At 46.2% G+C, this 144,179-nt stretch overlaps 5 protein-coding genes and 1 pseudogene across 7 annotated transcripts in view; all 6 read right to left on the minus strand.

The window, feature by feature from the left end:
* Nucleotides 1-9,800: 9,800 nt before the first annotated feature.
* On the minus strand, nucleotides 9,801-24,678 carry LOC132772375 (zinc finger protein 135-like). Of its 3 annotated transcripts, none has more exons than XM_060771381.2 (2): nucleotides 24,616-24,678; nucleotides 9,801-17,674 (listed from the first exon to the last, which is right to left on the minus strand). In XM_060771381.2, exon 2 carries the CDS (start codon nucleotides 17,450-17,452, stop codon nucleotides 16,499-16,501), a length of 954 nt encoding a protein of 317 aa, XP_060627364.2. In that variant the 5' UTR covers nucleotides 17,453-17,674; nucleotides 24,616-24,678; the 3' UTR covers nucleotides 9,801-16,498. The 3 variants fall into 3 exon arrangements, with proteins under 3 accessions (XP_060627364.2, XP_060627365.2, XP_060627366.2); XM_060771382.2 differs by having other exon boundaries at nucleotides 24,600-24,653; XM_060771383.2 differs by lacking the exon at nucleotides 24,616-24,678 and adding an exon at nucleotides 24,444-24,514.
* A 13,772-nt stretch (nucleotides 24,679-38,450) lies between these two features.
* Nucleotides 38,451-49,339, minus strand: LOC132772374 (zinc finger protein 420-like). Its single transcript, XM_067466361.1, has 2 exons — nucleotides 49,144-49,339; nucleotides 38,451-41,103 (listed from the first exon to the last, which is right to left on the minus strand). Exon 2 carries the CDS (start codon nucleotides 40,883-40,885, stop codon nucleotides 39,356-39,358), a length of 1,530 nt encoding a protein of 509 aa, XP_067322462.1. The 5' UTR covers nucleotides 40,886-41,103; nucleotides 49,144-49,339; the 3' UTR covers nucleotides 38,451-39,355.
* Nucleotides 49,340-57,589: 8,250 nt separating this feature from the next.
* LOC132772370 (zinc finger protein 420-like) lies at nucleotides 57,590-66,707 on the minus strand. The gene is made up of 2 exons (XM_067466344.1): nucleotides 66,601-66,707; nucleotides 57,590-61,585 (listed from the first exon to the last, which is right to left on the minus strand). The coding sequence occupies exon 2, from the start codon at nucleotides 61,358-61,360 to the stop codon at nucleotides 59,735-59,737; it is 1,626 nt and encodes a 541-aa protein (XP_067322445.1). The 5' UTR covers nucleotides 61,361-61,585; nucleotides 66,601-66,707; the 3' UTR covers nucleotides 57,590-59,734.
* Nucleotides 66,708-70,317: 3,610 nt separating this feature from the next.
* LOC132772373 (zinc finger protein 135-like) lies at nucleotides 70,318-91,341 on the minus strand. Its single transcript, XM_067466345.1, has 2 exons — nucleotides 91,255-91,341; nucleotides 70,318-76,080 (listed from the first exon to the last, which is right to left on the minus strand). The coding sequence occupies exon 2, from the start codon at nucleotides 75,809-75,811 to the stop codon at nucleotides 74,750-74,752; it is 1,062 nt and encodes a 353-aa protein (XP_067322446.1). The 5' UTR covers nucleotides 75,812-76,080; nucleotides 91,255-91,341; the 3' UTR covers nucleotides 70,318-74,749.
* Nucleotides 91,342-101,501: 10,160 nt separating this feature from the next.
* On the minus strand, nucleotides 101,502-104,791 carry LOC132772372 (zinc finger protein 135 pseudogene; annotated as a pseudogene).
* A 29,818-nt stretch (nucleotides 104,792-134,609) lies between these two features.
* LOC132772365 (zinc finger protein 850-like) overlaps nucleotides 134,610-144,179 on the minus strand; it is a 16,682-nt gene continuing 7,112 nt past the window's right edge. The window contains exon 2 of the mRNA XM_067466349.1: nucleotides 134,610-137,359. Coding sequence (XP_067322450.1) covers nucleotides 135,068-137,179 — 2,112 coding nt within the window. The 5' untranslated portion in view covers nucleotides 137,180-137,359 and the 3' untranslated portion in view covers nucleotides 134,610-135,067. The remainder of the gene's footprint in view (nucleotides 137,360-144,179) is intronic.

Genomic DNA, 144,179 nt, shown 5'->3' on the forward strand with positions numbered 1-144,179 from the left:
TCTCCTCCTGACCTTCCGGTGTCGATATTCCTCCCCATTTTCTGCCTCCAGAAACCCACCGAGGAAGGAGGGAGGGAGGCCTTGAAGGGGTCCCAAAGGGGGCTTTTGTGGGGAGAGGTCTCCTCCTGGGGGCGGGGCCAGGGGAAGGAGGGAGGGGCCTGGCTTCCTCAGACCAAGGATGGAGGGAAGGGGGAGAGGAAGCCCACCCAAAGGAAGAAGGGCTGCCAACCTGGTCTTGGCCTTGAAACAAAAGAGAGGCAAAAGAGACCCCCAAGGACTATCCAGTTCACCTCCTGCAAGGCACCATCCAAGCCCTCCCTACCGAGGGCCATTCTGTAGATTTCAGAAGGAAGGAAGGAGATGCCACCAAACTCCCAGGCAGCAGGATGTTGTTCTTCCCCTGGGAAGGAACTCTTCTTCCTTCTGAAATGGCTTCAAACTACAAGAGAGGAGATTCCACCTGAACACGAGGAAGAACTTCCTGACTGTGAGAGCCGTTCAGCAGTGGAACTCTCTGCCCCTTGTGGAGTGTGGTGGAGACTCCTTCTTTGGAAGCTTTGAAACAGAGGCTGGATGGCCATCTGTCAGGGGTGCTTTGAATGCAATATTCCTGCTTCTTGGCAGAATGGGGTTGGACTGGATGATGGCCCAGGAGGTCTCTTCCAACTCTTGGATTCTAGGATTCTATAACTTCCTGACTGTGAGAGCCGTTCAGCAGTGGAACTCTCTGCCCCGGAGTGTGGTGGAGGCTCCTTCTTTGGAAGCTTTGAAACAGAGGCTGGATGGCCATCTGTCAGGGGTGCTTTGAATGCAATATTCCTGCTTCTTGGCAGAATGGGGTTGGACTGGATGATGGCCCAGGAGGTCTCTTCCAACTCTTGGATTCTAGGATTCTATAACTTCCTGTGAAAGCCGTTCAGCAGTGGAGAGATGGGGGGGGGGGGACTTTGAAAGGAAAGGTGCATGTCTCTTTGGAGTCTTAGCCCAGTTAGAAGTCTTTGGACACCCATTCTGGCTTCTTTGCATTTAGTTTATTTTTAAAAATATAATAATAATAATAATAATAATAATAATAATAACAACTTTATTTGTTTTATTTCTTCTCTTTGTTGGCACGGTTTGCAATTGCGCCTTGAGTATTTCACTCTTGAGAAACTCCCATCCATCCGTAGCTCCCTTGTCTTTTGGTATCTGTGTCCACGGAATGCCGCTCAGCGTTTCCTTCATTTTTTGGAAATCAGCTCTCCTAAAGTCCAAAATGCGGGTTTGACTTGTCTTCGTTTCGGCCTTCTTTTGTACCTCAAATTGCAGGAGCACATGGTCACTTGCCCCTAAGGATCCGACCACTTCAACCGCATCGATCAGGTCCTCCGCATTTGTTAGGATGAGATCAAGAGTAGTCAATCCCCTTGTTGCCTCTTCTACCTTCTGGACCATGAAATTGTCTGCAAGGCAAGCGAGGAATTTGTTGGACTTTGTACTCTTGGCCGAGTTTGTTCCCCATATTTACATGACCATTCATGTTGTTGTTGTTCATTCGTTCAGTCGTCTCCGACTCTTCGTGACCTCATGGACCAGCCCATGCCAGAGCTCCCTGTCGGCCGTTACCACCCCCAGCTCCCTCAAGGTCAGTCCAGTCACTTAAAGGATGCCATCCATCCACCTTGTCCTTGGTCGGCCCCTCTTCCTTTTTCCTTCCACTTTCCCCAGCATCATTCCCTTCTCTAGGCTTTGCTGTCTCCTCAGGATGTGGCATTCAAAGGACTTCAGCTTTCCCTCTCGTCTCCTTCCCTCCAGTGAGCTTTAGTCGGGCTTTCTTTCCTGGAGGATGGACTGGTTGGATCTTCTCACGGTCCAAGGCACTCTCAGCACTTTCCTCCAACACCACAGCTCAAAAGCATCTCTCTTCCTTCGCTCAGCCTTCCCGAAGGTCAAGCTTTCACATCCGGAGGTGACTATGGGGGATATACCATGGCTTGGACTAGGCAATGGATCTTTGTTGCCAGTCTGATGTCTCTACTCTTCACTATTTTGTCGAGATTGGACATTGCTCTCCTCCCAAGAAGGAAGCGTCTTCTGATTTCCTGGCCACAGTCTGCATCTGCAGTCATCTTTGCACCTAGAAATACAAAGTCTGTCACGGCCTCCACGGTTTCTCCCTCTATTTTCCAGTTGTCAATCATTCATAACAGTTATGACCATTCATAACAGTAACAAAATGACAGTTATGAGGAGCAACACAGACAAATTTTATGGTTGGGAGTCACCACGACACGAGGAACTGTATCTTTTGTGTACTTGGAAGTGAGGAAACCTGTTGTTTATCCCTAATTCTCCCCTTCCCTTTAGTTTCCACAGCCTTCTCTATTTGCTTCGGTACTCCCCATATGTCAGGATCGTGGAACCAGCCTGAGAAAGGGATGCTCCATCTCCCTACCGTTTAGATGAGGAGATGGACGGGGAATGCGGGGAGAGAAGGCTCTCTGGTATTTTGGAGCATCGAAACTGTAGTAGTGGAACTCTGAGAACAGCATTTGGCCAGGGTGTGTGTGTGTGTGTGTGTGTGTGTCGGTGGGTGGGATTCGTGTCTTGATACATACGGGGCGCGAGAGGAGAAATCTTTAGAACCATCTTTTTAGGATTCTGAGAAAGAAGGAAAGAAAGACTTGTTTCCAATGATTCATTGTTATGAGCTTGTCCCAAGATCTCTCCGGTCTGACCTAGAGGTTCTCCTTTCCGCCTTAAATGCTGGGTTTATCACTGCTTCCAGAAGTCTCGGCCATAGAGGTGTTTTTCTCCAGCCTTGTATCTCTTCCAGATTGCAAGAAGGCTGGCGCTTAGCATGCATCTATTAAAATCTTTACTGATATTTCCTTAAGTTCTATCCTTTTAAGCAAAGTAAAGCACAATGTTCTGTTCTGATCCAGCCAAAGCCCACAGCTTCAGAATAACACCCAAGACCTGAATTATTTTTATTTATTTATTAGCTGCATTTGTTAACCGCCATTCTCAGCCCTAGGGCGACTCATGGCGGTGTACAACACATAAAAAGGCAATTTACAAAAAGGCAATTACAAAACAACATATTAGCAATATAACAATTATAAAGTTACACTAAATAATCCGCTTCGTCTCATAGTAGAATCATAACCAATCTCATATTCCTTGTTCCATTCCAGTCATCTTTACCACATTATTATAGCACTTAATTAAATGCCTTCTCAAATAGCCATGTCTTTAGGCTCTTACGGAAAGACATAAGGGAGGGCGCCTGTCTGATGTCAACCGGGAGGGTGTTCCACAGCCGGGGGGCCACCACCGAGAAGGCCCTCTCTCTCGTCCCCGCCAGCCGTGCCTGTGATGCAGGCGGGATCAAGAGAAGGGCCTCCCCAGACGATCTCAAGGTCCTCGTGGGCTCATAGGCCAAGATGCGGTCCGAAAGGTATTTTGGGCCGGAACCGTTTAGGGCTTTGTAGGCCAAAACCAGCACCTTAAATTGGGCCCGGTAGCAGATCGGCAGCCAGTGGAGCTGGGACAACAAGGGCGTTGTGTGCTCCCTGCATCCCGCTCCAGTTAGTAACATGGCTGCCGGTGGTGGCCCCCCGGCTGAAAGCACGAAGCCCCCTCGGTCTTGACCATCTAGTCAGCTCCTGTTTGAAATGTTGGTTTCCCCCTGTTGTATTTGGATTGGACCACATCCCTCCTCCATTGTTCAGAGACGTTCGCTCCATATATTATTTGCGGGTTTTGAAATTGCTTACTTACTTAGGCGATCTCTCGTTGTCTGAGTAAGATTGTCCTCCAAGTGCAGTGTCCTGGCGGTGGGTCTGTGGAGTCCTGTGGACTTTGGCTGCTGAATCCGTCCACAGAGATGCCCTGGGAAAACTCCCATCTTCTTCAGACCTGTTTCCTCTTTTCTTCACAAGCACTCTGGTTCATCACGCAATCAACCAGAGGGTCGTCATTAACAGCTTCTTGTTCACAGCTCTTTGATGACATGGTCATTCCTAAGGCTTCCATTGACGTTTGAGAGTGACCCATGAGAGCTGGCGCCTTACTGAATGGCAACTCCCGGAAATTCCATAGTATTGAGCTATAGAAGCTCAGGCGGAGTTGGTTTGCATGTGTTCTACGCTGTAGACGTGTCCCAGGTCAGGGAAGCAGGGAACAACCTTTTGGACCTTGTGGAGGCCACTTGGGGGGATCCTCCAAAAATAATCCAGGCAAACTTTTTTTCTCCGTAGCCTCTGTTTTTCTCATGATTTCCTTTTGGTTGGCTAAATATTTTGTGTCTCTTAATATTTTATCATATGTTGGTAATTCATGGAAACCAATAATAATAATAATAACAATAACAATAACGACAACTTTATTTTTATACCCCGCCAACCATCTCCCCTCGGGGACTCGGGGTGGCTCACAAGGGACACACCCAAGATTACAATTAAAACACACATGTAAAATATTTTAACCAATTAAAACATCAGATAAAACAAAATTATTCAGAGGGAATGATGCCACGTCTGTGGTCTTTCTGATGTCTGCCTTATGTTTCTTTCGCCAGTGTTAGGGTCAAGCCAACGAAATCACTGTGGTTCTTTAGTATTGGATGAAGGTCCCTTTTTTCCTTCCATCCATCATTCATTATTTTCATCCCCCCCCCCCCTCACCCCATCTTTTCTTCTTTCCTTCTGAATCCATCCCTTATTGTTTATAAATCTGTCATCCCCTTTGCTTGTTTCTGTGCCTGTCCTTGAGACCCTTCATACCTCCAGTTCTTGGTATTTCCATTTTCAACATGAGCATGAAAGGAAAAGAGGATAATCTTGGAAATAAAGGAGGTTTGCAGCTTGTTTAATTTTCAGTTTCTTTCTTCAACAGGGAAATGAAGACCCCATGAAGTCACCTCCGGCATGATAAGAAAACATCAGCATCTAGTGGATATTTTGGAGTTTGGAAACCAACGTGCAATAACGAAAGAAATCCCATAGGAAAAAGAAACCCTCTCTAGGTGCTGATTTTGTGGAACTCACTTTGGATCAGAAAGAAAAAGGGAAGACTGAAGTGTCCATATTGCAATAAATCGTATACATACCTGTCACCATGGAGAAGAAACCCTATATATGTCTTGAGTGTGGCAAGAGCTTCACTGTGAGTGGAGGTCTACGCAGACATCAGAGGACTCACACTGGGGAGAAACCCTATAAATGCCAGGAATGTGGACAGAGCTTTACTGAGAGTGGAAATCTACGTTCACACCAAAGGACTCACACTGGAGAGAAACCCTACCAATGCCCAGAGTGCGGAATGTGCTTCACTCACAGTTCAAGTCTGCATAACCATCAAAGGATTCACAGTGGGGAGAAACCCTATCAATGCCTGGAGTGTGGAATGAGCTTCACTCAGAAAGGAACTCTACATTCACATCAAAGGACTCACACTGAGGAGAAACCCTATAAATGCCTGGAATGCGGACAGAGCTTCACTCAGAGTAGAGGTCTACTAAGACATCAGAGGACTCACACTGAGGAGCAAAACTACAAATGCCTGGAATGTGGACAGAGCTTCACTGAGAGTGGAACTCTACGTTCACATCAAAGGACTCACACTGGGGAGAAACCCTTCGAATGCCCAGAGTGCGGGATGAGCTTCACTCATTGTTCCAGACTGTATAATCATCAAAGGAGTCACACTGGAGAAAAACCCTTTAAATGTCCAGAGTGCGGGATGAGCTTTGCTCATACTTCAAGTCTGTATAATCATCAAAAGATTCACACTGGAGAGAAGCCCTATACATGCCTGGAGTGTGGACAGAGCTTCGCTAAGAGTTCAAATCTACTTTCGCATCAAAGGACTCACACTGGGGAGAAACCCTTTAAATGCCTAGAATGTGGACAGAGCTTCACTGAAAGTGGAACTCTACGTTCACATGAAAGGACTCACACTGGGGAGAAACCCTATAAATGCCAAGAGTGTGGACAGAGCTTCGCTCAGATTGGAAATCTACATAGACATCAAAGGACTCACACTGGGGAGAAACCCTATAAATGCCTGGAGTGTGGACAGAGCTTTGCTCGGATTGGAAGTCTACGTTCACATCAAAGGACTCACACTGGAGCAAAACCCTATTCATGCCCTTAGTGTGGACAGAGTTCCACTTAGAAACACAATCTGCACACATATCAAAGGTCGCAAACTGGGAGAAATCTTATAAATACCTGGAGTGTAGACAAAGCTTCACTTAAAGTGGAAGTCTATATTCACACCACAGGACTCACACTGGGGGGAAACCCTCTACATGCATGGAAGGAATATGTTTCTTAAAAATTCTGGATGGTAATCTAGAAAGAAAAATTGAAAGATTGCTAAAATACCTGTTTCGACAGGCCTTTGATTTTTGATATTGCTGTTTTTAAATTGTGTTAGATTTTAGCCATTCTTGTAAGCTGCTCCGAGCCCCAGGGGAGTGGCGGCATATAAGTTCGAATAATAAATAAATAAATAAATAAATAAATAGGGTTACGGTTAAATAAAAATAAATAAATATGATAATCTGGCTGCCGAGCATTGGACCAATTGAAGTTTTCGAACTGTCTTCAAGGGAAGCCCCATGTAGAGTGCATTGCAGTAATCTAGTCTAGAGGTAACTAAGGTGTGGACCACCGTGGTCAGGTCAGACTTCACAAGATATGTTCACAGCTGGCACACAAGTTTAAATTGTGCGAAGACCCTCCCAGCCACCGCCAACACCTGTACGTCAAGTGTCAGCGCTGAATCCAGGAGGACCCCCAAGCTGTGGACCTGGGCCTTCAGGAGGAGTGCAACCCCGTCAAGCACAGGTTGCCACCCAATGTGCGACTGACCTGGAGGACCTCTGTCTTGTCAGGATTAATCTTCAGCTTGTTCATCCTCATCCAGATCGTCACAGCAGCCAGGCACTGGTCCAGCATCTGAGGGGCTTCCTTGGATTCTGGTGGAAAAGAGTAGTGGACTTGGGTGTCATCTGCATAGAGATGGCACCATACTCCAGAACTCCAGATGACCTCTCCCAGCGGTTTCATGTAGATCAGTGGTTCTCAACCTGGGGTCCCCAGATGTTTTTGGCCTACAACTCCCAGAAATCCTAGGCAGTTTACCAGATGTTAGGATTTCTGGGAGTTGGAGGCCAAAAACATCTGGGGACTCCGGGTTGAGAACCACTGATGTAGATGTTGAAGAGCAAGGAGGACAAGATAGATCACTTTCAAAAAACATTGGAACTTTAAATAAACTCTTTCCTGACAACATGCATCGTCATGAGGGCGGCACTCATGAGGACTCTGGCCTCATGAGTGGCGCCCTGGCCTTTGGGAGGAAGGAAACTCCACATTCCAGATGGACGAAGGGAGGAAACGGAGATCAGAAGTTCTCTAAAATTGTGGTGTGTGTCCATGCTCAGTGTCCCTGGACTGTGATGCGGCTCATGACATAGAGCCTGGTCAGAACATATCCAGCCAGAAGGAAAGGGAGGGAAGGAAAGGGCAGAGGGAAGGTGGTCTGCTTGGGCAGGAAAACCGGATTCTGGGAGAGTACAAAGACCTCTGGGGAGGGGGAGAGGGAGGTGGGCCTGGTCTCCAGCGAGGTCTCCCAGTTGGACATGAGGTGGAGAAGAGCGGGCCCGGCTGCAGATGTCTGTCAAAGAGGCTTCCATTTTGGGTAAAAAGCCCCAGCAGTTCAGGCTCCAGGAGAGAGGGAGGGGGTCTCCTGGGGTGGGACCCCTCTTCCTCCCTGGGGGTCCTCAATGCCCAAGGAATGGCAGGAATTTGTTGGATCGGTCCATCCCTCAAAGGAGAAAGGGAGGAACCTTGAAAGGAGGGAGGAACCTTGAGAGCCGTTCAGCAGTGGAACTCTCTGCCCCAGGGGGAGTGTGGTGGAGGCTTCTTCTTTGGAAGCTTTTAAGCAGAGGCTGGATGGCCATCTGTCAGGGGTGATTTGAATGCAATATTCCTGCTTCTTGGCAGAATGGGGTTGGACTGGATGATGGCCCAGGAGGTCTCTTCCAACTCTTCTAGGATTCTATGATTCTAGGGGGAAAGGGGGGAGGGTGGGCTGGGTTATTTGGTGGAAGGGAAGAGAACTGGGCTGGGGGGCTTAGAGAGAGGGGGGGGGGCGGGAAACTGGGTCAGGTTTCCACCCAGAAAAAGGGGCAAGAGGCAGGTGTTACAAGGCCTGCAAAGGGCCTCTTCTCCTCTCCCAGCATTCATTGCTCTCCATGTGAGAGGGAGGGAAGGAGAGGGATCAGACAGTGTAAATCTCCAAGGTTGGACAGTGGAGCCAGAAACAACATCTTTAGATAAGTGGTCGAGTGATGAGCTAATTGAAACAGAAAGTTCTCAAGGGAATACACCTGCTTTACAGAGGTTAGCCAAGGCCTTTGTTTACAGTCAGACCTGAGAACCAGCTCCGTATGTCCAAGAGGTTACGTGGGAAAGAGATAGGGAAAATGCGTGGGAAACGGAATGATTTCATGAGTGCTATTTAAAAGCCTGTTGTTTACCTGGCGTTAGCCTATAAAGCCCTAACCGGTACTGGCCCGGCTTACCAGTCCGAACACATCTCCTCCTGTGAACCGACTAGGACACTAAGATCATCTGGGGAGGCCCTGCTCTCTGTCCCGCTTGCATCACAGGCGCGCTTGGCGGGAACGAGAGACAGGGCCTTCTCAGTGGTGGCCCCTCGGCTGAGGAACACCCTTCCTACAGATATCAGATCAGCCCCCTCCCTGCTGGCGTTCCGGAGGAAAATGAAGACCTGGCTGTTCAAACAAGCATTTGATTAAGCAGTGTAATTGAACATAGGAATGCGGACTAATGGAGGATGAGACTGGATTCTGATTTTACTGATGAGGCGCTAATGATTGTTATACAGATGTTTAATGATTTATGTTACAATTGCTTTTAATTGCCCTGTACTTGTCTCATGATGTTTTGTATCGATGCTGTTCACCGCTTTGAGTCGCCTGAGGGCTGAGAAAAGCGGTATAGAAAACAAACAAACAAATAAATAAATAAGGTAAAATACCTTCGAATCAGTTAAGGCGATGTTGGCTTTTGAGGGAGAAGCTAGGCCTGAGATCTTTGGTTCCTGTGTCAAGTCCCGGGTTTGGATTCAATTATCCTGGAGGTTCTATAATTCCTGCTCAAGCTTTCTTAGAACACCTTTTGTGTCTGGATTTATGATGTACTTGTGCTTTTTGGCTATTCATGTACTGTGTTACCTTGGGATTTGCATGAGACATTTAGATTCCCGGGTGGGTGTTTTCTAGTCCTAAGCCTTTTTTGGACCAAACCTCTTGATTCCTGCTTTTTTCATATATATTTTTCTGTATTTTTGCAGTAAACTCTTTGATGACACTCGGGACTCTTGTGTGGTGCTGTGGTCCTCGGTGGCCCCAGGCCTGGGGTGCGACACCTCTGGGTATTTGGCATGACGTTTCCTTCTCAGAGTTTGGCCTGAACATTTTTGGAAGTCATTTGCTCCCCGTCACCCTCCCTCCTCTGGTCCCTGGACTTCCGCCCGGCCCAAACAAGAGAGGCAGGGCTCGGGGTGAGGAAAGAGAGAGATTCAGAGGGGAGATGGAGGGAAGGAGGAGGCTGGAAGAAGGGGGCTTCTTTCCCTTCCTTCCCATCTCCTGGGACTCCACCTCCCAGAATCCCCAGTCCTTGGGCCAAGGCAGCCGAGGCTTCTGGGAGGTGAACAATAAAGGTCATGGCATGGCAGGGAGAAGGTTTGAGGAAAAGAGACAAAGAGAGATCCTGAGGTATGAAAAGCACGGCTTTATTCTCGGTTGGCACCAACCAGATATGGGCCCTCCTGGTAAGCCAGGAAAGAAGGGTACAGAACAAAGAAAAGGCTTGGTATAGATACCCTTTAAAATAATATGCATGCATCATAAAGGCGTCACAATGTGTGTCACAAAATTCTACTTTCACATTGACTTCAATAGCATATTTTCATTTCAACACCTGTCAATCTCCATTTAGCACACCTGTCTGAAGAGTTGCTATTAATGAGGACCATCGCCAGAATGTCTCCTGGACCCTGATAGCAAGAGTCTCCATCCATCCTGAGATAAGGTCTTCCTGAAACCTCTTGATGGCCACCTCATTCGTCTTACGATAAGGTGCCTGGTACCAAAATGGATCCTCTTGAAATATGCCAGCGGCCTCTAGACATTCCTTTCCTAGGTGCTGGCCTCTCTTAATTTTGCAGCTTTTAAGAAGTCACGTGAAGTGAAGGCCATGCATACATACATTTCTCTTATATATTTTCTAACTCCTATTTCTAATATGGTTACATCAAATATATATTTTCCAATATGTGCATTATGTATTTTATTTGTTTATTTATTTCGAGGTTTTATATCCCGACCCTCTCACCTTCAAAGAGGGATTTGGACCGGTTCACAACATGTGTTAACATACAAAAAATATACAATAACAACACAATGCCACTTCATTACACGATTAAAACATCAGCACCATACACATTAAAACCTTATCATCCCAGTTAAAAGAGCCAAATCGTCCAACACCATCACAATCCCATTCATCCTCCTCCTTTCATGTGGGCAAAGAATTAAATCAGTTGTCAAATGCCGCGTTCCACAACCAGGTCTTTGTTAGTTTCCTGAACGTCATGAGGGAGGGGGCAGTTCTGATCTCTAATGGCAGGGAGTTCCAAAGTCGAGGGGCCACCATCGAGAAGGCCCTGTCCCTCGTCCCCACCAGCCGTGCCTGTGAAGGCGGAGGGACCGAGAGCAGGGCCCCTCCAGACGATCTTAGTGGTCTTGATGGTTTGTAGGGGAGAATACGTTCGGAGAGGTAAACAGGGCCGGAGTCGTTTAATCATGCCTTCATCAGTCAGATGGGTCACCCTTTGCCCAAGAATCCAAAATTCTCCAGAATCACTTTGGTGGTTGAGCCTGTTCTCTGCTCTCGGAGGTGGGTTCACTTCATTTACAACACAATGCTGTGTGCGTGTGGCATTTCACCTCCTCAGGATGTGTAGGCAGACATTTCCAGAATTATTATGTAAACATTCCTGAATCCTTCCCATAGAAAGAGTCTCTCAGAAGGAAGACCCAGAATCAACTTTAACTAGAGTTGCCAATTCCTTTTAAAATTATGGCAGCATCACAGAACGTAGAATGGATGAGGTTTGATCACACTTGCAACTACCTTGGCTCAATAATAATAATAATAATAATAATAATAATAATAATAATAGTTGTTGTCGTCGATTTGTGAGTTTGTGATACAAGCATATAGATATCGTTTGCTGTGGCATACTGTACTTTTGTGTCAATAATAATAATAATAACAATAATACCTTATTTATTACCCCACCCCCATCTCCCCAAGGGGACTCGGGGCGGTCTCATGAGGCCAAGCCCAACAACACATCAGTAAAACAACAAAGCAATAAGCAAATACAACAGTACAATTAATATAACTCACATATAGACAATAACACACAAAACTTTAAAAACCTAAGGCATAAAACAATGCTATGTGTTGGGTTGTTGCAGGTTTTTCCAGGCTATATGGCCATGTTCTAGAGGCATTTTCTCCTGACGTTTCGCCTGCATCTATGGTGATCTATCTCCTTTGGGGGAGATCAAGTGGGGTATAAATATAATCTATATATATATAAATGCTCTGTGCGTCATGAGTACCTTAAAAACAAATGAACCAATGAACGAAATCACGTCAAATTTGGCAACAAAACGTCTCACTACACAAGGAGTGACTATCACTCAAAAAATTATGATTTTGTCATTTGGGAGTTGTAGTTGCTGGGATTTATAGTTCACCTATAATCCTAGCGCATTCTGAACTCCACCAATGATGGAATTGAACCAAACTTGGCACACAGGACTCCCATGTCCCAACAGAAAACACTAGCAGCATTTGGTGGGCATTGACCTTGAGTTTTGGAGTTGTAGTTCACCTATATCTAGAGAGCACTGTGGACTCAAACAATGATGGATCTGGACCAAACTTGGCATGAATACTCCATATGCCCAAATATAAACACAGATGGAGTTTGAGGGAAATAGACCTTGACATTTGGGAGTTGTAGTTCATAGAATCATAGAATCCTATAGTTGGAAGAGACCTCCTGGGCTATCATCCAGTCCAACCCCATTCTGCCAAGAAGCAGGAATATTGCATTTAAATCACCCCCGACAGATGGCCATCCAGCCTCTGTTTCAAAGCTTCCAAAGAAGGAGCCTCCCTCCACCACACTCCCTCCGGGGCAGAGAGTTCCACTGCTGAATGGCTCTCACAGTCAGGAAGTTCTTCCTAATGTTCAGGTGGAATCTCCTCTCTTGTAGTTTGAAGCCATTGTTCCCTTGCGTCCTAGTCTCCAGGGAAGCAGAAAGGAAGCTTGCTCCCTCCTCCTCCCTGTGGCTTCCTCTCACATATTCATACATGGCCCTCATCATATCTCCTCTCAGCCTTCTCTTCTTCAGGCTAAACATGCCCAGTTCCCTAAGTCGCTCCTCATAGGGCTTGTTCTCCAGACCCTTGATCATTTGAGTCGCCCTCCTTTGGACACATTCCAGCTTAGAGTCAATACCTCTCTTGAATTGTGGTGCCCAGAATTGGACACAATATTCCAGGTAAAGTGGTCTAATTTATTTATTATTTATTTATTACGGTTGCTTATACCCCGTCCTTCTCACCCCGAGGGGGACTCAGGGCGGCTTACACAACAAGGCACAATTCGATGCCCGCATTACATGACAACAAAAACATAACATCAATAACAATAGCAATTATAGCAATGATAACAATTAACATAAGCAATCATTATTATCGGCAAAACATCCAAAAAATCCATAAAAGCGATTAAAACAATTAAAACAATAAAAGCAATACAAATCTCATTGCTGGTCAGTGTTTAACAGACTCATAGTTTAGGTTCTACTTTCCGCACATTGTCAGTCCTATCCATCTGGATTCTAACCAGTTATTAGGATTTATAGTTCATCTACAATCAAGGAACATTCTGAGCCCCACCAACGACAGAATTGGGGCAAACTTCCCACACAGAACCCTCATGACCAACAGAAAATACTGTTTTTTGGTGGTCTTTGGTGAGCCTTCTGACACCCCCTCGCAACTCCCCCCCCCCCCAGGGGTCCCAAACCCCAGGTTGAGAAATGCTGCCTCAAGGCCATCCAGTCCAACTCCCTTCACCAGGGCAAGAAAACATAAAGCCCTCCTGACAAAGAGCCATCCAGCCATAGATATAGATATATGATTCTTCTCCTTCCACTCATACTATCAGTAGTAACGGTACCAGGAGACTCTACTACTACAATAGATCTGTAATAATAAACTTGGACCTTTCCGGTCAAGCCAACGTAATAGCTAGAGGTTGGTCAACTGATAACACAGAATAAATATTAATTTGTGTGCAAAGTTCCTTTCTCTTTCACATCAGACACTGTGCTGTGTAAGTAAACCTGGTATATGCGCTTGTGTAAATAAAGCCAATCAGCTGCTCTGCCGAGCTGAACTGAGGGGTTGCTACTTGGTTTATTGGGGAAATCATGTGAGAAAGGCAGAGAGGGATTGTGTAGCGCTGACCGGGAGGAAGGAGTTTGGGGGATGTCTCCTTTCTGCATCACTGACAGGATAACTATCAGCTTCAGAGCTATGCGGCCAACATTAAAGACAAAATATATTAGGCAAGAAACCCCAAATCGGTCTAAAATCACGTCTTATCTGCCATTCCAGTCTCAGCATTTTTAACCTTCCTAAATTTGCTACCTTGTTTTGTTTTTTAAAGTTAAAAGCAACAATATTCCAAAAATGCTAAAACTATGCAGCTAACTAGCTACTAGGCTTGGTTGATCCAAAAAAATGGTTCAGAACTCGTTTTGGGTGTAGGTTGGTGGTTTGATTAGGAATTGAATTCCATTTTTTCCCCCCCAAAAATCGGAACTTTACGAAATTTCCAAATCGCTTCATTAATGGCGGATGCGATTGCACAATCCGCAAAAAACAGCACAGGCAGGAAAGTATGGGATTTCTAGTGTCTTCTTCGGCAACTCACAGAAAACAAAGAAAAAACAAACAGCCCTGCCCTTTTCGCCTTGGAAGCTGATTTCACTCCTTTGGGAAGGAGAGTTTGTGTTCAAAGAATTGATGGGAGATCTAGTTCTTTTGAGGCAATGTGCAACACAAACTAAAAAACACGGAGGCCAGAGAGACCAGCTACAATGTTGGCTTTTAAAAATGTCGGGAGTGCTTTGGTTCCTCCGTGTTGCTCCTTCCACCCATGCCACTCACCCACACACTACCCTTGCAGTGCCCACCTGACCCAAACGCCAACAGCAACAACACACCTGCGGCAAGGCAGCCTGCCCACTGCTCAGCCAGCCAGGCACGGCTAGCAACAGCCCTTCTTCCTTTCTGCTTGCTTGCTTGCCCGCTGTGCTCTTCTTCCAGCCTTCCTTCAACACAACTTCCTTTCCCTTAGTCCTTCTCCTTCCCCTTCTCCCTTCCTGGCTCCGAATGAGCCTCTGAGCCATGTGCTTCCCTTTATATAATAGCAATGTCGTCCAGTGCCGAAACCTCTCCCCTCCCCAAAACCTCTTCCCTGATTGGCTGGGAGGGGAAGCAAGGAGCCTCCCAGCAGGTTAGAGGGCTGAAAATACGCGGAATCATTTCCGACTCACTTCCTGAGTCGTAACAAAAATGGCAGAAAAAGCTTCGGAAGGTCAAAGGGACTTCTGGGTTTTTAAAATGCTTCGAAATCGCTTCAGAAAGGTAACTAACTACATTATTATTCTATTCTGCTTTGGTTAGACCACACCTGGAATATTGTGTCCAATTCTGGGCACCACAATTCAAGGGAGATATTGACAAGCTGGAATGTGTCCAGAGGAGGGTGACTCAAATGATCAAGGGTCTGGAGAACAAGCCCTATGAGGAGCGGCTTAAGGAGCTGGGCATGTTTAGCCTGAAGAAGAGAAGGCTGAGAGGAGGCATGATGAGAGCCATGTATAAGTATGTGAGAGGAAGTCACAGGGAGGAGGGAGCAAGCTTGTTTTCTGCTTCCTTGGAGACTAGGACGCAATGAAGCCATGGCTTCAAACTACAAGAGAGGAGATTCCATCTGAACATGAGGAAGAACTTCCTGACTGTGAGAGCCGTTCAGCAGTGGAACTCTCTGCCCCTTGAGGAGTGTGGTGGAGGCTCCTTCTTTGGAAGCTTTGAAACAGAGGCTGGATGGCCATCTGTCAGGGGTGATTTGAATGCAATATTCCTGCTTCTTGGCAGAATGGGGTTGGACTGGATGGCCCAGGAGGTCTCTTCCAACTCTTTGATTCTATGATTCTATTAACAAGTAATCCGACGCGGCTCTATCCATGCCTACTAGCTACTATAACAAAGTGCAAAACTAAATTAGAAACAAACACACCAACAAAACACTCTTACATAGACACAAGCACACACAAACCAACAAACAAAAAACAGACAGACATGGGTCTAATTCTACAAACCTATTTTTCTACATTATTCTACTCTATTTAGACAATCCTATATAATAAGCACACGTCTGCCTTCAGTACCACTCTGCATAATTCATAAATCTTACACTTGACAAACGCCCCGATTGTTGTCATGAAAGAGTGATTTTAAAGTTCCAATGTTTCTTGAAAGAGACCAAATGTTTCTCCTTAATTCAGCAGCATCAGTGTCTTAATATTTGCTACTTTGGAGATCTCCATAAGTCAGTCGAGCCCCCAGTGGCGCAGTGGGTTAAACCCCTGTGCCGGCAGGACTGAAGGTCGCAGGTTCGAATCCGGGGAGAGGCGGATGAGCTCCCTCTATCAGCTCCAGCTCCTCATACAGTAACATGAGAGAAGCCTCCTACAAGGATGATAAAAACATCAAATCATACAGGCGTCCCCTGGGCAACGTCCTTGCAGACGGCCAATTCTATCACACCAGAAGCGACTTGCAGTTTCTCAAGTTGCTCCTGACACGACAAAAAATAAATAAATCAGTCAGTTAACTTAAGTTCAGACAACTTCTTCCTTCCATCTCTGAGGATACAGGATTTTAGCTGCAATTATCATATAGTTTAGCAATCTTTCAAATTTGCTTTCTAGATGACCATCCAGCATTCCTAAGAAAAAAATTCTTTCTATACATTGTATAGGGTTTCTCCCCAATGTGAGTCCTGTGGCGTGAACACAGATTTCCACTCTCAGTTAAGCTCTGTACACACTAGGGTTTTTACTCAGTCCTTTGATGTGAATGTAGATTTCCACTCTGAGTGAAGTTCTGGACACACTCCAGGTATTTACAAGCCTTCTCCCCAGTGTGTGTCCTGTGATGTGAAGATAAATTTGCACTATAACTGAAAGTCTTTCTATATCCCAGGCATGTATCCCAGTTTGTAGATTGGGTTTCTGAGTGAAGCTCTCTCCACACTAAGGGCCCGAATAAGGTTTTGCCTCAGTGTGAGTCCTTTGATGTGAACGCAGATTTCCACTACGAGCAAAGTTTTGTCCACACTCCAGGCATTTATAGGGTTTCTCCCCTGTGTGAATCCTCTGATGTCTGTGTAGAACTCCACTCCCAGTGAAGCTCTGTCCACATTCCAAGCATTTATAGGGTTTCTCCCCAGTGTGAGTTCTATGATGTGAATGTAGAGTTCCAATCCGAGCAAAGCTCTGTCCACACTCCAGGCATTTATAGGGCTTCTCTCCTGTGTGAATCCTTTGATGTGGAAGTAGACTTCCACCGTGAGCGAAGCTCTTTCCACACTCCAGGCATTTATAGGGTTTCTCCCCAGTGTGAGTCCTCTGGTGTCTCTTTAGATCTCCACTCCCAGGGAAGCTCTGTCCACATTCCAAGCATTTATAGGGTTTCTCCCCAGTGTGAGTTCTATGATGTGAACGTAGAGTTCCAATCCGAGCGAAGGTCTGTCCACACTCCAGACATATATAGGGTTTCTCCCCAGTGTGAATCCTTTGATGTGAGTGTAGACCTCCACTCTGAGCAAAACACTCTCCACACTCCAGGCATTCAAAGGGTTTCTCCCCAGTGTGAGTTCTTTGATGTGATTGTAAAGTTCCAATCCGAGTGAAGGTCTGTCCACATTCCAGGCATTTATAGGGTTTCTCCCCAGTATGAATCCTTTGATGTCTTTGTAGTCCTCCACGCTCAATGAAGCTGTGTCCACATTCCAGACATTTATAGGGTTTCTCCCCAGTGTGAATCCTTTGATGTTTACGTAAACTTCCACTCTGAGTGAAGCTCATTCCGCACTCCAGGCATTTATATGGTTTCTCCCCAGTGTGAATCCTTTGATGAGAATGTAGATTTCCACTCTGAGTGAAGCTCTTTCCACAGTCAAGACATCTATGAAGTTTCTTCTCCATGTTGACAGGTATGTATACAATTAATTGCAATATGGGCACTTGAGTCTTCCCATTTTCTTTCTGATAAAAAGTGAGTTCCACAAGATCAGCACCTCGAGAGGGTTTCTTCTTCCTGTAGGATTTCTTTCATTATTGTGTTTTGGTTTCCAAACTCCTAAATATCCACCAGATACTGATATTTCCTTATCATGCCAGAGGTGACTTCACGGGGTCTTCATTTCCCTGGTCAAGAAAGAAACAAAAGAATAAACATGAAGCTGCAAACTTCCTTTATTTCCAAGATTATCCTCTTTTTCCCTTGATGGATTATGTTGAAAACGAAAATACCCAGAACTGGAGGTATGAAGGGTCTCAAGGACAGGCACAGAAACAAGCAAAGGGGATCACAGACTTATAAACAACTAGCTGTGCCCTGCCACGCGTTGCTGTGGCCTATAGTAAAACTTCTCAAAGTTGAGGTAGATATCTGGACTATTATGAAAGAGGGGTCCCTACCTATTCCTTCCCCCTTTTCCTCCCCCTTTCTCTCCTTTCTTCCTTCTCTACCTCTTTCTTTCTTTCCTTCTTTCACTACTTGGTTTCATCCTTCTCTCTTTCCTTCATTCCCTCCCCCTTCCTTCCTTTGCCTTTCTTCCCTCCCTGTTTGCTTCCTTCTTTCTCTTTTTATTTCCTTTTATTTCACCACCATCATAACAATAACAATAATGCAATGCATTGCCTCTGGGACCTGACACCTCTCCCATTCCCCCTAAAAGGGTCTCAGAGGAAGAATAGCATCATCATCATAATAATAGAAATAACAACCTTTACCCGCCACGTGTTGCTGTGGCCAATTTTCCCTCTTTCTCTCCTTCTTTCCCTCCTTCCTTCCCTCCTTCCTTCCTTCCCATCTTTCCTTCTCCTCTTCTTTCTCTATCTCTTTCCTTCCTTCCCCCCTTTTCTTTCTTTTCTGCTGTCTCTCTTTTCTTTCCTTCCATCTTTCCTTTTCTTTCCTTTTCTTCTTCCTCTAACTTTCCTTCCTTCCCCCTTTTTCGTTACCTCCCTTTCTCTTTCTTTCTTCCTTCCTTCCTTCCTTCCTTCCTTCCTTCCTGTCTTTCCTAGATTTTGACAGGGCGGGAAGGGGCGGGGTGGGGTTTGGAGGTGGCGTGAAGTAAAAGGAGGTAAGATTGGGGTGGGGAGTGATGGAGCGTGGGGTTGCATGTGTGTGTGCGGCGGCGGGGGAGTGATGGAGTGTGGGGTTGCGTGTGTGTGTGCGGCAGCGGGGGGAGTGGGGTTGCGTGTGTGTGTGCGGCGGTGGGGGGAGTGATGGAGCGTGGGGTTGCGTGTGTGTGCGCGGCGGCGGGGGGAGTGGGGTTGCGTGTGTGTGTGCGGCGGTGGGGGGAGTTATGGAGCGTGGGGTTGCGTGTGTGTGCGGCAGGGGGTGTGTGTGTGCAGGAAGCGGCGCGGCGGGGCTTGGAGTGGGCATGGTTTCCGCAGAGGGAACGTTGGCCGGAAGGCCATGTGCGCGCGCCAGGGAACTTGCGGCTGGGTGCCAATGCGCATGCTCAGTTGTTTTGCCGTTTTGTGAGTGTGTTGTTGTGTTGTTTTTCATTTTGAGTAGATATGTTTGTACCTTGTGGGTTGTGTTATGGGCATGGGGATTTTGGTTAAGTTTCGTTGGGGGATTTTTGAGTTTTGTTGTTTTGCCGTTTTGTGAGTGTGTTGTTGTGTTGTTTTTCATTTTGAGTAGATATGTTTGTACCTTGTGGGTTGTGTTATGGGCATGGGGATTTTGGTTAAGTTTCGTTGGGGGATTTTTGAGTTTTGTTGTTTTGCCGTTTTGTGAGTGTGTTGTTGTGTTGTTTTTCATTTTGAGTAGATATGTTTGTACCTTGTGGGTTGTGTTATGGGCATGGGAATTTTGGTTAAGTGTCGTTGGGGGGTTTTTGAGTTTAGTTTCTCCGTTTGATGCCCCTAACAAATTTATATATATAGATAAGGGGATGGATTCAGAAGGAAAGAAGAAAAGATGGGGGGGGGGGGGGAGGGGATAAAAGGAATGAAGGATGTATGGAAGGAAAAAGGGACTTTTGTAAAATACTAAAGAGCCACATTTATTTCAGAGAGGCCCCCAGCGAGGGATGTAGGAAGGGGGGTCCTGGGAGAAGAAAAGGGGGGAAAAAGTGTGTGTGCATGTGGGGGGGGGGGGAGCACCAGAGTGAAGAGAGAGGGGGCAGAAGGCAGTTCCATCTTGTCTCCTGTGCTTTACTAATAATGTAATATAATATATTGTATATACATATACCATTTATAGCAGTGGTTCTCAACCTGGGGGTCGGGACCCCTGGAGGGGTCACGAGGGAGTGTCAGAGGGGTCACTAAAGACCATCAGAAAACACAGTATTTTCTGTTAGTCATAGGGTTGTATGTGGGAAGTTTGGCCCAATTTTATCATTGGTGGGGTTCAGAATGATCTTTGATTGCAGGTGAACTATAAATCCCGGCAACTACAACTCCCAAAATATCAAGAACTATTTTCCCCAAACCCCACCAGTGTTCACATTTGGGCATTGAGTATTTGGTCTTGATCCATCATTCTTTGAGTCCACAGTGCTTTCTGTATGTAAGTGAACCACAACTCCCAAACTCAAGGTCAATGCCCACCAAACCCTTCCAGTATTTTCTGTGTGCCAAGTTTGACACAATTTCATCGTTGGTGGAATTCAAAATGCTCTTTGATACCAGGCGAATTATAAATCCCAGCAACTACAACTCCCAAATGATGAAATCACCCTCCCCCCCAACCCCACCAGTATTCAAATTTGGGCATATTGGGTATTTGCGCCAAATTTGGTCCAATGAATGAAAATACATCCTGTATTTCAGATATTTACATTACGATTGATACCAGTAGCAAAATGACAGTTATGAAGTAGCAAGGAAAATAGTTTTATGGTTGGGGGGTCACCACAACATGAGGAACTGTATTAAGGGGTTGCGGCATTAGGAAGGTTGAGAAACACTGATTTATAGTATTACTAGCTGTCCCCTGCCATGCGTTGCTGTGGCCCACATGGGGGTTCTGTGTGGGAGGTTTGGTCCAATTCTATGGTTGGTGGGGTTCTGTGATTGTAGGTGAACTATAAATCCCAGCAACCACAACTGCCAAATGTCAAGGTCTATTTCCCCCAAACTCCACCAGTATTCATATTTGGGCATATTGAATATTCTTGTAGAGTTTGGTCCAGATCCATCATTGCTTGAGTCCACAGTGATCTCTGGATACAGGTGAACTACAATTGTAAAACCAAAGGACACCCTTCCAGTATTTTCTGTTGGTCATGGGAGTCCTGTGTGACACGTTTGGTTCAATTCCATCATTGGTAGGGTTCAGAATGCTCTTTGATTGTAGGTGAACTATAAATCCCAGCAACTACAACTCCCGAATGACAAAATCATTTTTTTTTTAGTGAAGGACATACATTGGCCTGATAGGTGTCTTGTGTCCAAATTTGGTGTCAATTCATCCAGTGGTTTTTGAGTTCTGTTAATCCCACAAACGAACATGACATTTTTATTTATATAGATAATGATAACTAATATTATTATATTATTTTTCTTAGAAGTGGCCGTAGGGGGCAAACCTAGAAAGCTCTCTTAGACTCCGGAGCCATGACAAGTTTACGTAAATGGCCAGGAATGGGAAGACTATGTCCTGTATCATTGGAAGGTGTTGGGGGGACTGGGGGGGGGGACGACGACCAAGGAATGGCCAGAGAGGAGGAGGGGTGGTAAGTCTTGGTCGGGCCATGTGCAAAAGTGAATCTATTCCAGACAAAGAAGCAACTGAAGACACCATTCTTGGAATGGATCTGCTTAAAAAGCATGGATTGTGGTTTGATCCACATCTGCACCAAGTGTGTGAACTTGGGAAACAAAATGGACAAGCTTACCGAATAAAGGTGGAAAGCCAAGAAACTCAAGAAAACAGGGAGTCCCTGAAGAAGGGATGGAATCGAAGGATGATTGCGGGAAAGAGAAAACAGCCCGTGTTGAGGGGAAGGGGAAGCCAGTCCCTCCTCCTCAAGAGCAGGAGCCTCTCAACAAAGAGGAAGGAAGGGAAGGAGGGAAAGGAAGGAGGAAGAAACTATGGGTAGAGAGGAGGAGGAAGGAAAGAAGGGAGGGAAGGAAGGTAAAAGAGAGGGAAAGGAGGGAGAGAGAAGGGAGGAAGGAAGAAGGGAGGGAAATGAGGGAGGAAGAAGGGAAGAGGAAGAAGGGAGGAAATATGGGCAGAGAGGGGTAGGAAGGAAAGGAGGGAGGGAGGGAGGGAGGGAAGGAAAAAGAGAAGAGAGGGCAGGAAGATTGGAATGAGAGGGAAAGGAGAGAGGGAGAAGGGAGGAAAGTAGGAAGAAGGTAGGAAGTATGGGCAGAGAGGAGGAGGAAGGAAAGGAGGGATGGGAGGAAGAAGAGAGGGAAATGAGGGAGGGGGAAGGAAGGAAGGAAGGTAGAAGGGAGGGCAGAAAGAAAGCAAGAGAGTGCAGGATAGGCAGAGGAGGAAGGAAAGAAGGGAGGGAGGAATGAAGGGAGGAAAAAGAGAAGAGAGGGCAGGAAGATTGGAATGAGAGGGAAGGAGGGAGGGAGGCAGGGAGGGAAAGGAAGGAGGAAGAAGGGAGGAACTATGGCAGAGAGGGGGAGGAAGAAAAGAAGGGAGGGAGGAAGGGAAGGAAGGAAGGTAAAAGAGGGAAAGGAGGGAGAGAGAAGGTAGGAAGGAAAGAAGGTAGGAATAAGAGAGGAAGTATGGGTAGATAGGAGGAGGAACGAAAGGAGAGAGGAGGGGAAGGAAGGAAGGGAAATGAAGGAGGGAGGCAGGGAGGGAAAGGAAGGAGGAAGAAGGGAGGAACTATGGGCAGAGAGGAGGAGGAAGGAAAGAAGAGAGGGAGGGAGGAAGGTAAAAGAGAGGGAAAGGAGGGAGAGAGAAGGGAGGAAGAAGAGAGGAAGTATGGGTACAGAGGAGGAGGAAGGAAAGGAGGGAGGAGGGGAAGGAAGGAAGAAGGGAGGGAAATGAGGGAGGGAGAAGGAAGGAAGGTAGAAGGAAGGGAGGGTGGAAAGAAAGCAAGAGAGGGCAGGATAGGAAGAGGAGGAAGTGAGGAAGGGAGGAAAAAGAAAAGAGAGGGCAGGAAGATTGAAATGAGAGGGAAGGAGGGAGGGAGGCAGGGAGGGAAAGGAGGGAGGAAGAAGGAACTATGGGCAGAGAGAAGGGAGGAAGGAAAGATGGGAGGGAGTACGGGCAGAGAGGAGGAGGAAGGGAGGGTGGAAAGAAAGGAAGAGAGGGCAGGATGGGCAGAGGAGGAAGGGAAGGAGGGAGGGAGGGAAGGAAAGTAAAAGAGAGGAAAGGAGGGAGGGAGAAGGAAGGAAGGTTAGAAAGGAGGAGGGAGGAAAGGAGGGAGGAGGGGAAGGATGGAAGATAGAAGGGAAAGGAGGGAGGGAGAAGGGAGGAAAGGTGGGAGGGAGGGAGAAAAGAAAGGAAGGAAGGTAGGAATGAGGGAAGAATGGGCAGAGAGGAGGAAGGGAAGAAGGAGGGAATGGCAAAAGACTGTAAAAACGAGGAGGGGGCTGTTCCGGAGGAGAGGGCGACTGGGCAGATGAGGGTCAGGCCTGGGCCTGGGGGGCCTCCAGAAGAGAGGGGGGGGGGCTTAGGACAGTGTTTCTCAGCCTTCCTTTTGTTGTTGTTGTTGTTAAAACTGTTTATTTTGATTATGGCAGATAACAGAAAAGCCAATCCTGGCAGATATAACCAGGTACCAATATTTCTGACGTGTCCATGCCTATCTACCTTATTCAGTCAATCGGTTAATTTTGTCATTAAGTACAAATTATTATCATTTACATATCTGAATACACATAGACTTGCTATTTCTGCCTGTTTCCCACTGCTTTCTGTCAGAGCTTTGTATTAAATTTTTCCCATAACATTCAGGAAATCATCACATGGCATTTTACACACGTAGCACAGACCTTACACTCATCCCCAAACCCCCATCCTAAACAAAACAAACCCTCATCCCCACGCCCGGTCACCCTTCACCATGTTTCTCAGCCTTCCTAATGCTATGACCCCTTCATACAGTTCCTCGTGTGGTGGTGACCCCCAACCATCACATTATTTTCGTTGCTACTTCATCACTGTCATAGAATCAAAGAGTTGGAAAAGAGACCTCCTGGGCCATCCAGTCCACCCCCATTCTGCCAAGAAGCAGGAATATTGCATTCAAAGCACCCCTGACAGATGGCCATCCAGCCTGTTTCAAAGCCCCCAAAGAAGGAGCCTCCACCACACTCCACAAGGGGCAGAGAGTTCCACTGCTGAACAGCTCTCAGTTAGGAAGATCATAGAATCGAAGAGTGGGAAGAGACCTCCTGGGCCATCATCCAGTCCACCCCCATTCTGCCAAGAAGCAGGAATATTGCATTCAAAGCACCCCTGACAGATGGCCATCCCGCCTCTGCTTCAAAGCTTCCACAGAAGGAGCCTCCACCATACTCCACAAGGGGCAGAGAGTTCCACTGCTGAACAGCTCTCAGTTAGGAAGATCATAGAATCCTAGAGTTGGAAGAGCCCTCCTGGGCCTTCATCCAGTCCACCCCCATTCTGCCAAGAAGCAGGAATATTGCATTCAGATCACCCCTGACAGATGGCCATCCCGCCTCTGTTTCAAAGCCCCCAAAGAAGGGGCCTCCCCCACACAGGAGGCCTGGAGGCAGCCCTAGGCTGAGGGGATGGGGTGGGTGGGGGTCCCCCCTGCGCCCCAGGAAGGGCTCCCTGGCCTGGACCCTCCTCAGCCCCCCGTGGGTGGGGGGCGCCTCTCTCTCCCTCCCTCCCTCTCCCTTCTTTGGGGCCTCCTGCGTGGGCTGCTCCCACGACGCCCCTCCCTCCCGCCAACTCCTCCCTCTCCGTCTCGGGGACCCCATCGTTCACACATTGAACGGGGGGGGGGGCGGGCGAGGGCCGAACCTGTGGCGGGAGGGCGGCGGGGAGAAGAGGCGGGCGAGGCCTACTGGCTTGCCTGAGGAGCCGCCGCCTGGCTGAAGAGGCCTGGCTTCCTCCCGGCCTGAGACCCCCCTCCTCGCCTACACCCCCCTCCCTCCCTCCCTCCCTGTCTGGCCTCACCTCCCGCCTGACTCACCAAGGACAAAATGGCGGCGGGAGCGGCTCGGCTGAGGACCCACCGAGAAGAAGCCCGCCTCCCGCCCATCCGCCCTCCCTCCCATTGGCTGCGCCCGGGAAGCCCCGCCCACCGGAGCCCCCCATTGGCTGCTTGGCGCTCTCCGGCTTTGAGTGACGGGATGCAAGGAGGGGCTGGAAAGAAGGCGGGAAGGAAGGAAGGCGGCCTCTGAGGGAAGAGAGACAGGGACGCGGACGCACACACCCCTCCATTCATTCCACAAACACACACACCCCACACACACACCCTTCACACACACACACACACACCCCATTCATTCCACACACACCCTTTACACACACCATTCATTCCACACACCCCCACACACACCCTTCACACATACACAAACACCACCACCACACACACCCCCCTCCATTCATTCCACAAACACTCCCCCCCACACACACCCCTCCATTCATTCCACAAACACACACCCCACACACACACCCCTTCACACACACACACACACACCCCATTCATTCCACACACACCCTTTACACACACCATTCATTCCACACACCCCCACACACACCCTTCACACATACACAAACACCACCACCACACACACCCCCCTCCATTCATTCCACAAACACTCCCCCCCACACACACCCCTCCATTCATTCCACAAACACACACCCCACACACACACCCTTCACACACACACACACACACCCCATTCATTCCACACACACCCTTTACACACACCATTCATTCCACACACCCCCACACACACCCTTCACACATACACAAACACCACCACCACACACACCCCCCTCCATTCATTCCACAAACACTCCCCCCCCCCACACACACCCCTCCATTAATTCCACACACACACACCCCACACACACACCCTTCACACACACACACAGACACCATTAATTCCACACACACCACCCCCCCACACACACACCCTTCACACACACACCCCATTCATTCCACACACATACACACCCTTCACACACACACACACCCTTCACACACACACACCCCTCCATTCATTCCACACACACACACACCACCACCACCCCCCTTCACACACCCCCCTCCATTCATTCCACCCAATGTTTTCCTTGAGTTGATTACATAGAATTACACAGGTTTCTAAAGTGAATGGCATTGAATGCACGCCATTTTGTTTTTGTTTTTTGTCGTATAAGGAGTGACCTGAGAAACTGCAAGTCACTTCTGGTGTGAGAGAATTGGCCGTCTGCAAGGACGTTGTTCAGGGGACCCCTGGATGATTTTGATGTTTTTATCATCCTTGTGGGAGGCTTCTCTCATGTCCCCTTTGCATGAGGAGCTGGAGTTGATAGAGGGAGCTCATCCGCCTGTCCCCAGATTCGAATCTGTGACCTGTCGGTCGTCAATCCTGCTGGCACAGGGGGGCCCTAACTTCACCCAATAGATGGGGGATGGCAAGCTGTTTCACCTCAGCGGACTGAAAGCCAAAACCAAGATCACAACAACATGTTATAGAACTCCAGTATGCTGATGACAACGTTGTCTGTGCGCATTCAGAAGAAGATCTACAAGCCGCTCTAAACACCTTTAGGGGAAGCATACAAAGAGCTCGGGCTGTTATTGAACATCAAGAAAACCAAAGTGCTCTTCCAGCAGTCACCAGCCAATCCCTCTCCAATGTCAGAAATACAGCTTAATGGGGTAACATTAGAAAATGTGGACCATTTCCGCTCCCTTGGCAGCCACCTCTCCACAAAAGTCAACATCGACACCGAAATACAACACCGCCTGAGCTCTGCAAGCGCAGCATTTTTCCAAATGAAGCAGGGAGTGTTTGAGGACCGGGACATCAGTAGAGTGACCAAGGTGCTTGTTTAGAAAGCTACTGTCCTCCCAACCCTGCTATATGCCTGCGAAACATGGACTGTCTACAGACATCAACATTGAGGCTGAAATACACCACTGCCTGAGCTCTGCGAGTGCAGCATTTTTGAGGACCGGGACATCCGTAGAGTGACCAAGGTGCTTGTTTAGAAAGCTACTGTCCTCCCAACCCTGCTATATGCCTGTGAAACGTGGACTATCTACAGACGTCAACATTGAGGCTGAAATACAACACCGCCTGAGCTCTGTAAGTGCAGCATTTTCCCGAATGAAACAGAGTGTTTTGAGGACCGGGACATCCGTAGGGAGACCAAGGGGCTTGTTTATAAAGCTATTGTCCTCCCAACCCTGCTATACGCCTGCGAAACATGGACTGCCTATAGACGTCACATGCCTGGAACGATTCCATCAGCACTGCCTCTGGAAAATCCTGTAAATCTCTTAGGAAGACAGGTGGGGAAACGTCAGCATGATGGAAGAAGCAAAGACCACCAGCATTGAAGCGATGGTCATCTGCCATCAACTCCGCTGGACCGGCCATGTTGTCCGGATGCCCAACCACCGTCTCCCAAAGCAGTTGCTCTACTCCGAACTCAAGAATGGAAAACGGAATGTTGGTGGACAGGAAAAGAGATTGAAAGATGGGCTCAAAGCCAACCTTCAAAACTCTGGCATAGACACTGAGAACTGGGAAGCCCTGGCCCTTGAGCACTCCAGCTGGAGGTCAGCTGTGACCAACAGTGCTGCAGAATTTGAAGAGGCACGAATGGAGGGCGAAAGAGAGAAACATGCCAAGAGGAAGGCGCGTCAAGCCAACCCTGACCAAGATTACCTTCCACCTGCAAACTGATGCCCTCACTGCGGGAGAAGATGCGGGTCAAGAATAGGGCACCACAGCCACCTACGGACCCACCCCCAGGACACCGAACTTGGAGGACAATCTTACTCAGACTATGAAGGATCACCTAAGTAAGTAAAGTATGACTTCACCCAGGCCACCTTCCTAGTCGACCCCTCAAGAATGTTCCTCATGCAGTTGCTCCTTCACAACTGCTCCTGTTATGAATTGTAATGTAAATATCGGATACGCAGGGTGTATTTTCATTGTTACAAATAGAACATAATTAAAGCCTAGTGATTAATCACAAAAACAATATGTTGGGAGGTGGGGGGAGTATGGGCAACGGATGATGGGATCTGCAGTACCTTCAACCGACGCAGCTCTGGCTTCCACAGACCACGGAGACCCCCACGACCCACAGAAAATACTGGAAGGGGTTGGGGGGAATTGATAGTGAATTATGGGAGAGGTAGTTCACCCAAATACGGAGAGCACCGTGAACCCAAACTTCTCCTCACCCCGAAAGGGGACTCAGGACGGATTACAGTGTACACATATATGACAAACATTCAATGCCAATTTTTGACATACAAACATATACAGACATACACAGAGGCTATTTAACTTTTTCTGGCCGCCAGGGGAGCTGTCACTTTCATCATCCATCTGCGACACTGATGAAGCACTTCCACATTCCCCGCATGCTTCCCCGCTGGAGTCCTTTTTATGGCCTCATAAATCAGTTAATTTAGTCTCCCCACACTTTAAGGTGGTACCTTATTTTCCTACTTGACAGATGCAACTGTCTTTCGGGTTGCAAAGGTCGACAACAGGCTACACAATTGGTTGGAAACCCACTCCAACCCGGGCTGGCTTCGAACTCATGACCTTTTGGTCAGAGTGATCTTAATGCAGTTGACACTCGGCCAGCTGCGCCACAATCCCGGTAGAACAAGACAAAGGAATTATCGGGTTATTGTACAAGGACCTAATCACCTTATCTTACAACACAAAAACAACCCTGATAGAGAATTGGAAACAAGAAAATAATAATAATAATAATAATAATAATAATAATAATAATAAACTAAGTTCTTGTGGGTTTTTTCGGTCTCTATGGCCATGTTCTAGAGGCATTTCTCCTGACGTTTCACCTGCATCTATGGCAAGCATCCTCAGAGGTAGCGAGGTCTGTTGGAACTGGGAAAAAGGGTTTCTATATCTGTGGAATGACCAGGGTGAGACAAAGGACTTTTGTCGGTTGGGCTAGGTGTGAATGTTTCAACTGACCACCTTGATTAGCATACAATGGGCTGACTGTGCCTGGAGCAAGCTCTTCTTGAAAGGTAATTAGATGTCCCTGCCTGTTTCCTCTCTGCTGTTTTTTTGCTGTTGCAATTTTTGAATTTTTTAATACTGGTAGTCAGATCATTTTCATGGTTTCCTCCTTTCTGTTGAAATTGTCCACATGTTTGTGTATTTCAGTGGCTTCTCTGTGTAGTCTGACATGGTGGTTGTTGGTGTGGTCCAGCTCTTCTGTGTTCTCCAATAATCTGCTGTGTCCAGGCTGGTTCATCAGGTGCTCTGCTATGGCTGACTTCTCTGGTTGAAGTAGTCTGCAGTGCCTTTCGTGTTCCTTGATGCGTTTCTGGGCAATGCTGCGTTTGGTGGTCCCTCTGTAGACTTGTCCACAGCTGCATGGGATACAATGGTAGACTCCTGCAGAGGTGAGAGGATCCCTCTTGTCCTTTGCTGAACGTAGCATTGGTTGGATTTTCTTAGTAGGTCTGTAGATTGTTTGTATGTTGTGTTTCCTCCTCAGCTTCCCTATGCGGTCAGTGGTTCCCTTGATGTATGGCAGGAGTCAATTTCAGACGTCGTGGAGACATCATAAATTTCCTGCATGACATCCTGGCTGGATCATCCTGGCTGCCGCAGTTTTCTTTCTCTGACATTTTGACATTGTGAAGCCAGCAGAGGGCGCTGGAGACTTTGTGTTGGAACTTGGGAGAGGGTATAAAAGGAAGTGGTGGTGGGGAAAAGGCAGTAGTGTCTTCCTTTGCTGTGGAGAAACAAGCAAATTATATTCATTTCCATACTGACTTGTGAGTGATTATTTGCTACAAAAACCTACAGTCTTACATTAAGACACTACTCAAGGCTTAGTTCTGCTCCTCCTGTTACAACCAGCAGTGAGAGCAGCAGTATGTTGGAGCAACAGCAGTTCCCAGACAGTGGAGAATTAATTGACTCTCCTCCTCTAGAGGAAGAAGGTGAAGAAGAAAAAGCACCTTACTCTTTTGAAGGTCCAAGTGCAGTAGCAGCTGCAGATTTGGTGTGGGACCCAAGCAAAGCTGAAGAACGGTCTACTGGAGCTGTGAGGAAGAAGGTGAAGTCTCAGGGTTTGGAGCAAGGTGAGGAAACTCCTCAAAGGTGGAGGCTGATGGAAGCAAAATTGACTGCTATGGAGACTATGTTACAACAGCTGTCCTTCCACATTGGAGGAGGGATGGAAGCTGGAACTCCAGTTTCCTCTCAGGGAGCAGCAGGGAGTGGCTTTAGAGGAGTCACCCCAGAAGGGAATCTTGGAGGAGGAGGAGAGCCTCGTGGAAGAGGTCTCCCAGCAAGAGGGATGGAAGCTGGAACTCCAGTTTCCTCTCAGGGAGCAGCAGGGAGTGGCTTTAGAGGAGTCACCCTGGAAGGGTATCTTGGAGGAGGAGGAGAGCCTCGTGGAAGAGGTCTCCCAGCAAGAGGTTTGAGTGTCCTTGAGGCTGTGGGTAACCAGGGCTCTTGGAGAGCAGAGCTGAAGGTCAAATTCAAGGGGGACCCAGAGGAAGTTTCGTATTTCATTACTAATGTGGAGAATTATATGCAGGATTATGGACATTTGTTTCCTTCAGAGGCAGCCCGAGTAAGGATGATTGGGGCTAATCTTAAAGCCAGTGCTGCAGATTGGCTATTGCGATTGCATGCAGCTAGGGCCCCTGAGTTAAATCGGGTGAGAACATTTTTGGAAGCTTTAAGAGCTAGGTTTCAAGATCCATTAGAGGGGCTGAAAGCCAAAGCTGAGCTCAAGCAGTTGAGCCAAGGAATGCGGTCAGTGTCTCAGTATGCACTGGAATTTAGGGCTTTGGCTGAAAAAATTCCAGAGTGGTCAGACGCAACAAAATTGGAGTACTTCAAAGATGGCTTGAGGCCTGAGCTTTTGGATTGGTGCCTGCATAGGGATGATTCGGATAATTTACTAGCATGGACAGTGTTAGCTGGGAAGGTGGAATGTGCTAAGGAGCAGCTGAAGAGAAGGACAAGAGCCTCTGTAGTCAGGAGAGGATTGGGGTCTACTAGAAACATTGCAGTTAAACCAAGTGCCAGTAGCAAAGAAAGGTCTAGTAAGTCCTTCAATTGTTTCAACTGTGGAAAACCGGGACATCGAGCAGCTGATTGCTGGGGCAAGTCAAATGCCAGCTCGTTGGAAAGGGAGAATGGGAAAGGAAGAAGGCTGGCACCTCGGAAACAAGGCAGCACCAAAGCCAACATGGCCCGAGAGAATGTTTGGGGAGATGGAGATCTGGACCCTGAGACGGATGAAGATAACGAAGAGGAGGAACAGGGAAACGGCAGAGATCTTCCGTAAATCACGCTCGGCGGGAGATCCAACCACAACAGGGCGTGAAACCCTTGGTGAGTGCAGACTGTGAGATGATGTTTTTGAAGGTGGAACTGAGTAACAAGAGGAATGGGTGTGTATGGCAGTTACCAGCATTGCTAGATTGTGGGTGTACAAGGTGTCTCATATCGCCCAGGGTGGCTGCGGAGATGGGGTTGCGATTGATTCAGTTAGAAAGACCCATTGCTTTTACTCAACTAGATGGGACTCAAGCAGGAGGAGCCCCTGTGGAGTACAAAACTGAGTTTGTAAACATGAAGTTAGGGTCTCATCAGGAGCTGCTACAATTTGTAGTGACCCCCATCAAATCATGTGAAGTGATTTTGGGTATGGACTGGCTCAGGAGTCGAAACCCTCAGATAGACTGGGTTAGCGGGGTGTTACACTTTAATGGTGGGAGTTGCTCGCCAACCTGTATGATTTCAAGAAAAAAAAAAGGAAAAGTTGTGGGCAAAGTGGGTTTGAGCCTGACAGGCGTGGCAGGGAAAGTAGACCTGTCATTTAGTGGGGTGCCGGATGTTTACCGTGAGTACCTGGATGTTTTTGATGAGAAGGAGTCTGATCAGCTGCCTCCCCATAGAAAAACTGATTGTGCCATAAACATAGACCCTCAAGCTAAATTGCCAAAACCTAAGATGTATGCTATGTCTCCAAGGGAGAAGGATTGTCTGCGTGAGTTCATTGACAAAAATCTAGCAAGAGGGTTCATAGAACCTGCAAATTCCCCATTAGCTGCCCCTGTGCTGTTTAGACCAAAAAAGGATGGCACCTTGAGACTTTGTACCGATTTTAGGGGTCTGAATGCCATATGTATTTCAAACCAATATCCTATGCCTTTAGTGAAAGATATGTTGGGACATTTGTCAAAGGGAAGGATCTTCACAAAGTTGGATTTAAGGGAAGCCTATTTTCGGGTGAGAATAAAAAAGGGGGATGAATGGAAGACGGCATTTAACTGTCCACTAGGGGCATTTCAGTACAAAGTATTACCTTTTGGCTTAACTGGAGCTCCGCGAGTGTTTATGCAGATGATAAACGAGGTCCTACACCCATTGTTGTACAAGGGGGTGTTGGTTTATTTGGATGACATCTTAATCTATTCCCGAACGTTGGAGGAACACATTCCTTTAGTGAAGCAAGTGTTACAAAGCCTAAGACAAGCACAGCTTTATGCAAAGTTATCAAAGTGTGAGTTTCACAAAGACCGGCTGGATTATTTGGGGTATCGTATATCCTGTGACGGGATAGAAATGGACCCCAATAAAGTACAGGATGTATTGGACTGGGAAGCACCCAAAACTAGAAGACAGTTGCAAAGTTTTTTGGGGTTTGCAAATTTCTATAGGCAATTTATTCAAGACTTTGCCAAAATAGCAGCTCCCCTTACTGAATTGTTGAAAACTAAAGGCAGGGGGGAGTCTGTAAAAGTGAAGTCCCCGGGTGCCAAGCTGCAGTGGACTGAGGTGTGTCAACAGGCGTTTGATCAGCTGAAGACCTTATTCACACAGCAACCCATCTTAGCCCATCCTGACCCAGAGCGGCCATTTGTGGTACACTGTGATGCCTCAGATGTGGCTTATGGAGCAGTGCTATTGCAGGTTTCCCCGGAAAAAGGACTAGTGCCATGTGTGTATTTGTCAAAAAAGTTTTCAGAAACTGAGAGAAAATGGCCAGTATGGGAGAAGGAGGCGTTTGCCGTAAAAGGGGCATTGCTTGCCTGGCGACATTTGCTTGAAGGGGCCCAACACCCTTTTGAAGTTTGGACTGATCATAAAAATTTGAAGGCCCTCCAGACTCCTCAAAGGCTGAGTCCAAAACAAGTCAGGTGGGCCGAGTTCTTCAGTAGGTTTAATTTTACCTTAAACCACTTTCCTGGAAAAAGTAACTGCATGGCGGATGCCTTATCAAGATTGCCACAGTATGAGAGCAGAGCTCCTGAGGTGGTTGGAACGGTGTTCACCCCTGAGCAGCTGGGGTTGGTAGTTCAGACGAGATCCCAATCTCAGCGAAAGGTGTCAGATGCTAACCGTGGAAAGTTTTTAGAAGGTGGGTGGTTGAAAGTGTTCCAAGATGGATATAAGGCTGATCTGTGGCTACCGGAGCATCGGGGTGGACTAGAGGAAAAAGATGGACTGTGGTATCACAGAGAAAAGGTGTATGTTCCGGAGTCTGTTCGTGTAAAGGTATTAGAGAGGTCTCATGACCATAAAACAGCTGGGCACTTTGGATTTGTGAAAACTTTACAGCTAGTATCCCGTCAGTTTTGGTGGCCAAAAATCCGGAGAGATGTAAAGAGCTATGTACAAGAATGTGTCACCTGTGCAAGGGGAAAGTCTTTGATTGGAAAACCAAGAGGGTTGTTACAACCCGTGGCCAGTCCTTCTAGACCCTGGAAACAGGTTGCGATGGATTTTATTGTAGATCTACCTGAGAGCAAAGGATGTACAGTTATCTGGACTATTATAGACTTATTCTCTAAACAAGCCCATTTTGTACCGCTAAAGAAGGTTCCAAGCGCACCACAGCTAGCAAAGTTACTGCTACAACATGTATATCGCCTTCATGGGTGTCCTGAAAGAATAATCTCAGACCGGGGATCACAGTTTACAGCTAAGTACTGGAAGGCCTTTCTACGCATGAAGGGAACTGAGCAAGGGTTGAGCTCTGCTTTCCATCCCATGACTGATGGCTGCACAGAACGAGTTCAAAAATCTTTGGAGCAATTCTTAAGGTGCTATGTCAGTTATCAACAGGATGATTGGGAACAGTTGCTTCCTTTTGCTGAAGTGTGTTACAATAACTCATTTCATGCGTCTATAGGTTGTACTCCGTTCAAAGTGGTTTATGGACAGGACTTTGTGCCAATCCCAGAGCTAAAGATGGAACAAGAGGGAGTAGAAACCCCTTCGGAATGGAGCAAAAGGATAGCTGAAAGTTGGCCAGTCATTAAAAGTGCATTGGAAAAGTCCAGGGAGGACTACAAGAAGTTTGCTGATAGGAAAAGGGCTCCACAGTGGGATTTTAACATCGGGGATAAAGTTTATTTGTCAACCAAATTCCTAAAGACAACCCAACCATCAAAGAAGTTGGTGCCAAAATATTTGGGTCCTTTTGAAATAATCAAGAAAATCAACCCTGTCACAGTTAAGTTGTCCTTGCCACATAGTCTAAGGAGGGTACATCCAGTGTTCCACTGCAGTTTATTGAAACCCGTGTGTGGCCATACCAAGTGGCACTTGCCGGGTGAGGTCCCAAATCCTATTCTGGTAGATGGGGAACAACATTTTGAGGTTGCTGATATTTTAGACTCCAGAAGACGTCGTGGGAGTTTGCAGTATTTAGTGAAGTGGCGCCATTTCAATGACTCTGATGGGTGAGGGCAGCGGATATTCGAGCGCCACAGCTAATTAGGCGTTTTCATGTAAATTATCCCATGAAACCTAGTTAAGGTCGATGCTGCCGGTGTTTATGTTTTTCTTTCTAGGGGAGGAATCATGTCAGGAGTCAATTTCAGACGTCGTGGAGACATCATAAATTTCCTGCATGACATCCTGGCTGGATCATCCTGGCTGCCGCAGTTTTCTTTCTCTGACATTTTGACATTGTGAAGCCAGCAGAGGGCGCTGGAGACTTTGTGTTGGAACTTGGGAGAGGGTATAAAAGGAAGTGGTGGTGGGGAAAAGGCAGTAGTGTCTTCCTTTGCTGTGGAGAAACAAGCAAATTATATTCATTTCCATACTGACTTGTGAGTGATTATTTGCTACAAAAACCTACAGTCTTACACAGGAACACTTTTCCTCGGGGCGGATCTTCATCTTTATCCTCTCACCTCTGCAGGAGTCTACCGTATACCATGCAGCTGTGGACAAGTCTACATAGGGACCACCAAACGCAGCATTGCCCAGACACGCATCAAGGAACATGAAATTGCACTGCAGACTACTTCAGCCAGAGAAGTCAGCCATAGCAGAGCACCTGATGAACCAGCCTGGACACAGCAGATTATTATTGGAGAACACAGAAATGCTGGACCACACCAACAACCACCATGTCAGACTACACAGAGAAGCCACTGAAATACACAAACATGTGGACAATTTCAACAGAAAGGAGGAAACCATGAAAATGAACAAGATCTGACTACCAGTATTAAAAAATTCTAAAACTGCAACAGCAAAAACAGCAGAGAGGAAACAGGCAGGGACATCTAATTACCTTTCAAGAAGAGCTTGCTCCAGGCACAGTCAGCCCATTGTATGCTAATCAAGGTGGTCAGTTGAAACATTCACACCTAGCCCAACTGACAAAAGTCCTTTGTCCCACCCTGGTCATTCCACAGATATATAAACCCTTTTCCCAGTTCCAACAGACCTCACTACCTCTGAGGATGCTTGCCACAGATGCAGGCGAAACGTCAGGAGAGAATGCCTCTAGAACATGGCCATATAGCCCGAAAAAACCCACAAGAACTTAGTGATTCCAGCCATGAAAACCTTCGACAATAATAAACCTTTATTTGTATAGCTCTCTATCTCCCCGAGGGGACTCAGGGCGGTTTCCCGCATGGTAAGCATTGCACTTACCGACATAAAAACATACAAAAAACATTATAACCATATAAACATAGTATTAAAGAACAAGCGGAGTGGGCAGATGAAGACAACCTGGCAAAATGGCACGACCTAAAAGAATCCCACACCTTGTGTGACTGTGGAGCAGAACAGACAACTCTGCACCTGCATTCTTGTCCATTGTGCCCTGCCTCATGTACAGAGGAGGAATTTTTGGGGAGGCTACAGACAATGCCGTTGTTGTTACCTGTTTTTGGTCGAAAAACATTTCGCCACCTGCATGCACACCTTCTATTTTTGTCACTTTTATGCTAATTTATGCAATGCTTTTGATATGAAAACAAATAAATAAATAGAACAATAACACCTATTTAAATGAAAGCCAATCTGATACTCATTACATGAGGCAGCTCGGCTTCCAATGGCTAAAATTCCAAAGTGGGCCTCAACAGCTATGAGAGGGCTGGGTTGGCCATGAAAAGAAGAGCGGTCGCAGAAACCCCACGAAACAGAATCGCTTTAGCAAGAAATTAATTGGGTCTTGGGCTGACAACACTCATAAAAGTAAACATATGAGGATTGAAGAAACCCAAAGGAAAATAATTTCTAAATGGTGTAAAGGTAAAGGTAAAGGTAAAGGTTGTCCCTTGACATTAAGTCCAGTCATGTCTGACTCTGGGGTGTGGTGCTCATCTCCATTTCTAAGCCAAAGAGCCAGCGTTGTCCGTAGACACCTCCAAGGTCATGTGGCCGGCATGACCGCATGGAGCGCCGTTATATATTATATTATATTATCTTATAGGTAAAGGTAAAGGTAGTCCCCTGACATTAAGTCCAGTCATGTCTAACTCTGGGACTCTGGTGCTCATCTCCATTTCTAAGCCGAAGAGCCAGCGTTGTCCGTAGACACCTCCAAGGTCATGTGGCCGGCATGACCGCATGGAGCGCCGTTATATATTATATTATCTTATCTTATAGGTAAAGGTAAAGGTAGTCCCCTGACATTAAGTCCAGTCACGTCTGACTCTGGGGTGTGGTGCTCATTTCCATTTCTAAGCCGAAGAGCCAGCGTTGTCCATAGACACCTCCAAGGTCATGTGGCCACTGGCATGACTGCATGGAGCGCCGTAATGGTATCAAACCTCCTTTCAATTAGCACACATAATGGGAAATATTTCAGACAAGTGTTGGCACAACTTGGGGTGGGGGGGTGGGTTTATTCTCCCACATGTGGTGGGATTGTAGAAGAATTCAGACCACAGTCCTTTGAGGTGAACGTAGGCTTCCACTCTGTTCACACTCCAAGTATTTATAAGGCTTCTCCTGTCAAACACAGGATCCTTGAAGTGGTTAGGATGCTTTAAGCATCATTTCCGGCAGGCGCCGTACGCCAAGAACCACTTTTACCAGGGCAAGATTTGAACAAATTGAGTCCACAGAGAGACACGGCAGATTCAATCATATCCCACATGAAGAAAGACGATGTACGAGGGGTATTTTTTAAGTAAGGTCCGTTTTGTTGTAGACACTAGTAGTTTGCGCGCATACCGCAACGAGCGCATGCGTCATGTACCAGGAACAACTGTGCTCAGTTTCCGCTCTGTAGCTCACCTGTACGGTTCTGTTCTGTGCTTTAAGAATATTTAAGACTATCAACGCACCTTCCGCATGTGAGGTTCGTTCAGTGATACGGTTTTTGTCAGCAAGGAACCTGCCTGCTGCAGAAATTCATCGACAGATTTGTGAAGTGTACGGTGATACTGTTATGAGTGAAAGCAAAGTGCGTAAGTGGGTACGACAATCCAAAGATGGCCGTGACAACGTCCATGATGAGGACCGCCCTGGTCGCCCTTCTTTGATTACAGTGAACTCTTGGTTATCGGAGCAGGCGGCAAGTTTTTATGAAGAGGGTATCTTAAAATTGGTTCAGAGGTATGATAAGTGTTTGAACAAACTTGGCAACTATGTCAAAAAATAGAGTGAAGTATGTACTTTGTGAAAATAATTTTTTTGAAATAAACTTTCGTTGTGTACTTATGTTCCAACGGACCTTACTTAAAAAATACCCTTCGTATCTTTGGCGCCCCCAAAGTCGAAAATCTGAACCACACTTTACATCACTGCAATCTATATGAAAAAGGAAACAATACTTATGGCCTTTTATTTGCAATATAGAATCATAGAATCAAAGAGCTGGAAGAGACCTCCTGGGCCATAATCCAGTCCAACCCAATTCTGCCAAGAAGCAGGAATATTGCATTCAAATCACCCCTGACAGATGGCCATCCAGCCTCTGCTTAAAAGCTTCCAAAGAAGGAGCCTCCACCACACTCCCTCCGGGGCAGGGAGTTCCACTGCTGAATGGCTCTCACAGTCAGGAAGTTCTTCCTAATGTTCAGGTGGAATCTCCTCTCTTGTAGTTTGAAGCCATTGTTCCATTGCATCCTAGTCTCCAGGGAAGCAGAAAACAAGCTTGCTCCCTCCTCCTCCTCCCTGTGGCTTCCTCTCACATATTTATACATGGCTATCATATCTCCTCTCAGCCTTCTCTCTTCAGGCTAAACATGCCCAGCTCCTTTAGCCGCTCCTCATAGGGCTTGTTCTCCAGACCCTTGATCATTTTAGTCGCCCTCCTCTGGACACATTCCAGCTTGTCAATATCTCTCTTGAATTGTGGTGCCCAGAATTGGACACAATATTCCAGGTAAAGTGGTCTAACCAAAGCGGAATAGAGCATGGGGAGCATGACTTCCCTAGATCTAGACACTAGGCTCCTCTTGATGCAGGCCAAAATCCCATTGGCTTTTTTTGCCGCCACATCACATTCCTGGCTCATGTTTAACTTGTTGTCCACGAGGACTCCAAGATCTTTTTCACACGTACTGCTCTCAAGCCAGGCATTGTTCCCCATTCTGTATCTTTGCATTTCGTTTTTCCTGCCAAAGTGGAGTATCTTGCATTTGTCCCTGTTGAACTTCATTTTGTTGGTTTTGGCCCATCATCTCTCTAATCTGTCCAGATCGTTTTGAATCCTGCTCCTGTCCTCTGGAGTATTGGCTATCCCTCCCAATTTGGTCCCGTCTGCAAACTTGATGATCCTGCCTTCTAGCCCTTCATCTAAGTTATTAATAAACAGGCTGGGACACAACAGCCAAAACCTCATTTTTGTTGGCTGGTTACAACCCCATTCTGACAACAAAAGTTGTCCGTTAATTGTTTGAAGCTGCTAAAAGGAGATCGGAGTACATAGATCAAATTGGGGTGCAGTGTATGGGAGACGAGGATAGTTGAAAGTGTATGGGAGACTAGGGTTAAGCTACAATGGTTTCAAGCTGACAAGCATCAGTATATTTGTATTTTATTTTAAGAGGACTAGATGTATGGTGTTTGTTGTGTTTGCACTGTCTGTTTTTGATAAGGTCAACTGGCTAATCAATAAAATTGCTCATTCATTTGTATAAGTGTGAGTCCCGCCTGTGATGTGAACATAGATTTGCACTAGAACTGAAAGTCTTTCTACACTCCAGGCGTTTATAAGGTTTCTTTCAATTTGCGTCCTTTGGTGTGTGTATAGATTGGATTTCTGAGTGAAGTTCTGTCCACACTAAGGGCATGAATAGTGTTTCACTCCAGTGTGAGTCCTTTCATGTGAACGTAGACTTCCACTACGAGCAAAGCTCTGTCCACACTCCAGGATTTCTCCCCAGTGTGAGTTCTTTGATGTCTACGCAGAGTTTCAATCAGAGCGAAGGTCTGTCCACACTCCTGGCATTTCTAAGGTTTCTCCCCAGTGTGAGTCCTTTGATGCCTGCGTAGCCCTCCACTCTCAGTGAACCCATGTCCACATTCCAGACATTTATACGGTTTCTCCCCAGCGTGAGTTCTTTGATGTGAACGTAGATTTGAATTCTGACGGAAGTTCTGTCCACACTCCAGGCATTTATAGGGTTTCTCTCCAGTGTGAGTCCTTTGATGCCTGCGTAGCCCTCCACTCTCAGTGAAGCCCTGTCCACACTCCAGGCATTTATACGGTTTCTCCCCAGTGTGAGTCCTTTGATGTGACCGTAGATTTCCAATTTGAGCAAAGGTCTGTCCACACTCCAGGCATTTATAGGGTTTCTCCCCAGTGTGAGTCCTTTGATGCCTGCGTAGCCCTCCACTCTCAGTGAAGCTCTGTCCACATTCTAGGCATTTATACGGTTTCTCCCCAATGTGAGTCCTCTGATGTGAACGTAGATTTCCAATCTGAGCAAAGGTCTGTCCACACTCCAGGCATGTATAGGATTTCTCCCCAGTGTGAGTTCTTTGATGTGAATGTAGAGTTCCAATCCGAGCAAAGGTCTGTCCACACTCCAGACATATATAGGGTTTCTCCCCAGTATGAGTCCTTTGATGTGAACGTAGATTTGAATTCCGACTAAAGCTCTGTCCACATTCCAGGCATTTATAGGGTTTCTCTCCAGTGTGAGTCCTTTGATGTTTGCGTAGTTCTCCACTCCCAGTGAAGCTCTGTCCACATTCCAGGCATTTGTATGGTTTCTCCCCAGTATGAGTTCTTTGATGTGAACGTAGATTTCCCATTTGAGCAAAGGTCTGTCCACATTCCAGGCATTTATAGGACTTCTCCCCAGTGTGAGTCCGTTGATGTCTATATAGATGTGAATTCTGAGTGAAACTCTGTCCACATTCCAGGCATTTACAGGGTTTCTCCCCAGTGTGAGTCCTTTGATGTTTGCGTAGTTCTCCACTCCCAGTGAAGCTCTGTCCACATTCCAGGCATTTGTATGGTTTCTCCCCAGTATGAGTTCTTTGATGTGAATGTAGATTTCCAATCTGAGCAAAGGTCTGTCCACATTCCAGGCATTTATAGGGTTTCTCCCCAGTGTGAGTCCGTTGATGTCTGCGTAGTCCTCCACTCACAGTGAAGCTCTGTCCACACTCCAGGCATGTATAGGGTTTCTCCCCAGAATGAGTTCTTTGATGTGAACGTAGATTTGAACTACGAGTGAAGATCTGTCCACACTCCAGGCATGTATAGGGTTTCTCTCCAGTGTGTGTCCTTTGATGTCTGCGTAGTCCTCCACTCCGAGTGAAACTCTGTCCACACTCCAGGCATGTATAGGGTTTCTCCCCAGTATGAGTTCTTTGATGTGAATGTAGATTTCCAATCTGAGCAAAGGTCTGTCCACATTCCAGGCATGTATAGGGTTTCTCCCCAGTATGAGTTCTTTGATGTGAATGTAGATTTCGACTCTGAGTGAAGCTCTTTCCACACTCATGACATCTATAGAGTTTCTTCTCCATGTTAAGAGTTATATATATAACTCATTGCAATATGGACACTTCCCTTTTTTCTTTCTGATCCAAAGCGAGTTCCACAAGATCAGCACCTAGAGAGGGTTTCTTCTTCCGATGGGATTCCTTTCGTTATTGCTCTTTGGTTTCCAAACTCCTAAATATATCCACTAAATACTGATATTTTCGTATCATCCCAGTGGTGACTTCATAGGGTCTTCATTTCCCTGGTCAAGAAAGAAACAAAAGATTAGGGCTAGGGTTAGATGCCTCCACTGCTGAGCAGCTCTCACAGGTCCACCAGAGAGAGACCTCTTCTCTCTTCGTGGCTCATGTTGAAAACGGAAATGCCAAGAACTGGAGCTATGAAGGGTCTCAAGGACAGGCCCAGAAACAAGCAAAGGGGATCACAGACCTATAGAAAGTAAGGGATGGATTCAGAAGGAAAGAAGGGAGGGAGGATGAAAATAGTGAATGGTGGATGGAAGAAAGAAAAAAGGGGAACTGTGTCAAATACTAAAGAGTCACATGGATTGCCACTAAGGAGGCTGTTCAGGTCATGAACCGGTGCTTGGCCGCTGTCACGGACTGGATGAGGGACAACAGACTGAAACTTAATCCAGACAAGACAGAGGTCCTCCTGGTCAGTCGTAAGACCGAACAGGGTACGGGGTTACAGCCTGTGCTGGACGGGGTCACACTCCCCCTAAAAGCTCAGGTACGCAGTCTGGGAGTTCTCCTGGACTCATCGCTGAGCCTGGAACCCCAGGTCTCAGCGGTGGTCAGGGGAGCATTCGCACAATTAAAACTTGTGCGCCAGCTGCGTCCGTACCTTGGGAAGTCTGACTTGGCCACGGTAGTCCACGCTCTGGTTACATCCCGTTTAGACTACTGCAACGCTCTCTACGTGGGGTTGCCTCTGAAGACTGCCCGGAAGCTCCAACTAGTCCAACGCGCGGCAGCCAGATTACTCACGGGTGCGGGGTACAGGGAGCACACCACTCCGCTGTTACGCCAGCTCCACTGGCTGCCGATTAGCTTCCGAGCACAATTCAAAGTGTTGGTGTTAACCTATAAAGCCCTAAACGACTCCGGCCCTGTTTACCTCTCCGAACGTATTCTCCCCTACGAACCATCAAGATTACTAAGATCATCTGGAGAGGCCCTGCTCTCGGTCCCTCCGCCTGCACAAGCACGGCTGGTGGGGACGAGGGGCAGGGCCTTCTCGGCGGTGGCCCCTCGACTTTGGAACTCCCTGCCATTAGAGATCAGAACTGCCCCCTCCCTCATGACGTTCAGGAAACTAACAAAGACCTGGTTGTGGAACGCGGCATTTGACAACTGATTGAATTCTTTGCCCACATGAAAGGAGGAGGATGAATGGGATTGTGATGGTGTCGGACGATTTGGCTCTTTTAACTGGGATGATAATGTTTTAACTTGTATAGTGCTGATATTTTAATCGTGTTGTGAAGTGGCATTGTGTTCTTATTGTATATTTTTTGTATGTTAACACATGTTGTGAACCGGTCCGAATCCCTCTTTGAAGGTGAGAGGGTCGGTATATAAAACCTCGAAATAAATAAATAAATAAATTCATTGGCTTGACCCTAACATTGGCTAAAGAAACGTAAGGCAGACAGTCAGAAAGACCACAGGCGGGGTGTCATTTACTCCGAATCCCAATCATAGAATCCTAGAGTTGGAAGAGGCCTTGTGGGCCATCCCGTCCAACCCCATTCTGCCAAGAAGTAGGAAAATCGGATTTGAAGCAACCCCGACAGATGGCCATCCAGTCTCTGCTTAAAAACCTCCAAAAAGAGGTGCCTCCTTCACACTCCGGGGCAGAGAGAGAGGGAGAGAGTTCCACTGTTGAACAGCTCTCACAGGTCCACCAGAGAAAGACCCCCAGCGAGGGAGGGAGGTAGGAAGGGGGGTCCCATCCCGGGAGGAAGGCCCCTCTCCTCCCCCCCCCCCCAAGGCAACTCCTGCCTCTCTCTCTGCAGGCCTTCATAGAATCATAGAATCCAAGAGTTGGAAGAGACCTCATGGGCCATCCAGTCCAACCCCATTCTGCCAAGAAGCAGGAATATTGAATTCAAATCACCCCTGACAAATGGCCATCCAGCCTCTGCTTAAAAGCTTCCAAAAACCTTCCTGCCTCCTTCCGTGGGCCTGATCTGCTGGACATTCCCGGCCAAAATGGAAGCCCCTTGGACAGACACCTGCAGCCGGGCCTCCAACCTTGCTGGAAACCAGCCCCCCCCCCCCCCAAAAAGAGGTCTTCTCTGGTCTCGCTGAATCCAGGCTTCCTTCCCAAGGAGGCCTCCCCCTCCCCATCCTTTTCTTCCCTTTTCTTATTTATTATTTATTTATTAACTTTATTTATAGCCCGCTAACATCTCCCGAAGGAGTCGGTGCGGCTTACAAGAGGCCGAGGCCCAACACATCAATAAAACAACAGCATAACAAATACAACAATAAATAAACTCATAAAGCAAAGCAATAAACATTAAAACAACAGCAATAAGCATTCGACAGTAACACCACGACACATTTAAAACTAAGGCCGGGCCAAATGTAATGAATACAATTTTAAAAATGCTGGGCATGACAGGTGAAATGGATAGGTTCTTGGAGATAGGGGCGGTGATAGGATTTAAGATTTAAGGCAATCTTAAATCTCTAGTAAAGTGCATTTGGGACATATTGCTGGAGTTCCCTATTCTGGGAAGGCACACTGGAACAGCCATGTCTTCAAGCTCTTCCTGGAGACTAGGACGCAATGGAACAATGGCTTCAAACGACAAGAGAGGAGATTCCATCTGAACATGAGGAAGAACTTCCTGACTGTGAGAGCCGTTGAGCAGTGGAACTCTCTGCCCCGAAGGGAGTGTGGTGGAGGCTCTTTCCTTGGAAGCTTTTAAGCAGAGGCTGGATGGCCATCTGTCAGGGGTGATTTGAATGCAATATTCCTGCTTCTTGGCAGAATGGGGTTGGACTGGATGATGGCCCATGAGCTCTCTTCCAACTCGTTGATTCTATGATTCTATGATTCTATAAAGACTGCCAATGTTGGGGGCTTGTTTGATGTCCTTGGGGAGAGACTTCCAGAGTCGGGGGCCACCACAGAAAAGGCCCTGTCCCTCATCCCCACCAAACGTGCTTGCGACGCAGGTGGGATCGTGAGCAGGGCCTCTCCAGATGATCGGAGAGATCGTGTGGGTTTGTATACGGAGATGCAGTCACACAGGTAGGTGGGTCCCACACCGTTTAGGGCTTTGTAGGTGAGCACCTACACCTTGAATTGGGACCGGAAAATGAACGGCAGCCAGTGGAGCTCCTTAAACAGGAGGGTTGACCTCTCTCTGTAAGAAGCACCAGTTAACAACCTGGCTGCTGCCCGTTGGACCAGTTAGAATTTCCAGGCCGTTTTCAAGGCCGGCCCCACGTAGAGCGCATTACAGTAGTCCAATCTGGAGGTTACCAAGGCATGGACCACCCTGGTCAGATCCGCCTTCACAAGCTACGGTCGCAGTTGGTGCACGATTCTCAATTGTGCAAAGGCCCTCCTGGACACCACCGACGCCTGAGCTTCAAACGTTCTCAGCCCAAGGGCGACTCACAGCGGTGTACAACATAGGAGCAACAAAATTCAAGACACAGTATAAAAACAATTCACAATCCAGCAATTATACAAAAACATCGTCATTACTATGAAAGCCATTCAGCGTCGTCTCATCGTCCAAACAACAATCCAATATCATTTTCCGTTATTCCATTCCTATAGTCATTACCAATCATTGCACTTCCTGATCGAACGCCTTCTTGACCAACCAAGTCTTTAATTTCCTGCGGAATATCATCAGGGAAGGAGCCAGTCTAATGTCCACGGGAAGGGTGTTCCACAGCTGAGGAGCCACCACCGAGAAGGCCCTATCTCTCGTCCCCGCCAGTCGTGCCTGTGAAGCAGGTGGGATCGAGAGCAGGGCCTCCCCGGAAGATCTCAAAGTCCTGGTGGGCTCGTAGGTTGAGATGCGGTCGGATAGGTATCTTGGGCCAGAACCGTTTAAGGCTTTATAGGCCAACACCAGCACCTTGAATTGAGCCCGGTAGCAGATCGGTAGCCAGTGGAGTTGGCGCAACAGGGGGTTGTATGCTCCCTGCGCTCCGCTCCTGTTAACATCATGGCTGCCGCACGTTGGACCAATTGAAGCTTCCAGGCCGTCTTCAAAGGCAGCCCCACGTAGAGAGCGTTGCAGTAGTCTAGGCGGGATGTGACAAGAGCGTGGACTACCGTGACCAAGTCAGACTTCCCAAGGTACGGGCGCAGCTGGCGCACGAGCCTTAGCTGTGCAAATGCTCCCCTGGTCACCGCTGAAACCTGGGGATCCAGGCTCAGCGATGAATCCAGGATCACACCCAAGCTGCGAACCTGCGCCTTCAAGGGGAGTGCAACCCCATCCAGCACAGGCTGTAACCCTATGCCCTGTTCGGCCTTGCGACTGACCAGGAGTACCTCTGTCTTGTAATACAACATTGAGATATTGACTCTAAGCTGGAATGTGTCCAGAGGAGGGCGACTCAAATGATCAAGGGTCTGGAGAACGTATGAGGAGCGGCTTAAGGAGCTCGGCATGTTTAGCCTGAAGAACAGAAGGCTGAGAGGAGATATGATAGCCATGTATAAATATGTGAGAGGAAGCCACAGGGAGGAGGAGGAGGGAGCAAGCTTGTTTTCTGCTTCCCTGGAGACTAGGACGCAATGGAACAATGGCTTCAAACTACAAGAGAGGAGATTCCATCTGAACATTAGGAAGAACTTCCTGACTGTGAGAGACGTTCAGCAGTGGAACTCTCTGCCCCGGAGGGAGTGTGGTGGAGGCTCCTTCTTTGGAAGCTTTGAAACAGAGGCTGGATGGCCATCTTTGAGGGGTGCTTTGAATGCAATATTCCTGCTTCTTGGCAAGGGGGTTGGACTGGATGATGGCCCAGGAGGTCTCTTCCAACTCTTTGATTCTATATTGTATATACATATAATATTTATAATATTATAATATAATACAATATAATAGTACTATTACTACTACTACTAATAATAATAATAATAATACAATATTATGATTATATATTTTAAATGTAATATTACTAATATTGTATTGTCGAAGGCTTTCATGGCCGGAATCACTGGGTTGTTGTAGGTTTTTTTGGGCTATATGGCCATGTTCTAGAGGCATTCTCTCCTGATGTTTCGCATGTATCTATGGCAAGCATCCTCAGAGGTTTTGAGGTCTGTTGGAACTAGGAAAAAGGGTTTATATATCTGTGGACTACACAGGGAAGCCGCTGAAATCCACAAGCATGTGGACAATGTCAACAGAAAGGAGGAAACCATGAAAATGAACAAAATCTGGCTACCAGTATTAAAAAATTCAAACATCACAACAGCAAAACAACAGAGAGTAAACAAACAAGGACATCTAATCACCTCTCAACAAAAGATTGCCCCAGGCACTGCCAGGCCATCAAATGCTAATCAAGGTGGTCAGTTGAAACATCCCCACCTAGCTCCAACAGACAAGAGTCCTTTGTCCCACCCTGGCCATTCCACAGATATATTAACTAGGCCTGGGCGGTTTCGTTCGTTAATTTTGTAATTCGTTAAATATTCGTTATATTTAACAATTACAAAATGATTTCAAAATATATTTTCAAACCCGGAAGGGTTTTTCAATAACGAAACGGCATCCTCCATCCTTTTTACGAGCTTCCGCCCGTTTCGGAAATGGGATGGAGGATGCTGGGTGCCCTGGGAGCCAATCCGGCGCTCCCAAGCAGTGCACCGTGGCTGATTGTGATTGGCCGGGAAGCCCTTTAAAAGCGGCTCCGCGTGGCCGCATTGCTCATTGTTGCGAAGGCGAGGGAGAAGACGGGAGGTCCAGGAGGGCGGCTTGCATTGGCTTGGCTTGGTTGGCTAAGCTTGGATTCATTCCTTGCATTGATTCATTTGCTTTCATTTTTGCATTCCTTAATTCTGTTGTTGGGAGAGCGAGGGCGGTTTTTGTTAATTTGTTAATTTTCCATTTTAAATATTTTTGAAAAATACCTTTCTTTTATTCTTAAAAAAAATCAAAAAATATTCTAAAAAAAGTAAAGAAACTTGTGTGCGTTTGTCCCTGTCCTGCGGCTGTGTTCGCTCCACAACAGGGCAAGCGTTTTGTTAATTTTCCATTTTTAAATATTTCTAAAAAATATATTTCTTTTATTCTTCAAGAAATTCAAAAAATATTCTAAAAAAAGAAAAGAAACTTGTGTGCCTGTGTGTGCGTTTGTCCCTGTCCTGTGGCTGTGTTCGCTCCACAACAGGGCAAGCATTTCATTTGTGTAGTTCCAACCAGTGCGGTCCTTTTGCCAACAGAAAGTGTTATAATACAGTGCTCGCTCATTATTTGTGTAGTTCCAGTGCGCTCCTTTGGCCAACACAAAGTGCGGTCCTTTTGCCAACACAAAGTGCTATAATACAGTGCTCGCTCATTATTTGTGTAGTTTTTATAATAACATTATTTTTATATATTAATAATTTATAATTTAATTTTATATATTATTTTATTATTATTTATAATTATATTTTATAAATATTTTGTAAATTTAATTATATTTTATTTAAATATTTATTTAGTTCCAGTGCGCTCCTTTGGCCAACACAAAGTGCGGTCCTTTTGCCAACACAAAGTGCTATAATACAGTGCTCGCTCATTATTTGTGTAGTTTTTATAATATTATTTTATATATATTAATAATTAATAATTTAATTTTATATATTATTTTTATTATTATTTATAATTATATTTTATAAATATTTTGTAAATTTAATTATATTTTATTTAAATATTTATATTATTATTTATTTCATTTATATAATATATATATAATAATATATTATTATATTATATAATTTTATTTTATATTGTATATATTATATAATTTTATATTATTTATTATATTTATTATTATTATTTATAAATTATTATTATTTATTTATTATTTATATTTTATTTATTTAAATTTTATTATTATATTATTGTTTTTTTCATTATTGACTCAGTTTTGGCTACTTTATCTTATTATTTTTTATTTAATATCTTTATCTTAATATCTTGTTTTATTTGATTATTTTTTTGATTTATTTTATGAAATGATTTTGTTTATAGAGCATTTAGCATTGCGCAATCGCGTCCGCCATTTTAACGAATCGATTCGTATTTAATAACGAAGTTCGGAAGTCGTTTTTGCGCATGCGCAAATCGCATCCGCCATTTTAACGAATCGATTCGTTATTACCTTAACGAATCGACCCCGCATCAATAACGAAGGTTTGGAAGTGATTTGCGCATGTGCAGGGGGGTCCGTCATCTTAACGAATCGATTCGTTAATAATAACGAAATTTTGTAAATACCGAACTTTTTAAAGGAAAATTTTGTAATTATTTTAAATAACGAAACGCAAAAAACCCCCCAAAACGAATCGATTTTAGAAACAAATTTTTGCGTTGTTACCCAGGCCTAATATTAACCCATTGTCCTAATTCCAACAGACTGCACTCCCTCTGAGGATGCTTGCCATAGATGCAGCAGGCGAAACGTCAGGAGAGAATGCCTCCAGAACATGGCCATATAGCCCGAAAAAACTCACAAGAACGTAAAGTTTAATAATAATAATAATGCGGGACCACTCTCACAACCACCATGTCAGGCGACACAGAGAAGCCACTGAAATCCACAAGAAGCATGTGGACAACTTCAACAGAAAGGTGGAAACCATGAAAATCAACGCAATCTGGCTACCAGTATTAAAAAGAGTCTAAAATTGCAACAGCAAAACAGCAGAGAGGAAACAAAGAAGGACACCTCTTAACAAAAGATTCCCCCAGGCACTGCCAGGCCATCCAATGCTAATGAAGGTGCCTGTGAGGCGCCTTCTTTGGGAGGTTGAGAAAGACCCTGGCAGGAAGGAAGAGCTGGGCTGGCGACCCCCTCCCCCTCCCGGGACACCCCATAACCCACACTTTGAGGGGGGGGAGGGGCACCTCCCCGAAGGAGCCCCGCAGGCCAGAGTGCGGGAGGGCCGGGACTGAGGCGGGATGGCGGCCTGGCAGAAGGAAGGAGCTGGACTAGATGACCTTTGGGGGGGGGAAGAGGCCTGGCTCCCTCCTCCCTCAAGGCAGAGATCCTCCTCCTCCTCCTCCTTGTGCTCCTCCTAGACCCACCTCTCTCTCTCTCTCTCTCTGTCTCTGCCTCTGCTTCACGAAGGACACAATGGCGGCGGCCTTGGGAGAAGGGACCCCCCTCCTGCGGAATAGGCAGGCCTCTCCCTCCCTCTCTCTCTGTCTCTCCGCTTCCCTTCGCCTCACTCAGCCAGGACAAAATGGCGGCGGGAAAGACTGCGCTGAGGCCCTTCCGAGAAGAAACCCGCCTCCTCCTCAGAGCCGGCCCTCTCATTGGCCGCGCCCGGGAAGCCCCGCCCACCGGAGACCCCCCCCCCCCCCCATTGGCTGCTTGCCGCTCTCCGGCTTTGATTGACGGGATGCAAGGAAGGGAAGGAAGGAGGGAAAGAAGGAAAAGAAGGAAAGGAAGGAAGGAAAGAAGGGCTGGACTAGATGACCTTTGGGGGTCCCTTCCAATTGTATGACTTATAATAATAATAATAATAATAATAATAATAATAATAATGCCATCTTCCTGCCTGGCAGAAGGAAGGGGCTGGACTAGATGACCTTTGAGGGTCCCTTCCAATTGTATGACTCTAATAATAATAATAATAATAATAATAATAATAATAATAATAACAATATACTAATGCTATCTTCTTGTCTGGCAGAAGGAAGGGGCTGGACTAGATGGCCTTTCGGGATCCCTTCCAATTGTATGACTTTAATAATAATAATAATAATAATAATAATAATAACAATATACTAATGCTATCTTCTTGTCTGGCAGAAGGAAGGGGCTGGACTAGATGGCCTTTCGGGATCCCTTCCAATTGTATGACTTTAATAATAATAATAATAATAATAATAACAATATACTAATGCTATCTTCTTGTCTGGCAGAAGGAAGGGGCTGGACTAGATGACCTTTCGGGATCCCTTCCAATTGTATGACTTTAATAATAATAATAATAATAATAATAACAACAATATACTAATGCTATCTTTTTGTCTGGCAGAAGGAAGGGGCTGGACTAGATGACCTTTGGGGAACTATAAATCCTCAGAACTGCAATTCCCAAATGTCAGGGTCTGTTGGTCACTGTATTAGAAAGGTTGAGAACCACTGATTTATACCCCGCTTCTCTCCCTAAGGGGCCCACAGCAGCTCACCATACAACACAACTCAAAGCACATTTAACTTAAAATACAAAACAAAAATCACACAAAACATAACAACATCCAGAAGGAGGATATAAAGAAATGTAAAAAAATTAAAAACATGTAAAGGGAAGGAAGCGAGGGGCTGCTGGGCCATTCAGCTTTGAATGTGTTTGGCTAGCTTTCCCTTGAATGTTTGAAGCAGGCATTGGCCAGCTTGGGCCCTCCTTGTGTTTTGGACTTCAACTCCCACTACTGGCTGCTAGGAATTGTGGGAGTTGAAGTCCAAAACACAAGGAGGGCCCAAGCTGGTCCATGCCTGTTTTAAAGAATAGCAGTGATGTTTAATCCTATCGTAATGTTTCATATATTTGTAGAAGTACAATATTTGTATTGTTTTAACCTTCGGAAGAAGGTTAAAACCTGGCTCTTTGAGCAAGCGTTTGGCTAATCAGCGCAATTGAACATAGGACGACGGTAAATCGAACATAGGAATGGCACAAGGATTATGAGAATGGATTTTGCTTTGTGATCGAGGCATCATGAATTGATAATAATTGTGTATTTTGTTATTGTGTATGATGTGTTTTAACTGTTATTGTTGTGTTAATTTACATTGTGTAAACCGCATTGAGTCGCCTAATTAGGCTGAGAAACGCGGTATAGAAATAAAGCAAATAAATAAAATAGATTTAAAATTGTATTGAAATGTAAGCTGTTTTGGCCGCTTCCACACAGCTGTATGAAATCCACACTGAACTGATATCGTGGATTATCTGCCTTGATATTCTGGGTTATATGGCTGTTTGGAAGGGCCCTTTCAGACAGGCCCTATATCCCAGGATCTGATCCTAGGGTTTCTGTTTATCCCAGATTATCTGGCAGTGCAGACTCCAGTCCGGCTTCCGTGCGGGGCACGGGACAGAGACTGTGCTGGTCTCCATCACGGATCACCTTCGATGCCAGCTGGACTTGTGTTATTGGATCTCACAGCAGCATTGGACACAGTCGACCACAATCTCTTGACCCACCGCCTTGCTGTTGCTGGAATCAGGGGGAGAGCTTTAAACGGGCTCCCCTCCTTTCTTCACAACCGTGGACAGCGAGTGGAGAGGGGAGGCCTGGTCTCTGAGAGGTCCCCCCCCCCCCCGCTCTCTCTCTCTCTTGTGGGGTTCCTCCTCAGGGGGCCATTTTCTCCCCTCTCTTGTTTAACATCTCTATGCGACCACTTGCTCAGCTGGTTCAAGATTTTGGCCTTGAGTGTGACCAGTATGCCGATGACGCTCAGCTGGTGCTGAAGATGGAAGGCCGACCGGACTCTGTCCCCGATTGTTTCCATCAGTGCCTCATTGAGGCCGTTACTGGATGGCTGCGTGTCAGCAGGTTGAGGGTGAATCCAGCAAAGATGGAGATCCTATGGCTGGGTCAACTGGGCAGTGGGGACATCCAGCTGCCTACCCTGGATGGCGAGGCGTTGCGCCTGTCATCGTTGGTCAAGAGCCTGAGAGTCCTTTTGGACCCTCTGCTGATGATGGAGGCCCAGGTCTCCGCTGTGAGCAGAACCGCCTTCTTCCACCTGCGGCAGGCTAGATGGCTGACCCCCTCCCTGTCCAGGGACAACCTAGCTATGGTGATCCAGGCCACGGCCATCTCAAGACTGGACTACTGTAACGCCCTCTGCATTGGCCTTCCTCGGTCGGTGATCCGGAAGCTCAAGTTGGTGCAAAATGCAGCTGCTCGGCTTCTTGCGGGAATTCCGATGAGATGCCACATAACACCAATCTTACTACAGCTGCATTCGTTACCAATTGAGCACCGGATCACTTTAAAAGGGATGGTACTCCCCTTGAAGGCCTTGCATGGTCTGGGGCCGATGTACCTGAGGGATCGTCTCACCCCCTCCCAACCCCAGAGATCCCTCCATTCTGAGGACCAAGATCTCTTGGAAATTCCCAGTGCCAAGACCTTGCGTCTAACAGCAACCAGGCGCAGAGCCTTCACAGCAGTGGCACCTTCACTCTGGAATACTCCACCACCTGAAGTCCGGGCCTTGCGGGACTTATCAGCTTTCCGCAGGGCATGGAAGACATATCTATTTCAATGGGCCCTTGATCTCTGATTGTTTTTAAATTATTTTAAATTGTTTTAAAATTGTGTTAAATTTTAGCCATTTTTGTAAGCTGCTCCGAGCCCCAGGGGAGTGACCGCATATACGTTTGAATAATAAATAAATAAATAAAATCCAGTTTAAAGCAGAAAACCTGGGATCAGATCCTGGGATATAGGGTGTCTGGAAGCGGCCACAGTCTCCTTGTGGAGACAAAAAGTGGTGTATAAATAAACATAATAATAAAATTGTAGAACAGAAGTCTGTTCCTGGTTTGAAAGTGTTATTTTTTGTTTAATGTGTGGCCCTTACTTTGAAAGTAGTAGTTCTCCTCCAGAAACTTTGTGTGGCTGCCACAAACTATGATGACAAGAGGTCATGGGAGTTTGGCCGATGGGCTGACCAGTAAACATATTCATGGGTTCCCGCTGTTATAGTGAACCTGTTACCCATGCCACGACATGCTTGAAGCCAAAATTTCATTTATTTGTAATTAGAAATCAATGTTTCACAATATACAAAACAAATGTTTCACAATATTCCCGTGTAAACTATAGTCCGGCCCTCCAACAGTCTGAGGGACAGTGAACTGGCCCCTGTTCTAGAGGCATTCTCTCCTGACGTTTCGCCTGCATCTATGGCAAGCATCCTCAGAGGTAGTTCCAACAGACCTACTACCTCTGAGGATGCCTGCCATAGATGCAGGCGAAACGTCAGGAGAGAATGCTTCTAGAACATGGCCACATAGCCCGGAAAAACCTACAACAACCCAGTGATTCCGGCCATGAAAGCTTTCCTTTTGCTGCTTCATTGCCCTGTCCTGAAAGCTTGGTCTCACAGCCAAGTTTTGACCATCCTTCTGAAGGACAGGAGGGAGGAGGCCCATCTGATCTCACCAGGAAGAGAGTTTCATAGCCGGGGGGCATCACCGAGAAGGCCCTGTCTCTCATCTCCGCCAAACACGCCTGTGACAATGGCGGGATGGAAAGCAGGGATTCCCTGGAGGATCTTAATCTCCGCGATGGGACATAGGGAGAGATGCGTTCGGACAGGTAAACTGGGCCGGGGCCGTTTAGGGCTTTATAGGTCAAAGCCAGCACTTTGAACTGTGCCCGGTAGCAAGCTGGCAGCCAGTGGAGCTGGCGTAACATGGGAGTGGTGTGCTCCCTGTATCTCATCCCAGTTATTAACCTGGCTGCCTCTTGGTGGACTATTTGAAGCTTCTGAGCAGTCTTCAAATGCAACCCTTCTCACCTGTCACCAAGGAGGCTGTCCAGACCTTGAACCGGTGCTTGGCGGCTGAGTCGGACTGGATGAGAGCTAACACATTGAAACTGAATCCAGACAAGACAGAGGTCCTCCTGGTCAGTCGTAAGGCCGAACAGGGCATAGGGTTACAGCCTGTGCTGGACGGGGTCCCACTCCCCCTGAAGGCGCAGGTTTGCAGCTTGGGAGAGATCCTGGACTCATCGCTGAGCTTGGAACCCGAGGTCTCGGCGGTGGCCGGGAGAGCTTTTGCACAATTAAAACTTGTGCGCCAGCTGCACCCATACCTTGGGAAGCCGGATCTGGCCACAGTGGTCCACGCTCTTGTTATATCCCGAATAGATTACTGCAAGGCTCTCTACGTGGGGTTGCCTTTGAAGACTGTTGGGAAACTTCAATTAGTCCAACGGGCAACGGCTAGATTACTCACCGGAGCATCATACAGGGAGCATACCACCCCTCTGTTATGTCAACTCCACTGGCTGCCGATCCAGTTCTGAGCACAATTCAAAGTGCTGGTCTTGACCTACAAAACCCTATATGGTTCCGGCCCAGCGTATCTGTCCAAACGGATCTCCCTCTACGTCCCACCTCGGAGCCTAAGATCATCTGGGGAGGCCCTGCTCTCGACCCCGCCTCTATCACAAGTGAGATTGGCGGGGACGAGGAGCAGGGCCTTCTCAGTGGTGGCCCCTCACCTATGGAACTCACTCCCCGGGGAAATTAGATCAGTGACATCTCTCCTTTCCTTTAGAAGGAAATTAAAAACATGGATGTGGGACAAGGCGTTTGGGCAATCTGGCAGATAAATAAAGGACTGCGACGACGGATAGGAATAGACAATGTGGAACGAAGAACGCTACCCCTCTATTCTGCTTTGGTTAGACCACATCTGGAATATTGTGTCCAATTCTGGGCACCACAATTCAAGAGAGATATTGACAAGCTGGAATGTGTCCAGAGGAGGGCGACTAAAATGATCAAGGGTCTGGAGAACAAGCCCTATGAGGAGCGGCTTAGGGAACTGGGCATGTTTAGCCTGAAGAAGAGAAGGCGGAGAGGGGATATGATGAGAGCCATGTATAAATATGTGAGAGGAAGCCACAGGGAGGAGGAGGAGGGAGCAAGCTTCCTTTCTGCTTCCTTGGAGACTAGGATGCAATGGAGCCATGGCTTCAAACTACAAGAGAGGAGATTCCAGCTGAACATTAGAAAGAACTTCCTGACTGTGAGAGCCGTTCAGCAGTGGAACTCTCTGCCCCGGAGGGAGTGTGGTGGAGGCTCTTTCTTTGGAAGCTTTTAAGCAGAGGCTGGGTGGCCATCTGTCAGGGGTGATTTGAATGCAACATTCCTGCTTCTTGGCAGAATGGGGTTGGACTGGATGATGGCCCATGAGGTCTCTTCCAACTCTTTGATTCTATGATTCTATGAATGGAATCCGAGTTGGCGAACGCTGTGCATGAGATTGGCTTATTGACTGTGTTATATATTGTTGTTTTAATTGTTATAACTGTTTAACTGCTGTTTTTATACGTTTATTGTATTATTGTGTAGGCATCGAATTGTGCCTTTTTGTAAGCTGCCCTGAGTCCCCCCTCGAGGGTTGAGAAGGGCGGGGTAGTATATGAAATAATTAAATAAACCCCATCTAGAGTGTGTTGCAGTCGTCTATCTTAGATGTAACGAGAGCGTGGACCACCGTGGCCAAGTCTGGCTTCCCAAGATACGTCACCACGAGGCCAGCACCACCCTGGATGGCCGGGAGGAGAAGCTGTCTGCTCTGACAACAAAATACAGAAAGACCTCACGGTACGGAGGGGAGAGGGGAGGACGCAAGGGAACGTGTGGGCTGGCCCCATTGGGAAGCCTCAGGCAGGAATGAGAGGGCAAAGCTGCTTGACCACTGCCCTCCCAAACCACAGAATCATCTAGCTGGTAAAGACCCCTTGGGGCCATTGTCTGACTGCCTTTGGCCAGGCAGGAATATTTATGTATTTATTTATATATTTAAAATATTGATATTCCGCCCTTCTTCTCACCCCGACTCAGGGGACTCAGGGCAGAGCACAGCATATACATGGCAGTCAATGCCGGGACAAGAATTCATATACGCATACCTAAACATTAAAAACATCGATCAAAATATGACAATACACCATTTAGAACCATCCTAGTCATCCATGTCAAATCTAATCAGCCTGGTCATCTTTCCTTTTGCTGCTTTATTGCACTGTCCTGGGAACTTGGCCCCACAGCCAAGTTTTGACCATCCTTCTGAAGGACAGGAGGGAGGAGGCTGAGCTGATCTCACCAGGAAGAGAGTTTCATAGCCGGGGGGCCATCCCCGAGAAGGCCCTGTCTCTCGTCCCCACCAATCGTGCCTGTGACAATAGCGAGACAGAAAGCAGGGTCTCCCTGGAGAATCTTCAATGCTCAAAAACACCATAAAACAGTTAAAAACAATTAAAACAGTATCATAATAAAGAGTCAATATAAATCAATAAAACATCTCATAGTTAAAAATCAAGATCCAGTCTCATCACTCTGTTCATTACCCTGCCTATTCAAATGCCTGCTCGAACAACCAGGTCTTCACTTGTCAACAGGGAGGGGGCCAATCTAATATCTGTAGGAAGGGCATTCCACAGCTGAGGGGCCACCACTGAGAAGGCCCTGTCTCTCATCCCCACCAAACATACTTGTGACACAGGTGGGACCAAGAGCAGGGCCTCCCAAGACGATCTTAACACCCTAGCTGGTTCATAGGGGGAGATGCGTTCGGACAGGTAAGTTGGGCCAAAATCGTTGAGGGCTTTATAGGTTAAAGCCAGCTCTTGGAATTGTGCCCGGTAGCAAACCAGCAGCCAGTGGAGCTGGCACAACAGAGGAAGTCCCCCAACACAATGAGCTGGTGGGATTCCAATGCCAGGATTGAGACTACCCCTGCTAATTCAGGTAAGGAAACTGTTGTGCAGCGGGGTGGTTGGTACACTAACAGAATCCCTAATCTGCCCCGGTCTCCTAAACTCAGGTGGACACATTCAAATAAGGTTGACTGCGGAATGGGGCACCTGATCAGGGAAATGGTCTCTTTATAGTCTACTGCAACTCCGCCTCCCCACCCCCCAGATTTACTTATTTATTTACTTTACTTGTATACCGCAGTTTCTCAGCCCAACAGGCGACTCAACAAGGATAAGAATCAATCAACGATATACAATTTAAAACCATAAAAGCATAATATACAATATTGACACAACAATAGACAACACAATGCATCTCATCACTAGAGTCGTGATCCAATCTGTCGTCCAAATTTCCATTCCTGTAATCATCACCTTCATTGCACTGTTTAACCGAATGCCCGTTCAAACATCCAAATTTTTAATCTTCTTCGGAACACCATTAGCGAGGGGGCTGATCTTACCTCCATAGGAAGGGTGTTCCACAGCCGGGGGGCCACCACAGAAAAGGCCCTGTCTCTCGTCCCCGCCAGCCGCACCTGTGAAGCAGGCGGGATAGAGAGCAGGGCCTCCCCAGAAGATCTTAGGGTCCTGGCGGGCTGATAGGCAGAGATACGTTCAGATAGGTAGGTTGGGCCAGAACCGTTTAGGGCTTTAAAGGCCAACGCCAGCACTTTGAATTGAGCCCGGTAGCAAATCAGCAGCCAGTGGAGCTGGTGCAGCAGAGGAGTGGTATGCTCCCTGCGCTCCGCTCCTGTTAGTATCATGGCTCCCAGGCGTTGGACTAGCTCGAGCTTCCGAGCCGTCTTCAAAGGCAACCCCACGTAGAGAGCGTTGCAGTAGTCTAGACGGGATGTAACCAGAGTGTGGACTACCGTGGCCAAGTCAGACTTCCCATGGTACGGGCGCAGTTGGCGCACAAGTTTTAGCTGTGCAAATGCTCCCCTGGTCACCGCCAAAACCTGAGGTTCCAGGCTCAGCGATGAGTCCAGGATCACACCCAAGCTGTGAACCTGTCTCTTCAGGGGGAGTGTGACCCCATCCAACACAGGTGTAACCCTATACCCTGTTCGGCCTTACGACTAACCAGGAGGACCTCTGTCTTGTCTGGATTCAATTTCAATTTGTTCGCCCTCATCCAGACCGTCACTTGACTGATGCTGCACGGAGTAGCCTGGAGGACAGCTGGGTGAGATTAACCCCTCCTGCTTCATCCAACCAGGTCTCCGTTATCCACGCCAGGTCTGCCTTTTCATCCAGGATTAAATCCTGGATGGTTGTTGTCTTTCAATTGACAGACCTGGCGTTCAGCAGCACCACCCTTAATCTAGAGGGACTGCCATCCTGAGTACTCAGATTTACCATGTCAGGAGAATGTTTTGGAATTTTTAAAGTTCTCTCACGTATTAGCCTAATTGGTTGATTAAATCTCCCTTTCCCATATCTCCCCCTTCCCATCATTACATCAATGGGGACCTCTTGACCAATAGAACTCCCCCCCACCCGAACAAGTTGAGGGGCCGCCACTGAGAAGGCCCTGCCTCTCGTCCCTGCCAATTGCACCTGCGAAGGAGGCGGGACCAAGAGCAGGGCCTCCCCAGATGATCTTAAACTCCAAGATGGTTCATAGAAGGCAGGCTCCTCCCTCCCTCCCCTGTCCCCGCCCCCAGGAGGAGACCTCTCCCAACAAAAGCCTCCTTTGGGGCCCTTCCCTCTCTCCTCCCAAAGGCCCCCTTCAAAGCCTCCCTCCTTCCTCAGTGGGTTTCTAGATGCAGGAAATGGAGAGGAATGGACACAGCTGCATCACAGTCCAAGGACATTGAGCATGGAAACACACCACAATTTTAGAGAACAACTGATCTCCGTTTCCTCCCTTTGTCTATCTGGAATGCGGAGTTTCCTTCCTCCCAAAGGCCAGGGCGCCACTCATGAGGCCAGAGTCCCCCCTCGGCCCCTCCGAAGAGAAGGGAGGCCTCATGTGGTCAGGAAAGAGTGAAATTAAAATCCCAATGTTTCTTGACAATGACCAATTTTTTCTCCTAAATCAACAGCATGAGTTCCTTGGTATCTGTCACTTTGCACATCTTCATCAGTCAGTTCACTTGACTTGGGACAACTTCTTCCTTCCATCTCTGAGGATATAGCATTCGTGCTGCAAGTATCACATATTTTAGCAGTCTTTCACATTTTCTTTCTAGAAACCATCCAGAATTCTTAAGAAACATATTCCTTCCATGAATGTAGATGATTTTTCCCCAGAGTGAGTCCTGTGGTGTGAACGTAGACTTTCAGTGAAGCTTTGTCATCACTCCAGGCATTTCCACACTCCAGACATTTGTAGGGTTTTTCCTCAGCGTGAGTCCTTTGATGTGAATGTAGATTTCCCCTCTGAGTGAAACTCTGTCCACACTCCAGGTATTTATAAGCCTTTTCCCCAGTGTGAGTCCTGTGATGTGAACATGGATTTGCAATAGAACTGAAAGTCTTTCTACACTGTAGGCATTTATAAGTTATTTCCCAGTTTGCTTCCTTTGATGTATTTTACTACCAGTATGTAGATTGGGTTTCTGAGTGAAGCTTTGTCCACAGTAAGGGCATGAATAGGGTTCTGCTCCAATGTGAGTTCTTTCATGTGAACATAGACTTTCACTATGAGCAAAGCTCTGTCCACACTCCTGGCATTTATAGGGTTTATTCCCCAGTGAGTCTTCTGATGTCTCTTTAGATCCCCACTTCTAGTGAAAGTCTCCCCACACTCCTGGCATTTATAGGGTTTCTCCGCAGTGTGAGTCCTCTGATGTGAATGTAGATTTGCACTAGAACTGTAGTCTTTCTACACTGCAGTCATTTATAAGGTTTCTTCCAGTTTGCATCCTTTGATGTATATGTAGCTTGGGATTCTGAGTGAAGCTCTGTCCACACTAAGGGCATGAATAGGGTTTTGCTCCAGTGTGAGTCCTTTCTTGTTTGCATAGGTGTCTACTCTGAGTGAAGGTCTGTCCACACTCCAGGTATTTATAAAACTTCTCCCCAGTGTGAGTCCTATGATGTGAACATAGATTTGCACTAGAACTGAAAGTCTTTCTACACTCCGGGCCTTTATAAGGTTTCTCCCAGTAGGTAGATTGGGTTTCCGAATGAAGCTCTGCCCACACTACGGGCATGAATAGGGTTTCCCCCCAGTGTGAATCCTTTGATGTTTATGCAGACTTGAACTATGACTGAAGAACTTTCCACATTCTGGGCATTTATAGGGTTTCTCCCCAGTGTGAGTTCTTTGATGTCTACGTAGATTTCCAGTCCGAGCGAAGGTCTGTCCACACTCTTGGCATTTATAGGGTTTTACCCCAGTGTGAGTCCTTTCATGTGAACGCAGAGCTCCACTCTCAGTGAATCTCTGTCCACATTCTAGGCATTTAAAGGGTTTCTCCCCAGTGTGAGTCCTTTGATGCGAAAGTAGACTTGAACTCTTAGTGAAGCTCTGACCACACTCCAGGCATGTATAGGGTTTCTCCCCAGTGTGAATCTTTTGATGATTATACAGACTTGAACTATGAGTGAAGCTCTTTTTGCACTCTGGGCATTTAAAGGGTTTCTCCTCAATGTGAGTCCTTTGATGTGAACATAGAGTTGCATTTTCAATGAAGCTCTGTCCACATTCCAGGCATTTATCATGTTTCTCCCCAGCGTGAGTCCGCTGATGTCTTAGTAGATCTCCACTCTCAGTGAAGTTCTCTCCGCATTCCATGCATTTATAGGGTTTCTCCCCAGTGTGAGTCCTTTCATGTGAATGCAGAGTTGAAATCTGAGTGAAGTTTTGTCCACACTCCAGGCATTTATAGGGTTTCTCCCCACTGTCAATTCTTTGATGTTTATGCACACTTGAACTATGAGGGAAGCTCTTTTCGCTCTCTGGGCATTTAAAGGGTTTCTCCTCAATGTGTGTCTTTTGATGTGAACATAGAGTTCCACTTTCGGTGAAGCTCTCTCCGCATTCCAGGCATTGATAGGGTTTCTCCCCAGTGTGAGTCCTTTGATGTGAATGTAGAGCTCCTTTCTGAATGAAGCTCTGTCCACACTCCAGGCATTTATAGGGTTTCTCCCCAGTGTGAGTCCTTTCATGTGAATGTAGAGTTGAAGTCTGAGCGAAGCTTTGTCCACACTCCAGGCATGTATAGGGTTTCTCCCCACTGTGAATCCTTTGATGTTTATGCAGACTTGAACTATGATTGAAGCACTTTCCACATTCTGGGCATGTATAGGGTTTCTCTCCAGTGTGAGTCCTTTGATGTGAACGTAGATTTCCACTCCTAGTAAAGCACTGACCACATTCTAGGCATTTAAAGGGTTTGTCCCCAGTGTGAGTCATTTGATGCGAAAGTAGACTTGTACTCTTAGCGAAACTGTGTCCACACTCCAAGCATGTATAGGGTTTCTCTCCAGTGTGAATCCTTTGATGATTATACAAACCTGAACTATGAGTGAAGCTCTTTCCACACTCTGGGCATTTAAAGGGTTTCTCTCCAGTGTGAATCCTTTTATGATTCTTCAGAATTGAACTATGACTGAAGCACATTCCGCACTCTGGGCATTTATAGGGTTTCTCTCCAGTGTGAATCCTTTGATGTTTACGTAAGTGTCCACTCTCAGTAAAGCTCTGTCCACATTCCTGGCATTTATAGGGTTTCTCCCCACTGTGAATCCTTTGATGTGAGCGCAGACTTCCACCCTGAGTGAAGCTCTTTCCACACTCAAGACATGTATGGGGTTTCTTCTCCATGATGACAGTTATGTATACAATTAATTGCAATATGGACACTTGAGTCTTCCCTTTTTCTTTCTGATCGAAAGTGAGTTTCACAAAATCAGCACCTCGAGAGGGTTTCTTCGTCTTCCGATGGGATTTCTTTCATTATTGCACTTTGGTTTCCAAACTCCGAAATATCCACTAGATGCTGATGTTTTCTCATCATGCCGGAGGTGACTTCATGGGGTCTTCATTTCCCTGTTCGAGAAAGAAGCAGAAAATTAAACAAGAAGCTGCAAACCTCCTTTATTTCCAATACTATCCTCTTTTCCCTTCATGGCTCATGTTGAAAACGGAAATACCAAGAACTGGAGGCATGAAGGGTCTCGCGTTCAGACACAGAAACGAGCAAAGGCTAACCTCGAGTTATAAACAATAAGGGATGGATTCAGAAGGAAAGAAGAAAAGATGGGAGGAGGGGATGAAAATAATGAATGATGGATGGAAGAAAAAAGGGACCTTCGTCCAATACTAAAGAGCCACAGTGATTTCATTGGCTTGACCCTAAACATGACCCTAAAGAAACATAAGGCAGAGAGTCAGAACGACCATAGACGGGGTGTCATTCACTCTGATTAATGGGTTCCCATGAATTACCAGCTTATGTCAATATTAAGAGACACAATGATTCCTTTATTGATTAGTTCATGAATTTCTGGGTCCCCTTTCAGGCAACAAGGGATCTCAGGACCATTTCCTGTGCATCCAATTTTAGACTCATGTCCAACGTCCAACTCTTCATGACCTCATGGACCAGCTCACACCAGAGCTCCCTGTCCGCCGTCACCACCCCCAGCTCCTTCAGAGTCAAGTCAGTCCCTTCAAGGATACTTAACTTAAGGAACTATAACTTAAGGAAACGTCAATAGACATTTTGAAAAGAGCGTGGACCACCGTGGCCAAGTCAGATTTCCCAAGATACTGGCGCAAATGGCGCACAAGTTTTAATTGTGCGAAAGCTCCCCTGGCCACCGCCGAGACCCAGGGTTCCAAGCTGAGCGATGAGTCCATGTCGGAACCCAGACGTCTTAAAGAGCCAGACTCAGGAGTATGTCCAAAAGAATAGTTTATTAATACAAAGCAAAAGAGACTCAGAGACACTTGCTTCAGTGTCTCTGGCCAAAACTCAAAAGTAGCAGCAATTTTCAGCTCAAAAAGCAAACTAAAGCAATAATCCGGATTATCTGGGAAAAATCCGGATTAAACTGAAGTACTTCCAAAATCCCGCAAAAACACACAGCAAATGAAGGACGATCAAACAAAGAGCCGGAGTCCAAGAAAGCCAAGTCCAAAGTTGCGAGGTTCCAAAGTCCACAAGGCAGCATCGTCATCAAAAGCAGTCGTCAAAAGTAAAAGTCAAGGAAGGGGAAATCCGCACTCACGAGAATCCAAGCCGAGTTGTAACACGAAGATAAACAGCAACCTGCAGATCCAGGACCCAAGCCCAACACAAAAGCGGCAGCGACAAGACCCAAGGCACGAAACCAACACTTTGCCTACTGCAAAGTTCTTCCATTTCAGTGCCTACTTTTATCTTACAACTCATCATCCAATGATGAGCTGCCCTTCACCGCATCATCATTACTTACAGCTGGTTTAGCTTCCACACCTGAATGCCGACGCCCATCCCTCCAACTCTTCCACCTCTTGTCAAGACTTAGCTCTCCCCACGATTCCACAGTATCTCCCGATTGCCAATCCCCACCACCAGAAAACTCCGCAAATGTGTCACTGGACGTTGGTTGAGTACACACATCCCGAAGCTCTTGTACCTTGGTCCAATCCAGTGATTCATCCTCATCCCCATCACTCCCAAACCCATCACTCCCAGAGAAACCCATTAAATCCTCCTCTTCTGTGGGAGCAGTAAGTATATCCTGAATCTTCTTCCTCTGTCGCTCCTCATCCGATCCCTGCTCCCGAGTAACCCTCATAGCTCCCCTATTCACATCCACTGTATCTCCTTCCTCCTCCTCACTCATTTCACTCTGAGAAAACCCTTTGAAGGAATCTTCATCCGTGGGTGACATAAGTATCTCCCGGATCCTCTTCCTCTGTTATTCCTCATCTAACTCTTGAGCATTCCTTTTCCCTCTTCTGACAGCCTTACTACCAGTTGCAGTGTTGCCAACAGACTCTACTACAACAGTCCACGAGGACTCTCAAGCTGCGAACCTGCGCCTTCAAGGGGAGTGTGACCCCATCCAGCACAGGCTGTAACCCTATGCCCTGTTCAGCCTTGTGATTGACCAGGAGGACCTCTGTCTTGTCTGGGTTCAATTTCAATTTGTTCACTCTCATCCAGTCTGTTACAGCGGCCAGGCACCGGTTCAGAACCTGAAGCTTCTTTAGAAGGTGGGAAGGAGTGATACAGTTGAACATCATCTGTGTACATGATATGACCCAGACCTTTCGTTTGTGAGCGACAGCATTGTACAGCAATGCACTAAATCAGTGGGACCACCAATCCCAAACACACAGCACCGACTTATAGTATGCCAACTGTTCCCAACAATAAAGCCTCAGGAAGCTCGATTTAAACAAAGATTCAACTTCAGAAGGGCAGATTGTACTAAATTCTCAGACATGTTAGATGACATGATCACATTGGCTGCGCCAATCCCTGAGGAATATGAGCACTTCATCGAAATAGTGAAAACCTGCTCACGGTCCTCGATACCAAGAGGCTGCAGAACCCACTACCTCCAGGGCATTACTCCTGAAACAGCTGCCTTGTTGGAAAACTATTACAGGCTCCACAACGAAGACCCATTTAGTGAGCAAACCCTTCTTCAGGCAGCGCAGAGCATTGTGTCCTCCATCTCTGAAGCCAAGAAAGAACAGTGGATCAAGCTGATCACAGAGGTCGACATGGGCAGGAGCAGCCAGAAGGCATGGAGGTTGCTAAGACGGTTGAGCAATGACCCCTCACAAACTAATACCCATGCCAACATAAAGGCAGACCAGATAGCACACCCACTCTTGAAGAACGGGAAACCCAACTTTGCCACCAAAGTAGGAAAGAAACCAATAGCCAGACAACCAGAGATTGAGAACAACAACTTCCATGAACCTTTTACATCTACTGAATTGGACATGGCTCTCAACAAATGTAAGAATGGCAAAGCAGCTGGCCTGGATGATCTACGGATGGAACAAATCAAGAACTTTGGTCCCAAAGCAAGGCGCTGGCTGCTGGAGCTGATGGACAACTGCACTGCATCCTGTCAGATCCCCAAAATGTGGAGGAAAGCAAGAGTCATTGCCATCTTGAAGCCAGGCAAAGACCGTAATGACCCAAAAAGCTACAGACCAATCTCCCTGATGTGCCACCTCTACAAAGTTCTAGAGAGACTTATTTTGCATAGAATTATGGAAAAACTAGACCCATGTCTGATCCCACAGCAAGCTGGCTTCAGGAAAGGCAAAAGCTGCACATCGCAAGTGCTGAACCTGACTCAGCACATAGAAGGTGGCTTTGAAAGGCAGCAAGCAGATCACAGGAGCTGTTTTCAGCTGTTTGTATTGGTTTTATTGATTTTATTGATATAATGCATGAATTAGTGTGAATTGTGAAGTGATGTAATTTTGTGTCTTGATTGTTCTGTGCTGCAGGCATCGAATTGTGCCTTTGCTTCTGTAAGCTGCCCTGAGTCCCCTTCGGGGTGAGAAGGGCGGGGTAAAAGAACCCCAAATAAATAAATAAATAAACAAACAAACAACAACTTTATTTATCCTCCGCTCTCTCTCTCCCCAAAGGGACTCCAGACATAAAACGGATTCCAGACATAAAAGGCAAACCTTCAATGCAACAATAAATCATCCATATTAACAAAAGTAATACACCCCGAGAGAGATGGAGGGCTCCCCCCAGTTCCTGCCATTCCTTGGGCCTGGGGTTCTCCACCTGTGGGTCCCTCCCCTGGAGTTTTGGACTCCAACTCCCTGAAGTATTTATTTATTTATTTATTTATGCGCTTGTATACCGCTAATATCTCAGCCTAAGTCGGTGACTCATTGCGGTTTACAACAACTAAAAAGTTAAAAACAATTAAAAACAGTATTCAATTTAAAACATGAAACACATATACAATACAAATTATTGGGCCACCAATAATAATCCCATGCATCTCGTAACTAAAATCACAATCCAAAATTCGTCGTCCATGATTACCAGCCTTTAGTCATCAAAATTCGTTGCAACGGATTAACCGAATGCTTGTTTAAACATCCATGTCTTCAGTCTCTTCCGAAACACCATCAGCGAGGAGGCTGATCGTACCTCTATAGGGAGGGTGTTCCAAAGCCGAGGGGCCACCACAGAGAAGGCCCTGTCTCTCGTTCCCGTGGGAGCTGGACTTACAGAGACCCCCAGGGAGGGAAGGGGGAAGAGGCCCCTCCCCGGCCCGCAAGGCAGCTCCTGCCTCTCCCTCCCGAGGCCTGAGCTGCTTGCTGCTTTTCGTCCACCATGGACGCCTCTTCGGCCGGGTCCACTCTCCTCCGCCTGGCGTCTCACTTGGGGGGGGGGGGACTTGGCTGGAGCCCAGGCCCCTCCCCCTCCCTCCTTCCCTCCCTCCGAAGAAGAAGCCGCCTTCTCTGGCCTCCTGAACGAGGAGGCCTCTCCTTCCCTCCCCGAAGAAGAAGAGGAAAGGGAAGCGCCTCGGCCCCAGAAAGAGGGAGGCCGCCCCCCAAAGAAAGGGGAATGCGGTGGGGAGGGAGGGGGAGATCCGGGGGGGGGAGCCGGGCCCCAACACTCTGTCCCCGCCCGCGCCCTAACTCTTACCCTTACTAGGGAGGTTCTTGTGGGTTTTTTCGGGCTATTGGGCCATGTTCTAGAGGCATTTAAAAAACTCTAGAATCACAACAGCAAAACAGCAGAGAGGAAACAACCAGGCACATCTTAACACCTCTCAACAAAAGATTCCCCCAGGCTCAGGCAGGCCTTCAAATGCTAATGAAGGTGATCAGCTGAAACATTCCCACCTAGCTCCAGCAGAGAAGAGCTCTTTGCCCCACCCCGGCCATTCCACAGATATATAAACCCAATTTTCCTATTTCCAACAGACCTCACAACCTCTGAGGATGCTTGCCATAGATGCAGGCGAAACGTCAGGAGAGAATGCCTCTAGAACATGGCCCTATAGGCCGAAAAAACCCACAAGAGCCTACTGATTCCAGCCATGAAAGCCTTCGACAAGACATCTTACGCTTACTCTTTCCTTCTCCTCTCAGCCCTCTCTTCCCCGCCGCCATGAAGGCATTGTTTTGGCCCGCCGCCTCCTCCGGAAGTGAGCTCAGAGGGAAGCGCCTCACACGAGCCTTTCCCCGCCTCTCTAGGACGCAGCAGAGGCCCTCTCGCTGGACTTCCGCCCGGCCCAAACATGGCGGATGCGGGCAGGCGGCCTCAAGAGAGGCGGCGGCGGGGCTTCGCGTGAGGGGGAGAGAGGGGGGAGAGAGGGGGCGGGAGGGCCCTCCCTCCCTCCCTCGCCCCCCTGAGACTGCACCCCCCTCAGGACCGCCCCCCACCCCATGGGCCCAGGCAGCCGAAGTTTCTGGGGGTGGAAGGCCCAAAGGCCCAGCCCAGCCCCATTCTGCCAAGAAGCAGGGATATTGCACTCAAATCACCCCCGACAGATGGCCATCCAGCCTCTGCTTCAAAGCTTCCAAAGAAAGAGCCTCCACCACATTCCCTCCGGGGAAGGCAGAGAGTTCCACTGCTGAACGGCTCTCACCGTCAGGAAGTTCTTCCTCATGTTCAGATGGAATCTCCTCTCTTGTAGTTTGAAGCCATTCCTCCATTGCGTCCTAGTCTCTCTCCAGGGAAGCCGAAAGGAAGCTTGCTCCCTCCTCCTACTCCCTGTGGCTTCCTCTCACATATTTATACATGGCTATCATGTCTCCTCTCAGCCTTCTCTTCTCCAGGCTAAACATGCCCAGTTCCCTAAGCCGCTCCTCATAGGGCTTGTTCTCCAGACCCTGGATCTGCTCCCTCCTCCCTGTGGCTTCCTCTCACATATTCATACATGGCTCTCATCATATCTCCTCTCAGCCTTCTCTTCTTCAGGCTAAACACGCCCAGCTCCTTAAGCCGCTCCTCATAGGGATTGTTCTCCAGGCCCTTGATCTGCTCCCTCCTCCCTGTGACTTCCTCTCACCTATTTATCCATGGCTATCATCATATCTCCTCCCAGCCTTCTCTTCTTCAGGCTAAACATGCCCAGCTCCTTAAACCGCTCCTCATAGGGCTTGTTCTCCAGGCCCTTGATCTGCTCCCTCCTCCCTGTGGCTTCCTCTCACATATTGATACATGGCTATCATCATGTCTCCTCTCAGCCTTCTCCTCTTCAGGCTAAACATGCCTAGCTCTTTAAGCCGCTCCTCATAGGGCTTGTTCTCCAGACCCTTGATCATTTTAGCCGCCCTCCTCTGGACACATTCCAGCTTAGAGTCAATCTCTCTCTTGAATTGTGGTGCCCAGAATTGGACACAATGTGATTCCAGGTAAAGTGGTCTAACCAAAGCGGAATAGAGCATGGGGAGCATGACTTCCTTCGATCTAGACACTATCCTCCTTCTTGGCTCCTCCTTTACAAATGCACTTTTTCTATTCCTATCTCATCCAGGGTTTTATCATTTTATCTTGTGCATTCTTATGTTCGACTTTCATAGAATCCTAGAATCCAAGAGTTGGAAGAGACCTCCTGGGCCATCCTCCAGTCCAACCCCATTCTGCCAAGAAGCAGGAACATTGCATTCAAAGCACCCCTGACAGATGGCCATCTAGCCTCTGTTTAAATGCCTCCAAAGCAGGAGCCTTCACCACACTCCCTCTCCAGGGCAGAGAGTTCCACTGCTGAACGGCTCTCACAGTCAGCAAGTTCATCCTAGAGTTGGAAGAGACCTCCTGGGCCATCATCCAGTCCAACCCCATTCTGCCAAGAAGCAGGAATATTGCATTCAAATCACCCCTGACAGATGGCCATCCAGCCTCTGCTTAAAAGCTTCCAAAGAAGGAGCCTCCACCACTCTCCCTCCGGGGAAGGCAGAGAGTTCCACTGCTGAACGGCTCTCACAGTCAGCAAGTTCATCCTAGAGTTGGAAGAGACCTCCTGGGCCATCATCCAGTCCAACCCCATTCTGCCAAGAAGCAGGAACATTGCATTCAAATCACCCCTGACAGATGGCCATCCAGCCTCTGTTTCAAAGCTTCCAAAGAAGGAGCCTCCACCACACTCCCTCCGGGGAAGGCAGAGAGTTCCACTGCTGAACGGCTCTCACAGTCAGGAAGTCCTTCCTCATGTTCAGGTGGAATCTCCTCTCTTGTAGTTTGAAGCCAAATCCCAGCAACTACAACTCCCAAATAACAAATTCAATTCCCCCCCACAACCCCCCAGTGTTCAAATTTGGGCATTATCGAGTACTTGTGCCAAATTTGATCCAGTGAATTAAAATGGTGCCACCCTCTCTCCATCGACCACTGTGAAGAGCTTAGGTGTCGTCCTGGATTCGTAGCTGACGATGGAAGCTCAGGTGGCTGCTGCCAGCAAACAGGCCTTTTTCCATCTACAACAAGCGAGGCAATTGGCACCCTCCCTATCTGACGAGGCTCTGGCAACGGTCATCCATGCCACGGTCACGTCTAGGCTGGACTACTGCAACGCGCTGTATGTGGGCCTTCCGATGTCTACGACCCCAAAGCTCCATATTGTTCAGAATGCGGCAGCCAGGCTACTCACAAGAACGCCCATGAAATGCCATAGAACACCCATGTTGCGGCATTTGCATTGGCTTCCGACTGAGTACCGTGGTCTATATAAGATGTTAGTTCTGACCTTTAAAATTCTTTACAGCCAGGGTCCATCGTATCTTAGGGACCGCCTCTCCTTCTCCCATCATCGCAGGTCGCAACGACCATCCCAACGCGACTTACTTTATATACCGGATCCTAGAGAAGTGCCCTTGGAAAGGACCAGGCGCAGGTGGGTGGGCTTTCTCTCTTTCTGCCCCTCCTGCCTTGTGGGATTATTCCTTGCCGCCCTACATGAGAGCCACGCGTGACTGAGGGCCTTTTACTCTAACACTTAAGACATCTGGCTTTTTACTATTTATTATTTATTTATTTCACGCATTTCTACCCCACCCTTCTCAACCCCCGAGGGGGGACTCAGGGCGGCTTACAAAAGGCACAATTCGATGCCTACACAATAATACAAATAGACATATAAAAACAGCAATTAAAAGTTATAACAGCTAAAACAATCAATTGTATATCACAATCAATAAAACCAATTTCATACTCAACGTTCGCCAACTCAGAGTCCATAAATCCATTCCACATTGTCCATTCCTATCAGTCGTCGTTGTCCTTTATTTATCTGCCGGATTGCCCAGACGCCTGATCCCAAATCCATGTTTTTAATTTCCTTCTAAAGGAAAGGAGGGGTGTCGGTGATATGATTTCCCCGGGAAAGTGAATTCCACAGGTGAGGGGCCACCACCGAGAAGTCCCTGCTCCTCGTCCCTGCCAATCTCACTCAGCAGGGCCTCCCCAGAAGATCTTAAACTCCGAGGTGGGATGTAGAGGGAGATGCGTTCGGATAGATACGCTGGCCCGGAGCCATGTAGGGTTTTGTAGGTCAAAACCAGCACTTTGAATTGTGCTCGGAACTGGATCGGCAGCCAGTGGAGCTGACATAACAGAGCTTTTGATCTATGTTAATTTTTAAATTCTGTATGTATTTTATCTTTTACAATTTAGCTGTAAATCACCTAGAGCATTCTCAGATGGAGGGCGGTTAATAAGTAATTAAATATGATGATGATGATGAATCACATTGGCATTTATACCTGCGACATCACACTGGCTTTTTTTGGTGAAAAATAATGTCTATTCAAAGACAAAAAGAAAAACAAAAGCATGTGGACACAAATTACAATTTTGGTATTTATTTCACAAAGGAATACTTCATAAAAATAAAAGGAACAAGGACACACGCCTACACAGTAAGAATGAAATGAACAGGCAGAAGAACAAATCTACAAAACTCTCCCTGCATAGGGATTTTGATCTCTATTTACTCATTTTAAGCCCTGGTCTATATTTACTAGGTTTGGTTGATCCAAAAAAAAAAAAAAAAAAAAAGGAAGTAGGGGGTGCTGATAGTTAATTCTAAAGTCACTTTCGAATGTTTTCACCCCAAAACTCAAAACTTTCCAAAATTTCCGAATTGATTCGTTAATGGGGATGTACATGCACACTAAGGAAAAACAGCACTGGCGAAACTTCAGAGGATTCCCCCTCGTTCATTTTTAGACCAATCCTGATGAAACTTCCTACGGTGATAGAACACATGGACCACTGTTAGCTCACCAAATTTCATAACCTTTGACTTATCCGTGGATGTTTGATAAATTTTCAAAGTTTTATAAAAAACCTTTTTTTTTTAAATAATAATAAAGAAAATCTGTTTCTGGTTTGAAAGTGTTATCTCCTGTTTCATTGGGCGGTCTGTAGTTTGAAAGTAGCTTTTCTACTCCAGAAACTCTGTCTGTGTGGCATAAAATGTGTTAAATTGGTGGAGAACAGAAATCCTAGTACAGACCCCATCAAGGGACATCTAGACTGACCCCCTTCTTCTGGGCAGGAAGGCACCATCCAAACTGTTCTGACATCCATTTGCTTCCTCTACTGAGTTGGAGGGGACCCTCAAGACACATCCATCCATTTTTTCCTCTTTGCAGATGCAATCAATCATTTTGTATTATCATTATTTACTGACATAAAGGGCTGGCTACCCCAGGGCCTTGGTCATGGCAGTCAGGCCAAAGTGAAAGGATTGTTTTTTAAAGCAGCTGATGTTCTCTTGGCTTTGCAAAAGTTATTTATTGCTTGCTTTCTTTAGACTCCTATGTAGATTCAATCAATTTATTATTTTATATTTAGAGGAAGACTGCTACAGACAGCTATTTTGGGTCCTTCAGCCATCATCTGGCTACTGAGCAGGTGTGCATTGTGGGAAATGTAGTTCAACAGCAGGGCCTTTTGCAGTCTCTATCATTGGGGGCTTGGCCTTCACAAACTACAGTTTAAGATGGCTGTGATTAGCCACGTCCACTGCTTCCCTTCTGGCAGCGCTGGCCAAAAGAATGAGATTTTTAAAGTTCCCTTGCTTATTTTATGCTTTTTTTTTTTTTGGCTTTACCATTTCCTATGAGTGACATAGGAAATGGAATGACTAGACGATGGAATTGGACAATGTTTTAACAAGGAGGCGCTAACGATGTTGGTTTTTATTGTTTCTGTTGTGGCTTTATATTGTAATGTAATGTTTTTATTTGCATTTTGAGATTATGTGTATTGACTTGCTGCCTGTAAACCACCTTGAGACACCAAAAGGGTGAGAAAGGCAGTATACAAATACAGCTAATAAATAAATAAATAAATAAATTACAATGGTTGTGAAAAATAAAATAACCTTGGGAGACACCTGAAAATTACAGAATAACTCCCAAAAAAATGGATAAGTGCAGTGGTTCAAGTTTGGAAACCCCCTCCCCCGTCACAAGAAATTCAATGTGCAGATTTGACAAATATGAATTTAATATGATGTGTAGGAATGAATGGAAGTTGTATGGATGGAGTTAATAATTTTGGAAAACATCAGTATAATATTAAGGCCTGCAATGACTAACTACCTTGCTAATGAGAAGCTGTGATAAGAACTGGGACAGTGATAACAGAAATATTTGCAACCTTCCTTATGTTAAGAAGGAAGTCAACACAAGCCTTGTGTTTGTCAACACCAATCAAGAAGAATATCTGGCTAGGAAACTGAGATGGATTCAAGATGGAAGACGTCTATCATTAATTTACAACTTTGGGACAACATCAGCAGAATGTTCCTATAAAAGACTCGGTCTAATAATGCTGAAAGTGTGGCAGACCTGAGGAGTCTGGCTCACCCACTATGCTCTGCTCCATGGGAAGGAGAGAGATGGTGTACATATGGAGAGTGGCAGATCTGCACGGGAGCCGCCTGGTCACTTTGGGGCTTCTTTCTCAAGGGAAGAGGAAGGAGGAGGGCGCTTTTGGAGTCTTGGATTTTGTGCCATGAGTCAGGTTCTGCTGTATGGAAAACAGAGATCTGGTCCTTGGCACTGTTCTTAGGGAAAGAAGTTTTGGCATTTCGGCGTTTTGAAGTTATGGCGTTATGGAAGTATGCGTTGGCAGGCTGCAGGGAAGCAGGACCTGGCCTAACAGGTGCTTCTCCAAGGAGGGAGGAAATGATATGGTAATATTTGGATGCATGTGGATGAATGTGTGTGAACGTTTGTGAACGTTGAGTGAAAATGTAATTCCCCTTTGTTTGTTTGTTTACCAATGTAACTGTGAATCCAATGTAGTCGCATACAATCTGCATGTCTCTGTGTCTAAAGTCATTCTTTGTCTAAATGTTTTTCTGTAATCCGATCTACCCTCTCACACTGGAAATTGCAATAAAAAGAACCTATGCTTCAAAGTCATTCATGACACCTCCACTTTCCTGCATGGTTCAAAACCCGCTTTGGATGTCCAAAATTGTATGTTTATTCCCAATTTCAATCATTTCTGAGTGTGTGCCTCTCCAACGCTTTTACCCTTCCATGGTCACACAACACCTCAGTAAAATTTTGGACAAGAAAGCCTATGACAATATTAACCTAATTCCTAAAACCACAATATACAAATGTCCTAGTACTAGTAAATTAGTATGTCCTAATCTTGCTTGTAGTGAGACAAATATTTCCCTTCGTCAGCTTAGTTAATTTGTCCATCACAACTGATTAATGAATCTTCATCCGTCATTGTCCTCATTCTTTGCCTTCCATTCTCTGCGGTTGGAGGGAGAGGCTGTGTATCCGAATGGACCCTTTCCCAATGGCAGTCATATTAAAGTATTAAAGTGACCACAGGGGGTTCACTCTAAGCACGGATAAATATACACAAAGTCCGAGGCAAGCCGAGTACTATAAAGCCAGGTCGGGAGCAAGAAGAAGCAATGGCCGAGGTTACAGTCCAATAGTCAGGTGATAAATAACATAAAATAACCACCAAGAATCCAAGATTACAGATTGAAATCAGAGTTCCAAAGTAAAGTCAGATAGTGAGGAATGCAAACTAAAGTCCAAGTCCATCAATCAAGCCAGCTGGTCAGTCCAGGATTTAGACTCAAATACTCAGGACACAACATAGTCCAGAACAGGGTGACAGGAACAAGACCAGAGTCCAGATTTGTAACCGAGGGGCAGCAGAGCCAAGATCTAGGACAACAGTATGAAGGCATGTAAGAGGGGGGAGGTGGGCAGGAAAGATGTATAAAAGGAAGTGGTGGTGGGGAAAAGTCAATAGTGTCTTTCTTTGCTGCAGAGATACAAGCAATATATCCATTTCAAAGCAAAACCAGCTTGTGAGTGATCATTTAATATTGCTATATAAAACCTACAGTCTTACAGCGTGACAGTATTGGCTACCGGAGCCATTCTTTTCCGGAACTTTAGATGTGGTTTTCCTGCTTCTTGGCAGGTGGTTGTGGGGCAACAAACAGCAGCCTATCTGTTGGGACGCAAATGGGGTGGAAGAATGACACCAGGCTCCAGCAATGTTCTAAGTTCAGATTTACTATTCCAAGTTCAGATGGACTATTCCAATGGCACCGGGATTGTGGCGCAGCTGGCTGGGAGTCAGCTGCATTAAGATCACTTCTGACCGAAAGGTCATGAATTCGAAGCCAGCCCAGGTTGGAGTGAGCTTCTGACCAATTGTGTAGCTTGTCATCGGCCTTTGCAACCCAAAAGACAGTTGCATCCCGCCTACCTTTTTTTTGTTATGAGTTTTATTTTATTGTTTTGTATTATTTGTTGTCATTGCTTTATTATTGATGTATTGTGGGCTCAGCCTCATGTAAGCCACACCGAGTCCCTTGAGAGATGGTAGCAGGGTATAAATAAAGTATTATTATTATTATTAATATTACCTTTGTGACTGTATCTCCTGCCATGAACCATCTCGGCCCCACCGATCTTCCGGGGAGGCCCTTCTCTCACCCCTGCCAGTCTCTCAAGCTCACCTACTGAGTACAAGGGAGAGAGCATTTTCTGCTCTGAGTCCCTGTTGGGGGAGATGGTGGCGGGGTATACATAAAGATTATTATTATTATTATTATTACTATTATTATTATTATTATTATTATTATATGCATTTGAATCCCTGGGGGGACTCAAAGCAGTTTACAACATAATAAATGCCAAATTCAATGCCTCACATATACACAAAAATATCACACTTTGTCACTCTGACTGAAGCCTTTCCCTCATTCCATGCATTCATATGGCTTCTCCCGTGTGCGTCCTTTGATGGGAATTCAAATCTTCACTGTGACTGAAGATCTTTCCACATTCCATGCACTGATACGGCTTCTCCCCTGTGTGGGTCTTGTGATGAGTATACAGTTTGTCGCTCCGGCTGAAGCTCTTTCCGCATTCCATGCACTGAAAGGGCTTCTCCCCTGTGTGGGTCTTTTGGTGCAAACGCAGACTTCCACTCCGACTGAAGCTCTTTCCACATTCCTTGCACGTATGTGGCTTCTCTCCTGTGTGGGTCCTTTGATGGGAACGCAGATCGCCACTCCGACAGAACCTCTTTCCACATTCCATGCATTCGTGTGGCTTCTCCCCTGTGTGGGTCCTTTGATGGGAACGCAGATCTCCACTCTGACTGAAGCCCTTTCCACATTCCTTGCACTGAAATGGCTTCTCCCCTGTGTGGGTCCTCTGATGGATATACAGTTTGCCACTCTCGCTGAAGCTCTTTCCACATTCCAAGCACTGATAGGGCTTCTCCCCTGTGTGGGTCTTTAGGTGTGAGTGCAGGTTTCCATTCAGACTGAAACTCTTTCCACATTCCACGCATTGATACGGCTTCTCTCCTGTGTGGGTCCTCTGATGAGAATGCAGAGCTCCACTTTCAGTGAAACTCTTTCCACACTCCATGCATTGATATGGCTTCTCCCCCGTGTGGATCCTTTGATGGGAAAGCAGCTTTCCACTGTGATTGAAGCTCTTTCCACATTCCGTGCATTGATACGGCTTCTCCCCCGTGTGGGTCTTCAGGTGGGAATGCAGAGCTCCACTGTGGCTGAAGCTCTTTCCGCATCTCATGCACGTATAGGGCTTCTCCCCTGTGTGGAGCCTTTGATGGCGATGCAGACTTGCACTCAGACTGAAGCTCTTCCCACACTCCATGCACGTATAGGGCTTCTCTCCTGTGTGAGTTCGTTGGTGTTTCGTAAGAGAACTTCTCCCCGTGAAACATTTCCCACACTCCACACACTTATGCAGCTTCTCCCCTGCGTGTGATGTGGAACAGGGATGAGGAAGGTTTTCCATTCTTTTACATTTATGATTCAAATATTACGGCTGGAGTTCACAGATATGAGAAGATGTCCTCTTCTCAGTCTTTTGTTGCTGTTGTCTTCTGGTCTGTTTCCCAAGCCCCTCTTTTCCTTCTTGAATTCCCAGGTGTGTCGCTCGAAAGATGTCTTTCTCCTGCTTATTTCTGGTTCGTGTCAGCGCTGTGTGCCTCCATTTCGGGCCTAAGGCATCCCGAGGGCAAAGGTCTCAGAAGGGGTTCTTCACAAGGTTTGCTCAGAGATTATCTGCCAGACAAATGAGAAGAAGATCCCATCAGAAGCAGAGCAAGGAAAATTCTCATTCGCATGAAGAACAATAGCCTAGCGCTGTAGCAAATGCAAGAGAAGCGAGGAGAAGGACCGGCCCAACCGAGAACACCCTGATGCCCAGTGAGAAGGACGTCAACACCTGCCCAATGAAGATCAAACCCTGGTCAGATACAAAGAGGACGGTCGCCCAAGATTCTGTGCATGGCATTTCTTCAACTGCAATGTGTTCAGAGTTTAATCCAACCTTCGTAAAGGAAGAACTCTTACAACAGGGTCAGCACAGAATGGGACAAAGGTAGCAAAAGCATTTCCTGCCTAGATATAACAACAACAACAACAACACACTGGGATTGTGGTGCAGCTGGCTGAGTGTCAGCTGCATTAAGATCACTCTGACCAAAAGGTCATGAGTTCAAAGCCAGCCCGGGTTGGAGTGGGTTTCCAACCAATTGTGTGTAGCCTGTTGTCGACCTTTGCAACCCGAAAGACAGTTGCATCTGTCAGGAAAATAAGGTACCACCTTAAAGTGTGGGGAGGCTAAATTAACTGATTTATGAGGCCATAAAGAAGACTCCAGCAAAGCATTCCAGCGGGGAAGCATGCGGGGAATGCGGAAGTGCTTCATCAGCGTCGCAGATGGACGAGGAAAGCGACAGAAAAAGTTAAATAGCCTCTGTGTATGTCTGTATATGTTTGTATGTCAAAAATTGGCATGGAATGTTTGCCATATATGTGTACACTGTAATCCGCCCTGAGTCCCCTGCGGGGTGTGGAGAAGGGCGGAATAGAAAAGCTGCAAACAAACAAACAAACAAACAAACAACTTCATTTATACTCTGCCACCATCTCCCCAAGGGGACACAGGGTGGCTTACATGAGGCCAAGCCCAGCAATACAACAATGCAAATATACAACATGAAAATCTATATAAATAAAAATGTAATGTTGCTTTGTGGGATTAACATAACTCAAAAACCACTGGATGAATTGCCGCCAAATTTGGACACAAGACACCTACTAACCCAACGAATGACCATTACTAAAAAAAAAAAAAGGAGGAAAGGAGGAAACCATGAAGATGAACAAAATCTGACCACCAGTATTAAAAAACTCTAAAATTAAAACAGCAAAACAGCAGAGGGAAAACAATCAGGGACATCTAAGCACCTCTCAACAAAAGATTGCTCCAGGCACTGCCAGGCTATCATTTATTTACTTTTATTTATTTACTTTATTTGTATACTGCAGTTTCTCAGCCCATAGGCGACTCAACGCGGTTAACAAGAGCTAATCATATGCTAATCAAGGTGGTCAGTTGAAACATTCACACCTTGCTCCAGCAGACAAGAGTTCTTTGTCCCACCCTGGTCTTTCCACAGATATATAAACCCTTTTGCCTAGTTCCAACAGACCTCACTACCTCTGAGGATGCTTGCCATAGATGTAGGCGAAACATCAGGAGAAAATACCTCTAGAACATGGCCATATAGCCCAAAAAAATGATGGAATTGAACCGAACGTGGCACACAGGGCTCCCATGAACAACAAAAAACACTAGAAGGGGTTGGTGGGCATTGACCTTGAGTTTGGAAGTTGTAGTTCACCGACATCCAGAGAGCACTGTGGACTCAAACAAAGATGGATCTGGACTAAACTTGGCACGAATATTCCACATGCCCAAATATGAACACAGATGGGAGTTTGGGGGAAATAGGCCTTGACAATTGGGAGTTGTACTTACTAGGATTTATAGTTCACCTACAATCAAAGAGCATTCTGAACCCCACAAACAATAGAATTGGGCCAAATTTCCCACACAGAACCCATATGACCAATAGAAAATACTTAAGACCATCCAGTCCAACTCCCTTCACCAGGGCAAGAAAATGTAATCAAATGCTGTTTACCCACAAGCAGAAAGAGATTACATATATTAGAATCCAACACTTTCTCATTACTTAATTTTCCAGATCACCAGACTGGGCCACAGCAACGCCTGGCAGGGGACGCCTAGTACAACAATAAAATATAAGAAAATAAGATAAAATACAAGGAACAGTATGAATAAACAAATCAGAACAATATAAATATATCCTGCTTCCAAAACCGAATCACAGATGTTCCCAGATGGTGGGGGGGGGGGGGGGGGAGGGAGAGGAAGCAGATGGGAAAAAAGGGAAAAGTTATAAGTGAGGAACTGAGATGGAATTAGAAAGGAGCAGAAACTGAGATATATCAGAAAAGTATGTCATCTCCCTTGCATGGATATATTGATTTAGTTTCTTTAATACTACTGTAATAAAATGGAGACAGTTATACTCTACTTATACAACCCAATTTTCTTTTTAAAAAGAAATAGATCTACATAAAAACTCCAACCGTCACCCAGGTCAAAAAAGAAGCCCCATTCAAGCCTTGGCAGACCGTGCAAAAAGAATCTGCGAAGCCCACCTTCTCCTCCAAGATGAACTGAACCACCTCAACTGGGCTCTCCAGGCCAAGGGAGACTCCACCGCAGACATCAGAAGAGCTGCAAGACCACCGAGAAGAAGCCACGAGAGTCAAGACCAAGATCCACCCAGAGGGAAAGGGTTCCTGCCAGGTGCAAAGATACAGAATGGGGGCAATGCCTGGCTCGAGAGCAGTACGTGTGAAAAAGATCTTGGAGTCCTCGTGGGGAGGAAGGGGAACATGAGCCAGGAATGGGATGTGGCGGCAGAAAAAGCCAATGGGATTTTGGCCTCAGGCATCAATAGGAGCCTAGTGTCTAGATCTAAGGAAGTAATGCTCCCCATGCTCTATTCTGCTTTGGTTAGACCACATCTGGAATATTGTGTCCTATTCTGGGCACCACAATTCAAGAGAGATATTGACTCTAAGCTGGAATGTGTCCAGAGGAGGGCGACTAAAATGATCAAGGGTCTGGAGAACAAGCCCTATGAGGAGCGGCTTAGGGAACTGGGCATGTTTAGCCTGAAGAAGAGAAGGCTGAGAGGAGATATGAGAGCCATGTATAGATATGTGAGAGGAAGCCACAGGGAGGAGGAGGGAGCAAGCTTGTTTTCTGCTTCCCGGGAGACTAGGACGCAATGGAAGAATGGCTTCAAACTACAAGAGAGGAGATTCCACCTGAACATTAGGAAGAACTTCCTGACTGTGAGAGCCGTTCAGCAGTGGAACTCTCTGCCCCGGAGGGAGTGTGGTGGAGGCTCCTTCTTTGGAAGCTTTTAAGCAGAGGCTGGATGGCCATCTGTCAGGGGTGATTTGAATGCAATATTCCTGCTTCTTGGCAGAATGGGGTTGGACTGGATGATGGCCCATGAGGTCTCTTCCAACTCTAGGATTCTAGGATTCTATGACATCAAGGGAACCACTGACCGCAGAGGGAAGCTGATGAGGAAACACAACATACAAACCACCTACAGACCCACCAAGAAAATCCAACCAATGCTCCGTTCAGCAAAGGACAAGAGGGATCCTCTCACCTCTGCAGGAGTCTACCATTGTATCCCATGCAGCTGTGGACAAGAAGTCTACAGAGGGACCACCAAACGCAGAAATGCCCAGGCACGCATCAAGGAGCATGAAAGGCACTGCAGACTCCTTCAACCAGAGAAATCAGCCATAGCAGAGCACCTGAGGAACCAGCCTGGACACAGCATATTATTGGAGAACACAGAAATGCTGGACCACTCCAACAACCACCATGTCAGGCTACACAGAGAAGCCACTGAAATCCACAAGAAGCAGGTGGACAACGTCAACAGAAAGGAAGAAACCATGAAAATGAACAAAATCTGGCTACCAGTATTAAAAAAAAACCTCTAAAATCACAACAGCACAACAAGAGAGGAAACAAACAAGGACATCTAATCACCTCTCAACAAAAGTTTGCTCAAGGCACTGCCAGGCCATCAAATGCTAATCAAGGTGGTCAGTGGAAACATTCCCACCTAGCTCCAGCAGACAAGAGTTCTTTGTCCCACTCTGGTCATTCCACAGATATATAAACCCATTGTCCTAGTTCCAACAGACCTCTCTACCTCTGAGGATGCTTGCCATAGATGCAGGCGGAACGTCAGGAGAAAAATTGCCTCCAGAACATGGCCATATAGCCCGAAAAACCCACAAGAACCTAGTGATTCCAGCCATGAAAGCCTTCGACAAGACATTAAATACATCCCCAGCTTGCAAACATTTCAGCTCAGACCTTGAGTGGCCACCTCCACAGACAGACCATCCCAAGTGATCTGTCTTGAGAGGAAAATCCTTGCTTGCTTTGTGTGGATCTCTCCCAACTCCGCTTCATCCCTGCAGCGTGACCCCCAGGACACCTGGGGACTGAGAGCACGGTAGGCCGCAAAGTTGACTTGACAGATTGCATTCTTACAAAACCTACACCACAAAGGGATGGAAGCAGAGGGAGAAGGAATGCAAAGAGACAAATAAAGGCAAATGCAACATTCACTTGGGTCACCAAAACAGAGGCAGGTATACAGAAGCCCTGGATGGAGGGCACTTGGCCGAGCACCCGTACAGGAGAGAAGGGCAATAGAGGAGAGGGGTGGGTGGACGGACCCCCGGGGCCCCCTCCTCCAGATGTTTCTGCACTTGAACTTTAACAATATAACACTACAACTCATAATATGATATTATAATTCTATATTTTATATTGCATGCCATATTACTAATAATATTACAATACTAGCCATCTCCTGCCACGCATTGCTGTGGCCCTGTTGAGACTCAGCGTTTGTCTCATGCACCTACTACTAGTAGTAGAAGGAAACGTGGTTTAGAGAATGATGAAGCTCAGCGGCAGCTGAAAAGGATTAGAGACTTGTTCCTAGAGACTACAGATGAGGAGGATTTTGAAGGTTTTACTCGCGAGGAAATGGAGCTGGAAGATTACAGAGGTGTAAAAAGAGTAGCCAGCAGCTCAAATAGCGATGTGGGATCTGTTGCTAAACGCCTGAGAGATGTAGCAGATTGTGGGGAGTTCGACAGCGAAGAGGAAGATCTGGACTGGACTAAAGTTCAGGAAGTCATGGATGTGCTTAATGCCCCCACCTCTAGCGATGAATTCCAGGGTTTTCATGATGATTGGGTTGTAGATAATTCTTTGCAGGATGGAGCACGAAATGCTGACTGGCAACAATGGCGCAGCCTGGATTCACCTGAGGAATTGGACCCAGCTGACAGTAACTCCAGCGATTCGGATGAGATTTAAGCAGCAGCTTGGGGACAGACTAATCGCAGAGTTCAAAGTGTCGCATGCCGTGTGCCTTGTGTTAACTCCTGCCCTGAGTTCTTGTTGCAGCTTCGTGTTACCTGATCCTGTGAACAACCCTGCTGGTTCCTGACTCGTGAGTCTTCTGTGCTTTGACCCTCGGACTGCCTGACAACGCCCCTGCTTTATCCTGGAAACTTCGTTGGACCGCTCCTCATGCGGATTGCTGTTTGCTGTTTTGTTGGCCTTTGAAACGGACTATGTTTTCCTTGCTGAGTCCAAGCTGTTTGCTTTAGTTTAAAGACTGACTTTCCTTTCGTCAGCTAAGGCTGACTGAGACCGGTTTGTTTACATTTCTGCTGACTGCAAGCCTCCTTTGTTTACATCTCTGAAGTGAAGAGACTCCTTTTGTTTTGCTAATAGACATTAAACACCTTCTTTTAACTCTTACGGTGCCGTTTGTTTTGCTGCCTGGCCTGGGTCTTGACAGGCCCAGTCTGTGTATCTGTGTTTTGTGTGTGTTTGTATATATGTGTATATGTGTTTGCATATTTATTTATTTATTTATTTATTTTACTTATATACCGCCGTTCTCAGCCCGGGGGCGACTCACAGCGGTGTACAACAACAAGAACAGCAAGATTCAAAACTACAGAATAAAAACAATTCACAATCTAACACTATACACAATTAACACCATTACTACAATAACCATTCAGCGTCGTCTCATCATCCAAAACATAATCCAAATTCGTCTTCCGTTGTTCCATTCCTATATTCAATTACCAATCACTGCACTAATTATTCGAACGCCTGCTCAAACAGCCAGGTCTTCACCTTTTTGCGGAATACCATTAGAGATGGTGCTAGTCTAATGTCCGTAGGAAGGGCGTTCCACAGCCGAGGAGCCACCACCGAGAAGGCCCTATCTCTCGTCCCCACCAGCCGTGCTTGTGAAGCAGGCGGGATCGAGAGCAGGGCCTCCCCGGAAGATCTCAGAGTCCTGGTGGGTTCATAGGCAGAGAGGCAGTCGGATAGGTATCTTGGGCCGGAACCGTTTAAGGCTTTAAAGGCCAACGCCAGCACCTTGAATTGAGCCCGGTAGCAAATCGGCAGCCAGTGAAGCTGGCGCAACAGTGGGGTTGTATGCTCCCTGCGCTCCGCTCCTGTTAGTATCATGGCTGTCGCACGTTGGACTAATTGAAGCTTCTGGGCCGTCTTCAAAGGCAACCCCACGTAGAGAGCGTTGCAGTAGTCTAGACGGGATGTAACCAGAGCGTGGACTACCACCTTCTCGGTGGTGGTCCCTCGGCTGTGGAACACCCTTCCCACGGACATTAGACTAGCACCATCTCTAATAATGTGTGTAAACACACACACACACACACACACACACCGCATATACTCGAGTATAAGCCGACCCGAATATAAGCCAAGGCACCTAATTTTATCACAAAAAACTGGGAAAACGTATTGACTTGAGTATAAGCTGAGGGTGGGAAATGCAGCCAATACAGCTAAATTTCAAAATAAAAATAGATGCCAATAAAATTATATTGATGCATCAGTGGATTAAATATTTACATAAAACTGTAATTTAAGATAGGGTTGCCCAACTCTGATTAAACCATTATTCTAACCTTCTTCAATGTAAATATGCTTACGTGTCCTTCCAATAATAATAGAGTAAAATAATGGAAATGTAATAATGCCAGTAATAATATCGTAAAATATTAAATGTAATAGCAATAATAGAGTAAAACAATAAATGTGATAATAATAGAATAAAATTATAAACGTACTAAAAATATAACAGAGGAAAATAACAAATAACCTTGACTTGAGTATAAGCCGAGGGGGACTTTTTCAGCCTAAAACGAGGGCTGAAAAACTAGGATTATACTCGTGTATAGACATTATGTGGTTTTGTGCATGTGTTGTAATGTTGGGGTTTTTTTTTAAATGTCTTTTTTAAGTCCTTCCTGCTGTGTTTTTCAGTCTTTTTATGAGCAATGGTGAGCAGAGGGTGATTCTCCCCAAGGCTTCCTCCTCTTCCTCCTGGAAAGAAGTGATGAGCGGAGGGCCATCCGCAGGGTTCCCTCCTGGGCCCGGTCCTGATCAGGATCTTCATTCATGACTCAGATGGAGGGAGAGCCAAGACTCCAGAGGACAGGAGCAGGATTCAAAGGGATCTTGACAGATGAGAGAGATGATGGGCCAAAACTAACAGAATGAAGTTCAACAGGGACAAATGCAAGATACTCCACTTTGGCAGGAAAAACGAAATGCAAAGACACAGAATGGGGGACAATGCCTGGTTCGAGAGCAGGACGTGTGAAAAAGATCTTGGAGTCCTCGTGGACAACAAGTTAAACATGAGCCAACAATGTGATGTGGCGGCAAAAAAAGCCAATGGGATTTTGGCCTGCATGAATAGAAGCATAGTGTCTAGATCTAAGGAAGTAATGCTCCCCATGCTCTATTCTGCTTTGGTTAGACCACTTGACCTGGAATATTGTGTCCAATTCTGGGCACCACAATTCAAGAGAGAGATTGACTCTAAGCTGGAATGTGTCCAGAGGAGGGTGACTAAAATGATCAAGGGTCTGGAGAACAAGCCCTATGAGGAGCGGCTTGAGGAGCTGGGCATGTTTAGCCTGAAGAAGAGAAGGCTGAGAGGAGATATGATGAGGGCCATGTATAAATATGTGAGAGGAAGCCACAGGGAGGAGGAGGAGGGAGCAAGCTTCCTTTCTGCTTCCCTGGAGACTAGGACGCAAGGGAACAATGGCTTCAAACTACAAGAGAGGAGATTCCATCTGAACATGAGGAAGAATGTGAGAGCTGTTCAGCAGTGGAACTCTCTGCCCTGGGGTGTGGTGGAGGCTCCTTCTTTGGAAGCTTTTAAACAGAGGCTGGGTGGCCATCTGTCAGGGGTGATTTGAATGCAACATTCCTGCTTCTTAGCAGGGGGTTGAACTGGATGGCCCAGGAGGTCTCTTCCCACTCTTTGATTCTATGATTCTATGGTTGTAAGCCGCCCTGAGTCCCCACTCGGAGGTTGAGAAGGGTGGGGTAGAAGTGCCCAAAATAAATAAATTAATAATAAAATCAGGACAGCAAACAATCAGGGCCAGCTAACATCTCCCAACCAAGGATTCCCCCAGACAGGAAGCAGCCAGGCTTTGAAGCTGCAAGGCCATTTAATGATAATCAAAGTAGGTCATGGCAACATTCACACCTGCCTCCAACAGACAACAGTTCTTTCACCCACCCTGGACATTTTCCCACAGGTATATCCATCCATATAAATAAATATGTCATGTTCGTTTGTGGGATTAACATAACTCACAAACCACTGGACGAATTGACGCCAAATTTGGGCACCACACCCCTAACAGACCAATGAGTGACCATCACTCATGAACCCCCCCCCCCCAAAAAAAACAGTGGAAAGGACTTAACAAGTTAAATGATGATGCAGAAAAAAAGGAAGGAAGAGGGAAGGAAGGAAGAGGGAAGGAAGGAAGGGGAGAAAGAAAGAAGGAAAGTAAGCAAGAAAGATGGAAGCAAAAAGCAAAGAAAGGAAGGAAAGAGGTAGAGAAGGAAGGAAGGAAGGGAGCAGCGAGGGAAGGAGGGAAAGAAAGGAGAGAAAGAGGGAAGGAAAGGCAGAAGGAAGGATGGAAGCAAAAAGTGAAGGAAGGAAGGGAAGAGGTAGAGAAGGAACGAGAAAGAGGAAAAGAAAAAGGGGGAAGGAAAGAAACAGGTAGAGAAGGAAGAAAAGGGAAGGAAGTAAAGAGGGAGTGAAGTAAGGGGAAAGGAGATAAATAATAATAATAATAATAACAATAATAATAATAATACTTTATATATGTACCCCGCTACCATCTCCCCAAGGGACTCCGTGCAGCTTACATGAGGCCGAGCCCACAATACATTAATAAACAAAAGCAATAACAATAATCAATATAAAACAGTTTAAATAACTCAAAAACAGAAAAATACACAATAAGCAATAGACAATAACAAAATCAAACATACAGCATTTAAAAACCTAGAAAGAGGGAGGGAGGGAGGGTTGTCCACAGCAACGCGTGGCGAGTACAGCTAGTCTATATAAATAAAAATGTAATGTTCATTTGTGGGATTAACAGAACTGAAAAACCACTGGACGGATTGACACTAAATTTAAACAAAAAGTACCCATCAGGCCAATGAGTGACCACCACTCCTAAAACACATACATAAAGCCCAGCAAAACGGACTTAAAACCCCCCAAAATAAACTATATATACATATACAAATACACTCATATACATATACACATGCACACATACATACACAAACATATATATACACAAGCACACACAAATATACACATACATATACATATGCACACATCTACATATTTATTTATTTATTTATTGTATTGTCGAAGGCTTTCATGGCTGGAATCACTAGGTTCTTGTGGGTTTTTTCGGGCTATATGGCCATGTTCTAGAGGCATTTCTCCTGACGTTTCGCCTGCATCTATGGCAAGCATCCTCAGAGGTTGTGAGGTCTGTTGGAAGTAGGAAAAATGGGTTTATATATCTGTGGAATGGCTGGGACGGGGCAAGGAGCTCTTCCCTGCTGCAGTTAGGTGTGAATGTTTAGCTGATCACCTTCATTAGCATTTGAAGGCCTGCCTGAGCCTGGGAAAAATCTGTTGCTGGGAGGTGTTAATCTGTGCCTGGTTTTTTCCTCTCTGTTGTTGTGCTGTTGTAATTTTTGAGTTTTTTAATACTGGTAGCCAGATTTTGTTCATTTTCATGGTTTCCTCCTTTCTGTTGAAATTGTCCACATGCTTCTTGTGGATTTCAATGGCTTCTCTGTGTAGTCTGACATGGTGGTTGTGAGAGTGGTCCAGCATTTCTGTGTTCTCAAATACTATGCTGTGTCCAGGCTGGTTCATCAGGTGCTCTGCTCTGGCTGACTTCTCTGGTTGAAGGAGTCTGCAGTGCCTTTCATGTTCCTTGATGCGTGTTTGGGAAATGCTGCTGCGTTTGGTGGTAACCTCTGGAGACTTCTTGTCCACAGCTGCATGGAATACAATGGTAGACTCCTGCAGAGGTGAGAGGATCCCTCTTGTCCTTTGCTGAACGGAGCATTGGTTGGATTTTCTTGAAAATCTTGAAAATCCAACAAATGCTACGTTCAGCAAAGGCACAGATTAACACCTCCCAGCAACAGATTTTTCCCAGGCTCAGGCAACCTCTGAGGATGCTTGCCATAGATGCAGGCGAAACGTCAGGAGAAATGCCTCTAGAACATGGCTCTATAGCCCGAAAAAACCCACAAGAACCTATTTATTTATTATTTGGGGTTCTTCTACCCCGCCTTTCTTCTCACCCCGAAGGGGACTCAGGTCGGCTTACAAGGCAAAGGCACCATTCAATGCCTGCATCATAAAGACAAACATACACAAAATTACATCAATTCACAGTTAACAACCAATATACATTATAACCATAAAATCAATAAAATCAATAAAAACCAATACCAACCCAATTTCTCCTCTTACATGGTCAGCATTCGCTAACTCATAGATCTAGTTTTATAGATCTAGTTTTCATAGATCTGCTACCGGGCTCAATTCAAGGTGCTGGCACTGGCCTATAAAGCCCTAAACGGTTCCGGCCCAAGATACCTAACTGACCGCCTCTCGGCCTATGAACCCACCAGGACTTTGAGATCTTCCGGGGAGGCCCTGCTCTCAATCCCGCCTGCGTCTCAGGCACGGCTGGCGGGGACGAGAGATAGGGCCTTCTCGGTGGTGGCTCCTCGGCTGTGGGACGCCCTTCCCGTGGACATCAGGTTAGCCCCCTCCCTGTTGATCTTACGCAGGAAGCTGAAGACCTGGTTGTTTAAGAAGGCTTTTGCATAGAAGTGTAATGACTGGTGATTTGACCATAGGAATGGAACAACGGAAATGGTATCGGATTGTGAATTCGACGATGAGACGACTCGGAATGATCTTGTAGTAATTTGATGTTTTGATGATGTGATAACTATGTACTGTGGATGATTTTATATTATGTTGTATTCTGCACCTGTTTTTCTATGTTGTACACCGCAATGAGTCGCCAGTAGGCTGAGAATTGCGGTATATAAGAGTAGTAAATAAATAATAAATAATAATAGTTTTACGTTCCACTTCATCAATCCTGTTGGACATACTTGCCTGATTGTCTGATTTAATTGCCAGAGTGCCCAAAGGCCTGGTCCCATAATCACGTCTTCACCCTCCTCGTGAAGGCGAGGAGGGATGGTGATGCCCTGATTTCCCCCGGGAGTGAGTTCCACAGGTGAGGGGCCACCACTGAGAAAGCCCTGCGAAATATAGACATACACACACACATATACACAATATACATCTACACATATAAACATAGATATGCACACACATATACACCTATCTATCTATCTATATTTTATCTATATATACAAACACACATATATACACATATAGAATCAAGGAGAGTTGATTCTAGGATTCTCCACCACACTCCCTCCGGGGAAGGCAGAGAGTTCCACTGCTGAACGGCTCTCACAGTCAGGAAGTTCTTCCTCATGTTCAGATGGAATCTCCTCTCTTGTAGTTTGAAGCCATTGTTCCCTTGCGTCCTAGTCTCCAGGGAAGCAGAAAGGAAGCTCCCTCCCTCCTCCTCCTCCCTGTGGCTTCCTCTCACATATTTATACATGGCTATTATATCTCCTCTCAGCCTTCTCTTCTTCAGGCTAAACATGCCCAGCTCCTTAAGCCGCTCCTCATAGGGCTTGTTCTCCAGACCCTTGATCTGCTCCCTCCTCCCTGTGGCTTACTCTCACATATTTATACATAGCCCTCATCATATCCCCTCTCAGCCTTCTCTTCTTCAGGCTAAACATGCCCAGTTCCCTAAGCCGCTCCTCATAGGGATTGTTCTCCAGACCCTTGATCTGCTCCCTCCTCCCTGTGGCTTCCTCTCACATATTTATCCATGGCTATCATGTCTCCTCTCAGCCTTCTCTTCTTCAGGCTCAACATGCCCAGCTCCTTAAGCCGCTCCTCATAGGGCTTGTTCTCCAGACCCTTGATCTGCTCCCTCCTCCCTGTGGCTTCCTCTCACATATTTATACATGGCCCTCATCATATCTCCTCTCAGCCTTCTCTTCTTCAGGATAAACATGCCCAAATATACAAATATATATACACACATAAACACATATGCACACACACACAAAACATCTACACAGACTGGGCCACAGCAATGCATGGCAGGGGACGGCTAGTGTATATATAAACCCCATTTTTCTAGTTTCCAACAGACCTCTCAACCTCTGAGGATGCCTGCCATAAATGCAGGCGAAAGGTCAGGAGAGAATGCTGCTGGGACATAGCCAGGCAGCCCGGAATCCTAGAATCATAGAATCAAAGAGTTGGAAGAGACCTCCTGGGTCATCATCCAGTCCAACCCCCTTCTGCCAAGAAGCAAGAATATTGCATTCAAAGCACCCCTGACAGATGGCCATCCAGCCTCTGTTTAAAACCGCTGGCCAGGATGTTAACTGGTGCTCCTTCCAGAGAGAGGTCAACCCTCCTGTTTAAGGAGCTCCATTGGCTGCCATTCATTTTCCGAGCCCAATTCAAGGTGCAGGTGCTCACCTACAAAGCCCTGAACGGTTTGGGACCCGCCTACCTGCGTGACCGCATCTCTGTTTACGAACCCACACGCTCCCTTTGCTCATCCGGAGAGGCCATGCTCGCGATCCTAACTGCATCACAGGCTTGTTTAGTGGGGACGAGGGATAGGACCTTCTCTGTGGTTGCCCCCTGACTTTGGAACACCCTCCCCAAAGACATTAGACTAGCACCCACGTTGGCAGTCTTTAGGAAGAACTTGAAGACCTGGCTATTCCGATGTGCCTTTCCGGAATAGGATAACCCCCAGCACTATGACCCAGAAGCACTTGATTAGAGTTTAAGACTCTCTGCACTCTGCACTTGCCCGGAAATCCAACATACCACCTCTTACACCCAGCACTTTTAACCTGTACCCTTCATTGGCCCGGCCCTGGTTTTATTGCGTAATAGTGTAATGTTTTGTTATTGCTTATGTTTTTAATTTGCTTTGCATTGTAATGTTATTGTCTATTGTTGTTGTGTTGAGGCCTTGGCCTTTGTAAGCCGCATCAAGTCCTGCGGGAGATGCTAGCGGGGGACAAATAAAGGTTAATAATAATAATAATAATAATAAATGCTTCCAAAGAAGGAGCCTCCACCACACTCCCTCTGGGGAAAGGCAGAGAGTTCCACTGCTGAACAGCTCTCTCAGTCAGGAAGTTCTTCCTCATGTATTGTCGAAGGCTTTCATGGCTGGAATCACTAGGTTCTTGTGGGGTTTTTCGGGCTATATGGCCATGTTCTAGAGGCATTCTCTCCTGACGTTTCGCCTGCATCTATGGCAAGCATCCTCAGAGGTGTGAGGTCTGTTGGAATTAGGACAGTGGGTTTATATATCTGTGGGATGGCTGGGGTGGGGCAAGGAGCTCTTCTCTGCTGGAGCTAGGTGTGAATGTTTAGCTGATCACCTTCATTAGCATTTGAAGGCCTGCCTGAGCCTGGGAAAATCTCTTGCTGGGAGGTGTTAATCTGTGCCTGGTTTTTTCCTCTCTGTTGTTTAGCTGTTATAATTTTAGAGTTTTTTAATACTGGGAGCCAGATTTTGTTCATTTTCATGGCCTCTTCCTTTCTGAAAGGCACTGAAAGGCACATGAAAGGCACTGCAGACTCCTTCAACCAGAGAAGTCAGCCATAGCAGAGCACCTGAGGAACCAACCTGGACACAGCATTTTATTTGAGAACACAGAAATGCTGGACCACACCAACAACCACCATGTCAGGCTACACAGAGAAGCCACTGAAATACACAAGAAGCATGTGGACAATTTCAACAGAAAGGGGTTTATATATCTGTGGAATGGCTAGGGTGGGGCAAAGATCTCTTCTCTGTCTCTGCTGGAGCTAGGTGTGAATGTTTCAACTGACCACCTTCATTAGCATTTGAAGGCCTGGCTGAGCCTGGGGGAATCTTTTGTTGAGAGGTGTTAAGCTGTGCTTGGTTGTTTCCTCTCTGCTGTTTTGCTGTTGTCATTTTAGAATTTTTTAATACTGGTAGCCAGATTTTGTTCATTTTCATAGTTTCCTCCTTTTCTGTTGAAATTGTCCACATGCTTCTTGTGGATTTCAGTGGCTTCTCTGTGTAGCCTGACATGGTGGTTGTTGGTGTGGTCCAGCATTTCTATGTTCTCAAATAATAACATGCTGTGTCCAGGCTGGTTCCTCAGGTGCTCTGCTATGGCTGACTTCTCTGGCTGAAGTAGTCTGCCGTGCCTTCCATGTTCCTTGATTCTTGTTTGGGCATTTCTGCGTTTGGGGGTCCCTCTGGAGACTTCTTGTCCACAGCTGCATGGGACACGGGAGACTCCTGCGGAAATGATAGAATCCCTCTTGTCCTTTGCTGAATGGAGCATTGGTTGGATTTCCTTGGTGGGTCTGTAGGTGGTTTTTATGTTGTGTTTCGTCCTCAGCTTCCCTCATCAGCGGTCAGTGGTTCCCTTGATGTCTGGCAGGAACACTTTCCCTCTGGGTGGATCTTGGTCTTGACTCTCGTGGCTTGTTCTTGGTCTTGCAGCTCTTCTGATGTCTGAGGTGGAATCTCCATTCCTCATGTTCAGGCCTTGGAAGGCTCACCGCAACTCTGTGGCCTGCCTTTCTTCCCTTCGTCCCCTCGGCCCGGAAGGAAGGAAGGAAGGAAGGAAGGAAGGAAGGAAGGAAGGAAGGAGAGAGGCCGCACACACACACACCCCAAACCAGGCCCCAACACTCCCCCGCTTACCTTCTTCCTCCTCTCTCTCTCTCTCTCTCTCTCTCTCTCTCTCTCACGCTGCCGCCATTGAGGAACTCCCTCGTCCTGCTCCGCCTCCGGAAGTGAGCTCAGAAGGAAGCGCCTCGCCCCAACCTTTCCCCGCCTCTCTAGGAAGCGGGGGGCGCCGCCTCTCTCTAGACTTCCGCCCGGCCCAAAGATGGCGTCCGCGGGCTGGAGTCCCAAAGAGAGGCGGGGCTTCGTGTGAGGAAGAGGGAAGCGGAGCGCCAGAAAGAGAGAGAGAGAGAGAGGCGGAGAGAGGAATGATGGGTCTGGCGCGTGGGCCCTTCCCCGCCTTCATCCCGCCTCCCTGCCTCCTCTCCTTCCTTCCTTCCTTCCTTCCTTCCTTCCTTCCTTCCTTCCTTCCTTCCTTCCTCCCTTCCATCTCCTGGGACTCCAACTCCCAGAATCCCCTGTCCTTAGGACAAAACAGCTGAGGCTTCTGGGAGGCGGAGGCCCCAAGGAAGGAGGGAAGGAAGCAGAGAGAGAGAGAGAGAGAGAGGGATTGGGAGCCCTTTAAGCAGGCCTGCCGCCATGGCTAATGATCTCAGTCCCCCTCATGGGACAGGTTTCCCACCAGTATCCTAATTATGCCTATCATCCGGGTCCTGCTTCTTGGCAGAATGGGGTTGGACTGGATGAGGGCCCAGGAGGTCTCTTCCCACTCTTGGATTCTAGGATTCTACGGGAGTGCCATATTTCTTAAATCAAGAAATAGTTTTCTTACATCTACAGAGACACTCCCTGGAACTCCTCAGCAAGCGAGAGTCCAAAAGCAGCAGGCTCAAACCCAGCACCTCAACCAATGGCTGATACCCAATGAGAGACTCCCCCCTGGGCACACAGAAGAAGATGGGGCGACTTGGAAGGTGCTGAACAGACTGCGCTCTGGCACCACGAGATGCAGAGCCAACCTCCAGAAATGGGGCCACAAAGTGGAGTCCACGACATGCGAGTGGGGAGAAGAGCCAACCACTGACCCCCTGCTGCAATGCACCCTGAGCCCTTCTTCCACATGATGCACCAGGGAGGACCTTCTTGCGGCAACACCGGAGGCTCTCCAAGGGGCCAGAGACTGCTCAAAGGACATTTAATCAGCTACCAAGTTTGCAAAATTTGTGGGGGGTTTTTTATCTGTTTGTTTTGTTCTGTTAGAAATGTAATACAATGTTCTGGTTGCGGATGACATGATAAATATAAACAGGAGTGCCTCCCTTCTCTAATGTTGTGCCTGTTGTATCATGTGTGTGTTCATTTCCTGAAGTGTCTGCCTTCTTTGATTTGCAGCCTCCTTACCTCTACATACTTGAAGCAGTGGGAGGGGCTGCTGGTCATGGGACTGTTCTGAAAGGATGGCCATTGAGGAATGGCAGTTGAGAAGAAGCCCTATGAGGAGCGGCTGAAGGAGCTGGGCATGTTTAGCCTGAAGAAGAGAAGGCTGAGAGGAGACATGATGAGGGCCATGTTTAAATATGTGAGAGGAAGCCACAGGGAGGAGGAGGAGGGAGCAAGCTTCCTTTCTGCTTCCCTGGAGACTAGGACGCAATGGAACAATGGCTTCAAACTACAAGAGAGGAGATTCCATCTGAACATGAGGAAGAACTTCCTGACTGTGAGAGCGGTTCAGCAGTGGAACTCTCTGCCTTCCCCGGAGGGAGTGTGGTGGAGGCTCCTTCTTTGGAAGCTTTTAAGCAGAGGCTGGATGGCCATCTGTCAGGGGTGATTTGAATGCAATATTCCTGCTTCTTGGGACAATGGAGTTGGACTGGATGATGGCCCAGGAGGTCTCTTCCAACTCTAGGATTCTAGGACTCTAAGGAAGCAGAGAGAGAGATTGAGAGAGAGAGAGAGAGGAGGGAAGGAATTGGGAGCCATTTAAGCAGGCCTGTCGCCGTGGCTAATGATCACAGTCCCCCCTAATTGGATAGGTTTCCCACAACTATCATAATTATGCCTATAATCCGGGTCCTCTAAGGACGGGAGTGCCTCCCCTCTCTAATGTTGTGGCTGTTGTATCATGTGTGGGTTCATTTCCTGAAGTGTATTTGCAGTCTCCTTACCTCTTTATACTTGAAGCAGTGGTGAAATGGCAGGGAATAGGTTTTGAGGAAAGGAGAGATAATACCAAGAGACATCCTTTCTGGAGATAAGAAAAGTACGGCTTTATTTCCAGCTGGGGCCTGGTGAGGAGTTCTCTCCTAAAAGCACCAGAGCAGCCAATCAAGGGGCTGACTGCCTTTTATCGTCTCCAGTCAGAGTTAAACAAAGAAACATGCTAGTACATACAATTAAGTCATTCCTACGTCTTCTTAGCATCATAAGATTATCAAGTTCTAACTTCCAACATGCAAAAAGGCACGTCTGTGTCTTGCTGAAGAGCAAGCCTGGCTTATACTCATCAATCAAGGGGCCCTCTCTGACCTGTCAAGAGGTGCTCCTTACTTAGAAGGAAGACACTGGGCCTTTCGTACAAGCCTCTGTGGCTTCTTATCTCTCTCTTGGAATGTTCCCCCTCCCTCTTGCTATGCACTTTGGCTTGTCCTGTTAGCTTGGGTTTCTTTCTATACACAGAGAACTAGATTTTTCTATATTTCAGTGCTTATAAAGTACTTACAATTTAAACATAAATCAATAAATATCTATTTTTCCAGTATCTCCTCATCAGTGGGAGGGGCTGCTGGCCATGGGACTGTTTTGAAAGGATGGCAATTGAGGAATGGCAGTTAAGAACAAGCCCTATGAGGAGCAGCTTAAGGAGCTGGGCATGTTTAGCCTGAAGAAGAGAGGGCTAAGAGGAGATATGATGAGAGCCATGTATAAATATGTGAGGGGAAGCCACAGGGAGGAGGAGGGAGCAAGCTTCCTTTCTGCTTCCCTGGAGACTAGGACGCAAGGGAGCAATGGCTTAAAACTACAAGAGAGGAGATTCCATCTGAACCTGAGGAAGAACTTCCTGACTGTGAGAGCCGTTCAGCAGTGGAACTCTCTGCCCCTGGTGTGAGTGTGGTGGAGGCTCCTTCTTTGGAGGCTTTTAAGCAGAGGCTGGACGGCCATCTGTCAGGGGTGATTTGAATGCAATATTCCTGCTTCTTGGCAGAATGGGGTTGGACTGGATGATGGCCCAGGAGGTCTCTTCCCACTCTAGGATTCTAGGATTCTATGGTAAGGGAGATGCTGACTCTAAGCTGGAAGGTATCCAGAGGAAGAGGGCACCTCAAAGGATCCAGGGTCTGGAGAACAAGCCCTACGAGGACAGAGCGGCTGAAAGAGCTGCTGGGCATGTTGAGCCTGCAGAAGAGAAAGCCATGAGGAGACAGGATGAGGGCCAGGGATCAAGAGGGGAGGGGAATGTGTCATAGGGAGGAGGAGGAGGAGGAGGAGGAGGAGGAAGAGGAGGAGAAGAAGAGAGCAGGGCTTCCTTTCTCTGCCCTGGAGACTAGGACGCAATGGAACTGTAATTGGAGGTGACCTCCCCCCCCCCCCCCCTCTGTAAAAGATAGTCCAGAATCAGGGAATTCATACTTTTGCCAAAGACACCAGGCTGGAATGATCCCATAATCCGCTACAACTTTTATGAACTCCCATTAGCTTTATAGGAACTTTTATGGACTTTTTGCAAACTTTATGAACTTTGATGGATTTTGAGGTGCTGGCATGATTCCCCTTCAACCCTGCATGATCCCCCCTTTCCCCATAAACTCTGTGTCAGGATTAATTTAGTTATATGTGTGTTTTAAATGTGCTTCTTTGTATTTCCAAGATGGATTCTACTGTGTGTTAGAAATGCTGAGCAGAATGTTTAATCCATGAGGCTGTGATTATGTAACCTTGAGAGAAGTGAGATAGTGTTTGCTCTTGCTGGGAACAGAAGGGAGTAGTCAGTCTCAGCAAGAAGAGAGATAAGCAGATGTGCAGAGACTTTCGTTTTGACTAGTTCCTGATTGTAGCTCGCTGTAGAATCATAGAATCATAGAATGCTAGAGTGGGAAGAGACCTCCTGGGCCATCATCCAGTCCAACCCCATTCTGCCAAGAAGCAGGAAGATTGCATTCAAATCACCCCTGACAGATGGCCATCCAGCCTCTGCTTAAAAGCTTCCAAGGAAGGAGCCTCCACCACACTCCCTCCGGGGCAGAGAGTTCCACTGCTGAACGGCTCTCACAGTCAGGAAGTTCTTCCTCGTGTTCAGATGGAATCTCCTCTCTTGTAGTTTGAAGCCATTGTTCCCTTGCAGCCTAGTCTCCAAGGAAGCAGAAAGGAAGCATGCTCCCTCCTCCTCCCTGTGGCTTCCTCTCACATATTTATTCATGGCTATCATATCTCCTCTCAGCCTTCTCTTCTTCAGGCTAAACATGCCCAGTTCCCTAAGCCGCTCCTCATAGGGCTTGTTCTCCAGACCCTTGATCATTTTAGTCACCTTCCTCTGGACACATTCCAGCTTGTCAATATCTGTCTTGAATTGTGATGCCCAGAATTGGACACAATATTCCAGGTAAAGTGGTCTAACCAAAGCGGAATAGAGCATGGGGAGCATGACTTCCCTGGATCCAGACACTAGGCTCCTCTTGATGCAGGCCAAAATCCCATTGGCTTTTTTTGCCGCCACATCACATTGTTGGCTCATGTTTAACTTGTTGTCCACGAGGACTCCAAGATCTTTTTCACACGTCCTGCTCTCAAGCCAGGCCTCATCATTCCCATTCTGTATCTTTGCATTTCATTTTTTCTGCCAAAGTGGAGTATCTTGCATTTGTCACTGTTGAACTTCATTTTGTTAGTTTTGGCCCTTCATCTCTCTCATCTGCCAAGATCGTTTTGAATCCTGCTCCTGTCCTCTGGACTATTGGCTATCCCTCCCAATTTGGTGTCGTCTGCAAACTTGATGATCCTGCCTTCTAGCCCTTCATCTAAGTCGTTAATAAAGATGTTGAACAGGACCGGGCCCAGGACGGAACCCTGCTGATGGCACTCCACTTGTCACTTCTTTCCAGGATGAAGAGGAAGCATTAGTGAGCACTCTCTGTGTTCGTCCACTTAACCAATTACAGATCCACCTCACCGTAGTTTTGCCTCGCCCACATTGGACTAGGCCAGTGTTTCTCAACCTGGGGGTCGGGACCCCTGAGGGGGTCGCGAGGGGGGTGTCAGAGGGGTCTCCAAAGACCATCAGAAAACAGCATTTTCTGTTGGTCATGAGGGTTCTGTGTGGGAAGCTTGGTTCAATTATATCATTGGTGGAGTTCAGAATGCTCTTAGATTGTAGGTGAACTATAAATCCCAGCAACTAAAACTCCCAAATGATAAAATCAACCCCCCTCCCAACCCCACCAGTATTTAAATTTAGGTGTATTGGTTATTTTTGCCAAATTTGATCCAGTGAATGAAAATACATCTTGCATATCAGATATTTACATGATGAATTCATACCAGTAGCAAAATTATAGTTATGAAGTAGCAACGAAATAATGTTATGGTTGGGGGTCACCACAACATGAGGAACAGTATCAAGGGGTCGGGGCATTAGGAAGGTTGAGAACCACTGGACTAGGCAATGTCTGAATGTGCTTAGTAAAACTTAGGTTTCTTTTGTAACTCAAAGCTTGCAGAGTCCTTATTTTACAACACAGTGCCTGCTGATCTAACAATCCTTCTGCTGCGCACCCACAAACTCTGACACTCTGTATATGCCCCATTCTTTATATGTATGCATGTCTATATGAGAAAATGTGAAACAAAGTGACCTTTTCATGAACCAGCAACTCATGGCTCTAGGGATTTCCAAACTTCCTGCGCCAATAATCCCCAAAGAAAGGACTTGACCAAAAAACCTTTTGCATGGACAATAAGTAAATGGCTCCTTTTTTTTTCTGGACCTCGGAGGGCCCAATGGCCAGGTCATCCAGGACAATGGAGTCTATGGACATATTGATTCACCCAACACAATGGACATCTCCCCATTTGCGAGGAACCAGGGATTGTCGCCGCCTCCCCTGCTGTGTCATATCCCAATCTCCGAAACCAATCTCAGCTTCATTAAAGGAAATCAATATTATTATTATTATTATTATTATTAAACGTTATTTGTCCCCCGCTAGCATCTCCCGAAGGACTCGATGCGGCTTACACAGGCCAAGGCCTCAACAACAATACAGCAATACAGTCTAAGCAAATCAAACTATTAAAAACAAAATAAACCAAAAGAACAACAGGCAATAAACAATACACTAAAGCAGAATACAACTGGGCCAGGCCAGAGTAATGGGTACAAGGTTAAAAGTGCTGATGTGACAGGTGGGATATACGAAGCTCTAGCAATCATTGGTTCTACTAAAGTGCTTCTGGGACTTGGAAATGGGGATTTCCTAATCTGGGAAGGCACATCGGAACAGCCAGGTCTTCAAGTTCTTTCTGAAGACAGCCAATGTAGGGGCCTGTCTAAGATTTTTGGGGAGGGTGTTCCAGAGTTGGGGAGCCACCACGGAAAAGGCACTGTCCCACGTCCCCACGTCCCACCAAGCGCGCTTGCAACACAGGCCGGATCACGAGCAGGGCCTCTCCAGATGAACGAAGTGAACGTGTGGGTTCGTAGATGGAAATGCGGTCATGCAGGTAGACTGGTCCCAAACCGTTCAGGGCTTTGTAGGTAAGCACCTGCACCTTAAATTCGGCTCGGAATATAAACGGCAGACAGTAAAATTGCAGGACAGTAAAACTAAGGACCTGGCCTTTCAGGGCTAGACAAAGGTGTTAATTCAAAGATCAGGACAATAACCCTGACTAGGCTTGAGAGTCTAAAGCTATTGATTGGTTCCTTGGCAAACACCAGTCATTTGTAATCCAGTCACTTAGACATTTCTTCATTGTTTCCCTGTTGCCTGCCTCCATTTCTTTTCATTGGCTGAGCGGCCAAAGCAGGGCCAGGGCCCTCATTGGATCTCCTCCTGGCTTGCTAACATCACAGCACGAATCCGGCTCAGGGGGTGGGCGTGGGGAAAATGGAATGGAAAACTATATATTCTGTATTTACCTGCCTAGTAAACATGTCGGCTTGTTTGGCAGAGAACTGTGGTCATCATCCATTCCAGCTGGAATTAAGTAAAACCTCAGTGGCTTTCCTTCAACTTGGAGAGACTTTATTTTGGGAAATTTAGGGAAAAATCTTTCTTGGTGCTTGCTGACTCGCAGGTGATCCAGATCCTCCTTTTGGGTCTGGCCAGTCTCTGCTTAAGCAGGACCTCCCAAATTCATGTTCAACACCATTTTGGCGACTTTCACGAAGGGACTCAGGCTTGGGGTCCCACTAAATTTTAGCACAAAAAGCAAGCCGCTACCTGGATCTGGGGCTCAGGGACAGACCTCTTTGAGGGATCGCTGGGAGAGGCGCCTCTAAATTTCTCACGGGAACACTGGTTGTAGACCCAGGCACATCCCTCGTAGTTGGACTGACTTAGGATCCCGGCACAAAGGAGCAAGGAAGCACCTTGACTTTTGAGAAGAAAAGCCACCAACGTGAAGAGAAAAATCCTAGGCAAGTTTGTTATCTTTGAGTTCTATAAGTACACCTGATGTTGTTTATTTTATTGTTTATGATTTGATTTGTTTGTTATGTTACGCCGGCATTAAATGTTTGCCAATTTTCTGTTGTAAACTGCCCTGAGTCCCCTCGGGGAGATAGGGCGATATAGAAATAAAGTTTATTATTATTATTTTTAAGGGAAAAACAAAAAAGCAGCCAACGGCGCCGGAAAAATTCCTAAATGGGAGGGGTTTTGGGAAAAGTGTTCTTCATTGTCCAGTAACAAATTCCTATGTGGGTGCGAAAATCTTGCGTCTGTAGGGAGGTAGAGTAGTCTAGCCTTGCCAGATTTTAAGGTTTTTGGGACTGCTGGGCTGCGGGTCTCTTTTACCTCCACCCCACAGGAATGCCATAAATGGCTAGCTACCCAGTCCTGCATACTGAACTGTTGGGGGACATTCGTATTGTCGGTTGGCAGACCCTCCCCCATTAACTATAGGTGAGCAGGGGCTATGTTGAAAAGAAATGGGTGTATGCTCTTCTTGCCAAGGACGTCCTGTCCCACCAGAAACACCATTGAGTAAAGTATTGGCTGATTGGGGCGGGTTGGCAGGTTCTTCCCTGCATCCAGCCAAAAATGTTCAGGCTTCACGTGCAAATATGGCCTCTCCGATAGCCAGCTGACCAGTGAAAAACAACAAATGGTGATCAAAGCAGTGAAGACATGCTTTATTATTTTATTTATCATGTCAGAAGCAAATTGAGGCTACAGTTATAATGTACAAAACCCCCCACAAAGTTAAAAACTTGGCATTATGCTAAATTTCTTTGGATCAGAAGTTGGCCCTTGGAGTGCCTCTGGTGTTGCTGTGAGAAGGTCCTCCACTGCGCATGTGGCAGGGCTCAGACTGCATTGTAGTCAGTGGGCTGTGGTTTGCTCTTCTCCACAGTTTCATGTGGTGGGCTCCACTTTGTGGCCCCATTTCTTAAGGTTGGCTCTGCATCTTGTGGTGCCAAAGAGCAGCCTATTCAGAGCCTTCCAGGTCACCCAGTCTTCTGTGTGCCCAGGAGGGAGTCTCTCATCTGGTCCAAGCCATAGCCTGAGGTTCCAGGTTTTAGCCTGCCACTTTTGGACTCTCGCTGGCTGAGATGTTCCTGCAAGTGTCTCTGTAGATCTTAGGAAGCTATTTCTTGATTTAAGACATTGGCATGCTGGCTGATATCTGAACAGGGGACTGGCCAGATATGTCAATGCCTTGGTTCTTTCATTATTGGATGCTGCTTCCCGGCGGATGTCAGGTGGTGCAATACTAACTAAACAGTGTAATTTCTTCAGCGGTGTTGGGCATAGGCATCCTATGATAATGCGACATGTCTCATTAAGAACCACATCCACTGTTTTAGCGTGGTGAGATGTGTTCCACACTGGGCATGCGTACTCAGCAGCAGAGTAGCACAGTGCAAGGGCAGATGTCTTCACTGTGTCTGGTTGTGATCCCCAGGTTGTGCCAGTCAGCTTCCGTACAATATTATTTCTAGCACCCATTTTTTGCTTGACATTCAGGCAGTGCTTCTTGTAGGTCAGAGCACAGCCAAGGGTAACTCCCAGAGATTTGAGTGTGCTGCAATGCTCCAGTGGGATTCGTTCTGAGGCCATCCTCAGAGCTTGAGGTGCTTGCCTGTTTTTAAGATGGAAAGCACACGTCTGTGTTTTAGATGGATTAGGGATCAGCTGGTTTCCCCCGTAATAGGCAGTAAGGGCACCTAAAGCTCCGGAGAGCTTCTGTTCAACAATTTCAAAGTTCCCTGCTTGGGCGGTGATGGCACGATCATCAGCATAGATGACGCTCTCTGTCCCTTCTGGCGAATATTTGGGTGTGCTGCAATGCTCCAGTGGGGTTCCTTCCCAGGTAATCCTCAGAGCTCCTGATGCTTGTCTGTTCTTAAGGTGAAAAGCACACTGGATACATGTGCTGTACAAAACAGAATAGGAGTAATAATGTCTGAAGGAAGACAACTGAATCCAAACCCATGCCACCAACACAGAGGCAGGAAGTGATATTCAAAGGCAATCTAGATTAGGCACTAAACCTCAGGTTGGGCAAAAACAGGTCTATCTGCCCCTCCAGTTTCAGCAGTTTTGACCTTTATAAATACCTCCCTTTTTTACAATATATATATATATATGTATATGTATATATAGAAAAGAGAGAGAAGAGATGAAAAGCAACAATGCAAAAAAGCAGAAATTGTATATTATGCTTGAATGACACAGCAAACTAATACACAGAATACAAAACTAAATCGGAAACAAACACGCGAATGAAACAGATACCGACACAAACACACAAAGTGGACTAACAAATGAGCAAACAGACATGAACACTGGGTTGTTGTAGGTTTTTCCGGGCTATATGGCCATGTTCTAGAGGCATTTTCTCCTGACGTTTCGCCTGCATCTATGGCAAGCATCCTCAGAGGTAGTGAGGTCTGTTGGAACTGGGAAAAAGGGTTTATATATCTACGGAATGACCAGGGTGGGACAAAGGATTCTTGTCAGAAGAGCTGCAAGACCACCGAGAAGAAGCCACGAGAATCAAGATCAAGATCCACCCCGAGGAAAAGTGTTCCTGCCATACATCAAGGGAACCACTGACCGCAGAGGGAAACTGATGAGGAAACACAACATACAAACTATCTACAGACCCACCAAGGAAATCCAACAAATGCTACGTTCAGCAAAGGACAAGAGGGATCCTCTCACCTCTGCAGGAGTCTACCATTGTATACCATGCAGCTGTGGACAAGAAGTCTACATAGGGACCCCCAAACGCAGCAGCATTGCCCAGGCACCAATCAAGGAACAGGAAAGGCACCGCAGACTACGTCAACCAGAGAAGTCAGCCAGAGCAGAGCACCTGAGGAACCAACCTGGACACAGCAGATTATTTGAAAACACAGAAATGCTGGAGCACTCTGACCACCACTATGTCAGACTTCACAGAGAAGCCATTGAAATCCACAAGAAGCACATGGACACTTTCAACAGAAAGGAGGAAACCATGAAAATGAACAAAATCTGGCTAGCAGTATTAAAACACTCTAAAATTAGAACAGCACAACAACAGAGAGGAAACAATCTGGGACATCTAATCCCCTCTCAACAAAAGTTTGCTCCAGGCACTGTCAGGCCATCAAATGCTAATCAAGGTAGGCAGTTGAAACATTCACACCTAGCTCCAGCAGGCAAGAGTCCTTTGCACCATCCTGGTCATTCCACAGATATATAAACCCATTTTCCTAGTTCCAACAGAGCTCCCAACCTCTGAGGATGCTTGCCAGAGATGCAGGCGAAACGTCAGGAGAGAATGCCTCTAGAACATGGCCATATAGCCCGAAAAAACCTACAACAATCCAGTGATTCCAGCCATGAAAGCCTTCGACAATTCATAAGACATTATTTGTCCATTGGAATAAAGTATTCCTTTAATCTCTGTGTGACTACAAGTCTTACTGTACCTTTTCCCAGAAAATAAGGCATCCCCTGAAAATAAGACCTAGTAGAGGTTTCTCTGAATTCCTAAATATAAGGCCTCCCCTGAAAGTTAGACCTAGCTCCCCCTGGTGGCTGGAAGCTGCAATACCGTCCCTGCTATACAAGTTCAGGAACTGCTGTGGGAAATCGTTACAGTCTCCAGACAGTGTGTTGTACATGGAACAGGGGCCGCTCAACCATTACGCAAAGTAAGCCTTTGCAGTAGAGTTGATGTTGCCCAGGGGCGCTCTTGAGGTGCTCTTGGGGGAAAACAGACCTTGACATATGTGAGTTGTAGTTACTGGGATGTATAGTTCAGCTACAATCAAAGAGCATTCTGAACTCCACCAATGATGGAATTGAACCAAATATGGCACACAGAACTCCCACGACGAACAGAAAATATGTATCAGTGATTGGTTGGGGGGGGGGGGGCACCGAAATACTGTTTGCTTACTATTGAAAATTGCCTAGGGCCGCCTCTGACATGGAAATAATGGGAGTAACAAGAAATTCTTGATAGGATTCACTGTCTGTCTGCTTATACTGGTTTGTGATGACAACTACTGTACCATATATAATAAATGTTTTGTTCAACAGTAAATGCGAATTCTTCTTCATGAAGAAATAAGACATCCCCTGAAAATAAGGCCTAGCGCATCTTTGGGAGCAAAAATTAATATAAGACACTGTCTTATTTTCGGGGAAACGGGGTAGTATATCATAGTAACTATCTACGTTTTCTGTCTACTTGATTGTCCAACATTCTCAACAAATGAAACTTTGCTTTCATTTAACCTTAATTCCTTACAGGGTGGAATGCATTTTAGTCCCATGTTTCTACAATACACCACGTATGATAAAATATCCCAACTTTGTGCCTGCATTTCTAACATTTACAAGAGTTGCTTTTCTACATGTTTGAAAGAGTCTCTTGTGTCAATTTTCCCCATTCTCTCCAGTGTGAATTCTATGATGTCTACGTAAATTTTGACTACAAGCGAAGCTCTGTCCGCACTCCAGGCATTTGTAGGGTTTCTCCCCAGTGTGAGTCCTTTGATGGGAACGTAGGCCTGAACTATCAGTGAAGCTCTGTCCGCACTCCAGGCATGTATAGGGTTTCTCCCCAGTGTGAGTCCGTTCATGTGAATGTAGACCTGAACTACTACTGAAGCTCATTCCACACTCCAGACAATTATAGGGTTTCTCCCCAGTGTGAGTCCTTTGATGTTTATGTAGACTTCCACTCTCAGGGAAACTCATTCCACACTCCATGCATTTAAAGGGTTTCTCCCCAGTGTGAGTCCTCTGATGGGAACGTAGACCTGAAATATGAGTGAAGCTCTGTCCACACTCCAGGCATGTATAGGGTTTCTCCCCAGTGTGAGTCCTTTGATGTGAGTGTAGATGTCCCATTTGGGTAAAGCTCATTCCGCACTCCGGGCATGTATAGGGTTTCTCCCCAGTGTGGGTTCTTTGATGTGAACGGAGACTTGAACTACAAATGAAGCTCTTTCCACACTCCAAACATGTGTAGGGTTTCTCCCCAGTGTGAGTCCTTTGGTGTCTGTTTAAACTTCCATTCTGAGTGAAGCTCTGTCCACACACCAAGCATGTATAGGGTTTCTCCCCAGTGTGAGTCCTTTGATGCGAACATAGGCCTGAAATATGAGTGAAGCTCTGTCCACACTCCAGGCATATATATGGTTTCTCCTCAGTGTGAGTCCTTTGATGTGAATGTAGATTTTCATTCAGACTGAAGCCCATTCCACATTCCAGGCATGTATAGGGTTTCTCTCCAGTGTGAGTCCTTTGATGCGAACGTAGATGTGCTTTCTGAGTAAAGCTCATTCCGCACTCCAGGCATGTGTATGGTTTCTCCCCAGTATGAGTCGTTTGATGTGAAAGCAGATTTTCATTCAGACTGAAGCTCATTCCACACTCCAGGCATTTATAGGGTTTCTCCCCAGTGTGAGTCCTTTGATGAGAACGTAGGCCTGAACTATGAGTGAAGCCTTGTCCACACTCCAGGCATTTATAGGGTTTCTCCCCCGTGTGAGTCCTTTGATGTGAAAGTAGATTTCCATTCCGAATGAAGCTCATTCCGCACTCCAGGCATTCATAGGGTTTCTCCCCAGTGTGAGCGCCATGATGTCTTTTCAGGTTTCCATGCTGAACAAAGCTCTTTCCACATTCAAGATGTTTATATCCTTTCTCCTCCATGTTGACAGCATTATGTATATATAATTGCAGTATGGACACTTGACTCTTGTTTTTCCTTTTCTGATCTAAAGTGAGTTGAAGAATTCAGCAAAATCAAAATATTTAGATAATTTATTTTTTTCCTATGGGACTGGTTTTCTTCCTGCACTTCTGAATTCCTCAATATCCACTAGAAGCTGGTTGGTTTCTCATGACACCAGGAGTGGCTCCATAGAACTGTCATGTCCCTGGTCAAGAAAGAAGAAACCAAAGGTTAAACATGAAGCCCCAAACCTCCTTTATCTCCAACATTATTATCTTTTCCCTTCACAGATCACGTTGAAAATGGAAATACCAAAAACCAGAGGAATGAAATGTATCAAGGACGTACGCAGAACCAGCAAGAGCAATCACAGATTAATAAACAAGAAATAGATTCAGATGCTTTGAGTGAACATAAAAGAGACAAAAGTTGGTCTTGGTTTAAATGTTGGGAATCAGCCTGTGTTTGTGTTTCAGGATCCTGATGTGGGAAATGATGAGGGAAATGATGGTGCCGAGGCTGAGGTGCAAGATGGAGATGGTTTGGTCAATGATTTTCAGGCAGACAATGACAGAAAGGCCCCAGTGCAAAGGGCAGTTTCTCATGAGAATATTCCTGCTGGGCCTAGCAATGATAGTTTGCTCCCTCCCTCTGTGAGCTCTCAAGATTTGGGTTTGGAAAAAATCTAACACCTGGGAATTTTAATGAGCAGCCAGAGCCAGATAGGGAGCTGAAGAATAGGTGGTTGGAGATTAGCCAGGATCGACAGCAAACTCAGTGTTTAAGTCGCTCCATTTAACCAATTACAGATCCACCTCACCGTAGTTTTGCCTAGCCCACATTGGACTAGTTTCCTTGCCAGAAGGTCATGGGGGACCTTGTCAAAGAAGGCCTTCCTGAAATCCAGACACGCCACACCCAAGGCATCATTCCCCGCATCTACCCAGCTTGTAGCTCTATCAAAAAAAGAGATCAGATTAGTCTGGCATGACTTATTTTTGATAAATCCACGTTGATTATTAGCAATGACCACATTTGTTTCTAAGTGTTTGCAGACCACTTCCTTAACAATCTTTTCCAGAATCTTGCCCGGTATCGACGTGAGGCTGACCGGACGGTAGTTGTTTGGGTCATCCTTTTTTCCCTTCTTGAAGATTGGGACCACATTGGCCCTCCTCCAATCTGCTGGAACTTCCCCCTTTCTCCAAGAACTCTCTTGGTTCCGAAATGACTTCCGCTAGTTCCTTCAATACTCTTGGGTGTAGTTGATCTGGCCCTGAAAGGGGACTTGAACTCATTGAGAGCGGCCAGGTATTCCTGTACGACTTGTTTCCCAATTTGGGGTTGGATGTCCTCCAATCCCTCATCCACTCCATCTTGCTGAGGTTGAAGATGACTTTCTTTTTGTGAGAAGACCGAGGCAAAGAAGGCATTAAGTAGTTCTGCCTTTTCCCTATCCCCTGTCAGCATTGCCCCATCTTCTCTTCGAAGAGGCCCTATCGCCTCCTTGTGCTTCCTTTTTCTACTGACATAAGAAAAGAAGCCCTTTTATTGTTTTTAATGTCCCTGGCAAGCCTGAGCTCATTTTGTGCTTGAGCTTTGCGAACCTTTTCCCTACAGGAGTTGGCTATTTGCTTGAATTCTTCTTTAGTGATTTCTCCCTTTTTCCACTTCTTGTGCATGTCTCTTTTGTGTCTTAGCACAGTTAGAAGTTCTTTGGACATCCATTCTGGCTTCTTTGCACTTGTCCTATTTTTTTCTCTTTGTTGGCACAGTTTGCAATTGCGCCTTGAGTATTTCACTCTTGAAAAACTCCCATCCATCCGTAACTCCCTTGTCTTTTAGTATCTATGTCCATGGAATGCTGTTCAGTGTTTCCTTCATTTTTCGGAAGTCAGCTCTCTTAGAGCTGTAGCAAACTACTGGAAGCGAGAGCGAGCTTGTGCTCGAGCTCGCTCCAAAGCCCCGCCTTTTTCCCCCCGAGGCTGCTCTCTCTCTTGCTAGTGTGCCTGTTTTCCCTTGCTAGGGAAGCGATGCGAGTGTACTCTCGCAGTTGGCAGAATTCAACTGTGAGCGTACGCTCGCATCCCTGCCCTCTGCAATGGAAAACAGGCACGCTAGCAAGAGAGAGAGCAGCCTCGGGGGGGGGGGGGAAGGCGGGGCTTCGGAGCAAGCCCGAGTGCAAGCTTCCTGTAGTTTGCTGCGGCACGAGTGTATGCTCGCAACGCTGCCCTAGCAAAGGGAAATAGGCGGAGAAAGGGGTGGAGCATCGCTTGTGCTGGCTTAGTTTGCTCTCGCAAAATCCTAGTTTGCTACGGCTCTTAAAGTCCAAAATGCGGTTTGACTTGTCTTAGTTTCAGCCTTCAACAAAAGCTTTATCCCAGTTTTTTTTAATCTTTTCACATACCCACCATGAATATATATATATATATACACACACACACACTGCATATACTCGAGTGCAAGCCGACCCGAATATAAGCCGAGGCACCTAATTTTGCCACAAAAGACCGTGAAACCGTATTGACTCGAGCATAAGCCGAGGGTGGGAAATGCAGCAGGTATTGGTACATTTCCAATTAAAAATAGATACCAATAAAATTATATTAATTGAGGCATCAGGAGGTTAAAGGTTTTTACATATTTCCATAAAACTGTAATTTAAGATAAGACTGTCCAACTCTGATTAAATCATTATTCTCACCTCTTCAATGTAAATGTGCTTATGATCCTTCCAATACAAATAAAGAGTAATATAATAAATGTAATACAATAATACCAATAACAGAGTAAAATAATAAATAACCTTGACTTAAATATAAGCCACAGAGAGCTTTTTCAGCCTAAAAGAGGGGGCTGAAAAACTAGTCTTGTATTCGATTATATACAGCAAGTCCCAATTTCCTTATTATACCTCCCAACGATTTTGTTGATTGTTTCTTGTAAAGAACCTCCACCACTGGTAATGAAGCTGCCACCAAATTGTAGAGAGACGCTACCAACTCGTGAGGAAGCGCCTAGGTTTAGGAGAGAGGAGCCACTGATTTGTAAAAGGCTCTGGTATTAAGGCTCTGTTTGTGTTGTGAGGTAATTTTGGTAGAGTGGGTGCACCGAACGTAGAATTAATGGAGATGAGGCAGTTTTAAAAACCAAAGAGAACAAGTTTATTTTTAAACAAAGCGTATGGTTGCAGTATGAAGATGTTAAGCTTGGCAAATACTTGATGGTTACATATAACTTGGTTGCGATACAATTCAGACTTTCGAAGTTACAACTTATGAACTCTTGCTGTGGTGAAGCGCTTTATTAACCAGTGTTCCCTGCAATGAATAGTCTTTCTGTTTGATCTATACTTGATCAAATCACAGATCTCCAGTCTTCCTCCGACTAGCGATCCTAGCAAGCCTCTGTTAGTTCTTTCTAACTAAAGCAACTAACAAGGTTTCCCCTTCAGCTACCTAGCTGAAGAAATCTCTACTATTCACGAACACCAAAACTGACTCTCCACTTCTTCACTCCTCAGAGTCTAAAAACTGACTCTGCTGCTCTCTCAGAGTCTTTTCCCTGACTCTGCTGCTCTCTCAGAGTCTCCTCCTCTGACTGACTCTAACTGTCACTTTTTTAAACCTTCACTCTCTAAGCTCCTCCCACCTCCTCTTCTGCCTCGTTTCCATGGTAACACATTTCTCACAGCTAGGCCGCTCCAGCCTTAGGGCAACCAATTCAAACATAAATACAGTTATAAGCATATTATTATAAACACTTCTGTACATTTCTATTGTAGGAACTTAACATTATTGGAGTCATATACCATCTCCATATTGTTTTGTAGGACTGTGTTTGCAGAAACCAAAGCAATAAATTCTGAATGTCTTGTCGAAGGCTTTCATGGCTGGAATCACTAGGTTCTTGTAGGTTTTTTCGGGCTATAGAGCCATGTTCTAGAGGCATTTCTCCTGACGTTTCGCCTGCATCTATGGCAAGCATCCTCAGAGGTAGTGAGGTCTGTTGGAAATAGGACAATGGGTTTATATATCTGTGGAATGGCTGGGGTGGGGCACCATGTCAACCACCATGTCAGACTACACAGAAGCCATTGAAATCCACAAGAAGCATGTGGACAATTTCAACAGAAAGGAAGAGACCATGAAAATGAACAAAATCTGGCTACCAGTATTAAAAAACTCTAAAATTACAACAGCAAAAACAGCAGAGAGGAAACAACCAGGCACAGATTAACACCTCTCAACAGGAGATCTCCCAGGCTCAGGCAGTCCTTCAAATGCTAATGAAGCAGAGAGGAAACAACCAGGCACAGCTTAACACCTCTCAGCAGGAGATCTCCCAGGCTCAGGCAGTCCTTCAAATGCTAATGAAGCAGAGAGGAAATAACCAGGCACAGCTTGACACCTCTCAGCAGGAGATCTCCCAGGCTCAGGCAGTCCTTCAAATGCTAATGAAGCAGAGAGGAAACAACCAGGCACAGCTTAACACCTCTCAGCAGGAGATCTCCCAGGCTCAGGCAGTCCTTCAAATGCTAATGAAGCAGAGAGGAAACAACCAGACACAGCTTAACACCTCTCAACAGGAGATCTCCCAGGCTCAGGCAGTCCTTCAAATGCTAATGAAGGTTGAAACATTCACACCTAGCTCTAGCAAGGAAGAGCTCTTTGCCCTACCCCAGCCATTCCACAGATATATAAACCCATTGTCCTATTTCCAAGAGACCTCACTACCTCTGAGGATGCTTGCCATAGATGCAGGCGAAACGTCAGGAGAGAATGCCTCTAGAACATGGCCATATAGCCAGAATAAACCCACAAGAACCTAATAAATTCTGACCTGGGAAAAACAGACATCTATTCTACGCAAACTTCCTACAGAAGCCACCACACAAATGCCTTATGGAGCACAGGTGAAAAAGGAAAGTGGAGAGGAGATAAACTGACTTTCATCCCGTAAAATGTGATCCTTTGATTCTGTAAGGCTCTTCCAATTTGGAAAAGCAAAAATATTTTGAACATGCAAATAAACCAGGGAAACGGCTGGTAAATAAATTATGAAAAGAGATGCAAAAGAGAAATATTAATATGTTAAAATGAATGAACAAGAAATAAAGGGAGAATAAAAGATAAAACAGACATTCCAAAAATACATTCAACTTTCATCAACTTTACAAGAGAGAGAATCATAGAATCATAGAATCCTAGAGTGGGAAGAGACCTCCTGGGCCACCATCCAGTCCACCCCCATTCTGCCAAGAAGCAGGAATGTTGCATTCAAAGCACCCCTGACAGATGGCCATCCAGCCCCTGTTTCAAAGCTTCCAAAGAAGGGGCCTCCACCACACTCTCTCCGGGGCAGAGAGTTCCACTGCTGAACGGCTCTCACAGTCAGGAAGTTCTTCCTCATGTTCAGACGGAATCTCCTTTCTTGGAATCATAGAATCCTAGAATCAAAGAGTTGGAAGAGACGTCATGGGCCATCATCCAGTCCACCCCCATTCTGCCAAGAAGCAGGAATATTGCATTCAAATCACCCCTGGCAGATGGCCATCCAGCCTCTGTTTCATAGCTTCCAAAGAAGGAGCCTCCACCACACTCCTCAAGGGGCAGAGAGTTCCACTGCTGAACGGCTCTCACAGTCAGGAAGTTCTTCCTCGTGTTCAGGTGGAATCTCCTCTCTTGTAGTTGGAAATATTACAAGAACAAATACAAGAATATCTCCAAAAGCAAAACCTCCCAACTATCTCTGAGGAAGAACAAAAACAATGCATGAAGTGACAATGGCGAGCAAGCGTTTGAAATTAGACGAGGCATCAGGACCAGATGGCTTCATTGCAATCTATTACAAAGCACTAGCAGCTGAAATTGTACGTCTCCTCCACAAAGTTTTGAATGAGACACAACTGTGGAACGACCTGCCGGTTTGTTGGAATTTAAGATACAAGGGAAGACCTTCCTCTTCCGGCAGGCCTACCCAGATAGTTTTAATGATGAATTTTAAACTTCCACTATATCCCTAATTTTTGTTTTGTGTATTTTAATAAGTATTTTATGGAAATATGTTTGAATATATGTATTTTACGGAGTGTTTTAAAACGATTATGTGTTTGTTTATGTTTTAGTAATGTTGTAACCCGCCTCGAGCCGTGAGGAAAGGTGGGCAAGAAATAAAACTATTATTGTTATGTATTGTCGAAGACTTTCATGGCGGGAATCACTGGGTTGTTGTAGGTTTTTTTCTGTGCTATATGGCCATGTTCTAGAGGCATTCTCTCCTGACGTTTCGCCTGCATCTATGGCAAGCATCCTCAGAGGTAGTGAGGTCTGTTGGAACTAGGAAAAAAGGGTTTATATATCTGTGGAATGACCAGGGTGGGACAAAGGACTCTTGTCTGCTGGAGTGGTGTGAATGTTTCAACTGACCACCTTGATTAGCATATAATGGCCTGGCAGTGCCTGGGGGAATCTTTTGTTGAGAGGTGATTAGATGTCCTTGTTTGTTTCCTCTCTGTTGTTGTGCTGTTCTAATTTTAGAGTTTTTTAAATACTGGGAGCCAGATTTTGTTCATTTTCATGGTTTCCTCCTTTCTGTTGAAATTGTCCACATGCCTCTTGTGGATTTCAATGCCTTCTCTTATTGTTATTGTTATTAAAAGGCAGATACCAGAGATGTGGCAAGAAGCAAACATTTCAGCGACCCCAAAACAAGATCAGGATCCCCTACAAGTCCAGTATGACAGATCTATTGCATTGCTATACACCAATTAAATTATTTGCCACAATACTGACAAACACAGGAAACAATTTACTAACTGGATGGATACATAAAGATCAACCGGGATTGTGGCGCAGCAGGCTGAGTGTCAGCTGCATTAAGATCACTCTGACCAAAAGGTCCTGAGTTCGAAGCCAGCTTGGGTTGGAGTGGGTTTCCAACCAATTGTGTGTAGCCTGTTGTCGACCTTTGCAACCCGAAAGACAGTTGCATCTGTCAAGTAGGAAAACAAGGTACCACCTTAAAGTGTGGGGAGGCTAAATTAACTAATTTATGAGGCCATAAAGCAGAGTTTCTCAACCTTCCTAATGCCGTGACCCCTTAATACAGTCCCTCATGTTGTGGTGACCCCCAACCATCACATTATTTTCGTTGCTACGTCACAACTGTAATTTTGCTCCTGTTATGAATCATAATGTAAATATCTGATATGCAGAATGAATTTTCATTCAATGGACCAAATTTGGCACAAATACCTAATATGCCCAAATTTGAATACTGGTAGGGTTGGGGGGGGGGGGTTGATTTTGTCATTTGGGAGTTGTAGTTGCTGGGATTTATAGTTCACCTACAATCAAAGAGCATTCTGAACTCCACCAATGAGGGAATTGAGTCAAACTTGGCATACAGAACTCCCATGTTCAACAGAAAATATTGGAAGCGTTTGGTGGGCAGTGACCTTGAGTTTTGGAGTTGTAGTTCACCTACATCCAAAGAGCACCGTGAACTCAAACAATGATGGCTCTGGACCAAACGTGCCACAAATACTCAATATGCCCAAATGTGAACACTGGTGGAGTTTGAGGGAAACAAACTCTGACATTTGGGAGTTGTAGTTGCTGGGGTTTACAGTTCACCTACAAACAAAGAGCATTCTGGACCCCACCAACAATAGAATTGGGGCAAACTTCCCACAAAGAATCCCTATGACCAACAGAAAATACTATGTTTTCTGATGAGCTTTGGTGACCCCTCTGACACCCGCTTGCGACCCCTCCAGGGGTCCCGACCCCCAGGTTGAGAAACGCTGACATAAAGACTTCAGCAAAAGCATGCGGGGAATGCGGAAGTAATTCATCAGTGTCGCAGATGGACGCTGAAAGCGACAGCTCCCCAGGCGGCCAGGAAAAGTTAAATAGCCTCTGTGTATGTCTGTATATGTTGTATGTCAAAACTGGCATTGAATATTTGCCATATATGTGTACACTGTAATCCGCCCTGAGTCCCCTGCTGCGGGGTGAGGAGAAGGGCGGAATATAAATTCTGCAAATAAATAAATAAATAAATAAACCAGGTTTCTTACCTGAAAGGCAAACTGGAGAAATGTGAGAGGGAAAGTGTTCTTGCCAGACATCAAGGGAACCACTGACCGCAGAGGGAAGCTGATGAAGAAACACAGCCTACAAACTATCTACAGACCCACTCAGGAAATCCAACAAATGCTACGTTGGACAAGAGGGATCTTCTCACCTCTGCAGGAGTCTACCATTGTGTACCATGCAGCTGTGGACAAGTCTACAGAGGGACCACCAAACGCAGCATTGCCCAGACACGCATCAAGGAACATGAAAGGCACTGCAGACTCCTTCAACCAGAGAAGTCAGCCAGAGCAGAGCACCTGAGGAACCAGCCTGGACACAGCAGATTATTATTGGAGAACACAGAAATGCTGGACCACACCAACAACCACCATGTCAGACTACACAGAGAAGCCATTGAAATCCACAAGCATGTGGACAATTTCAACAGAAAGGAAGAAACCATGAAAATGAACAAAATCTGGCTAACAGTATTAAAAAACTCTAAAATTACAACAGCAAAACAGCAGAGAGGAAACAACTAGGCACATCTTAACACCTCTCAACAAAAGATTCCCCCAGGCTCAGCCAGGCCTTCAAATGCTAATGAAGGTGGTGAGCTGAAACATTGACACCTAGCTCCAGCAGAGAAGAGCTCCTTGTCCCACTCTGGTCAGCATTCCACAGATATATATAAACCCTTTTTCCTAGTTGCAACAGACCTCACTACCTCTGAGGATGCTTGCCATAGATGTAGGCGAAACGTCAGGAGAGAATGCCTCTAGACCATGGCTGTATAGCCCGGAAAAACCTACAACAACCCACTAATTAAGGTGGTCAGTTGAAACATTCACACTTAGCTCCAGCAGACAAGTGTCCTTTGTCCCACTCTGGTCATTCCACAGATATGTAAACCATTTTTCCTAATCCCAACAGACCTCACAACCTCTGAGGAAGCTTGCCATAGATGCAGGCGAAACGTCAGGAGAGAATGCCTCTAGACCATAGCCGTATAGCCCAGAAAAAACCTACAACAACCCAGTGATTCCGGCCATGAAAGCCTTCGACAATACATTGTTGTTGTTGTTGTTGTTGTTGTTATTATTATGTCTCCTTCTTTGGAGGCTTTGAAGCAGAGGCTGGCTGGCGGGCCATCTGTCAGGAGGGGTTGATGGTGCTTCTCTTCCCACTCTGGGGTTCTTTCAGGAGAAGCTCCACAACGTGGGGGGGGGGGGGGCTGGTGCCAGCCACCCCCTGGGTCTCCTCAGCTCTGGTTTTGGCCCTGAAGAGGCAGGGGTGGGCCCGAAGCCGTTCTTTCCCCGGAGGCTTTGAGGCAGCGGCGGGATGGCCATCTGCCGGGGCTGATTAGAATCCGAGAGGGGCTGGGAGAGACCCGGTGGGCCTTCCTCGCCCACCCAAGAAGCAGGGACAGAGACAGGCAGATCAATGGAAAGACAGACAGATGGATAGTGATACCTCTCTCTCCCTCTCTGTGTCTCCTTCGCTTCCATCCGCGACTGAGGGAGAGACCCCTCCTTGGACTTCCGCCTCCAAACAGGCCCTCGCCTTCCGATTGGCCGAGTCCCCGGAGCCCCGCCCACCCGGGAGGCCCTATTGGCTTTGATTGGCCCTTCAGCTTTGATTGATGGGTATTGCCCGGAGGGAGGCGGGGCCAGGAAGTGGAGGGAGGAGAGCTCGGAGGACGGCTCCTGGCCCCGCCCCCAGGGAGGGAGGGAGTGACGTCACCCAAGAGGCCCCGCCCCCGGCTGAGTAGGCGGAAGAACTAGTCAGAGAAGGAAGGCAGGGGAACATCCTGGAATCATAGAGTCATGGAATGGAAAGAGGCCTCCTGGGCCATCATAGAATCCTAGAATCCTAGAGTGGGAGGAGACCTCCTGGGCCATCATCATCCAGTCCAACCCCATTCTGCCAAGAAGCAGGAATATTGCATTCAAATCACCCCTGACAGATGGCCATCCAGCCTCTGCTTAAAAACCTCCAAAGAAGGAGCCTCCACCACACTCCAGGGCAGGGAGTTCCACTGCTGAACGGCTCTCACAGTCATAGAATCCTAGAATCCTAGAGTGGGAAGAGACCTCCTGGGCCATCATCATCCAGTCCAACCCCCTTCTGCCAAGAAGCAGGAATATTGCATTCAAATCACCCTTGACAGATGGCCATCCAGCCTCTGCTTAAAAGCCTCCAAAGAAGGAGCCTCCACCACACTCCCTCCGGGGCAGGCAGAGAGTTCCACTGCTGAACGGCTCTCACAGTCAGGAAGTTCTTCCTCATGTTCAGATGGAATCTCCTCTCTTGTAGTTTGAAGCCATTGTCCCATTGCGTCCTAGTCCAGCGTATCTGTCCGAACGGATCTCCCTCTACGTCCCACCCCGGAGCCTAAGATCCTCTGGGGAGGTCCTGCTCTCGACCCCGCCTTTATCACAGGTGAGATTGGCGGGGACGGGGAGCAGGGCCTTCTCGGTGGTGGCCCCCCCATGAAAATGAACAAAATCTGGCTACCAGTATTAAAGAACTCTAAAATTATAACAGCTAAACAACAGAGAGGAAGAAACCAGGCACAGATTAACACCTCCCAGCAACAGATTTTCCCAGGTTCAGGCAGGCCTTCAAATGCTAATGAAGGTGATTAGCTAAACTTCACACCTAGCTCCAGCAGAGAAGAGCTCCTTGCCCCACCCCAGCCATTCCACAGATATATAAACCCATTGTCCTAATTCCAACAGACCTCTACCTCTGAGGATGCCTGCCATAGATGCAGGCGAAACGTCAGGAGAAATGCCTCTAGAACATGGCCCTATAGCACGAAAAAACCCACAAGAACTGAGAAATAAATAAATAGTCTCCAAGGAAGCAGAAAGGAAGCTTGCTCCCTCCTCCTCCCTGTGGCTTCCTCTCACATCTTGATCCATGGCTCTCATCATGTCTCCTCTCAGCCTTCTCTTCTTCAGGCTAAACATGCCCAGTTCCCCAAGCCACTCCTCGTAGGGCTTGTTCTCCAGACCCTGGATCATTTTAGTCGCCCTCCTCTGGACACATTCCAGCTTAGAGTCAACATCTCTCTTGAATTGTGGTGCCCAGAATTGGACACAATATTCCAGGTGTGGTCTAACCAAAGCAGAATAGAGCATGGGGAGCATTACTTCTTTAGATCTAGACACTAGGCTCCTCTTGATGCCTGAGGCCAAAATCCCATTGGATTTTTTTGCCGCCGCATCCCATTCCTGGCTCATGTTCACCTTCTTCCTCCCCACGAGGACTCCAAGATCTTTTTCACACGTCCTGCTCTCGAGCCAGGCCTCATCGTCCCCCATTCTGTCTCTTTGCATTTCGTTTTTCCTGCCAAAGTGGAGTATCTTGCATTTGTCACTGTTGAACTTCATTTTGTTAGTTTTGGCCCCTCCTCTCTCTAATCTGTCAAGTTCCCTTTGAGTCCTGCTCCTGTCCTCTGGAGTATTGGCTCTCCCTCCCAATTTGGTCCCGTCTGCAAACTTGATCATCCAGTCCAACCCCATTCCGCCGGGAAGCAGTAAAATTGCATTCCAAGCCCCCCTGCCCCCCGACAGATGGCCACCCAGCCTCTGCTTCAAAGCCTCAAAAGAAGGAGCCTCCACCACACTCCACAAGGGGCAGAGAGTTCCACTGTTGAACAGCTCTCACAGGAAGTTCTGCCTTGGAGGAAGAGGGCCTTCAGGGGAAGGAGGAAGGCAGGCCCTTGCATCTCTCTGTCTGTGGCCTGCCTTGAGACCACTACTTCAGCCCCCCCCCCTCCCTCCAGGGACTTTGGACTTCAACTCCCACAACTCCTAACAGCCTACCAAAGCCCCTGGAGGGAAGGAGGGAGGGCTGGAATGGGCCCAAGCCTGGTCTAAAGGCAGGCCACAGACAGAGAGATGCAGAGGCCTCCCTCCATCCATTTTTCCCTCGAAAGCCCTCCTCCTCCAAGACAGAACTTCCTGACTGTGAGAGCTGTTCAACAGTGGAACTCTCTGCCCTGGAGTGTGGTGGATGCATTTCTCCCTGCTGGTGCTGCTGCTGCTGCTGTTGTTATCACCCTTATGTTTGTTGACACCCTGCTTTATGTCTCCCGAAGGAGACTCATTAAAACTATGGCCACACAATTTTAAAAATCTCAATAATATAATAATATTAAAAAACTCTAAAATTACAACAGCAAAACAACAGAGAGGAAACAACCAGGCACAGATTAACACCTCCCAGCAAGAGATTTTCCCAGGCAGGCCTTCAAATGCTAATGAAGGTGATCAGTTGAAACATTCACACCTAGCTCCAGCAGGCAAGAGTCCTTTGTCCCACCCTGGTCATTCCACAGATATATAAACCCATTTTCCTACTTCCAACAGACCTCACTACCTCTGAGGATGCTTGCCAGAGATGCAGGCGAAACGTCAGGAGAAATGCCTCTAGAACATGGCCCTATAGCCCAAAAAAACCCACAAGAACTGAGTGATTCCAGCCATGAAAAGCCTTCGACAATACAATATAATAATAATTGAGTATAGAACTTTCTAAATTCCTCTATTATTTCTTTGTTGTTGTTGTTCATTTGTTCAGTTGCCTCCGACTCTTCGTGACCTCATGGACCAGCCCACGCCAGAGCTCCCTGTTGGCCGTTACCACCCCCAGCTCTCTCAAGGTCAGTGCAGTCGCTTCAAGGATGCCATCCCTCCACCTTGCCCTTGGTCGGCCCCTCTTCCTTTTGCCTTCCACTTTCCTCAGCATCATTCCCTTCTCCAGGCTTTGCTGTCTCCTCATGATGTGGCATTCAAAGGACTTCCACTTTGTCTCTAGCATTATTTCTTTCTCCGTCCTTAATTCTTTGTCCCTGGTAGTTCTTTTTGTGATGTGGTTTATGTGTCTCTTTTTCCTTGCTTGATTTGATAACCATTTCCCTGGTTTATTAGCATTTTCAAAGGTCTGTTGTTTCAAAAATTTTAGTTGTCTTGCTTGAAATTCAAGTTCCAGTCGAGCCTTCTCTTGTTTTGGCATCGTTAATTCTCTTTCCAATTTCTTATTTTCAGGTCCCTTTTTTAATTCCAATTCTTTGGATGATATTTTAACCATTATATCTTTAATTTTCCTTTCTCTTCTAACGGACAGTGGTCAGAGAGATCTCTCGGTAAGATATTAATTTCGGTCACTTTAGCCACGAGCTTCTTCGTTATCCCCGCCATGTCTCTCCTGGACCAGGACGGATGTCTATAGGAGAAAAAGGTGGAGTCTTTTTTTATGCACATTTCTATTTCTCCAGGCATCTTCTAAACCAAATTCTTTTTGGAACTCTATACGTTTTTGTGGCAATGTACTTTCCTTTGACAACTGGAAAATAGAGGGAGAAAATGTGGAGGCCGTGACAGACTTTGTATTTCTAGGCGCAAAGATTACTGCAGATGCAGACTGTGGCCAGGACATCAGGAGACGCTTCCTTCTTGGGAGGAGAGCAATGTCCAGTCTCGATAAAAGAGTCAAGAGTAGAGACATCAGACTGGCAACCAAGATCCATTGCCTAGTCCAAGCCATGGTCTTCCCTGTAGTCACCTACGGATGTGAGAGCTGGACCTTCGGGAAGGCTGAGCCAAGGAAGAGAGATGCTTTTGAGCTGTGGTGTTGGAGGAAAGTGCTGAGAGTGCCTTGGACTGCCAGAAGATCCAACCAGTCCATCCTCCAGGAAATAAAGCCCGGCTGCTCACTGGAGGGAAAGATACTAGAGACAAAGTGGAAGTCCTTTGAATGCCACATCATGAGGAGACAGCAAAGCCTGGAGAAGACAATTATGCTGGGAAAAGTGGAAGGCAAAAGGAAGAGGGGCCGACCAAGGGCAAGATGGATGGATGGCATCCTTGAAGTGACTGGACTGACCTTGAGGGAGCTGGGGGTGGTGACGGCCGACAGGGAGCTCTGGCGTGGGCTGGTCCACGAGGTCACGAAGAGTCGGAGACGACTGAACGAATGAACAACAACAACTTTCCTTTGTTTTCCTTTTTTAAAATATACTTTTATCCATCTAAGTATCAATTACCCCGTTGAATTCTCCTACCAAAATCAATTCGTCAAATTCAGTTTCTTTCAATTTAGAGTGCAAGAATTCTATAAATTTTGTCTTAGGGCCGTTCGGTGTCCCCTAGCATTAAGTCCAGTCATGTCCGACTCTGAGGTGGAATGTGTCCAGAGGAGGGCGACGCAAATGATCCAGGGTCTGGAGAACAAGCCCTATGAGGAGCGGCTTAGGGAACTGGGCATGTTTAGCCTGAAGAAGAGAAGGATGAGAGGAGACATGATGAGGGCCATGGATAAATATAGGAGAGGAAGCCACAGGGAGGAGGAGGAAGCAAGCTTGTTTTCTGCTTCCTTGGGGACTAGGGTCTGGAGAACAAGCCCTATGAGGAGCGGCTTAGGGAACTGGGCATGTTTAGCCTGAAGAAGAGAAGGATGAGAGGAGACATGATGAGGGCCATGGATAAATATGTGAGAGGAAGCCACAGGGAGGAGGAGGAAGCAAGCTTGTTTTCTGCTTCCTTGGGGACTAGGGTCTGGAGAACAAGCCCTATGAGGAGCGGCTTAGGGAACTGGGCATGTTTAGCCTGAAGAAGAGAAGGATGAGAGGAGACATGATGAGGGCCATGGATAAATATGTGAGAGGAAGCCACAGGGAGGAGGAGGAAGCAAGCTTGTTTTCTGCTTCCTTGGGGACTAGGGTCTGGAGAACAAGCCCTATGAGGAGCGGCTTAGGGAACTGGGCATGTTTAGCCTGAAGAAGAGAAGGATGAGAGGAGACATGATGAGGGCCATGGATAAATATGTGAGAGGAAGCCACAGGGAGGAGGAGGAGGAAGCAAGCTTGTTTTCTGCTTCCTTGGGGACTAGGGTCTGGAGAACAAGCCCTATGAGGAGCGGCTTAGGGAACTGGGCATGTTTAGCCTGAAGAAGAGAAGGATGAGAGGAGACATGATGAGGGCCATGGATAAATATGTGAGAGGAAGCCACAGGGAGGAGGAGGAGGAAGCAAGCTTGTTTTCTGCTTCCTTGGGGACTAGGGTCTGGAGAACAAGCCCTATGAGGAGCGGCTTAGGGAACTGGGCATGTTTAGCCTGAAGAAGAGAAGGATGAGAGGAGACATGATGAGGGCCATGGATAAATATGTGAGAGGAAGCCACAGGGAGGAGGAGGAGGAAGCAAGCTTGTTTTCTGCTTCCCTGGAGATTAGGACGCAATGGAGCCATGGCTTCCAACTCCAAGAGAGGAGATTCCACCTGAACATGAGGAAGAACTTCCTGACTGTGAGAGCCGTTCAGCAGTGGAACTCTCTGCCCCGGAGGGAGTGTGGTGGAGGCTCCTTCTTTGGAAGCTTTGAAACAGAGGCTGGGTGGCCATCTGTCAGGGGTGATTTGAATGCAATATTCCTGCTTCTTGGCAGAATGGGGTTGGACTGGATGGCCCAGGAGGTCTCTTCCCACTCTTGGATTCTAGGATTCTAAGTGGGCAAACCAGACACTCTGCACATCAACACTGACGAAGAAACAACAAGAAATACTGTTTACTCACAAGCAGAAAGACATTACTTATATTAGAAACCAACACTTTCTCATTTTTTTCCAGATCAACAGTCTGGGCCACAGCAACGCCTGGCAGGGGACAGCTAGTATATTATGAATCAAAATCTTTGAGTCTCCAATTACTATTTTAACTGCTGTACATCTACCCTCCAAATCTTTAAAACTATGGCCACACAATTTTAAAAATCTAAATAATATAATAATAACAACAACAATAATAACTGATTAATTGAGACTCATGTAACGACAGGACGATGTGATGGAAAATGATTTTCATGATGAGACGCCGAGAACTGTATTTTATGATTTTAATTTATTGTCGAAAGCTTTCATGGCTGGAATCACTAGTTTCTTGTGGATTTTTTCGGGCTATATGGCCATGTTCTAGAGGCATTTCTCCTGACGTTTCGCCTGCATCTATGGCAAGCATCCTCAGACCTCACTACCTCTGAGGATGCTTGCCATAGATGCAGGTGAAACGTCAGGAGAAAATGCCTCTAAAACATGGCCATATAGCCCGAAAAAATCCACAAGAACCTAATGATTTTAATTGTTTATTGTTTTTATATGGTTTATACTATATGTAATTATTTTTTTTACTGCATTTTATCTTGTGGGGCATTGATGGCCAAATGTAAACCGTCTCAAGTCGCCTCCGGGGTGAGAAGGTCTGTATACAAGCATAGTAAATAAATGACATAAATAAATAATAAAAATACAAGTGTGGATTGTCGATGTCGCAATCCCAGGCGACAGCAGAATTAAAGAGAAACAACAGGAAAAGCTGACACGATATGAAGATTAAAAGATCGAACTGCAAGGAGTCTGGCACAAGCCAATCAAGGGGGTCCCAGTGGTGGATGGCACACTGGGTGCAGAGCCTCAAGTCCTTGGCCTGCACTTAAACACAATCGGCACTGACAAGATTACCATCTGCCAGCTAATAATAATAATAATAAAGCATTTGACTCACTGCCACATGTTGAATTATCACATGTCTTGATGTCATTAGGTTTTGTGAAAATATTAGAACAAGCCAGTCAAGGGGGTCCCAGTGCTGATCGGCACACTGGGTGCAGTGCCTCAAGACCTTGGCCTGCACTTAAACACAATCGGCGCTGACAAGATTACCATCTGCCAGCTAATAAGAATAATAAAGCATTTGACTCACTGCCACATGTTGAATTATCACATGTCTAGATGCCATTGGGTTTTGTGAAAATATTAGAACAAGCCAGTCAAAGGGGTCCCAGTGCTGATCGGCACACTGGGTGCAATGCCTCAAGACCTTGGCCTGCACTTAAACACAATCGGCGCTGACAAAATCACCATCTGCCAGCTGCAAAAGGCCACCTTACTGGGATCTGGATGCATTATTCACTGATACATCACACAGTCCCAGGCACTTGGGAAGTGTCCAATGTGTGATCCAATACAACACCCAGCAGAGTGCCTGCTGTGGATTCATCTTGTGTTGTTTCTAATAATAATAATAATAATAATAATAATAATAATATAACAACAACAACAATTTGGACAGAAAAACAATAAATTAATTTATTATTATTGTTCCGTCTCCCAGGAGACTGGGTTTTGCATTACCTTTAAGTTGCTGGAAACAGCCTCTCCTTGTGTTTCTCCCAGGCTGCCTAAAAAGTTAGCAGCCAGAGGCAGGAAAGCCAGTTTGCAGGCCCTCTGCAAAGATTGGCCAAAGGGGAGCTCTTTGGGCCCGCCCCTGCTTCCAGGGTAGAAGCAGCCATTTTGGAGGTCTCCCTGCCCCTTCAGTCTTAGGAAGAATCCATGATGTGCTGTTGGCAGACAGGTACCTCCACAGATACCATTGTAAAAACAATTTAGTATAATAGATTAATTGAGTTTAATTGAGAAATTGGGTTTAATTTAGTTTAATTGAGACAGACAGACAGACAGACAGACAGACAGACAGATAGATAGATAGATAGATAGATAGATAGATTCATTGAGTTATTGAGCTATAGGGAATAATTGAATACAGATAGAGTTTATTATGCTATAGAGAAATTATAGATAGATCAATAGAAGAGCTATTGAGTATTTAGAATCATAGAATCATAGAATCAAAGAGCTGGAAGAGACCTCCTGGGCCATCCTCCAGTCCAACCCCATTCTGCCAAGAAGCAGGAATATTGCATTCAAATCACCCCTGACAGATGGCCATCCAGCCCCTGCTTCAAAGCCCCCAAAGAAGGAGCCTCCACCACACTCCCTCTGGGGCAGAGAGTTCCACTGCTGAACGGCTCTCACAGTCAGGAAGTTCTTCCTCATGTTCAGGTGGAATCTCCTCTCTTGTAGTTTGAAGCCATTGTTCCATTGCGTCCTAGTCTCCAAGGAAGCAGAAAACAATCTTGCTCCCTCCTCTTCCCTGTGGCTTCTTCTCACATATTTATACATGGCTATCATATCTCCTCTCAGCCTTCTCTTCTTCAGGCTAAACATGCCCAGTTCCCTAAGCCGCTCCTCATAGGGCTTGTTCTCCAGACCCTTGATCATTTTAGTCGCCCTCCTCTGGACACATTCCAGCTTGTCAATCTCTCTCTTGAATTGTGGTGCCCAGAATTGGACACAATATTCCAGGTAAAGTGGTCTAACCAAAGCAGAATAGAGCATGGGGAGCATGACTTCCCTAGATCTAGACACTCTGCTCCTCTTGATGCGGGCCAAAATCCCATTGGCTTTTTTTGCCGCCACATCACATTCCTGGCTCATGTTCCCCTTCCTCCCCACGAGGACTCCAAGATCTTTTCCACACGTACTGCTCTCGAGCCAGGCATTGTCCCCCATTCTGTATCTTTGCATTTCATTTTTTCTGCCAAAGTGGAGTATTTTGCATTTGTCACTGTTGAACTTCATTTTGTTAGTTTTGGCCATTCATCTCTCTTATCTGTCAAGATCGTTTTGAATTCTGCTCCTGTCCTCCTACCCATTTAGATAGATAGTATTGGGCATTTGCCTCCAAAGCTGATTTTGAGTTATAGATAGGAGAAAAACCTGCTTTTTCTTACCATAGAGGCTCAAGATTAGGGTAGAAGAATTCCACAATGCATTATACCTTTTGGAGGAAAGGTGCCTCAATACCTGTATATAAGAAAACTTGTCTCTATACTTTACTCATTGATTGTTGGTAACATTAATAAGCTGAGCCAAGTCTACAAGGACTTTGTTAACAAATACCCTGTTTAATGTTTAAAATTGAAGTGGACTCAGTTATTCAAGAAAGCTCAATCTGCCTAAAGAAAGACCCCAGCAGTTTCGCCCAGACATAGATAGCAGCACGTCAAAGTTTTATTTTAAAGCGTCTGGGCGTAACGGCACAATTATTATTATTATTCAGTTCTTGTGGGTTTTTTCGGGCTATATGGCCATGTTCTAGAGGCATTTCTCCTGACGTTTCGCCTGCATCTATGGCAGGCTTCCTCAGAGGTCTGCTGGAGCTGGGAAAAAAGGGGTTTATATATCTGTGGACTGACCAGGGTGAGACAAAAGGCTTTTGTAAGTTGGGCTAGGTGTGAATCTTTTCAACTGACCACCTTGATTAGCATACAATGGGCTGACTGTGCCTGGAGCAAACTCTTAATGAAAGGTGCTTAGAAGTCCCTCAACAGGTTCCTGGAACATCTGAACAGCATCCACCCTAACATCCAGTTCACTATGGAAAAAGAAAAGGAAGGAAGATTGCCTTTTCTAGATGTCCTAGTCATCCGTAAACCAGATCAACAATTGGGTCACACCGTTTACAGAAATCCCGCACACACAGATAGATATCTACATAAAAACTCCAACCATCACCCAAGTCAAAAAAGAAGCCCCATTAAAGCCTTGGCAGACGGTGCAAAAAGTATCTGCGAAGCCCACCTCCTCCAAGATGAACTGAACCACCTCAACTGGGCTCTCCAGGCCAAGGGAGACTCCACCTCAGGCATCAGGAGAGCTGCAAGACCAAGAACAAGCCACAAGAGTCAAGATGAAGATCCACGCAGAGGAAAAGTGTTCCTGCCAGACATCAAGGGAACCCCTGACCGCAGAGGGAAGCTGAGGAGGAAACACAACCTACAAACTATCTCCAGACCCACCAAGAAAATCCAACAAATGCTACGTTCAGCAAAGGACAAGAGGGATCTTCTCACCTCTGCAGGAGTCTCCCGTGTACCATGCAGCTGTGGACAAGTCTACATAGGGACCACCAAACGCAGCAGCATTGCCCAGACACGAATCAAGGAACATGAAAGGCACTGCAGACTCCTTCAACCAGAGAAATCAGCCATAGCAGAGCACCTTGTTATCGAGCTCTTTTAGGGGGGCTCCCCCAGGAAGGAGAGCCCAAGGACCGCACCAAAAAGGGTCCCTGGAAACCTTGGTGAGATTTTTCCGGAAGCCAATCCAAGAGCGCAGAAGTTATCTAAAAGCAATCAGCTCACCAGAGGCGAAAGGAGACCAGGATCGAGGCGTTTATTTGCGATTCAGCTGAATGGATGATTTACAGGAATCGTTCCACTGCAAAGCATACTGATACAAGAATTTCAGACGTATTTATACAGTACAGGACAAAAGAAAGCAGTTTGAAACTCCCGCCGCCCCTTGCCGGCCGGCTTGATGCTGATTGGCTGAGGCTGGAACAGCTGGGAGGAGGCTTGGCGGCCCGCCCCGGCTCCCAGCCAATCAGAACGTTCCTGTGCCTCAAGAGGGCCAATGGGCGCCCTCCGCTCGCCTCTGAGTTTGGGCCAATCAGGAGCGAGGAGGGCGGGACGGCCGCAGACAAAGGGGGAAGATGATGGGATTTGGGCTTTCCTGCCCGCTGGAAGGCGGGCTATTGTCCAAGGCGGGAAGAGGGTGATGTTGGGCAAACAAAGGCTTTCCTGTCCTTGATGAGTCTGGCAGGGAATTTGAATAACTAGATCGATGCCAGACCGCCCGAGGGATCAACAGCATCTGGTTGAATTAATCAGCTCTTCTTTCCGGGGCTCTGTTGACTCTTCCTCCATCGTTGGCCTTGCTCCGATGACGAAATGGGGGGGAGGTCAGCAGCTTTGTCCATGCAAAATGAGTTAATCAATGGGTGATTTGGGGGAAAGAGGCTTGGGCTCTTTCCCCAGGCAGTTCCTTGTCTTGCTGGTTTCTTTTTGGGTGAAGGGTCAAGAGGGGGGGGGGTACAGGGGAGTCCATAAGGGTTACATATTTCATTTTCATAGGCCACAGGCATCACCAATATACAGGCATTTCATATATCACAACCCACCACCCATCCCAACCCCAATTCACAGTAATAAGAAAATATTTTATTTATTTCATAAAAAAGATGAAAGAACTAGAAGTCCCAAAGTCTGGACGGAAGGGTTTTGGGGGCAGGGGCCAGCCCATGCATCAGGCTAGCCAGAGAAAGACCAATCCATTTCCTAAAACAGGAGCGGGGGTGAAGGGGAGCCAGGTTCCATCGTCCTGTCCTTGGTGGAACTAGTGCTCCCAACCGGGGGTCGGGCCTCCCTGCCCGATCCCCACTTTCAAGGCTTCTCCTTGGCAATCGGCGGCGGTTTCCAAGCGGCTGAAGCTGGGCTGAAGCGAGCGGCAGCAAGCGGGATGGAGCAGGCGGCAGAAGCCGGCAAAACTTTGACAGTCAGCTGGAGACTCGGCCGAATTTAATAATTAAACAAAAACAACTATTTCATGAGTGCAGGAGTCCAAAATGAGGAAACCAAGACAACAGTTAGCCTTAGAAGTTAATGTAGAAGATTATAAAATTTGAACGGGCCCGATCCGCCATGTTGTTGTTTTGGCGGATAAGGGGGGCCAATAGGAAAACCTCTGTATCCGCGATTTGAACTAATGCAATTCCAGAGGCCTGGGGAGGCCAGGGAGGCGTCCCCAGTGAGCTCGCGGTTCCCCGGAGCCCAGGGGAAGGCTTATTGTAGGTTAGAAAAGTTGCAGTCAGTAAAAGGACACAAAGTATCGAGCGAAAAGGATCTAAAGTTTCAAAAGTTAAGTGTTTTATTTGGGGATTTGTTACAAAGAGAGGGAGAGGGGAAAGTGGAAGAAAGATTTCATGCAGTCCCTTGCTTTGAGCTGCTGGCTGAGGCACATTCCATCAGTTGGACCTGACTTCGTTCCACGGAACTGCGGAACTCCCTGCTGCGTTTCAAACCAACTTGAAGGCGGGAGATTCCGCGACCTGGGGGGCCATCAACCTGATGAACCAACCTGGACACAGCATTTTATTTGAGAACACAAAAATGCTGGACCACTCTCACAACCACCATGTCAGGCTACACAGAGAAGCCATTGAAATCCACAAACATGTGGACAATTTCAACAGAAAGGAAGAAACCATGAAAATGAACAAAATCTGTCTACCAGTATTAAAAAACTCTAAAATTAAAACAGCAGAGAGAAAAACAGGCAGGGACTTCTAAGCACCTTTCATTAAGAGTTTGCTCCAGGCACAGTCAGCCCATTGTATGCTAATCAAGGTGGTCAGTTGAAAGATTCACACCTAGCCCAACTTACAAAAGCCTTTTGTCTCACCCTGGTCATTCCACAGATATATAAACCCCTTTTTTCCCAGCTCCAGCAGACCTCACCTCTGAGGAAGCCTGCCATAGATGCAGGCGAAACGTCAGGAGAAATGCCTCTAGAACATGGCCACATAGCCCGAAAAAACCCACAAGAACTGAGTGATTCCGGCCATGAAAGCCTTCGACAATACATTATTATTATTATTATTATTATTATTATTTGAAACACAACAAGATTAATACACAACTAACAAGGTCACTCTGCCTGGCTGTTATATTGGATCACACGTCGGATACATTTCATTACAATGTGTCCGACGTGTGATCCAATAAAACATCCAGGCAGAGTAATCTCGTTAGTTGTGTATTAATCTTGTTGCGTTTCAAATAATAATAATAATAATTAATTATTTATAAACATACCCAGACACACCGCATGGGCCCTGGTCTCCAGACCTTTGGTCATTTTAGTCGCCCTCCTCTGGACACCTTCCAGCTTCTCAATCTCTCTTTTGAACGGCGATGCCCAGAACTGGACACGGCGGAAGACAAAGGCACCATGACTTCCCTTGACCTAGACCAGGCATAGGCAAGATTTTTTTTGTCCTGGGGCCGCATTATGGGCCCTGCCAGGAGGGAGGGCGTGGTGGGCCCAGGAGGAGGTGTGGCTGGGGGCGGCTCTGGAGACATTTCCTCCACCTGTCTCCTCCCCCATGTCCCAATGCAGGGCTTCTCCTGGCATTGGGACAGGGCCACTCGCCCTGCCCTTGTTGCACTCCAGGTCAGGAAGAAGCCCTCGGACTTTAAAACACTCCACACGAAGAGTAAAGACACAAATCTTCTTTTATTGAAGCTTAGTAAATAGCCAGAAGAAATAAATGCTTGCAAGAAAATAAGAAGGTTCCAAAAAAGTAATAAGTCAATAAAAGGCAGTAACACCAAGCAATGTCCACACAAGATATAAAAGCAACCCAAGACAGTGTTTATCCAGACAGGAATCAAACAGGATGCAAAGACAATCCAAAAGGCTAAAGAACTCCACAGGAAGAAGAGACCCCTTGAACAGGATTTCCATGGCACATGAACTTGATTTCCAAACGATGCCTGATCTAACAGGTTTCCCCTTGAAGCAAACCTTATACCCCAAAACTCAGAAATTGGTTTCGCTTCCCCTCACATTTACCCCTTATCAGACAAAGCCTTTCAGAGCGACGTAAACCCTGAGTTTGCTGTCGATCCTGGCTAATCTCACTGTTCTACAAATTTTCAGTTTTTCTCAGTTACGGAAACGAAATGTGACGTTTCTTAACAAATTTAACATGCTGAATTCAAATATAATAATTAAATGTGTTAATTGGCTCTGGTTTTTATGCAACGGCTATTTCAATTTTCTCCACAATAGATAATTCGTTAATATTACGATAATGCGCCTAACCTTACTGCATGTATATAAACCGTGAATGTTTACTAAATTTTAGTCAAATTATATTGCCAATAGTTTATACATGAGAAATATTTATTGAATTAGTCTATTGTTTATGTTTGTGCAGCAAGAAACTCTATTAATAGGCCTAATGCAGTTGAAAAGTCTGAAAGTTTAAATGTGGCTTGAATCGTGACTTTAGTTTCTATCCTGTTTGCTTCTCTTGACTTTTCTTTTGTCTTCAAGGAAAGGATTCCCTCTTACAATGAATGCTCCAGCAGGAGTCTGACAGCATGGACGGAGTCCATTGGCTTTGATATCTTTTTTCCATCGTGCTTTATTGACACACGTGCGAGGAGGCAGAACTAAAGTCAAAAGAACAATGTCAAACGATGTTGAACGATACTGCCTCCGTCTTCAACTGACTGACCCTCACCATTCAAAAGTCTGGCCTTATAGAGGGCTTTCTGGCTTTTGCACACGGCACTAATTCTGCATCATCAAACTTTCTAGAGTATTCTAGAATCTTCCATAGTGTAAGCTGCAACATGCATTTTTTCAACCATACGTGATCACATGATTGCTTATATCATAAAAACTAGAGCCAATATACATTTTTAAATGTCATTTTCATTTTCAGCACCCCAAAATCATAAAAGAACAACTATTTTCAGGCCCGAAACTTTTTCTCCGTCGAACAGTGTCTCCAGCCGCCTATTCTTCAGCTCCCTATCTGGCTGCTCATTAAAATTCCCAGTTCACTGTCATTGTCTGTATGAAAATCGTTGACCCAAACCATCTCCATCTTGTACCTCAGCCTCAGCACCATCATTTCTCTCATTTCCCACATCAGGATCCTGAGACACAAACACAGGCTGATTCCCAACAGTCCTTATGCTGGGAGCAGAGCCCGAGGATGGCACACAGAAGCTGAGAACACTCTCAAGGGCTCCCAACCTTCCTCCACAAGCCTTCATCCCTTATTTTTTCAGCATAAGGACGTGATGGGCAGCCACATCCTTATCCCCAAAGGATGGGGGAAATTGTAAGGACTAGACGTAAGGGCTCAGAGAGTATGCCCAGCCCATGGACGTTCGCTTGTCCATGCCTGATTAGATGCTGTACTCCTTTTGATGCAGCCCAAAATCCCATTGGCCTTTTTTTATTATTATTATTTTATTTATCAAAAGATTTTACATTGCAGGTAAAAACAAAGACAAATTGTAAACTTTACAAAAGGTCAGGAACCAAAGTTAAAGTCACTAGAAGAAATTAAAAAAATAAATGAGAACATTACCTGGCTCCAATATTTCCAAATAAAACAAAGTTTCAAAGAAGATGAGAAAATTGGCTTTAGTCAAGGAAAAGGAACATGGGATTTAATATTAGAAAAGGAGAAAAAATTAATAAAAATACTCTACCAACAACTGTTAAAATGGTCAACGGAGGATGAACAGGTGAAAAACTGCCAAATTCAATGGGCAAAGGATTTAGGCCATAGCATATCAATAAACCAATGGGAGAATATTTGGAATAATAAGATAAAGTACCTAGTAGCAAGTGATATAAAGGAAAACTGGTATAAGATGTACTATAGATGGTACTTTACGCCAGAGAAATTAGCAAAATTTAATAAAGGAATTTCAAATACCTGTTGGAAATGTGGTAAGGAAAAAGGAACCTTCTTCCTCGTATGGTGGGAATGCAAAAAGGTTAGAAATTATTGGAAAGAGATCCACAACATCACAAAAAAAATACTAAAGAAAAAATTTACTAGATCCCCGGATGTCTATTTATTAGGGCTAATAAACTCAGACTTTAATAAAAACCAAGAGAGAGTTCTATTTTTACTAAGTACAGCTGCAAGAATGGTACTAGCAAAAGAATGGAAATCAGAAGTAATCCCCAACACAGAGGCATGGATGACGAAAGTGTTAGAGATAGTCAAAATGGACTCTCTATCACAGAAATTAGAAAACACAAAAAAGAAGACGAACTGGTCAGGACTTCTGGACTACTGCAAAGGAGAAAAGATACCACTGATGATAGACCTGTCCAACGTTTAAACACTGATCATCTAAGAAGAGACCTTAGAGAAACAGAAGATACCGAAGAAGGGGAAAACTCAAAGATCAGAGGAAATTTGGGAAGTCAACGTTTTTAGAAACCCCACCCCATCCCTACTTCCCCTACTCAACCCTAACCCAACCCCTTACAACATTTCCAACACTACCCACCCCCCCCCTCTCCCTCCACGATATTTCCCGACCCCTACCCTCAACCCTTCTCTTTGTTTGGCCTTTTAAGCTGCTGCATCACACCCTTGGCTCATGTTGAACTTGTTGCCCACAAGGACTCCAAGATATTTCTCACATGGACTGCTGTTGAGCCAGGTGTCACCCATCCTGTATCTTTGTATTTCATTTTTTCTGCTTAAGTGTTGTTAGGTGAGTGGGCTTACAAACAAATGACCCTCCCCGTGAAAGAATTGAAGTATAGTCTGTTACAGTAAGTTGTAGCAGGACCGTGTGTGTTGAAAAACCTTATGATGGTAATTATTCTGCGCAGGTAATTATTCTGCTGGTAATGTAGGTCAACCAGCAATCTTGGACCACACCCAATAGGGCAGTGGTTCTCAACCTGGGTGTCCCCAGATGTTTTTGGCCTACAACTCCCAGAAATCCCAGCCAGTTTACCAGCTGTTAGGATTTCTGGGAGTTGAAGGCTAAAAATATCTGGGGAACCCAGGTTGAGAACCACTGCGATGGGGTATAACTGTATGGATTTTAGAATACAGTTCTGGAGAGCTTTTTCTCTGAGGAGATCTGTGCTCAAAGGCTCTGCTCTAAGGAGCAGGTTGGAGAGAAGCCATTCTGCTGCTCTAAAGAAGGATATGGTGGAATCGCTTTTTGCTCAAGGTTTATGTTTTGCTTTCTCATTTGACTTCAGATGAAGATGCCTTATTTTCTGTTATTTACAAAGACTATGTAAGTTTCTTGCACTGTTTGTTTTTTGAATTGAACATTGCATGTTTGTGTTTCATCTCTGCTATTAAGAGTAAAGATTTTTCTGTTCCTTTCTATTCTTGTCTGTGTGTCTTGTGCATGGGACGGGGCTAAGATCCGCTTGCTGTGCAACATACTCTACTCGCAGCAGCACAGAATCCTAGAATCCTAGAGTGGGAAGAGACCTCCTGGGCTATCATCCAGTCCAACCCCATTATGCCAAGAAGCAGGAATATTGCATTCAAATCACCCCTGACAGATGGCCACCCAGCCCCTGTTTCAAAGCTTCCAAAGAAGGAGCCTCCACCACACTCCGGGGCAGAGAGTTCCACTGCTGAACGGCTCTCACAGTCATAGAATCCTAGAATCCAAGAGTTGGAAGAGACCTCCTGGGCCATCCTCCAGTCCAACCCCTTTCTGCCAAGAAGCAGGAATATTGCATTCAAATCACCCCTGACAGATGGCCACCCAGCCTCTGTTTCAAAGCTTCCAAAGAAAGAGCCTCCACCACACTCCGGGGCAGAGAGTTCCACTGCTGAACGGCTCTCACAGTCAGGAAGTTCTTCCTAATGTTCAGATGGAATCTCCTCTCTTGGAGTTTGAAGCCATGGTTCCCTTGCGTCCTAGTCTCTCTCCAGGGAAGCAGAAAACAAGCTTGCTCCCTCCTCCTCCTCCCTGTGGCTTCCTCTCACATATTTATACATGGCCCTCATCATGTCTCCTCTCAGCCTTCTCTTCTTCAGGCTAAACATGCCCAACTCCTTAAGCCGTTCCTCATAGGGCTTGTTCTCCAGACCCTTGATCATTTTAGTCACTCTCCTCTGGACACATTCCAGCTTGTCCATATCTCTCTTGAATTGTGGTGCCCAGAATTGGACACAATATTCCAGGTAAAGTGGTCTAACCAGAGCAGAATAGAGCATGCGGAGCAGGACTTCCCTGGACCTAGACGCTATGCTCCTATTGATGCAGGCCAAAATCCCATTGGCTTTTTTGCCGCCACATCACATTCCTGGCTCATGTTTAACTTCTTGTCCACAAGGACTCCAAGATCTTTTTCACACGTACTGCTCTCGAGCCAGGCATCATTGTCCCTCATTCTGTCTCTTTGCATAACCCAGCAGCAGCAGCTAGAAAAGGCCCAAAAGAACAAAAACACACAGGCCAGCCTCTCCCTTCTGGAGGCTTTCCCTTGAAACATTGGGTTTATCTGTTTAAATAGTTTTATTGCATGGATTTTTTACATTGCTTTAGTTGTATATTGTTATGGCATCAAGTGGGTGCAGGGTTCTAAGTCACCTCCGGGTTCGAGAAAGGAGGGATAGAAATATCGTAAATAAATAAACAAAAATATCACTGTTGCGGTATTTACAAACTAAGTTTCCTCTAACACAAATAAAGTTAATTACATTTAACTGGACACAAATGCAATGCCTTATCTTCATCTATGTTGCCACTCAGAGTAGGCTTCACCTTGCTCCTAAACACCATCACACAAGAGCTGTAGTTTTATGGTTAATTGAGGAAAAATCCAAGTCAAAATAAAGAATAAGCATTGCAAAGTCCCAGAGATTAAGGTTAAATGCAGAATACAGTTCCAAAGATCTTCAGGTAAAAGCAGGAGACATAATCCTATTGGCAAAGTTCAAACCAGAGTCCCAGGTACAAGCAAGGAAACAATTGCCCCAAAAATCACAATGCAAGAAATCCCAAGCGTACTGCTTTCCAGGCTAAGGTTATTCCATGAAGCTTTCAGGCTAATAAGCTACGTTGAACTGACGCTTTCACAGAGTTTCCAGGAGGCCTAAATACCTTTCTAACATCAAAATATTAGGCTCTCAGCATCATAAAAGCATTGCGATGACCTTGCACTAAGCTAGCCTTCCGTCCGCTTGCCAGACACGAACTCCGCCTGACCCGGAAATCAAGGCGAGCTTCTCGGGTCAAATCCTTATCTGCACTTTCGGTATCATCGTGGGAAGGCACCTGCTCGCTATTCTTTCGTTAAAATTCCTTTCTGGTGAGAACAGCTGTGTTGAGACTGCACTGTCTGTGAGAGCCTCAGAAGCAGGCTCAGAGATTTGAGGCACAGACAAAGAGCCAGGAAGCTGAAACCCAACAGGAATCTGAATCCCATCATCCTCATCGTCAGAAACTAGCTCAGCCACAACAATCTAATTCAGGGCTTTACCTTCTATCTTCTCTGCTCACATGCTGGGCTTCTCTCACTTAGCGGGCTCGGCTCTTCTCACACGGTGAACAACTCCACACGCACACCTGCTTAAAACAACCTGCTGGTTTTGCTGAGTCACTGCACCATTTTCACTCAGTGCATTTATTCATTCATTCATTCATTTACAGTATTTATATTCTGCCCTTCTCACCTCAAAGGGGGCTCTGGGTGGATCACAATGCACACATACACAGCAAACATTCAATGCTGTTTTCTAGACAAACAGATAGAGATATTTTTGGCATTTCCACTTCGGTGCCTGGAGGTTACGTTCAATTCCGGCCACAGGAGGGAGCTGTTGCTCATCCGCTATGACGCCGAGTCCTTTGATCGTATTTCCTGAACTTGAGGAAGAACTTCCTGTGTGTGAGAGAGTATTCAGCAGTGGAACTCTCTCTCTCTGCCCCGGAGGGAGTGTGGAGGCTTTTCTGGTCTCTGTTGTATGTCAGCCCGTTCAGCCTGTGATTGTGTCGATGTTCATGTTGAAGTTCATTATGGGAATGGGGATGATGTTCCTGATGATGGGCCTGGGGATGAGGGTTTGGTTGGGCCTGAGTTAAGTTCAGAAGAGAGGCCTGAGCTCCTTCAGGAAGATTCACACGGCCACATTCGGCAAAGCCACGGCAATATGCTAAAATATTCCATCGTTGTGCTCTCATTTTTCATCATTTATGAGCATTGCCTTTGTATGTCTTGGATCAGACCTTTCTAAACGGTGTGCTATGATACACAAGTGTGTTGCCTGCAGCCTACAGGTGCATCACACAAAAATCCCGCTATTGTCCCCAATAGGAGCAGAGGAGGCACCAGGAGGGGCAACGAAGCCACTCGGCACCAAAATGGATATTTTTAATAAAGAAAATAAAACCTGTAGAGAACGATGTTTGTGATGAACCACAGCTATAGAGGGAACTACACAATAATTAGGTTCTTGTGGGTTTTTTCGGGCTATAGAACCATGTTCTAGAGGCATTTCTCCTGACATTTCGCCTGCATCTATGGCAAGCATCCTCAGAGGTAGTGAGGTGAGGATGCTTGCCATAGATGCAGGCGAAACGTCAGGAGAAATGCCTCTAGAACATGGCTCTATAGCCCGAAAAAACCCACAAGAACCGAGTGATTCCAGCCATGAAAGCCTTCGACAATACATTACACAATAATTGTTTATTGTTGTTCATTTGTTCAGCCGCTTCTGGCTCTTTGTGACCTCATGGACCATCCCAGGCCAGAGCTCCCTGTTGGCCGTCACCACCTGCAGCTCCTTCAAGGTCAATCCAGTCACTTCAAGGATGCCATCCATCCATCTTGCCTTGGGTCAGCCCCTCTTCCTTTTTCCTTCCATTTTCCCCAGCATCATCGTCTTCTCTAAGCTTTCCTGTCTTCTCATGATGTGGCCAAAATACTTCATCTTTGCCTCTAATTGTTTATACACCAAATAATATATGAAACTTAATTCTATATAGTCTTATATTGTATCACATTATATTGTATATTCTGAAAATCTTATAAGGGATTTCTTTAGTCTCAGGTTTGCTAGATAAACAGAATTACCAAGTTGCAAAAGTGTGTCACTGACTTGTAAAGTTTGGAAAGCTGTGTTACAGAGTCTCTCTGGGGTCAAATACCACTGTCCTCCCCAATGTTTTCCACTTTCAGAGAAGTTCTTTCCAGGCTCCATGCGTTTACACAGTTACTCCCCAGTGTGAGTCCTGTGATGTCTATGTGAGTCCTCTGATGCCTATGTAGACTTCCATTCTGAGAAAAGGTCTGTCCACACTCCAAGCATGTATATGGTTTCTCCCCAGTGTGAGTCCTTTGGTGCGAACATAGACTTCCACTCTCAGTGAAACTCTGTCCACACTCCAAGCATATAAAGGGTTTCTCTCCAGTGTGAGTCCTTTGATGTGAACGTAGACTTGAACTATTAGCGAAGCTCTGTCCACACTCCAGGCATGTATAGGGTTTTTCCCCAGTATGAGTCCGATGATGTGAATGTAGACTTCCACTCTCAGTAAAACTCTGTCCACACTCCAGGCATTTATAGGGTTTCTCCCCAGTGTGAGTCCTTTGATGTGAACGTAGGCCTGAATGATAACTGAAGCTCTTCCCACACTCCAGGCATGTATAGGGTTTTTCCCCAGTGTGAATGCGTTGATGTGAATGTAGACTTGAACTACGAGTGAAGCACTTTCCACACTCCAGGCACGCATAGGGTTTCTCTCCTGTGTGAGTCCTTCGATGTTTATGTAGACTTCCATTCTGAGCGAAACGCTGCCCACAGTCAAGGCATGTATAGGGTTTCTCCCCAGTGTGAATCCTTTGATGTGAATGTAGATTTTGGCTCTCGGAGAAGCTCTGTCCACACTCCAGGCATGTATAGGGTTTCTCCCCAGTGTGAGTCTTTAGATGTGAACGTAGACTTGCACTATAAGTGAAACTCTGTCCACATTCGAGGCATGTATAGGGTTTCTCCCCAGTGTGAGTCCTGTGATGTGAATGTACACCTGAACTATGACTGAAACTCTGTCCACACTCGAGGCATTTAAAAGGTTTCTCCCCAGTGTGAGTCCTTTGATGTGAACGTAGACTTCCACTATTAGTGAAACTCTGTCCACACTCAAGGCACTTATAAGGTTTCTCCCCAGTATGAGTCCTTTGATGTGAATATAGAGCTGCCCTCTGAGTGAAGCTCTGTCCACACCCCAGACATTTATAGGGTTTCTCCCCAGTGTGAGTCCTTTGATGTGAATGAAGATGTCCCCTCTGAGTGAAGCTCTTTCCACACTCCAGGCATGTATAGGGTTTCTCTCCAGTGTGAGTCCTTTGATGCAAACGTAGATTTGAACTCTTAGCAAAGCTCTGTCCACACACCAGGCATGTATAAGGTTTTTCCCCAGTGTGAGTCCTTTGATGTGAATATAGACCTGAACTATAAGCAAAGTGCTGTCCACACTCTGGGCATGTATAGGGTTTCTCCCCAGTGTGAGTCCTTTGATGCACACATAGACTTGAACTATGAGTAAAGCTCTTTCCACATTCCTGGCATTTATAGGGTTTCTCCCCAGTGTGAGTCCATTGATGTGAATGTAGACCTGAACTGTGAATGAAGCTCTGTCCACACTCCAAACAAGTATAGGGTTTCTCCCCAGTGTGAGTTCTTTGATGCAAACGTAGACTTGAACTTTGAGTGAAGCTCTTTCCACACTCCAGGCATGTATAGGGTTTCTCCCCAGTGTGAGTCCTTTGATGTGAATGTAGACCACCACTCTGAGTGAAGCTCTTGCCACACTCGAGGCATGTATAGGGCTTTTCCCCAGTGTGAGTCCTTTGATGTGAATGTAGACTTGAACTTTGAGTGAAGCTCTTCCCACACTCCAGGCACGTATAGGGTTTTTCCCCAGTGTGAGTCCTCTGATGTGAATATAGATCTGAACTATAAGCAAAGTTCTGTCCACACTCCAGGCATTTATAGGGTTTCTCGCCAGTGTGAGTCCTTTGATGCACACATAGACTTGAACTATGAGTAAAGCTCTTCCCACACTCGAGGCATGTATAGGGTTCCTCCCCAGTGTGAGTCCTTTCATGTGAATGTAGAGCTGAACTTTGAGCGAAGGTCTTCCCACACTCGAGGCATGTATAGGGTTTCTCTCCAGTGTAAGTTCTTTCAAGATGATCCCTCCAAGTGAAACTCGTCCCACACTCTAGGTATTTAGATGCTTCCTCCTCCATGTCAAGAGCGATATGGGTGTGTAATTGTTATACGGACACTTGACTCTTCGTATTTTCCTTTCTTATCTGTAAGTGAGGTCAAGAATTCAGCAAGGTCATTGCCTTGAGAGGACTTATTCTTCCTGTGTTATTTGCTCCTTTACGGCATCCAAGAGGAGGCTCCACAGAATCCTCGTTTCCCTGGTCAAGAAAGAAGCAAAAGATAAAGGATGAAAGTGGGAAACCTTTACCTCCAATATTTTAGAAATAATAATAATAATAATAATAATAATAATAATAATAATAACGTTATTTTTATACCCCGCCAACCATCTCCTGTAGGGGACTCGGGGCGGCTTACAAGGGACACACCCAAGATTACAATTAAAACACACATGTAAAACACTTTAACCAATTAAAACATCAGATAAAACAAATAACAACACAATTGAAAGCAATATAAAAACACTATGTCTGAAAGAAACATAGCTGAGGTATAGATTCAATGAGTGCGATACATTTTTACAGGAATCATAGAATCATAGAATCCAAGAGTTGGAAGAGACCTCATGGGCCATCCAGTCCAACCCCATTCTGCCAAGAAGCAGGAATATTGCATTCAAATCACCCCTGACAGATGGCCATCCAGCCTCTGTTTAAAAGCTTCCAAAGAAGGAGCCTCCACCACACTCCGGGGCAGAGAGTTCCACTGCTGAACGGCTCTCACAGTCAGGAAGTTCTTCCTAATGTTCAGGTGGAATCTCCTCTCTTGTAGTTTGAAGGAGCGCAGGAAAGTGCAACAATACGGTAAACTGGGCAGGAAAATACTGTCATAACACATGTTGAGGTAGGACGTAGAGAGCAAGGGTTCCCTGAAATGCAAAAGGCAAAAGGTCCCTAAGACCAAGTATGCTGTCGCACGCTGGGCCTGTACAAAAGACTGTAGCCAGGACATAAATTCTGTGTGCCCAACGGGACGCCAGGGCTTCCTCAGATTAAAGGCCTTTGGATTTCCTTAAACAGTCTTTAGATTGCTTAAAGGTTCAACAAAGTTCTTTATTATTGAAATCAAATAGGTACTTCAAGGCTTTCTTAATAGTCTATTGGCTCTCAATCTTGTCCACAGGGGACAGGCACTATCTTCATAACTGTATTTTAACTAATGGGGAAATCCTTAACCTCTTATTTGGGCAGTCTGTCCTTGCCTCTGTTGGCGTGGAGCCCCTACACCCGGTACCAACTGTTTCTGGCTTCCGCGAGTGACCCTTACCAAGCAGAGCTTTGTAGACTTCCAGGGCAAAAGAAGGTGTCCAGGTTTCAGTGATGGCTGGCTGAAGTGCTGCGGGACCAGAATCCCTCAGCAAAGGAGCTGTAAGGCTGTAAAATCCTCAGTAAAAGAGCTGTGCTGAGACTGCATCTCTCTAGTGAAGTTATGGGGCTGTATATCTCCCCGGCCAAGCCGTAGAAGACGAAGCTTTCTACAGGAGCTCCTGGTTTTATGTCCTGTATGAAAGGCTTCTCTGTGTGGACTGACCCAAAATGGCTCCTATTCCCTCCAAAACCCAAAAAGGGGGCGGGACCAGGGAACCTAACTATAATTGACAGGTCATAGATCCAATAAATGCAAACTAAGGAAAGCCATCTAATTGCAAAGGCATAGAACTTTAAAATACAGGCAGCAATCAACAAATAGCCAGATAAGCTGGAGCTCCTGGTGCGGCTGTCCCAGAACACCAAGAGTAAATCAGTTATATAATTGCTATAATGTACAGGGTTAGTCAAAATGAATAGGCCAATAAGAAAATTAATTGTACCCGAATGTATGTTTACTGTAACCAAACCACAGCTACGTAGCGACAGATAAACTATCAAAGTTTTTTTTGAGCAACACACATGTACGTTAATGCCGCTAGGCGTCGCTAGGAGTCGCTGTTTTCAAAATGGCGGAATCAGGCAAAGAGAAGGCGTTTTGTGTGATGACATTTGCTAAAACAATGTCAGTAATTACGGTCCAGCGAGAATTTCGAGCCAAGTATGGCAAGGAACCACCTCATCGACATTCCATTGCGAGGTGGGTAAAGCAATTTGAGGAGACGGGCTGCTTATGCAAGGGTAAAACCACAGGACGACCGCGTGTCTCCGAAGACACAGTGGAATCCATTCGTGCATCCTTTCAACGAAGTCCCCAGAAGTCGACAAATCGTGTTTCCATGGAATTGAACGTTCCGCAAAAAACTGTGTGGCGCGTGTTACGCAAACGTTTGCAGTTCAAGCCGTATAAATTGCAAATGGTGCAGGCTTTGAAAAAAGGTGACTATTCGAAACGACACGATTTTTGCGAATCAATGCAGCGAAGACTAGAGGAGGAAGGCTTTGCCAACAGACTGGTCTTCAGTGACGAGGCAACGTTTCACCTGTGCGGGAAGGTCAATAGGCATAATCTCCGCTTTTGGGGATCTGAAAATCCTCATGCCGTATTGGAACATGTAAGGGATTCGCCGAAGGTAAACGTTTTCTGTGCAATAACCAACCGTCACGTGTTTGGCCCATTCTTTTTCGCGGAGAAAACCGTAACAGGCATAGTGTACGCTGACATGTTGTCTGAATGGTTGATGCCACAGTTAGAAGAGAAAGTGCCCGATTTCGTATTCCAACAGGACGGTGCCCCTCCGCATTGGCACAACAGTGTACGCGAGTACCTCAACGAACACCTTCCCAGACGTTGGATTGGCCGTGCTGGAGTGACTGATCTTCCATTCCTCCTGTGGCCCCCCAGGTCCCCCAACCTCACACCATGCGACTTTTCTCTCTGGGGGTATGCGAAAGACACTGTGTTCCGACCTCCATTACCGCTGACCTTGGACGACTTAAAACAGCGCATATGTGCTGCATTCGATGCCATTACGTCGGATGTGCTGCAACGGATGTGGAATGAACTGGACTATCGCTTGGACGTCTGCCGTGTCACACGGGGCGCCCATATCGAACATCTCTGAAGGTGAGACAAAACTTTGATAATTTATCTGTCGATACGTAGCTGTAGTTTGGTTACAATAAACATACATTCGTCTAAAATTAATTTTCTTATTGGCCTACTCATTTTGACTAACCCTGTATATTATCTGTTTGCTTAATTGCTACAAAATTCAATATAAAGGCATCTAGTACAAGTTATACAACATACAATGCTCTAAACCAAAAATTATTTTTCTTGTGTGGTATAAACAAATTCTTGCAGCAAAATGTACAGCTGTTTTAAGGTTCTTTTGAAAATGAATTTGTCAATAACAATGCACAGTTTGTGAACCTTTTTACAAGTCTCTCAATCCAGAGCTTCTTAATGTAGGTAAAGTTTGTCCACAGCAACACACAAAATCCTTTTTCAAAATCCACAGTTTGTCAACCACAACCCGTTTCGACTATATGCAGTCTTCTTCAGGTGGTAGTAGAAATCCAAACTAGTGAAGTTTTGTAAAGTGGACAATTCTTCAAAGTAAAGTCAATATATGAGGATAAACAATGATGCACCGGGATTGTGGCGCAGCTGGCTGAGTGTCAGCTGATCAAAAAGGTCATGAGTTCGAAGCCAGCCCGGGTTGGAGTGGGTTTCCAACCAATTGTGTGTAGCCTGTTGTCAACCTTTGCAACCCGAAAGACAGTTGCATCTGTCAAGTAGGAAAATAAGATACCACCTTAAAGTGTGGGGAGGCTAAATTAACTGATTTATGAGGCCATAAAGAAGAATACAGCAATGCATTCCAGCGGGGAAGCATGCGGGGAATGCGGAAGCACTTCATCAGCGTCGCAGATGGACGATGAAAGCGACATCTCCCCTGGCAGCCAGAAAAAGTTAAATAGCCTCTGTGTATGTCTGTATATGTTGTATGTCAAAATTGGCATTGAATGCTTGCCATATATGTGTACACTGTAATCCGCCCTGAGTCTCCTGCCGGGTGAGAAGGGCAGAATATAAAAGCTGTAAATAAATAAATAAACATGAAAACATTATGCTCTCACCAACATGAAAGCATTGCGATGACCTTTCCCTGAGCTGGCTTCTCGTCTACCAGCCAGGTGAGAACTCCGCCTGACACACAAATCAAGACAAGCTTGCCGGGTCAGGTCACTGTCAAGGCTTTCTGTACTTTCAGTATCATCTTCCCTCCGTCTATGTCTATATATGTTGTATGTCAAAAATTGGAATGGAATGTTTGCCATATATGTGTACACTGTAATCCGCCCTGAGTCCCCTGCTATGGGGTGAGGAGAAGGGCCGAATAGAAAAGCTGGAAATAAATAAATAAATAAATAAATAAATAAATGATGAGGACTTAAAGGGAACACATTCAGTGGCTAAACATAGTAAGGAAAGCAATTATCAAAAGTAAAAAAAAAAACATTCAAAACTAGAATCAAAATACATAGGTTCTCCTACAAAAGTTTCGCTGCTTATTTAGTATATTTCTGTGGCAAGCACAAGGGAAGCAGGTGGAGATTCCAGTATAAAGAGAAATTAATAGTGTATGAAGAGAATTTTAAAGGGGCCCCGTATAGCTGTCAGTGTGGGTGTGTAGGACGTATGCCAGTGTAAAGTGCGGGTCGGTGTAAAGTGCAGAACTTCACGTAGGGAGAAGAAAGTTACTGGTGAGCTGCTTAGTCAAAAGTGCACCGGAACATCCAGGTTTTTAGTTGACTACGAAAGGAGGACAAGGTGGGAGCCTGTCTGATCTCCCCAGGGAGGGAGTTCCAGAGCCGAGGGGCCACCACCGAGAAGGCTCTCTCCCTCGTCCCCATCAACCGTGCATGAGACGGCAGGGGGAGAGAGAGCAGTGCCTCCCCAGAATCATAGAATCAAAGAGTTGGAAGAGACCTCCTGGGCCATCCTCCAGTCCAACCCCATTCTGCCAAGAAGCAGGAATGTTGCATTCAAATCACCCCTGACAGATGGCCATACAGCCCCTGTTTAAAAGCTTCCAAAAAAGGAGCCTCCACCACACTCCCTCCGGGGCAGAGAGTTCCACTGCTGAACGGCTCTCATCGTCAGGAAGTTCTTCCTCATGTTCAGGTGGAATCTCCTCTCTTGTAGTTTGAAGCCATTGTTCCCTTGTGTCCTAGTCTCCAAGGAAGCAGAAAACCAGCTGACTCCCTCCTCCTCCCTGTGGCTTCCTCTCACATATTTATACATGGCCATCATATCCCCTCTCAGCCTTCTCTTCTTCAGGCTAAACATGCCCAGCTCCTTAAGCCGCTCCTCATAGGGCTTGTTCTCCAGGCCCTTGATCACTTTAGTCGCCCTCCTCTGGACACATTCCAGCTTAGAGTCAATATCTCTCTTGAATTGTGGTGCCCAGAATTGGACACAATATTCCAGGTGTGGTCTCACCAGAGCAGAATAGAGGGGTAGCATGACTTCCCTAGAAGATCTCAAGGTATGCGCTGGTTCATAGGGGAAGATTTGATCGCGAAGATAAGCAGGTCCCGAACTGTTTAGGGCTTTATAGGTGATGACCTGGCCCTTGAATTGGGAGCAGAAACGTATTGGAAGCCAGTGGAGCTGTTTAAACTCTACTACTCTTTTCCACCTAACTCCAAGGAAGCCCCTCGAGTGCTGGACGAGTGCCTGACTGCTGTGGCTGTCTGGATGAGGACGAACAGGCTGAAGATCAATCCTGACAAGACAGAGGTCCTCCTGGTCAATCGTAAACTGGACTGGGGTATAGGGTGGCAACCTGTGCTGAGCGGGGTTACACTGGGTGTCCTCTTGGACTCATCACTTACGCTTGAGGCTCAGGCATCGGCGGTGGCCAGGAGGGCCTTTGCACCATTAAGACTCGTGCGCCAACTGCAACCATGCCTCGTGAAGATGGATCTGGCCAAGGCGGTCCACGCCTTAGTCACCTCTAGACTGGATTACTGCAATGCACTCTACATTGGGCTGCCCTTGAAAACGGCTCGGAAATTCCAGATGGTCCAACGGGCGGCAGCCAGGTTGTTAACTGGCGCTCCTTACAGGGAGCGGTCAACCCTCCTGTTCAAGGAACTCCACTGGCTGCCATTCATTTTCCGGACCCAATTCAAGGTGCAGGTTCTTACCTACAAAGCCCTGAACGGTGTGGGACCCGCCTACCTTCGTGACTGTATCTCTCTCCATGAACCATCTTGGGCCCTCCGTTCTTCTGGCAAGGCCCTCGTATATCTCCGTATACAAACCCACACGATCTCTTTGATCATCTGGAGAGGCCCTGCTCACGCTCCCACCTGCATAGCAGGCACGATTGGTGGGGATGAAAGAGAGGGCCTTTTCGGTGGTGGCTCCTCTGGAATTCACTCCCTAAAGACATCAGGCAGGCCCCAACTCTGGCAGTCTTTAGGAGGAGCTTGAAGACGTGGCTGTTCCAGTGTGCCTTCCCAGAATAATGATCCCATAGCACTTTGCCCTCCAAAGCACTTTATATTTTTAGGTCTGCTTGCATGTTCTTCACAAACGCCACTATCACCTTTTTGCCCATGCTCCAGCATTACTTTCAATTTCAATTTTACATTTGGCCTACCCATAGATATTCAAGTGTGTTGTCCTATTGATAATGCTTATGTATTGTTTGACTGCTTTGTTGTTTTTAAATTGCTTGTATTGTTATTGCTTGCATTGTTGTACTTTGGGCTCGGCCTCATGTAAGCCGCACTGAGTCCCTTGGGGAGATAGTAGCGGGGTATAAATAAATTATTATTATTATTATTATTATTATTATTATTATTATTATTATTATTAAACAGGAGGCTTGACCGCTCTCTGTAACCAGCTCCCATGAGTAGTCTGGCTGCAGATCTCTGGTTTCTGGGCCGTCTTCAAGGGCAACCCTACGTAGAGCGCATTGCAGTAATCCAACCTAGAGGTGACTAGGGCGTGGACCACCATGGCCAGATCAGATTTCACAAGGTACGGGCGCAGCTGGCGCATGAGCTTTAACTGTGCAAAGGCCGTCCCAGCCACCGCCGACACCTGAGCATCAAGTGTCATAGA

Source organism: Anolis sagrei, chromosome 3, assembly GCF_037176765.1.
Source record: "Anolis sagrei isolate rAnoSag1 chromosome 3, rAnoSag1.mat, whole genome shotgun sequence".
In the NCBI taxonomy this organism is placed as follows: domain Eukaryota; kingdom Metazoa; phylum Chordata; class Lepidosauria; order Squamata; family Dactyloidae; genus Anolis; species Anolis sagrei.

Excerpts from the sequence above, each read along its gene's own strand:
- LOC132772374 (XM_067466361.1), bottom strand. The coding sequence starts at position 40,885 with ATGGAGAAGAAACTCTATAGATGTCATGAGTGTGGAAAGAGCTTCACT.
- LOC132772370 (XM_067466344.1), bottom strand. The coding sequence starts at position 61,360 with ATGGAGAAGAAACCCCATACATGTCTTGAGTGTGGAAAGAGCTTCACT.
- LOC132772373 (XM_067466345.1), bottom strand. The coding sequence starts at position 75,811 with ATGGAAAACCTTCCTCATCCCTGTTCCACATCACACGCAGGGGAGAAG.
- LOC132772375 (XM_060771381.2), bottom strand. The coding sequence starts at position 17,452 with ATGGAGAAGAAACTTCATAGATGTCTTGACTGTGGAAAGAGCTTCACT.